The 115198-nt window shown below is 30.2% G+C and overlaps 14 protein-coding genes and 1 long non-coding RNA gene across 16 annotated transcripts; 9 read left to right on the plus strand and 6 right to left on the minus strand.

Moving 5' to 3' along the window:
- Positions 1-8768: 8768 nt before the first annotated feature.
- Positions 8769-10231, minus strand: LOC124936158 (uncharacterized protein At4g00950). Its single transcript, XM_047476625.1, has one exon. It carries the CDS (start codon positions 9980-9982, stop codon positions 8933-8935), a length of 1050 nt encoding a protein of 349 aa, XP_047332581.1. The 5' UTR covers positions 9983-10231; the 3' UTR covers positions 8769-8932.
- A 16550-nt stretch (positions 10232-26781) lies between these two features.
- Positions 26782-28993, minus strand: LOC124935523 (serine carboxypeptidase 1-like). Its single transcript, XM_047475953.1, has 8 exons — positions 28618-28993; positions 28355-28462; positions 28014-28288; positions 27691-27933; positions 27397-27518; positions 27230-27311; positions 27023-27175; positions 26782-26932 (listed from the first exon to the last, which is right to left on the minus strand). The coding sequence occupies exons 1-8, from the start codon at positions 28991-28993 to the stop codon at positions 26789-26791; spliced, it is 1503 nt and encodes a 500-aa protein (XP_047331909.1). The 3' UTR covers positions 26782-26788.
- A 7487-nt stretch (positions 28994-36480) lies between these two features.
- LOC124935524 lies at positions 36481-38704 on the plus strand. The gene is made up of 3 exons (XM_047475954.1): positions 36481-36558; positions 36982-37794; positions 38033-38704. The coding sequence occupies exons 1-3, from the start codon at positions 36481-36483 to the stop codon at positions 38702-38704; spliced, it is 1563 nt and encodes a 520-aa protein (XP_047331910.1).
- A 4829-nt stretch (positions 38705-43533) lies between these two features.
- On the minus strand, positions 43534-45718 carry LOC124934409 (serine carboxypeptidase 1-like). Its single transcript, XM_047474937.1, has 8 exons — positions 45354-45718; positions 45115-45222; positions 44770-45044; positions 44454-44696; positions 44174-44295; positions 43999-44088; positions 43805-43910; positions 43534-43720 (listed from the first exon to the last, which is right to left on the minus strand). The coding sequence occupies exons 1-8, from the start codon at positions 45655-45657 to the stop codon at positions 43577-43579; spliced, it is 1392 nt and encodes a 463-aa protein (XP_047330893.1). The 5' UTR covers positions 45658-45718; the 3' UTR covers positions 43534-43576.
- Positions 45719-53691: 7973 nt separating this feature from the next.
- LOC124935671 (presequence protease 1, chloroplastic/mitochondrial-like) lies at positions 53692-62001 on the plus strand. Of its 2 annotated transcripts, XM_047476087.1 has the most exons (19): positions 53692-54033; positions 54098-54281; positions 54355-54529; positions 54622-54754; positions 54842-54912; positions 55399-55482; positions 56216-56306; positions 56750-57270; positions 57381-57545; positions 57619-57837; positions 57932-58059; positions 58644-58833; positions 59407-59490; positions 59576-59673; positions 59934-60201; positions 60331-60493; positions 60576-60756; positions 61554-61625; positions 61728-62001. In XM_047476087.1, exons 1-19 carry the CDS (start codon positions 53754-53756, stop codon positions 61867-61869), a joined length of 3249 nt encoding a protein of 1082 aa, XP_047332043.1. In that variant the 5' UTR covers positions 53692-53753; the 3' UTR covers positions 61870-62001. The 2 variants fall into 2 exon arrangements, 1 of the variants encoding a protein (XP_047332043.1); XR_007099074.1 differs by having other exon boundaries at positions 54101-54281; positions 60576-61625.
- A 1648-nt stretch (positions 62002-63649) lies between these two features.
- LOC124935525 (serine carboxypeptidase 1-like) lies at positions 63650-65836 on the minus strand. The gene is made up of 8 exons (XM_047475955.1): positions 65458-65836; positions 65275-65382; positions 64926-65200; positions 64533-64775; positions 64345-64466; positions 64181-64276; positions 64005-64110; positions 63650-63929 (listed from the first exon to the last, which is right to left on the minus strand). Exons 1-8 carry the CDS (start codon positions 65834-65836, stop codon positions 63786-63788), a joined length of 1473 nt encoding a protein of 490 aa, XP_047331911.1. The 3' UTR covers positions 63650-63785.
- Positions 65837-70099: 4263 nt separating this feature from the next.
- On the plus strand, positions 70100-70658 carry LOC124933473 (cyclin-dependent kinase inhibitor 3-like). The gene is made up of 2 exons (XM_047473877.1): positions 70100-70257; positions 70375-70658. The coding sequence occupies exons 1-2, from the start codon at positions 70139-70141 to the stop codon at positions 70445-70447; spliced, it is 192 nt and encodes a 63-aa protein (XP_047329833.1). The 5' UTR covers positions 70100-70138; the 3' UTR covers positions 70448-70658.
- A 7240-nt stretch (positions 70659-77898) lies between these two features.
- LOC124935526 (ethylene-responsive transcription factor ERF109-like) lies at positions 77899-78505 on the minus strand. Its single transcript, XM_047475956.1, has one exon. The coding sequence runs from the start codon at positions 78490-78492 to the stop codon at positions 77899-77901; it is 594 nt and encodes a 197-aa protein (XP_047331912.1). The 5' UTR covers positions 78493-78505.
- Positions 78506-84212: 5707 nt separating this feature from the next.
- On the plus strand, positions 84213-84892 carry LOC124935527 (methylcrotonoyl-CoA carboxylase beta chain, mitochondrial-like). Its single transcript, XM_047475957.1, has 3 exons — positions 84213-84371; positions 84462-84626; positions 84803-84892. The coding sequence occupies exons 1-3, from the start codon at positions 84213-84215 to the stop codon at positions 84890-84892; spliced, it is 414 nt and encodes a 137-aa protein (XP_047331913.1).
- A 124-nt stretch (positions 84893-85016) lies between these two features.
- Positions 85017-85623, plus strand: LOC124935528 (methylcrotonoyl-CoA carboxylase beta chain, mitochondrial-like). The gene is made up of 3 exons (XM_047475958.1): positions 85017-85094; positions 85284-85340; positions 85420-85623. The coding sequence occupies exons 1-3, from the start codon at positions 85017-85019 to the stop codon at positions 85621-85623; spliced, it is 339 nt and encodes a 112-aa protein (XP_047331914.1).
- A 1396-nt stretch (positions 85624-87019) lies between these two features.
- Positions 87020-90134, plus strand: LOC124933894 (methylcrotonoyl-CoA carboxylase beta chain, mitochondrial-like). The gene is made up of 9 exons (XM_047474336.1): positions 87020-87393; positions 87467-87901; positions 88058-88148; positions 88257-88501; positions 88590-88754; positions 88973-89047; positions 89152-89283; positions 89635-89691; positions 89779-90134. Exons 1-9 carry the CDS (start codon positions 87070-87072, stop codon positions 89980-89982), a joined length of 1728 nt encoding a protein of 575 aa, XP_047330292.1. The 5' UTR covers positions 87020-87069; the 3' UTR covers positions 89983-90134.
- LOC124933895 lies at positions 90033-90590 on the minus strand. The gene is made up of 2 exons (XR_007099039.1): positions 90532-90590; positions 90033-90455 (listed from the first exon to the last, which is right to left on the minus strand). It is a non-coding gene; the product is annotated as an uncharacterized LOC124933895 (long non-coding RNA).
- A 4707-nt stretch (positions 90591-95297) lies between these two features.
- LOC124936970 (transcription factor bHLH149-like) lies at positions 95298-96176 on the plus strand. The gene has a single exon (XM_047477495.1). It carries the CDS (start codon positions 95564-95566, stop codon positions 96044-96046), a length of 483 nt encoding a protein of 160 aa, XP_047333451.1. The 5' UTR covers positions 95298-95563; the 3' UTR covers positions 96047-96176.
- Positions 96177-98094: 1918 nt separating this feature from the next.
- LOC124935529 (Werner Syndrome-like exonuclease) lies at positions 98095-98775 on the plus strand. Its single transcript, XM_047475959.1, has one exon. The coding sequence runs from the start codon at positions 98095-98097 to the stop codon at positions 98773-98775; it is 681 nt and encodes a 226-aa protein (XP_047331915.1).
- Positions 98776-108425: 9650 nt separating this feature from the next.
- LOC124933465 (Werner Syndrome-like exonuclease) lies at positions 108426-109241 on the plus strand. The gene has a single exon (XM_047473866.1). The coding sequence runs from the start codon at positions 108426-108428 to the stop codon at positions 109059-109061; it is 636 nt and encodes a 211-aa protein (XP_047329822.1). The 3' UTR covers positions 109062-109241.
- Positions 109242-115198: the final 5957 nt, after the last annotated feature.

Below are 115198 nucleotides of genomic sequence, written 5' to 3' on the forward strand. Positions count from 1 at the left end.
CATTACAGCATGACATGAAAGTGTCAACAATAATATGTAACTTCAAAGATTGGATGCGACATCATCTTCGTTTTTAAGGGTTTTACAGGCGAAGAAATGTCCGTTCGATTTACTGAATAGATATGGTGTAAGGAAGCGAGCAACCAATCGATTGATCAATCGAAGGGGTTTACATGAACAGATCAGTTGTTTTACATTATACTTTGAATTGATCATGACATCCAAATTGCAATCAAAGAATGAATCAAAGCTAACGACAATGAGTCGATTTATATCACTACAGAATAAACGAACTACATAATGTAAAATTTAACTTCAGACTATAATCAAACATAACTTCATAATATTGATGAATACACAAAAACATTCCATAATCCGTTTACATAAGTACTGCACAGATTAACCAAAAATAGAGATGTTCAACAATACAAATGAAGCTCTAGTCTGATTCATGAGAGGATGACTCGTCTATCGGTCCTGTCAGCGACACGACCTCATGTTCGATGACGGGTGGAATGTATAGCTAAATGGCTTCGTTCACAGCATTGATCCATCGGTTGGGGATGAAAACCGTCAAAGAATTTTCAATTATTGATGCGTACTCTAAGTAAAGATGTTGAGGAGTAAACATGAAGTCCTCCGGAGGATTGTCTCCATTTGAAGGTAGGGGATTCCGTAGGCCAAATTGTCTGTATATGACACTTGTGCAGTAGGAGGTAGTTCCCTGAAGGCCCAACAAAATGATGAATGGAGAACCCCTCATCTCGTACATCATTTCAGTAAACAGATACCACGGAACAATGAACCTAATTGGGTGAATATCCGAAATAAAATTCGGAGGCACGAGTCCATTGACCCTTTGCACTTGTAGATTGGCAAAGGAAGTGTAGGGAATTGAAGGACGGGGCAACCAATGCAACTTGTCTAACAACCAGAGGTATAGAACCAAAGGTGATCCACGGCGAGAATAGTTGTTTTCCTCGGGAACAAATTCGTTAAGACCAAGTAATGTCTCAGCAAGTACCAGGCTAGCCAGGTTTGGGGCGTTTCCCATCAGTGCAGGAACTACACGCAGGAGCCTTTCCGAAGGCCGGCGTCCTGCAGCCGGACATAAAAAAAATGAGCCAGAACCACAAGCATGATCAGTTTGCTTTGTGTGTGGCTGATGGTCCTCTCAGCTCCCTGGACACGCCAAATGTACTCGTCTATGTTTGTCATATTCAGAAATCCATGTTGGAGGGTAAACAAGAGAGCATCAAGCATTGTACATCCATAGAAGCTGTCGCAAATGTGGACGGCCATATGAGGATCTTGATGGACAGGCAAGATCATGAGTGCATTTGTACCACACCTAAGGATTGAAGCAAAGTCCTCTAGCGTCGGGCATATGTGCATTTCCCCAATAACAAAAGAACGAGAGTCCGTATCCCATCTGCTTTGCATGTGGGCCATCAGTCCGTCGTTAACGTTTATTCGTAATAGAGGAAGAATCTCATCTACATGATAGACACTAAAAGGGACAGGGTCATCGTTGATCAGACTTAAGTATCGCTCCAGTTGTTGCTGCGATAAAACCAGCATGTCTGGGTCCATCTCTACATCCATCTTATGAGTTTTACGCTTAAGGAAAGACAACGGTGGATAGAGATTCGGGAAGGAGTAAGAGTGTAATGTGAGAGTGAGAGTGAGAGTGAGGGTATGAGAGTGATGATCTTGATACAGCAGTAGTTGAAGTTAATAAATGAGTTTTCATTCTTGAATTGAAATCAATACATACCACAGGTGGTTGCATTACATGTTGCGAGGATATCTTCGTTTATGAATTGGCAAACATATAGTGAAGAAGACATCTTCGTCTCGGATATTAAAAATATGGATTGCACCAAAAATTAACATAAGAAGATATCTTCGTTTATGATTTACGAAATGTATAGTTGCGAGGATATCTTCGTTTATGAATTTAAAAACATATAGTGAAGAAGATATCTTCGTCTCGGATTTCCAAAATATGGATTTCACCAAAAATTAACATAAGAAGATATCTTCGTTTAAGAATTTCAAAATTTTCAGTGAAGAAGATATTACGGTTGCAAGTTTTTCAGTTTCATGATGTTGACAATATATCTTCGTTTAAGAATATTAAAACACACAGTTAAGAAAATGTCCTCGTTTATGATTTTAAAAAAATCGGTACAAGAAGACACATCAAACATCAATACATTATAACTCCATACATTAACATCTGAATTGCAGTCCATACATTAAGATCTGAATTGCATTATAAGTTATAATTCACTATCAAACATCCATACATTAAAAAATGTGAATTGACCTGTGTAAACATAAGAATTACTGTACAAGTATAATTCCGTATAAGACATACAAATCCCTAATATCTTGATCTAATTGCAGTCTTTAACTTGAACCTATTGACATTGTGCTCAGACATAAGAATTCTGTATAAATATTTAATCCTCAACGTACTCAAAGCTTCTTCGGCCTTCAAAAGAACAAGAGAAAGTATAAGAACATCTAAAATTGTTCAATGTCATCTACTAAAAATTAGATATGGTATAACACTTACATTATTTTCGTTGATGTCAATAGACCAATTCTTCGCCGTTCCTCTATATGTTTCCATATGTCTCATTAAGTATACACCACAGTCTGTCTTGTTTGTTTTGTCTTGCCAGTCCAGCTTTGGTGCCGTTATCCTGTATTTTTTAACCTTGGCAGCCATTCTGTCCATGCCTTGACTAAACAAGAACTGCACAAAACAATCGAGTTGTTTACTCAAAGTGACATACTTGTCCAAAATTTTCATTCCATGAGGACGGCCGGAGTTGTCTATTACAACGATTTTGGAGTCCTTAATATTCACACAAACAAGGAAGAAATGTCGGGAAACGACAACGGGTAGGAATATCTGCAAAAAGAACACAAACATTTAATACATTATTGCATATTATTTACTTGGAATTGAGGGATATGTACAGACCACGTCAGCGAAGATGAGGTCTTCTTTTGTGACTTGGTAGTTTCTCATGTCTTCTTCAATGGATTGGGAAAATAACGTGGCATCATGCTGCATATTAACCTGCAAAATAAGGGCAGAGCATCAAAGTCATGAACATCAAACAATACATAGCAAAAAAAAAGAGATGCACTTACATGTGAACATGATGAGAAACAAATTATTCTTGGTTCATGCCTTGGCAACCTACGGCATTTGAAGTGCACAATTATGGACCAAGCGTCAATCACTTCGCTCGAAATTTCGCGACCCATTTTCATTGAACGAAGTAATTCCCGGGTGATATTACCAGGTGCACCTACGTACAGAACGTCACTGCAAAATACATTCATTTAGAAGACCATAACTAAATAATTTCATTTTTAAAATTTCTAAAACAAGGCGAAATAACTTACGATCCAGGGAGGTCTTCATCAAACACAAAATCGGCTAATCTCTGTTCCTTGTTGGTTATTTTGTGGTCCAACATATCAGCCACCTGTTGCATGTAAGGGGATCGAAGGTGCACAGGAATTTTTGAGATCTTCCTCTTAGGATATTCTTTAATGTTGATGCGCCCCCCCCCATCACCTTCATCTTCATCTTCAGAAGATTCAACCGCCTTAGAAGCCTCAACCTGTTGCTTGCCCTCACCCTGATCAGTTGGTGCAACAGACTGAGCTTGGGGTTCCTCGACATTTTCCTTCCCTGCACCATGATCATTCGGTTCTAAATGATGAGATTTGGGTTCCTCAACCTGTTGCTTGCCTTCACCCTGATCATCGTCTTCAAGAGTGGGTGTCTGCACTGGGGGTACCTCATCCGGTTCCTTGACTTCGCCATCATGATCAGTTGGTTCAACACGGGGTGAGGCATCTTTGTTGGGAAGAACTGTATCCTCAGGTTCGTCCGGTTGAAAAGGGGGTGACTTCGCTTGAATGGGCTGAACTGCAGCCTGTACATCTTCCAGTTCAACAAGGAGTGATTCATCGTCAATGTCCACACCTACATCCTCAAAATCTTTCGTTTGAACAGGGAGTGACTGATCTTCAGTGTGCAGAACTGCATCATCGAGATCATTCGGTTCCACGTGATCCGAACGATTTTCATCAGGGGGCATAACTGCATCCTCAGGTTCGTCCGGTTGAAAAGGGGGTGACTGGGCTTGAATGGGCTGAAATGCAGCCTGTACAACTTCCTGTTCAACAAGGAGTGATTCATCGTCAATGTCATGACCTACATCCTCAACATCTTTCGTTTGAACAGGGAGTGACTGATCTTCATTGTGCAGAACTGCATCATCGAGATCATTCGGTTCCACCTGATCTGAACGATTTTCTTGATGGGGCATAACTGCATCCTCTAAATCATTCTGTTCAACCCGTGTTGTTGGATTGTCTGCATGGTCCTCCAATGCAGTCTCACATGTGTAATCAACCCGGGGACTAATGACTTTCAAGCCCGCACACGGTAAAGTGTCCACAAGTGCCTCCCTTGTAGGATCTTCCACACCTACATGAACCGGACCATCGAACACCACCTTCAAGTGTTTCATGAAGCCTTCAGACTCTCTGAGGTTCAGGAAACCGGCCTCAAAAAAGGGCTTCGGATCGATGTTGCGTTTCTCCAACTCCCCTGATAGGTAATTCAGCTGTTGGGCTGTATCTTTAAAAGTTTGCAGGATTTTGGATGTCAACAACTGTACATTATGAAAAACATACTTCATTAATCTTGAAAACAGGATAATAAAGAACAATGGGAGTCAATTTATTGTTTCCACATACCTCATTATCGTCTTCTTTTACTTCAACCGAGTCAACTGGATTCTCGGGTTGTCTAACTGCTAGGCGCGCCCTTGCCCTGCCAAGCCCAAAACCACCGGCACGACCTTCTAAGTTGGTAAACTCCAACACGCTGACGTCATCCCAACAGGAGATGATTGGAAATTTTCTTTCGTAGGGGATACGTTCACCTTCCACAAAAACACCATCTAGGTAGCAAATCTGGAGTAAAGGAGTGGGAGACATGTTAGAAAATATTACATATCTATAAATCATATATAAGAGAGGCAACAATACTTACCGATAAAAGGGTTATAGGTCCATCGAAATATGGATTTTTATTTTTACTTGCTTTTTCTTTCCAACTTCTTACACTGTCAATCAATCGTTGAAGTGTAAAGTGGCACCAGTTCAGTTCCTTTATGTTATCAACCTCCATTAAGGATTTGAGAATTTTGAACCTGAAATGAAAAAAATACATTTGTCAGTATTCAAAAATACAATTAGATATATAAGAGGTTTGAATACATGTTTACCTGGCTCGTGAATTTTGAACAGGACATAAAAAACTAGAGACAACAAAGACAACGAAGTCTATTTTGAAATTGTTGTCTGCACTTGTGTTACTTAATATCTTGGGGATCATAGAAAGTGTTTCGGGAGCTTTGGAGTCTTCCCCGGTCCATCTGGTCTTCCAATCCCTCAAGAAATTAAAATAAGCAGGGTCCTTAGTCTTGTCCAACCCAACGGACTCGACTACGTTCATTGAGCCTCTAGGGAGGTTCATCACGAGCTGTACGAGATCTTCATCGATACGGATCTCATCACCGTTGGCCAATACCAGAGAACTCTTATCCGGGTCAAAAGATTGGATTACATGTTTGGAAAAATGAGCAAGGCACTTGGAGACGCCCATTGTAAGAAGAGAACCAAACCCGATTTCCTTAACGGCTTCCCTCTGTTCTACGCTCAATTGAGGAATGAGTTGAGCGAGGCCATGAGGTGATGATCTGGTTAGAAATGTCACTGGACGTTTCTTGCGGGTTTTGGTTTTTTGGGGAGAGGGGGGAAACTCTTCATCGAATGGGGTAGTAGACGGAGAAATATTAGTGGTTTCTGGGGGTGCTTCTGGTAACTCTTCATCGACTGTTGGAGTGGAGGTATGAATAACATTTCGTTTTTTTTTAGGGGGAAAAGGTGGTGGTAAAATCTCATCAGTACCTGCAGCAACATCAGTAGCTTCGACAGCAACTGTGGAAACTGATTCAGCAGTCATCGACGACTTAGTATTCGTCTTCGGATTTCTCTTCCTCTTCCTTTCATATGTAAAGTTATTAAACCTCGAAGTCATTATTTTGGGTGGGATAGCATAAATCAGTATTCAACGAAATAAATTGAATAAACATGTGTAAAATTAGTATAAACACAATAAGATGAACATACCTCTCTGGTTTAGTGCTGGGATTGACGTTGGATGCCGGAGTGGGTGCAGTTTCGTTTTCGGTTATGCTCCTACAAACTTGCAAGACGACCTCTCGGGAGTCGATGGGATGATCCACTTCCATGTTGTTGCCTTGGTTACCCGACATGTTCAGAAGAAATCCTTGTAGTATAAACGAAATATCTAGGGTTTCGACGTTCAGTGTTTGGATTATCGCCGGGAGATAGAGAGAGAAGAATATGAACAGTTGCTTATGAAAATGAAATTGAGGGATAGTCGGCTTGTAGCGGGAAATTGAAATTATATCAACTAGTCATGGAAGCGAATAAATATTCGTTCGATATCGTAAATTCATAAAAAAATGATAAAAATAAATGTAAAATAAAAACTATTCATAGAAGCGAAGATTTATTCGTGGAATGTAAATGCACGGGTAAGTGAATTTACATGACAGTCAAGTTGGGTTCTCATGTGAGGGGAGGTTGTTTTACATGAACGTCAGGCTAAAATTATTGGAAAATAAGAAATCTTCGCTTTCAATCGTCTACTCGAAAAACAAAATTCAAGCGAATATTTGGTCGTGTACTGATTTTCAATTTAAATTAATTAAATTAACATTTATTAATAAACGGAAAATAAATAAAAAAATGTAGCCAAGGAATGGAAGCGAAGATTTGTTCGGTTGCTGCATGTCATCTTCAATTAATTGAATTAATATTTAATAAACGGGAATATAAAATCCATGTCATTCTGGTCTTTACATAAACGGGTAAGTGTCTTTACATGGTAGGCAATAGGTCTTTACATGGGTGGGTAGGGGGGTTTTACATGAGGTTTTTATTAAACTTAATGGAAGCAAATATATCTTCGCTCCAGAGAGTCTCGGGGCAAAAAAAAAGAAATAAAAAAAAAAATTGGAAAAAAAAAACTAGCCGGTAATTGAGGCGAAGATTTGTTCGGTTGCTGCATGTCATCTTCAATTAATTGAATTAATATTTAATAAACGGAAATATAAAATCCATGTCATTTTGGTCTTCACATAAACGGGTAAGTGTCTTTACATGGTAGTCAAGCGGTCTTTACATGGGTGGGTAGGGGGGTTTTACATGAGGTTTTTATTAAAATTAATTGAAGCAAATATATCTTCGCTCCAGAGAGTCTCCAGGCAAAAAAAAAAAATAAAAAAAAAATATGAAAAAAAACCTAGCCGGTAATTGAGGCGAAGATTTGTTCGGTTGCTGCATGTCATCTTCAATTAATTGAATTAATATTTAATAAACGGAAATATAAAATCCATGTAATTTTGGTCTTCACATAGACGGGTAAGTGTCTTTACATGGTAGTCAAGCGGTCTTCTCATGGGTGGGTAGGGGGGTTTTACATGAGGTTTTTATTAGAATGAATTGAAGCAAATATATCTTCGCTCCAGAGAGTCTCGAGGCAAAAAAAAATAAATAAAAAAAATAAAAAAAAAATCCAAGAAAATAAAAGATTGAATTACTTGAAGCGAATATTATATCGCTGCCTGTGTTATTTAATAAATTAAATTAATATTTAAAAAACGTAAATATAATATGACTGTCAATTCGGTCTTTACATGGACGTGTAAGTGTATTTTCATGAACGGCAGGCGTTCTTCTCATGGGTGGGTATGCGGGGTTTACCTGAGGGTCATGGCAACGGGCGTGTAGATCAGAGCGAAGATATCTTATCTGGGTATCAAACGAATATTATATTATTTCCTGCCGTTAACGGGCGCTTCCGTTAACGGCGTCTTGTGTGAACCCGGGCCTAAACCCGGATTCCGGATTCTCCCTCCCTCCGTCTCCTGCCCAGATTTATTTATTATTAAATTAATAATGCTGCAATCTGATTGGTGCGCCACAGGGGAACACGGCAATCGGTAGCAGAAGATCTGAACTGCCCCTCAAGGTGAGGGACAAGACCACTACTCCCTTACCTTCCTTACACAAATATAGATAACCCTATATAGATGTAAATAATAATGTCCTTTCTCAATATAATTAATTTATTTGAAAACAGGGCATCTCTTAATAATGTTGAAAATTGAAAATTCATAACAATAAAGTTGAAAATGGAACAAATTAGTTCTTTAATTGAAATTAAGAGCTTAATATATTATTTAAATTTGTTAAGTTTAGTTGACTATATGAACCAAAATATATTTTTCTTTGGTGAGCCGGTTTAGAATGAGCAAAGTAAACGACCACATAGGGTGAGGACCATGAGATGAACTATGATATATTTAGGATTGGATCGGCTCCGAAAATTGAATATTTATGAGCCTATGCATAAATATAGTGTTTATACCTTAGAAAAAAAATTATTTTTACGAGGGCCCTTTTATTAGGTGAGGAACACTATGTCGGGTTACCTATATGCCGAACCTAGTAGGGTCACCGATTCTTCTAAATTTTGTTTCTGGTAATTTTTAAATATATTTATAAATATGATTACAAAATATCACCTTTCAAAAGAAAAATACATACAAAACATGTAATTATTATTGCAAAATCTTTAGTAACAAGAATTATGAATGTATTATATTTGAACCAAACTTCAATTACAATTTTAAATAAGAATAAATTATAATTGCAATAACATTCTTACCCATCTATGGTAACTCCCCACTGATTTACAGCGCAGTAAAATATTATGCCCATGGTAAGAAAAATATCATCTGCCACGTGTCATCGATTCAAACCGTCTAGAAATCTGATCGCGAACCACTGGATTAAAACCCAAACAACCCATAAGTCCATGCCGGTAAGGCAAAGAAGTCCTCCTTTTCATCTCCTCCGACGCCGCCCTGTTCACCGTATAATGAATTTCATGCGCCGACGCCGGCGGTCCTTTTCTCCGACCACCACCTTTAACAGATCCAGATGAACTTTCATTCGATCTAAAGCTTGAATTTTTAACATCTTCTTCACCTGTCTTTTTCATAATTTCATACTTTTTCATCATCATCATTGGAGATTTATCAGTCGCTCGTCCTTCCGATGCGCTACGAAATAGAAGAAGATCTTTCAATTTCCAACTTTTCCATCCCCATTTCGATATTAATGAAGTTGATGATTGTTGGTTTTGTTGTTGTTCTTTTGGACCATCTTCTTGATCATGATCAGAAAAGATATCAAATACCCTTAATGGTGACAATGATCTACTTCCCTTTCTCCTTACATTTGATGAAGATGAAGAAGATGACTTTCTCTCTCCTCCTCTTCCACGCTCCGTTTCTTTCTTCTCCGGCGCCGTCGCCGTCGCCGTCAATGGATCCACCATGATAATGGGTTTTGGTGATTTGGGTGAATTGATTGTACCCACTTCGTTAAAATGCAATCTTGGAGGAAGTTTCAATGGTTTTATCACACCGCCGTCGAATAACTCATCGGCGGCGGAAACAGAAGTTATATCCAATTGACCACTGAAATCAAATTCGAAATCATCGTTTGTTTTACGAATACCAGGTTTCTCTTCCCATTTGAATGGTATTGACGAAGGAGAATCACAACCGTCGTCGTCGCCGGCGCCGGCGTAGAAGTGTTCGAAATCTCTATAAAAGGCTGAGATTCTGGTGGGGCTAGCAGGGGCGCTGTAGAAGAGAGGATTAGTACCGAATGGTTGAGGACTACTTGGTGCACTAATGAATGGGGTTGTTGAAGTACTGTCGAAATTGAAGTTGAAATCGACCGGAGACGGCGACGGCGGAATCATCACTTCCATATTTTTTGAAAAAAGATGAAAGTTTGTTTGATGAATTTGCAGGGTTTGATGAAAACTGTTAATGGGTATTTAAAGAATTTATGATTTGAGAATTTGGATTTGAGAATGAAGGAGGAAATAAGAAGGAAGCTGACAGAGTGAAGAAGATGATGATGATGGGGGGAGACAATTTGACCAGAAACTGGCTCAGCCGCCGCCTTTTTATTTCGTTGCCACAAATATATTTTTTATTTTTGTATATTTTTTTCTTTTGTTTATTTAGAAAAATTAAACTACTGTCGGTCGGAATTGGATATGATACAAGATTTTTTTTTAGTTATATTGATTAATTATTGACTAGTGTTTTTCTTGTGCCTAGGATATTAATATATAATATTATTCCAAATTAACTTCGATAATATTTAAATATTTTATATAATTTGTGACATAATAAAAATTCAACAATTTTAAAATCTAAATTGGTGTACTTATTTTTGTAAATACAAATGTCTTATTTTCATAATCTAAATATATATATATAATGAATAATTGATATACGATGATGAGTAGTTCTTCTCAAGGTGGGTTACAATACTTGATACTGCGATTTGAAGCTTATGATTTATATTAAGTGGGTGATGCAATATCCGTGATTAAAAAGATAAAAACCGTGAACTCGGAATTGAGTCAATGAATCTTTATCCCGATTATATTTAGTGATCAATTTAGTTTGAAAGACCGTGAAACCTTTGCAATCATTCAATTAGAAATCCGAGAAAACCCCCATCTTTCTCTCCTTTAGTTAAGGGGGGCGGTAGGACGGGCTGAACACAACCTTGCCCTGTCTTCACACTCGTTAATTTGTTTATTCATGAATCGTATGGAGGTATGTCCTGGTCTATCTGGTCAAACGAGGGGTCGGGTATGTGCCGCTTATACCATCAGCAGATGGATTCATTACCAGTGGAATCATGCCACCCAAAACTACACGTAGATCGGAAAAAGGGCTATTTTATCAGGCTACCTCTGGAGTGCGTCTTTATCATGGCGGGAACAGAACAAGAGGAAAAGACCCGGCCGACCTGCACAGGGCTCGAGGGCGAGCTTTTTTTTTAGAGAGAATGGGGAGTGAATCGAAAGACTTCCGTTTCCGTTCTTGGTTTGGGGGCTTTCGGGCCCCTCTCGATCTTATTCGTAGTTGGGAAGGGGGAAGGAGTCTAAATCGAGTGATCGCAAACGATCGTTGCGTTTACTCTACAAATGGTATTATTAAAAAGAGATATATTTGAAAAAATAGTTAAGAAGATTGGTAAACATTTTTTAGGATTTTTGAACCTGTTAAATTTAGTTCGTATGCATTAAGAAATATTTTTTTATTATTGTTGTTATTTTACAAACATTTAATCTTTGTTGTTTTTCAATGTATATGGTAACACGATGTACTATGTTTTCTTATTATTTTTTTAGTTTGAATAAATTCTCTTTTATATTATATTATTTTAGTTTTTTTTAAAATAAATAATATATATATATATATATAATAAGAATCGAAAAAGGACCTTAGCCTTGACGGCTATTAAATAAGCTTTTATAGGAGCGGCAACACGAGAGAAGAACTTTTCCCTCGGCTCGGTTACTTACTTTTTTTCACATCTCGATCTCCGGCTTCAGAAAGAATATAAATATTGCCTCTCTCAATTCAATGTCTTCCTTCACATCACACCCGGCAAAGTCCTTACTACGATTTCTGGGTAAAAGGGTTTAGGGTTAAAAAATTAATAACTTGCATTTTGATGATATTATTTTATTATTTATTATATTGTTACAAATAAAATACTATGTATCTATAATAGTTATATTAAAATACTATTTTTTAATAAATAAATTCTTACTAAAACTAATATTTACAACAACCTAATGAAATGGAATCATATCATTTTTATTGTAGTTATTATTGACTATAAACTTAATATTTTAATATATATATAATTTTATTTTTCTAAAACAACTTTCTTACATGCAAGCCACTATCTAACATGATTAAAAAAGAAAGAAATTTACAAATGTTAAATAATAGATTCTAATCAATTGCTCAATTTAAAAACAAATAAATTATATTTTATATTTATAATAATTGAGTTTAAAGTATAAATTAGTTACAAATATACTATTATACTTTTTTTTAATAAAAAAATGAGATTATTTTTATAGATCATAATTGAATTGGTTATATTAATTAGATAAATAATCATCCAATCCTTTTAGATTGACTTATTTATGTTTATTAGATTGAATGTATCATATATAGACCGGTTGATCAAATTTTAGATTCAGATTTTAAAATAACTTCAAATCTAATTAATTCAATCCAAGCAATAAGTACAAAGAGAAATGATAAAGCCAACGAATGGCTAGCGAAAGCAAGGCCACGAATCCTACGTGGCCTTGCCAGCTAGGAGAGAGAAAGAAAAAAAAAAAAAAAAAAAAAAAATTAAAACGTTTATGATTCTCTTTCACCCAATAGGGTTTCATATTTCTGCATTTCTTTCTCTCTCTGAAACGCTTCATTTATTTCTCTTCTCCAGCTCCGGCAGCATTTATTTCTCTTCTCCGGCTGCATTTATTTCTTTTCCACGGCTGCATTTACTTCTCAATGGTATCCTTTTTAAGGATCTTTATTATTTTTTTAATAGATCCAGAGTTTAGATTTTATAGATCTAGGGTTTAGATTTTACAGATCTATGGTTTTACATTTTACAGATGTATATATGGGATTTAAACGGTTTGAATTTTCAGGATACAGAAGCACCAAACTTGCACAACCCAGTAGATGAAGAACTTAACCTGAACAGATCCACCCCCGTTGAACCCCAAAGGTACCCTGAACAGATCTAGTGGTTTCGGGACAAGAAAGGGTCCTTCCTTGTCCCGAAATGGTTGGTTTCGGGACAAGAAAGGGTCCTTCCTTGTCCCGAAATGTGTGGTGTCTTGTAAGAAAATGCTGTGTTTTGGGTAAAAAAATTTTGTGTTTCGGGACCCGAAATGAGTCGTTTCGGGACAAGAAAGGGTCAAAATCAACCATTTCGGGACAAACATTGTTTTGTTTCGGGACCCGAAATAGGTCGTTTCGGGACAACATGGTGGTTTCGGGACCCGAAAGGTGGTTTCGGGACCCGAAAGGTGGTTTCGGGACCCGAAACGGGTGGTTTCGGGACCCTAAACGTGTGGTTTCGGGACCCTAAACGGGTGGTTTCGGGACCCGAAACTGGTGGTTTCGGGACCCGAAAGGTGGTTTCGGGACCCGAAAGGTGGTTTCGGGACCCGAAACGAGTTGTTTCGGGACCCGAAATGGGTGTTTTATGGACTTTTTCTTACGGTTTCACATAATTTTTGCAGTCACATTCCTAGTGTTGGAATGACATTTTCCTCCGAAGAACAACTTCTTGAATTCTACACATCATATGCCCACTTAACGGGATTCGGCATTACCAAATTAGGGAGCAAAAATGTAGGTGGTAAGAGGAAATATTTCAGCGTTGGTTGTGCCAAGAGTTTTATGAAAGAATCGAAGGCAAAAAATAAGTTTCATCAGCCTAGACCAATAACGAAGACAGATTGTAAAGCAAAGATTAATGTTGTTGTTCGAAATGAAGGGGAATATGTGATAACAAGTATTTCTCTTGAGCACAACCATACATTAAGCCCAAAGAGAATACGTCATGTTAGATCCTACAAAGTGATTGACGGAAATGTAAAAAGAAGATTGGATACAAACGATGAAGCTGGAATAACTGTGGCCAAAACATTTCAATCACTTGTAGTTGAAGCTGGAGGGTATGAAAACATGTCTTTCGATGAGAGGACATGTAGAAATTACGTTACAGAAGCACGACGGTTGAGGTTAGGGATTGGGGATGCTGAAGCACTCACTAATTATTTCTTAAGAATGCAAACCAGGAACTCAAACTTCTTCTACCTTATTGATTTGGACGAGGAATCCCGAATTAAAAACGTGTTTTGGGCAGATGGTAGGTGCAGGGCTGCCTTTGAAGATTTTCATGACGTTATCTCTTTCGATACAACCTATTTGACAAATCGCTATGACATGCCTTTCGCTCCGTTTGTTGGTGTTAATCATCATGGTCAATCCATTTTGCTTGGATGTGGATTATTGTCAAGTGAGGATTCAAATTCTTTCACTTGGTTGTTTAGAACTTGGTTGGAATGTATGCATGATAGACCTCCAAATGCCATAATCACAGACCAATGTCGATCCATGGCGATTGCAATTGAGAAGGTATTTCCTAAAACTCATCATCGATTTTGTTTGTGGCATATAATGAAGAAACTTCCTATAAAACTTGGAAGCCATACTGAATATCATCTAATAAAGAAGAGGCTGAAAAACATAGTATACAATTCCATAAATATTCAACAATGTGAAGAGGATTGGAATAGATTAATTGAAGATTATCAGTTGGAAGATAATGTTTGGTTGAAATCTTTGTATTTGGAAAGATCTAAATGGATACCTGTTTATGTCAAAGGACAATTTTGGGCCGGCATGTCAACATCTCAACGGAGTGAAAGTATGAACGCATTCTTTGATGACTACGTGCAGTCCAAAACATCTCTCAAACAATTCGTCGAGCAATATGATAGGGCTCTGTTGCGAAATATCGAGAGAGAAAAGAAATTGGATTTCAAATCTTTTAATTCTTTGATACCAACTGTAAGTGGATTTGCCTTTGAAAGACAATACCAAACCTTCTACACTCCTGATATATTTAGATTGGTTCAAGAAGAAGTTAGAGGTTTGATGTTGTGCGACATCTCAGTCATTGAAGAGGAAGGGTCAGTTAGTATATTTAGAGTTGAGGAAATCATTCTGGGGGTTAATGGAGAACATGTAAGAGATGTTTCTTACAAAGTACATTACACAGAAAATGATTGCAATGTGAAATGTCAATGTCGATTGTTTGAGTTCAGAGGTGTTTTGTGTAGGCATATCATGGCTGTATTGAAAAAAATGAGGGTGAATGAGGTACCAATGCATTATATAATGGACCGGTGGCGTAAAGATATTAAGCGTGGGTATCAAAATATCACCAACATTTATGATTCAGATATGTCTGTTGAAGAAAAAAAACGTCACAATAGTCTAACTCGATTGATGCAAGAGGTTCAACAAGTTGGAGTAAAATCTGAAGTCAGCTGTTCTTTTTGGATGAACGGAATAAAAGGCTTGATGGAACAGTTTCTGTCACTTAATCATGGAAGCCATACTGAAGCATCTAAAGACCAAAGCACAGAAGCATCTCCATCTCCATCTCCATTTCAATCTCCAGCTACATCCATTTTGATACACTCTCCTAACAAAGTTAGAAGTCGAGGACGACCACCAACAAAGAGGAAACAATCCTTAATTGAAAAAATCCCCAAGACTTCGAGATCAAAAAAGAAGAGAAATACGGCCACAACATCTACAGTTTTGGATTCAACACAACAACAACAGCAATGGAATGATCCACTTTCAACTCAATTATCCTTTACATCACTTTTGTCCTCTCAAGTATATGTCGAAGATAATGCGTGTGGGGATAACATTCAACGAAGATAGTATTTATTTGATAATGAAGAGAGTACTTATTTGATAATGTTGTTGTCACTTTGAATATTTTTACTTTTTTATCATATCTTTAACGAAGATAGTACTTATTTGATAATGTTTTTATCCCGAAACCACACGTTTCTTGTCCCGAAACAACTTTTCGGGTCCCGAAATCATCCATTTCGGGTCCCGAAACCATCCATTTCGGGTCCCGAAACCACCTTTCGGGTCCCGAAACAACTTTTCGGGTCCCGAAACCATCCATTTCGGGTCCCGAAACCATCCATTTCGGGTCCCGAAACCATCCATTTCGGGTCCCGAAACCATCCATTTAGGGTCCCGAAACCACCTTTCGGGTCCCGAAAACACCTTTCGGGTCCCGAAACCATCCATTTCGGGTCCCGAAACCATCCATTTCGGGTCCCGAAACCATCCATTTCGGGTCCCGAAACAACCAGTTTCGGGTCCCGAAACCATCCATTTCGGGTCCCGAAACCATCCATTTATACTATTTTTGTCCCGAAATGGCATTTTCAACTCATATTATACTTTGTTTTATTGTCACGAAATGACATTTTCAACTCATATTATACTATTTTTGTCCCGAAATGGCATTTTCAACTCATATTATACTTGTTTCTTGTTTTTTAACTCATACTATAATTGAAGACTATAATTGAAGACTATAATTGAAGACTATAATTGAAGACTAGAAAATAATTGAAGACTATAATTGAAGACTAGAAAATAATTGAATACAAAATATTTATACTTGGCTTATAATTGGTTGAAACAACCTATATGTATCAGGACAATCTTCTTTTAAAATTTCCACATACTTCATGAAGAGGTTCCTCAGATTTCGGTTCAAACTTGAACGGATGATCATTGCGGTGTATTTGGCTCGCAAAGCTTCAATGATTCCCTTTGCCTAAGAAAATGATAATTCACCGGTTATTTATTAAAGATTTGTGAAACAAATAAAATGTGAAAATATTTAACTTACATTTTTTTGGCTTATAGCACATTCCCAATCTGCATTGCCAATGTAAGTATGAATATGTCTCATGCAGTATATTCCGCAATCCGTTTTATTTGAACTGTCTTGCCAATGTAAATTTAAAACATTGACCGGGAATTGGGCAATTTGGGTTGAGATATCTTGGTCGATAGTATTGAAGTACTCCACAACGTTTTCAACCTGTTTTACAAAAGAAGTTAATAAACATAAACACTTTAACATACATTATGTGTAAAAAACACTTCAACAATACCAGTTTCCGAACTGTAACATATTTATGTTCCCATTCTATATCTGGGTCGAGTGGTAGATTGTCGAGGACTTCAATTACTTTCTTCGCAATGTTGATGACAACAACATAATAATGACTTTCGTATAAAATTGGGAAAAATATCTGCAAAATTATGACCATGAATCAGATGACATATATGAGCAAGAATAAGTATTTAATATAAGCATATTGAACTTACCAGATTAGTAGTTTTCATGTCTTCGGGTGTTATTTGGAAAATTCTCATTTCTTCAATCAGTCTTTCAATAAAAAGCTCTTTCGTTCTCCAAAAGTCCTGCAAAGACAACATGACAATAAGACAATTGGTTTATACAATAATGAAAGATATAGAGACTTACCGTAAGGACTGTTGAAAAAACGATTTTCGCTTCGGAGCCCATTTTGCAGTGCAGTGTCATAACGTTTGCCCAAGCATCAATAATACCACTTTCAACATGGCATCTACTTTTCATCGATTGAAATTGCTCTATGTTGATATTGGTATTCTCGGATACATACACTTCTTCCTTCCTGAAACCACATAAAGAAGAAATGAAGTTAAAAAAAAACAAATTTGGGTCCCGTAACCACCCGTTTCGGGTCCCGAAACCACCTGTTTCGGGTCCCGAAACCACCTGTTTCGGGTCCCGAAACCACCTGTTTCGGGTCCCGAAACCACCTTTCGGGTCCCGAAACCATCCATTTCGGGTCCCGAAACCACCTTTCGGGTCCCGAAACCACCTTTCGGGTCCCGAAACCACCCGTTTCGGGTCCCGAAACCAACCGTTTCGGGTCCCGAAACCACCTTTCGGGACCCTAAATTCAGCCAAACACATAAAGAATATTGACAAAAACAAATGAACTAAGAAAGATTGATTTACCTCGCATCCTCATCAGCTTTATTGTCAAAAACCATTGCCAAAACGATCTCATCCTTGTCACTTAAACGGACAAAATTGAAGAAATTTTTATATCTTTTTCTGTTCTCTTTCAAATATTGACATTGAAGCCGTGGTGGAATTTTCGTGACTTCTTGGGGATTTTTTTTAGGTTTTTTGATGACAAATTTGTTTCCTTTGAACACCGATATAGGAACTTCTTCACCACCCTCTTTTTGAACCTGCAATTCATATCCTGCATCCCGATGAATTTGGGCAGACTCGAAGTTCTTTGGCTTGTCCTGCGTCATATATGGAGATTTAAGGTTTGCTGGAACTTTCATTTGTCGCACGGGATTTTTCCTTCTTTTTCTTGGAGGCACCTCTTTTCCATCGTCATCTGTGTGATTCCCCTCAACATTTTGAGCAGCAGGCTCCTTGTCACCGGCCTCATCAAGACCCACCTCCTTGTCAGCGGCCTCATCAAGACCACCGTCATTTTGAGCAGGCTCCTTGTCACCGGCCTCATCAAGACCCACCTCCTCGTCATCTTTGTCACATTGTGTTTCAGAAGGTGCTTCATCCTTGAAGTATTTATGCATGGCATCCCTGAAAAGTTTATTCTTGTCCATTGCTCTGTAAATGATGTGCATGGCGTTGTCATACAATGGTGTTGCATCCCAGCCTGAACTTAAACATTCCATTTTTCTCATCGCTTTTTCAAGCATCACTGTACATTTCGTAACGCACACCAAATTCTCTGTAAATGTAATTCCGACCTCATCCGGAGCTGTGTTCAGAGGAGGTGACCTATTCCTAGGTTCTGTTGCTGCTGCCGCCGCCGCCTCCTTTGGGGTCTGAGACACCCCATCAATATCACCCTCCTCGTTCTCCTCCTCGTCGTTCTCTCTGAAATCATTATCCTCGTCGTCGCTCTCATCCCACATCCCGGGTAGTGGAATGCGTCCCAGAACGCTTCCAAGTCCGAATCCTCCATTATCCAACTCTGTATCCAGCCTAAACTTCAACGTTGTGTCATTCCAACATGACAGTATAGGAAATCGTCGCTCAGTAACTCCTCCCAGTACAGGGTTGCTCACCCTATACACGTAGCATAGCTGAAAACATACATATGTTAAAACTAAATATTTTTGAAAACATGAAAATGAATGAGTGATAACTTACGATAAAGAACGTATGTGGTCCTTGGAAATGTCGTTTTTCATTCTGCTTCACTTTTGCGCATGATTGAACTAATCCTTCAAGTACAAATTTGCACCAATTGAACTTCTTGATATTGTCAACATCTGAAATAGATTTCAGAATTCTATACCTGCAAATGAAAAAAACATATTTGAGGATTATTTAACAATACAAATTTGTTGTCAGGCAATTGAAAATAATACAAATGAGATATACCTGGATAGGTTACCTAGGTGATCACACCAGAGAAAGCAACTGACAACATATAATACGAAGTCTATCTTGAAATTGTTGTCAGCAGCTTTGTTCTCAATGATTTTGATCGGCATAGCAGTCGCTAAAGGAGCGCCATTATCGGGGTTACCCCATCGAGTCCTAAATGCCCTCAACTTGTCATCAATCTCGTTATTCTGATATTCTAAAATATCCAGCTCCCCTCTGGGGAGACCCAATACCATATGAACATCCTCTTCTTCGATTTTCACTTCCTCGCCATTCTCTAGGGTGAATGAACATTTATTGCAGTCAAACTTTCTGACTAGATAACGAGAGATTTCCCCGGGGCATTTTGAAAGCGATAATGAAAGTAGAGCGCCAAAGCCTATTGACTTCACAGCATCTTTTTGTTCCTTAGACAGCATTTGAAGAAGATTGAAAAGGCCACTAGACGATGTCCTAGTTAAAAATAAGTTGTGGGGGGCTGCTTTGGGAGCTGTTGCTCTAGGGGATTTTGGAACTGATTTGGGAGCTGCATTGGGAGCTGTTGCTCTAGGGGATTTGGGAACTGGTTTGGAAGCTGCTTTGGGAGCTGGATTGGGAGCTGGATTGGGAGCTGATTCTTGGACAATACTTTTACGTTTATTTGCCCTACAACAACAAATGATAAACATTTAAAAGCCATGAAGCAAATAATCACTTAAATGAAGGAATTCGGGTCCCGAAACCACCCGTTTCGGGTCCCGAAACCACCCGTTTCGGGTCCCGAAACCACCCGTTTCGGGTCCCGAAACCACGTTTCGGGTCCCGAAACCACCCGTTTCGGGTCCCGAAACCACCCGTTTCGGGTCCCGAAACCACCTTTCGGGTCCCGAAACACACTTTCGGGACCCTAAATTCAGCCAAACATTAATTAATCCTACTTTCGGGTCCCGAAACCATCCGTTTCGGGTCCCGAAACACACTTTCGGGACCCTAAATTCAGCCAAACATTAAGTAATCCTACTTTCGGGTCCCGAAACCATCCATTTCGGGTCCCGAAACACACTTTCGGGACCCTAAATTCAGCCAAACATTAAGTAATCCAACTTTTAGGTCCAGAAACAGCCTATTTCGGGTCCCGAAACCACACTTTCGGGACCCTAAATTCAGCCAAACATGAAGTTATCCCACTTTCGGGACCCATAACAGCCTATTTCGGGTCCCGAAACCACACTTTCGGGACCCTAAATTCAGCCAAACATGAAGTTATCCCACTTTCGGGACCCATAACAGCCTATTTCGGGTCCCGAAATCACACTTTCGGGACCCTAAATTCAGCCAAACATGAAGTTATCCCACTTTCGGGACCCATAACAGCCTATTTCGGGTCCCGAAATCACACTTTCGGGACCCTAAATTCAGTCAAACATGAAGTTATCCCACTTTCGGGACCCATAACAGCCTATTTCGGGTCCCTAAATTCAGCAAATACCCAAAAAATTTAGTTTTGGCTAACCCTAATACAACCATACACAATTAAATCAGACTTTCGGGTAAAGAAAACTTTGTTTCGAGAACCATAATGCAGCAATACCCTAACCCTAAACTCTGAAACCCTAACCCTAACTGCAAAACCCTGACCCTAACCGCAAAACGCTAACCCTACGATTCTAAAATAGAAGATGTCTTATTTACCTTGTCCTTGGAGATCTTGGGGCCTTGCATGGAGATTTACCTGAAACACCAGCCTGAAAAGAAAATATTTCGAAATGAACACGAAGGCGGACGATTCTGAAACTGAAATATTAAAGAATGAGAAGTGTCTTACCATTTTCGAGCGAGCGAAAGAAGAAAGTAGAAGTCGGGATGCCGGAGTGATAAATCGCCAGAGAAGTCGGGATGCCGCCGGAGTGATAAATCGCCAGATAAGTCGGGATGCCGGATGTGATAAATTAAAAGAAGAAAGAGAGGGAAGAAGAAAGAAGAAAGAGGAGCAGAAACGTTTTAATTTTTTTTTTTTTTTTTTTTTTTTTTTCTTTCTCTCTCCTAGCTGGCAAGGCCACGTAGGATTCGTGGCCTTGCTTTCGCTAGCCATTCGTTGGCTTTATCATTTCTCAAGTAGAGAACAAATATCAACTTCAAATAAATTATCCACTTGAATAAAGTTTATATGCTATAAATAAAATTAATTAGGTTTAAATAATAATTATTTAAAATAATGTTTTTTAATAATTTTATAGTACGTTTGTTCTTTGATAAATATTATTTTAGATTAATAATAAACTAAGAAATAATTACAAAAATAAAGTTAACTATTTTAGTGTTTACAACACATATATTTTTCCCTTATGAAATACAATATAATAATAAAGTTGTCATGACAAGCATTTCTAAGTTTTTTTAATAGTATTAATTTATTATAATATACAAATATAATGAAGGACAAAATAGTATATGTATATATATTATTTTAACCGAATCATTTTATGGATTTTAATATACAAGTAAATGATTTTATTTAATATAAATAACCATCATCTTCTCAATTTAGGTGTGTATGATTTTTATATTTTGACATTTGTAACGATGACTATAATGAATGAATGAATTATTATTAATATTTTTTTTTGTTTATATATAATAGTTCTGATTAGAACGTGATTTAAAACGTCAAAATCAGAACACCCTTTTGTAGACCGAATTACCTGCCCATTTCCCATATATATTCCCATTATTATTATTATTATTTTTTTTTTTTTAATTTGGCCAAAATTTTGAATTGGAGCTTTTAATAATATTTTCTCATTTAATCATTTTTTTTGTTTAGGAAACTTGCCCGATCATACATTTTGCCATTTTAACTTATGAGGGCGATATAAATATAAACTTGTGTAAAATAAAAAAAAAAATATTTGAAAGTGAATTTTATAAATATACTTTCTTGATAAATATAAAATTTTAGGGTCAGGTGAGAAAAGTCCTAAAAATATTATTGTTTACAGGCAAGTAGCGTAACCCATAAATTGGTAAATATTATTAAAATTTGAGGCCCAAGTTAATAATTTTGGCTTTTGTAATTTTGACTAAAAAAATGAGTGTTTTGACCTCAAAACTTTATTTCTTTTCAAAAAATTGATTTGAATCAAAATGAAACAATCATTTCTTGTTTACCACTCCACTCATTTTCAATTATATTTAAATTCAAAATATATTTCTTATAAATATAAACTGATGAATTAATAAGTTGTTAAATGTATAACCATGAGATATCTAAAAGTGAAAAGTGACTTGATTCCACTTAGAGAGATTACTTAAGTTAAAATGAAGATTTTAAAAAGATTACTTAAGTTAAAATGAAGGTTTTAGTAAGATAATTAAATTTTTGGAATTTTTTTAAATTATATTTATCACATTAATATCATTTAACAATCAAATCAATTAATTTGTCAATAAAAAATATTAAAATATTTTTATTTTATTAAACTTTAATTTTAAATATAATATTTTTTTATAATTTATCTTAAAAATATCAAATAACCAACCATCTTTTATCAAATATTTTTTTCTAATAAAACCCAAAAAATTGTAAAAACCCCAAATCGAACGAGCTCTTAGTCCTCAAATGAAAAATCTAGAATCCCAAATAAAACAAACCAAAGACAAATAACCATCCAAATGCCAAAATATATCCAAATCAGCTGTTATTGAAAAATATAATATTTGTATAGATAAAATAAATGATGCAAATTGCAATAGTCTAGATAAAGTTCATTCAAAATAATTCTCAAAATAAATCAATAATTTATACATAAAATTAAATCCACTTGACAAATTACAAATCATGCACTAGAGTTGTACACACGTTCCAGGAGAAATTATTTTTCAAGATAATTGAATGATCAAGAATACAAAATGACCTATTAGTAATCTTGTAACAAACAATCAAAATCCATTTCAATATATTCCTAATACACTAATGAAAAAAAGTATATTCTATAGATGGATATTGAATAATCAAGAAATGATCTTATATATGTCTCAATGAAAAAGATTGTTCTTTGTTGATCGATGTGTTTAGAGACGGATCTATGTTAAGATTCAGGTAAACTTCAGCCCACACATAAAAAATATAATATATGTGAATTAAATTGAAAAAATAAGAAATTATGTCACATTTTTATATATACGATAAAAATGTGACATAATTTCTTATTTTTTCAATTTAATTCACTATTTAATTTTAATAAAAAAAAATACAAAACCCATCACAATATTAATTTTTCCTTTATTTTCTTATGCCCATCCCAATTTTGTTTCGAATCCGTCACAATTCTAATTTCTGAATTCGTTGTGTTCTTTTATAAGGCAAAATATATTCTCTCGTTTATCAAACATATTATTTTTAGGTATAACGAGTTACACTTAATATTTAGGAAGAAAAGCAAGAAATGAGTCAAATTATAAGCATGCAGTGTAAGTAAAGTTTTGGTTTTGAAATGAATTGATCATACAATAAAATTAATTGCAGACTTAGTGTCTATATAATATAATGAGAATAGAAAGTGTAGCTAATTAAGCTAGTATTGAGTGATGTCTAATCTTTTAATTTGTTGCTTTAAAAGAGGGGATAATATATAAAGAATGCAAATAAAGTTGGAAGGCTTTAATTAGCAGGTGCTTGAGTTCTTGATTTTACTTTGTCTGTCTCCTTCTTCAACTTTAAGGACAACAAATTTTGGCTTTTTCTATTCATGTTGTTTCCTTTCTTTTCCTTACATAGCTTTATAATCATTTTAGATCCACCCTTTCTAGATAATATATATTGGGTCAGATTTGAAAACACTTTTTTTCACATATATATTTGATTAGTATGAGTCTAGCTAGATTTTGATGACAAAAGGTTAATATAAATTTAGATTCATATATCCGGATGAGTTACTACACAAAAGAGTACTATTAAAAAAAAATTATGAGGATTTCTTATCAAAACTGACACTTAAAAAGTATTTTCAAATGAACCCTCCTGGTCAAAACTCACAATTGAACAATACTCTAAAAACTCTCATTATTTCCTTGTCACGCCTAGTTATTTGTGACCATCTATTACCATTTTTAATTTGGTGTATTTGATAGCCTTAATATATTTAGTTGTTTAATTTGAAAGTTATTTTTATTTTTAAATGTGAAAAGTTAACTAGCGTGATCTGTTATGATATTTATTTAAACTTAAATCGTTTCAGTAAAAATCGAACTCATATTATTTAATTTGACAACTATATAAAAATAACTATGGATAGTAACGATGGGACTCATGTAAGAGGTTCTTTGGTAAAATATATTTTTAGTATATATGAACAGTATTTAATGTGGACTCACCTATTATGATAAAAAAAAAAGTTACCTAAAAAGGTTTAGTTCAATTATATCTTTCATACCAAATGAAAATAAAACTATTTTTACATTTTGCTTTAATAATTTAAAAAATATTTGTAATTTTAATGATAATGGTGATAAAATACTAATTTCTAAATCATTTCTATTACATTTTAATGAACTATCTTTGTTTGGTTGAGGTTTGATCAACTCCAAGCCTATTTTCCCAAAAAAAGAAAAAAACTCCAAGCCTATTGTTATTTCACTTATTTGTGTAGACATTCTTGCAAACTTATATATCACATTTTATTATGCAACTTTTTAGTTGATGATGCATTTTTTGTATTTTTTTGTACTCGTCTTGTTTATCATGTGTATTATATATAAGTCAATTTTAATGCAATGACATATTTTTCATCTTTTTTCCGATATTTTGTTTTATTGCTATTTCGAAATGAAATTGAATGATTTTTGTCTAACTTTAGTCTATATTTGGTTTAGTGATCAAACTAACATGTATCTTTTCCTCTCTTGTTTTAAATGTGAAAATGGTATTAAAGAATGGTTGTTTTCATAGAATAGTTATGAATTTTATATGGAGTTATAGTAGCACAAAACAAAGAATTATAAGAGAAATGCAAATTTCCTTTTTTTCAAACATATATTAATTAGTTATTTCAAAAGGATATAATTTATGTTATTTTATTTCATATTTTACTTTTACATCAAAACTCACAAAAAAAAAAAAAAAAAAAAATTCAACTCATACAAAAATTTCAAATTGAGGTTGATGGGCTGGGCAATGCGAAAAAGGGTAGTTGAGTGGGATCAAGACTTCATTCATAACCTAATTTGTTTAGAAATTCATCTTTTTTATTTATTTTTTGATTTTTTTTAGAAATATGGCAATTTGAAAACGCTCGGATCCTAATTTTTAATATTTTATTTGAATATTAACTTAGATGAAATATTGTTTTGAATATATTTATATTTTAGTTAGGTATATATTAATAAATTTAATATTATCTTTATTTCAAATTCATTACAATTTTATGTGTTTCAAGTAGGTTCAAATATATATATATATATATATATATATATATATATATATATATATATATATATATATATATATATATATATATATTTTGATAAAATTATATGCATTTTTAACTAATATCATTAAAGTGAAAATAATATTGTTTAAGATATTACATGTTTTAAATTTGATTTTCACAAAAGGTCCGCTTTAACCTTTGTAGAATTTTAATTTCTTTAATTATATATATATATATATATATATATATATATATATATAATAACAAGATAAATTTTAAATAGAATTTAAACTTTGAATTACAACCAACAAATTTAAAGAAAAAAAATAACAAATCAAATTTTATTCTAGACCATTTCAGGGTTTAGAAAAAATGGTCAAGATGAACATTATTGCACAACTTGATCAATGAAATTATATCTCTACATATGTAAATGTGTGTTTGTTGAGAATTAATTTATTTGAAAATTAATTATTATGTTAATAATAGCATAATATTTTTTTATATCATATTACAAATTTTAAACTATTATAAAGGTAATGGTGTCACGAAAGAATCATTAGACACCACAGCCAATTCTGACCCTACATATAATAGCACAAATTAATTATAACCACTACTTATTTGCCAATAAATTATCATTTTGGCAAAAATAATTAGACATTATATGATGTTTGAATGAAAATGTTTCCTATATAACTATAACATTTTCCTAAATTTGAATGAAAAGATATAAATATTTTTGTTTTATTTTTGTTACGAATTCGGTTGATTGGTTCTATCTATTATATTTTTTATTCCACTTAATTTGATGTTATTACTTTTATTGTTTCTCTTCGCACGTATTTTCTAAACCTCGATAAGAAAAGCTTCTATAATTTGAATAAAAAAACATTAGGTAACATGTGTTACATTTTGTTTTTGCAACAATCAATTAATTAATAACACGTATAGAATTATCTAACCGATATTTCTTTATTGTTTATTATGGTAACATTTAATATGATTAACAATAGTCCAAGACCATTTCATTGCCGACAACATGCATATATATTTATTTTTCTCAATTAAGAATTCCATCATATATTATTTGTCCATGAGGGGAAACTAAATAAATAAAAAAAACACAAAACACATTCGTTTTTTTTTTTTAATTTGATTACGGAATTTAGTTGACATCAACATTTAACTTGAATTCTTCAACAAACTCGTGCTTATTCTGAAGGCGGAAGCTTCCCATTAAGGAATGATGAGAAGAAAGTAAGAGCACGAGCAGGTTGATAACTCGGAACAAAATGTCCAGCTCCTCTTATCGTCACAAACGTCACTTTCTCATATTCCACCACATAACCGCCAACCTACATCACAATTATTGAAAAATACTAAATTAATATTTACTTATCAACTAAGTAGATCATTAGTTTTGACAAAAAAAAAAAAATTGTTACCTCATTTTGGTAATTCCATGGATACCATGGGGTCTTAACAGTAGTATTGAGTTTGTCTATGTTGAAAATAGTTGTTGTCGTCGGCACTATATAATCCGTGTCACCGCTGCAATTATAATACAACGATAAGAAGGGAATAAAACTCAAATATCCCTATAAACTTATACAAATATTCAAATTATTATCGTCACACCTGTATATCCAAACACCAATCCCGCTTTCAATTAACTCTTCAACAACCGGCAACACTGTCGATGGCCAGTCATTCCAAGCAGCATGAATGTAATTGCTATTAGAGAGAAATTAAAGAGATTAGTTTCAATGAATTAAATTAAGATGAATGTGACATATTAACTATGATAAGTTCATATTACTTGCAAGACTCCCATTCTCCGGGAAGGCTACCGGAGACATTTGCATGGAGAGCTTCTTGTACTTCGGGAAGGTTCAAGTATTCACTCACGTAATTCCCCGTGCATGGATCAAAATAGGCAACCTACATATCTCCTCGATGGTCGGTTATATTGATCATGAATATAAAACTACTCACATAATAGTCTACATTTTTCATGTTAAAATATACTACTACTTTTTGTCACTTGAATTATCTTAGGAGATAGTAAAAATAGTTAATTAACTAAGACAATAAATGTGGGAGGGATAAGTACCCCGGGGCTTGAGGAAGGCGGTGAAGAACACAAGGGGGCATAAATATCGTATGTGTAGATATTTCCAGCAGCCGCATCTGCTTCACCAAGATATTCATCGCACGTCGGGGATGATTGTCCATCGAAAAAATTACAACTTGCTACGATATTGTCGTGAATTTCGTCGGAGATCAAGTTATGCCTCCATAGTGACTCGTACAAACCTCTACTAAATGCCTCGTCGTCCAATAATGCGTTTCCAATCTGTCAAGTATTTTCGAAAACCTAAAGATGTATCCATAATAGATTTAAATGTGTAATAAAAATAGAGAATGAGTACTCACGGCAATTCCTTTTAAGTTAATGACAGTTTGGTTTGTGATCTTGTTATTGTGTTGAATGAGTTGAGCTAGTTGAGGAACATAGTGGCCCGCGTAGCTCTCACCGGTTAAGAAGAAATCTCGGTCTTTGTACTCTGGAAACCTTTCTAACCAATTTACTAGGAAAGCATACGCATCCTTAGCCGTTCTTGTGTCTCCGCTTTGATCATAATCAGATGTCGTATTCGAGTACGAAAACCCTACTCCTGCTGGAGACTCGAGGAACAAAATATTCGCCTCTACAATTTGAAACAAATATTAATTTTTCGATAGTCACGTCACATAAGTAAAAAAACATGACACACCATTGTTCCAAGAGTATTTGTTCTCCCACAATGTTTTTCCATCAGGGTTCGGCCGAAAGGGCCCAAGTTCCATAAAACCTCCGGCTCCCAACGAGGAGCAGCCCGGTCCTACAACAATTAACATCGCTGTCATCTAACAACTACCAACAATTTATTGGAAAAAATAATAAATACAGTTTTAATCAAATGTTAGTTAGTTTTTGTTAATAACAAATTAGTTAGTTTTAATTGAAACTCCTATTTTAAAATAGTTAACCAATTACCTCCATTTAACCAAAGCACAAGGGGCTTGGAAGATGAATCGTTGGACTCCACAAAGTAGTAGAATAAAGCTCTTCCGGCTTGAGGATCAACGGTTACATAACCCGAGTATTGCTCAATGGTCACTCCGGCAGGTTGTCCAGGTAATGCGACGATCTTATCGGCTTCCTTAAGCCCATATTGAGCACTTACATACACCGGTGAATACGTATTAATATCGTTCGTGACAATATCACGGTTTTGATCAGAATTACTTTTTGATTGTCCTCGAGCTCTTAAAAGCTTCTTGAAAGAGTAGTTTTCCATGCTTCCTCCATGACCTTGTGCGATAACTAGAGAAACGAATAGGAGGGCTACGAAGAAGTATTGAGAACTCATACTAGTATTATTGTTTGTCAAAGAATGAATTGTTATGAAGAGATGTTTAATGATGGTTATATTTATATAGGAGTTTGTAATTTCAATATATATTTCCCCTCCAAGTGTTGTCATTATATGTTTGTACATAAAAATAAAAACTCATGCAAAAAAGACAAATGCTAAGCACAAGGATGTTATACAAGGGAAACAAATATAACATAATACTCCTATATTTTTGAAAGTATGTCAAACTTGACAACAAACTTTGTTCATAGAGAGCCATGTCTAGAACTAATTTGTACACTTTATTTTTTTTAGTAATATGTATGTGGGATTTAGTTAGTAACGTGATGTGTTTTCCAATCATATATATCACCCATGTTTTTTTAACTTCTCAAAAGAAAATTTCAATTGAGAACGAAATTGTATTCAATTAAGCAGGTTTGTCGGGTTTTATAAACTTCAAGGGCACATTTACTATTTTTTATTGGAAGGAAATGTTCAAACTTTAACATTGTTTTCTTGTTTCTTTACAATATTTGGCTTTTAGGATATAGATAGATGAAGACACAAATATAATTAAATGTTACAACAAAAACAAAAGAAGAAATAATTATAATGTTTGGTTCCTAAAGAAAATATGCATGATTATAAAACAAGCAAACAAAACCAAAATCACAATTGGTCGACCAATACAAGAGATCTACCAGAATTATCGAGAAAATAATATTAAGAAGAATTTAATAATATCGATGCACGCGCGTGATTTGCGAGAATCTTGATTGAGAGTTTAATTTGAATTTATGAACTTTGCATCATTTTTTTTTTTTGTTATTTGGTTTTGATATTTCTATTTGACACATAATTACACCTACCAAAAGACCTATGGTATTTTAAGATGGAAAAATTCCCCTTGCCAATTTATAGGAGATATTTATTTTAGTTTTTTTTTTTTAAATTTTAATATTGATTATATATTTTAAAAAAAGACACTTAAAAAAACAACCAAAACGAAAACCAAAATATTGCAAGAGCAAAATGAAATAAATGAACCACTAAATACAAAACATAAAATGGGAGAGTTAATAAACAATGGAAATTAATTTTGCCTAATCAAATCCAAATGAGTAGGAATATCCCTCAACGAATATGTTAATAAAACTAGGATACTATGCACACGAATAAAAATATAATTAAAATAAATTTAATAATAATAAAAATAATAATATATATTTAATGTTTAAAATTCTTAATACATCATGAATAAAAATAGAACGCTCACTTTCCACATTTTATTTACTTCAATAAAACAACTTATTTTCTCACATATTTTTTTTTGAATGAATCTCTCATCTCGTGACATTACACTTTCAGTTTGGTCAATCAAATATTTGATTCATATTATACACTAGTTAGTTAAAAAGTTGAACTTATATTGTTAAAATGTTCCGCGTTCGTCAAATTTAGTGTTGAATTTAAAAAATAAAGTGTTATTAGCCTAGTTGGTTAAAGGGTTGTACTTATTTGTTAGGTTACAAATTCGAAACACACATATAACATTTTAAATTTTATTTTTAACCGTTTTAAGTATATATGGGCGGGTCAACCCACAATCTGACTCAAATATCCATTTACTCTCACATATATATATTCAAATTAACCACAGCTCTCGACCCGCCAATCCGGACACTTTAAAAATTAAGCATCATTATATATATATATATATATATATATATATATATATATATATATATATATATATATATATATATATATATATATATATATATATATATATATAGATGTGCTATTCAATATTTTAATTTGTCATTATTTTATTTATAGTAAAAATGTCTCTTAATCGTCTTCTATTTAAATGATTTTTTTTAACCTATCCAAATCTAAGTTTTTAAAAGATGTAACAAGAAGTACTCAAGTTATCACCGCCACATTTGTAAATGGCCTTATAACCAGCTAAGAAATTATTGAATATATCAGCTAGTATTAATATCCTTATAATAATGGATGAACATCTATATAATATGCCAAAAACAATGGAAAATGACTTATACCTATAAAATTATACAAATTTAGAAACCTAATAGTAGATAACTAGCAGAATTTGAAAACGAATAATTATATAGATTTGAATTTAATGTTTTCTTATTCATTATTAGTTAATGAAATATCACAAGATTTTGTAGGAAAATAAAATTGTAATGAATATATACTTAATTAGTAAGATAAAAGCCGGCTTGGTCCGGCCAAGTGTACATGTTAGCTAATACCTAAACAAACACATACAACTAATAATATTAATTACCCACAAAATTCCAACCAAATTAAGAATAAATTTATAAAATAACAGACAATACATAAAGTATAAACTTTGAATGATTCTTAAATCCATCAATATATAATCTAATAAATTTTATTCATGAAGCAAGAATAAATGGTCTTTCATAATCTATGGCTAAATTGTTTGTTTTAGAGAAAATTGGACAAATAAGTAACTTTTGTTGCAATGATATATAATCGCAAAGACTATAATACATGCAAGATATATCTAAATGTCAATGTTTAAAATAAATGTTGTTTCATAGTAGTTCTTATGGGCGTTTCTTTTATGAATCTATAAAAATTAAACTTCGAGTATTCAAAATTATGAATGTGTGACAAATGGTGTTTTTTCACTCATGTTTGAATATTATAATAATAATTTAACTTTATATATCTATATATATATATATATATATATATATATATATATATAATAAAACAATAATATTAATGTTACTACACATGAAGTTATAAAGACATTTAATAAAATATTTTTTCCTCTAACTTTGATGTCATTCTAAAATTCTGCTCGTACATTTTATATGGGCTCTACCTATATGCAAAAAAAAAAAAAAAAAAAAAAAAAAAAAAAAAAAAAAAAAAAAAAAAGAAAGAAAGAGGAACAAGAGGATTTTATTGGAGAAAATGTTAAATGGTAATGATTCATTTTTTTATTTAGTTATCAACCTTGATAATTATATTGCCAACCTTTAGGCCTCAATTACAAAACTCATTTCAGGCCCAATTTGAAATAAATTATCTCAAATACTATATTTTAAATAATAAAAAGTTGAAAGTTTATTTAAAATGATTAGGCAGGTATAAATTAGTATAACAAAAAGTTTATTTGAAAGAGTAGGTGTTTAAATTATTATTTTTTATATTCTTTTATTAATTGTATATAAATAAATACAAATTTAATTTTTTTTAAATACTCTAACAAAAGTTACATTACAAAATTTAAGAATCCAATGAGTGAAACTTGAATTAGATAATTCAAAATTTACAATAATGTACATTTAATTATAATTTAATTTTTATGTTTCAAAAATTATAAAATTATAATTATTTTTTAAATTTTATGTTTGAAAAATAATATATAATATAATGAGGAGTGATAGAGGAGGAAATTTAGAGAAGGAATGACGTGTCACACACTTGAAAAATGAGAAGAGAAATAAAATTTATTATTTTTTCAATTAATCAAATTACGCTACATCATTTCTTTTAAAATTCTCTTTCAAATTACTCTGAAACAATTTCTCATAATATAAGGATTAAAGACCTTTGAGTATATTCTATTTTAAGAAATAGGCATCTTACCTCATGTTTAAAAAAAATAAAAAATAAAATAAAAAATAAAAAAATAAAAAAGTACATCGAGTTTATCTTAGGACAATGTTTTGATGATTAACATAGTATGATATGATGTGACAATATTACATAACAATTTTAAGTCAATATTTTATTAAAAAATTTCTAAAATATTTTTAGATTTAAAAATAAATAATTCTATTATTATTTTTGTGTTGTTACATCGTCTATAATCCCTTCTAACTCTAAACTGTTAAGAACCTCAACTACAACATCCTTCTCCCAAATCAAGAACAAACGATATAACCATATTTCTCAAGTCACAATCTGATCCCCGATTGCAACTGTTGCGACACTGTTAATGTATTTATTTTCTCTGAAATCGTTACTAAACACAATTCTAAGGCATAAAATTTTATTCTTTATAATCAATAACAAATGGGTATTAGGGTATATAGAAGTCAAAGTTGTTCTATAATAGAGCATGGTTGTATGGAGGAACTTGATGATGATGATGGAAATAATGAGTTTAGTAAGAGTAACAAAGCTGTGTTGTTACTGTTGACTTAAAGCTGTTAAGTCATACTGTCTTGTCATACTATCATGCTGTCACCGGAGGTAAATACATGTATTTTTGTTTTAACATTTTTTTAAATATATTAGATAAAGTGTATATTTCCTAAAAGATATGGTATTCAAAAGTGTCTTTATTTTTTAAAAATAATTTAAATATATATTATTATTAAAATATTTGTTTCACACAACTCATTAGAATAATTAAATGTCACAATTTTTGTCTAAGATTTGATTCTTATTAAGAAAAAGATATATGTTTCACACATTACCTTACTAAATTAAGAAAAAAAAATGTTAAACATTTTAACTTACTAAATTCTAAAAATATATTATCTTGTTTAACATATATTTATATTGTAAATGATATTTTATTTGAAAAATATAAATATTATAATTACAATTTAAAAATAAGAATAGTGAAATTAAGAATTACCCAATCAAATTGGTTTATATGACCAAATTTCAATTACAATTCTTAATTTTAAATCTTCTACTAAACTTACAAATTAAAATTATAGAATAGAAATAGAACATATGCAATAGAATGATGGATAACTTTTCAACCGGAAATTCCTAGTTCGAGAGTATTTTCTCTATTTTTGGCGACTTGAATTTGAAATCCGATTCACCACCGTATTGTCTTTATGCCCAGTCATTCTAAAGAACATTTTCCCCCGTCTTACCGCGGCTGCTGGCACAAAGTTAGCTAGGGTTTCTTCCTCGAATCCTATAATGATCGCACACTCGACGAAAGAGCTCTACAAGTGGCATTGCCCTTCTTCACTCACGCGATCGATATTGTTGAATCGGGCTTGAGCCCATTATTCAAGATTCCCCACTGCTGCAGCTCCTTGCGAGAGTCCGAGCTGTGTCTCAGTCCCAGTGTTAATTTTCGGTCGAACTGTCCGGTCGGACCGGTTGGCTCGACTCGCGTATTTTAAAAGTATTTTAAAACTATGTTTAGATCTACACTCTTTAGATAATATATATTTAGTCAGATGTTTTGATTTGTATGAATATATGTTTAATTAAATTATGTTCATAAATATTATATCATTTAGATTCATATCTATATGAATTTCATGATAAAAAATATTCAAATTCAGACTTATTAAGTATTTTCAAATGAACACATCTTCTCAAAACTCATTATTTCTTTGTCACGCGGCTCACGCCTAGTTATTTGTGACCATCAATTACCATATTCAATTGGGTGTATTTCACCCTTCATATGTTTAGTTGTTTAATTTGAAATCTATTTCTTTTAAACGATAAAAGTTACTTTCGTTGTCACCTCTACTTAAACTTAAATTGTTCTAAGTAAAAATCGAACTCATTACATTTAGTCAATTAAAATTCACTCTTCTCACTTGAGTTAGTGTTTAATTTAAAAAAGAGAAGTAACTCTTGCTAATATTAATGGCGGGTTATTTGGTGGAATGATCATTCTTTAATGCATATATTACCAACACGATGAATATGCTTCTCACCTTTTATAACTAATAAATTATCTATTTATTTATCTAAAAAAGTTTAATGTAATTCCATGTATATCATTCATATCAAACAAAAGAAATTCAATTTTAATTTTTACTCTAACAATTTAAAAAAATAATTGTAATTTTAATGATAGTTGTGACAAAATAGGAATTTTTAAATAGTTAGACTATCTCTGTCGTTTAAAAAATTATGCAATTGACACTAGGAATTTTCAATGCAAAATTTGGAATATCAAACTTATTATGAGCTTTGATTTGGGAAATTTGACGAAATGACCTTGCAAATTTGTTTATTTGACCTGGTGGAATTTTATAATTTTTTTTGCGCTCGTGGTGTTATATTTTTTTTTATACGATTTTGCCCTTGTCGCGAAACGCTAAGTCACTTAGCGTTTCGCGAAGTGGATCAGAGGTTTGTATAAATACCCAAATATTTTCATTTCACTAAATTTTTTTCTCTCTCTTCCTCCAATTCTCTCCTTCACTCACGGTGGCCGGCGGCGACGGCGGCCGGCGGCGACGACATCTCCGTTTCCTCCAATATCCATACAAATCAAACCCGATCAGAGCTCTTCTAACCTAACTAATTCATTTATGTTTATCTATTGCCGATTTCTAACCCTAGATCTATTTGCATGCAGGTTTCTTATACTAGGGTTTATGTGAGTTCTCCGATTCTAACTATTTGAACGGCGTCGAGGTAGATCTTCATTCTAACTGTTATGTTCTTGTTTACATTTTCTTCATTTCAAAAACTTTTTCATATTTCCTTTATGTCCATCATTTTCTCCGTTTTGGTTGATTCTTATTTCTTATATGGTTCATATTGGTTCATTGAGCATTTCGTTAGGTTATTATTTGTTATCTGTTCATATTTGCAGAAAATCTGTCTGATAAGAGCGTATCTGTTTCCGTTTCAGATCTGCTTACCGTTTCGCTACGGACTTGCCGTTTCGCTACGGACTTTCCGTTTCGCTACGGACTTACCGTTTCGCAAAGTATACCTCGCGATTCGCTAAGTATCAAGATTTTTTGTTATTTATAGTTAATCATGAACTTCATTTGACAAGGTATTTACATCACTTCATGGTTATGAAGAGAACATGTGTTAACAAAACAAACTTTCTAATTTTACATTGGAAACATTTAGATTCTTCAGAAAATGCCTTTGAAGAATCTATCATTGACCTCCAGATAAGCAAAGATTGGCTGACTTTGATTTCGTTAGTCGTTAAGCTAAAGAAATAAATTTCAAACAATTTTCTCTTATCTGGAGTTCAACGATCGCTTCTTCAAAGATTTTTTCTGAAGAATCTAAATGTTTCCATGTAAAATTATAGGGTTTGTTTTGCTAACACATGTTCTTTTCAAAACCATGACTTTGTTGTTGATACCTTGTCAAACGAGATAGATTACCTATGAAACCAATAAAAAAATTTGTACTTGACGATTCGCTAAGTACTACGAGCTCCAGCTAGGAGAATGGTTTGAATTCGATTTCGTTATTACAATATAGTAGCGAAAACGTATTCAAACCATCTTCTCTTAGCTGGAGCTCGTTGACCTCTCGATTCGCTAAGTCCCTCCCGATTCGCTAAGTCCCTCCCGATTCGCTAAGTCCCTCCCGATTCGCTAAGTCCCGCTGGGCAAAAGCTTGTATTTGGTATGAAGGAGTATGCGTTAGTTACCGGCCTATGTTTCGGCGTTTATCCTGAGTTGGACCAAGAAAAATTGCGCTGTTGTCCACCTCTCTCGGTTAAATACTTTAAAGGGAGCATGAGTGTGAAAATGTGCGACTTCGAGAAGGCTTTTTTCAAATGCAAAGACAAGGAAGATGCATTCAAGATGGGGCTGGTAGTACTGATTTTCCAGTACCTATTCACATTTTGCACTTTACATTTTACTTCGCCAAGTACATATCTGATCTAACCAGTACATATTTTGCAGGTTAAGGATTCTAAGAAGGATGTCGAAGTTGAGAAGAGCAAGGTTGAACAGGAGGAGGAGAAGAAAGAGGTATTCTGCGAACTTTTCGTTTCGCAAAGTAGTTTCCGTTTCGCTAAGTTAGTAGTTTCCGTTTCGCAAAGTAGTTTCCGTTTCGCTAAGTAAGTATTTTTCGTTTCGCAAAGTAGTTTCCGTTTCGCTAAGTTAGTAGTTTCCGTTTCGCAAAGTAGTTTCCGTTTCGCTAAGTTAGTATTTTTCGTTTCGCAAAGTAGTTTCCGTTTCGCAAATTATTTGTTGTCGATTCGCTAAGTGTGAATTTTGTCTATTTTGTAGGAGATGATAGCGATGCAGGAGACTGTGGGGGATGATGAGAAGGTGAATGATGGGACTGATGGGAAAGACGATGTAATGGAGGACAATGAGAAGGTGGAGGATGAAAAAAAAGAGGACGTTGAGAAGGTGGAGGACGCACAGAAGGTGGAGACCGATGAGAAGGTGGATGATGATGAAAAGATGGATGAGGATAAGGTGGAGAACGATGAGAAGGTCGATGATGAAGAGAAGGTAGAGGATGAAAGAAAAGACAACGATGAGAAGGTAGATGATGATGAGAAGGTGGAGGATGAACGAAAAGACAACGATGCGAAGGTGGAGGACGTAAAGATGGAGGTTGAGGATCCGAAGGTGGAGGACGTAAATATAGAGGTTGAGGCTAAATTGGACGGTGAGAAGCTGGATGGTGTGGCTAGGGTGGATGATGTGGAGGTTGATCTGAAACTGAAGGATTTGAAAGTGAAGGTGAAGGATGAGAAGACTGTGGGGGATGTGAAGGCAAATGATGACAATGATGACAATGACGATTTCCAGTTATACAATACTCCTCCTAAAGGAAATTATGGGAGGAGAGTGAGGAAGCCGAAAAAAGATGACTCGTACACCAACCCTTCCTTGTCAAAAATGCCCAAGACAAAGGATCCTATGAAAGTGAATCACCTTCAAAAATTTGATGATGAGCTACTTCATAAAGTAAAGGCGTGGTTGGATGATCCAAAAACCGATAATTCGACAACGGATTTACATACGGTTCAAGCAAAGAAGGAAGTGTTGGTTAGAGTTGTAACAAGGCTTACATGGATTGAAGACGAGGTAAGTCGTTCAAATCAATTCATTAATCTTCGTTTCGCAAAGTACTCTTCGTTTCGCAAAGTACTTTTCGTTTCGCAAAGTACTCTTCGTTTCGCAAAGTACTCTTCGTTTCGCAAAGTACTCTTCGTTTCGCAAAGTACTCTTCGTTTCGCAAAGTATTTTTCGTTTCGCAGAGTACTTACTTAGTCAATGTTGTTTGATATGTACTCAATGTATGTTGTATGCTCCCATTGTGCAGGAAATCGATGCATTCTGCCATCTTCTGCGGAAAAGGATTTCCTGCTATCCCAAGACATATAAAAATACACATGCGGCAATTGGGGATTGCGTATTGTCGGATAGAATCAGGCGACTGCACAGGGATTTTATTAAGGATCCTGCCAAATTTCCAGTCGACGAATTCAAAGACTATTATATGGGCGCACCACATAGATATATGCCAGAATGGTCAACAATTGACGATGTCTACATGCCAGTGAACATTAACCAGAAACACTGGATTTTGTGTGTAGCACGTCTTCAAAAGTACCGCATTGAAGTGTACGACTGTGATGCCTATCTTTATAAGAATCTGGATCCTTATTTGAAACCCTTCTGCGACATGATTCCAATTATATTCGCCAAAACAATCACTCCCGGTGAGAGGGTAAGGTATCCTAATTTCAACTTCGAAGGCCCCATCCAACCAATGACTTACAAACGGTTTCCACACCCCAAAGTGAAAACCGCTGCTGCTAAGGTTGGAGAAGTCCCACGGGCAATAGAGAGCGGGGACTGTGGGGTCTTCACGCTAATGTACATGGAACACTTGACCGCTAATCAACCCGTGCACAATGTGACCTCAGAAAACATGGGGTTTTTTAGGCAGAAGATGGCGGTCAGGTTATTCCATCAGATTATGGAACCTTAAACATTATTTTGTGTAAAAGTGATAACTTATTTTGATGTATTGTAAACCTTGATGAATATTTTGGAAGTTGGATGATGTATTGTAAATTATTTTGTGTAAATTGATGTATTGTAAATTGACCCTTCAACCTACAAAAAAGATAAGTTAGTAGCCTTCGTTTCGCCAAGTACTCTTCGTTTCGCCCAGTACTCTTCGTTTCGCCAAGTACCCTTCGTTTCGCTAAGTTAGCACTTTTCGATTCGCTAAGTCCCTTCCGTTTCGCTAAGTTAGCAGTTTTCGATTCGCTAAGTCCCTTCCGTTTCGCTAAGTTAGCACTTTTCGATTCGCTAAGTCCCTTCCGTTTCGCTAAGTTAGCACTTTTCGATTCGCTAAGTCCCTTCCGTTTCGCTAAGTACCTCCCGTTTCGATAAATTAATACTCATCGTTTCCCTACTCATATACTACTACTAGAACATACAACATAAACATTAAACCTGAATTAACACATTAAACCTGGATTAACAACATACCAGTACCATAGTTCAATTAACAACATATATTACAACATAGTATCTATCAAGCTAAAGGTTCATATTGTTGAGATGATGAGTCATGCTGCTTAGATGATAAGTCATGCTGCTTAGATGATGAAGCTCGTGCAGTAGATGGTGCAGGCATAACTGCTTTGCATGTTGCCCTATTATGTCCAAGCCCACCACATGAGCTGCATCGTCTCGGGATCTTACGGACCTCACCCTGGGATGACCTACGCTTTGTTTGTGGTCTGCCTTTCTTAACCTTCACATTTGGTTTAAGACACGAACGTTGCTTGATATGTTCGGGAACATCCCAATTTTCTTCATCACCGGGAGGATAACATGTCTCGGCATATGAATTTATCCAACACTCAGTTGTGTAATACCTGTGTAACACAACAGAATTATTAATTGGTTAAACAGAATGAACACGTGAGCTAGATATTAATACCTTGAACAGAAGTCATAAGAAACCAAATTCCGACTACGGGCAGCAGCCATTGCATGCGTACAAGGAAGTCCCGAAACTTCGAATACTCTACAAGTGCAGTTCATGTCTTTCAAATTGACTTTGAAATGGGACTGATTGTCATGCACATAAAACTCGAATCGGTTAAGGGATTGGACTGTATAGAATCTGGCCTTCTCGAATCCCTCACGTAACACCTTCTCATAATTTGGAGATAAAACTTCTTCGTGATTAGACGCTCTTTCTCTTCTATCGTTAAACCATTGTTGTATTGTGAATCTTAAATACTCAGCCATTTCTGAAATGGGATACTTTCTGGCTTCCCTGCTCTGACTATTGAAACTCTCAGCATAATTGCTTGTCAGTTGATTGTATCGCTTACCGGGAAAAAATGCTCTACTCCATCTTGGGAACCCAATTTCTTCCAAATAGGCAGCAATCCGGTGATCTTTAACCTTGATTTTCTGAAACCAACGATTAAATTCGTGGACAGTGTATGCCCTTGAAGCCGAATCAAACTCCGCATGACACTTATCACTTTTGAATTTGGCCACAATATTCATCTTTATGTGATATGTGCACGCACCGTGGTCTGCTTCTGGAAAACAGCACACAAGGCATTAGCGATGCTTGGGTGTCTGTCGGATACGAAGACGAGATCATCAACTAATCCAATTGCGTCTCTCAGTTTTTGCATGAAATAAGTCCAGGAGTTATTATTCTCTGAATCAACAACGCCGAATGCGACAGGATATAGTTGCTCATTCGCATCCAATGCAATAGCCACCAATAATTGACCACCCACCTTGTGCTTAAGAAAACTAGCATCAACACATAATACAGGACGGCAAAAGGATTTGAAACCCCTAATTGAGAGGCCTAGGGACATGAACATATACTTGAAGTGACCAAGCTCGTCTGTCTGTATGTCGGTTATGGTACCAGGATTACACTTCTCCAACATGTAAAGGTATGATGGCAGTATTCCATAAGAATCCTCTACCGTCCCTCGCACCGCTATTAAAACATTTTCCCTTGCCCTCCATGCCTTATTATAAGTCAAAAATATCCCATAAGTTGTCTGCATGTCTTCAATTATTTTCTTAGGCAAGTGGTTATGATGATGGTCCATGTACTTGCTCTTCACGCACTGCCCAATAACCCATGCTGGTGTTTGCATTTTTTTCTTCGGCCTCGACAAAGTTGAGCATGAGTGTTGATGCTCAAATGTCCGGATCTCAAACATCTCAGAAAACTTACCTTTCACAGCCCGCAAACTCCACTTGCATGTCTCATCCAAACATTTGAGTTCCCAAAGATTTTTTCTTGACTTCTCCACTTTGAATTCAAAATGATTGGCCATCGCATATTTATATAGAGCAAGTTGAAGTTCTTTTTTATTTTCAAAGAACGAACCAACTTCCAATACGGTTTCACTAGTTAATGCCATCGCAAATGTGGGGTCTGGCGGTGATGTGTCTGTCGGGTCTGTCGATGGTGTACCCATTGAAGATCGTCTTGCACTAGATGGTGTACCCATTGATGATCTTCTTGCACTTGTTGGTGTACCATTTGATGCCTTTCTTGCACTAGTTGGTGTACCCAATGATGATCTTCTTGCACTTGGAAGTATAGGTATTGATGCTTTTTCACCACTATTAACATGCAAGTCCTGAGTAAGTGGGATGTGAGGCAAAGAGGTTTCTCCGGCTTCATTTTGACTTTCAACAAAGAATTCCAAGGGTACAACAGGTGGAACAAATTTCTGAGTAAGTTGTGGTGGTAGTATACTTTCTTGAGTTGGGTATGTAAGTAGTGGTATTTTTTCTTTAGTAAACGCTGACTTCTCCACTACAGATACACACAATGGTGACACTGTTCGACCCAAAATCAAGCGTGATAGATATGTGTTCAAATCCCCATCATTATCAATAAAAACAGGTTTTGGATTTCTGATATTCGGAATATCATACTTCACTTGGAGCACTAAATCGTATGCTGATATCTGGAGATTAAGTCTATCGTAGAGTATATCAAGTAATTCAGCATAACGAGTATTTTGGGGTAGATCAAATGTTTTGATTGAAGATGCATCAAAAAACAGTATTCCATCAGCATCAAGTTTCCACTCTCCATTATAGAAAACGAAAACTTCAGCTGCAATATAAAAACATGATTTGATTAAGAAACGGATAATTAAGACTTCGCGAATCGCTATGAACTTAGCGAAACGGGAAGGCCTTCGCGAATCGTAAGGCACTTAGCGAAACGAGAAGTCCTTCGCGAATCGTAAGGCACTTAGCGAAACGGGAAGTAAACCCTAATCAATCTCAGAAAACGAACATCAATAAAACATGCTTCAAATAGACGTACCTATTGGAACAGTGCTCGTGCACGTCGTCGAGCTCATAGTGGATTTCGAACGAACTTCTCCGACGAGATCGCCGCCGCCGCCGCCGGAGTTTAGAGAGAAGGAGGAGAAGAGCGGGAAGAGAGAGAAGGAGAAGAAAAAAATGAAAAAAAAGTACACCAGGTTATATTAAATAGTAAGGGCAATTTGGACATTTCACATGTCGTCACTTCGCGAAACGCTAAGTGACTTAGCGTTTCGCGACAAGGGCAAAATCGTCCAAAAAAAATAAAATTACCACGAGCGCAATAAAATTATCATTTTTCCACCAGGTCAAATACTTCAGTTTGTAAGGTCATTTCGTCAAATTTCCCTTTGATTTTACCTTATTGGTTGAGATTTGATCGAATATTTGAAATTTAATATTATTTTGTAGACATTATTGAATAATTTATATCACGTTTTTATTATACAACTTTTTTTAGTCACTAACGTATTTTTTATTTTGTCATCTTGTTATCATGTGTATTATGAGCAGTTTTCTAAACGACAATTTTAATGAAAAGACATATTTTTCATTTTATTTTAATTCTCGATATTTTGTTATGTGCTCTACAGATCAATTATGAAACTAAAATTTTATCCTTTCTAAAAATACTGTTCTAAAAATGAAATAGCATGTCATTGATAAAGAAAAAAAAGAAAAAAACTTTGGTTTAGTGATTAGTAACATATATCTTTTTCTCTTTTGTTTTAAAGGTGAAAATGGTATTAAAGAATAAAGTTAAGCTATGTAAATGTCAATGAAATAGTCAAGATGAACATTATATATTGCACAACTTGATCAATGAAATTATATCTCTACACATATGTAAATGTGTTTTTTGAGATTTAATTTATTTAAAAATTAATTATTATTTTAATATTAGCATAATGTTTTGTTTATATCATATTACAAATTTTAAATTATTATAAAGGTAACTGTGTCATGAAAAAATCATTAGATTTTGACCTACATATAAGCACAAATTAATTATAACCATTACTTATTTGCCAATAAATTATCATTTTGGCAAATATAAATAGACATTATATGATGTTTGAATGCAAATGTTTCCTATACAACTATTACATTTTCCTAAATTTGAACAAAAAAATACCAATAATATTTATTTTGTTACGAAGCTATGTTCGGTTGGTTAACACACGACATTTCTACTTTCTAATATATATTTTTTATTTTACTGAAATTAATGTTATTAATTTTATCGTATTTCTTCAAACATCTTTTCTAAATCTTGATACGAAAAGCTTCCATAATTTGATTACATAACGTTAGGAACATGTGTTACATTTTGTTTTTCTAACAATCAATTAATAACACATAGGATTATTATTTATTATGGTAACATTTATATGATTAACAATAATAGTCCAAGACCATTTCATTGCCGACAACATGCCTATTTTTATTTTTATTTCATTATGGGCATTAGTTGACATCAACCATTAACGTGAAATCTTCAACAAACTCGTGCCTATTTTGAAGGCGGAAGCTTCCCTTTAAGAAACGATGAGAAGAAAGTAAGAGCACGAGCAGGTTGATAACTTGGAACAAAATGTCCAGCTCCTCTTATCGTCACAAACGTCACTTTCTCATATTCCACCACATAACCGCCAACCTACATCACAATTATTGAAAAATACTAAATTAATATTTATTTATGGACTTAGTAGATCATTAGTTTTGACATAAACGTTGTTACCTCATTTTGATATATCCACGGATACCATGGGGTCTTAACCGTAGTATTGAGTTTGTCGATGCTGAAAACACTTGCTGTCGTTGGCACTACATAATCCGTGTCACCACTACAATTACAATATAACTATAAGAAAATGAATAAAGCTCGAATATCCCTTTAAACTTGTACAAATATTCAAATTATTATCGTCACACCTGTATATCCAAATACTAATCCCGCTTTCGATTAATTCTTCAACAACCGGCAACACTGTCGATGGCCAATCATTCCAAACAATCTGACCGCTGTTAGAAAGAAATTAAAGAGATTAGTTTCAATGAATTAAATTAAGATGAATGTGACATATTAACTATGATAAGTTCATATTACCTGCAAAACTCCCATTCTCCGGGAAGGTTGCCCGAGACATTTGCATGGAGAGCTTCTTGTACTTCGGGAAGGTTCAAGTATTCACTCACGTAATTCTCCGTGCATGGATCAAAATAGGAAACCTACATATCTCCTTGACGGTCGGTTATAATGATTCATGAATATAAAACTACCCACTTAATCTCGTAATCTACTCTTATCACTTGAATTATCCTAATAGATTAAAAGATTGTAATAATAATTAATTGACTAAGACGATAAATGTGGGAGGGATAAGTACCCCTGGGCTTGAGGAAGGCGGTGAAGAGCACAAGGGGGCATAAATATTGTATGGGTTGATATTTCCAGCAGCCGCGAATGCTTCATTACGATATTCATCGCACATCGGCGATGATTGTCCGTCGAAAAAATTACAACTTGCTACTATATTGTCGTGAATTTCGTCGGAGATCAAGTTATGCCTCCACAGTGACTCGTACCTAGCTCTACTACATGCCTCGTCGTCCAATAATGCGTTTCCAATCTGTCAAGTATTTTCGAAACATAAAGTTGTATCCATATATAGTAGATTTTAGAAAATGAAATTGAATACTCACGGCAATTCCTTTTAATTTAATGACAGTTTGGTTTGTGATCTTGTTATTGTGTTGAATGAGTTGAGCTAGTTGGGGAACATAGTGTCCTGCGTAGCTCTCACCAGTTAAGAAGAAATCTCGGCCTTTGTACTCTGGAAACCTTTCTAACCAATTTACTAGGAAAGCATACGCATCCTTAGCCGTTCTCGCGTCTCCGCTCTTATCATAATCAGATGTTGTATTCGAGTACGAAAACCCTACTCCTGCCGGAGACTCGAGGAACAAAATATTCGCCTCTACAATTTGAAACAAATATTAATTTTTCGATAGTCACGTCACATATATAAGAAAAAAAACATGACACACCATTGTTCCAAGAGTATTTGTTCTCCCACAATGTTTTTCCATCAGGGTTCGGCCGAAAGGGCCCAAGTTCCGAAAAACCTCCGGCTCCCAACGAGGAGCAGCCCGGTCCTACAATTTATTGTAAAAAATAATAAAAAACAGTTTTATTCAAATGTTAATTAGTGTTAGTTAGTTTTTTTTTTATAACAAAATAGTTAGTTTTGGTTGAAACTCCTATTTTAAAATAGTTAACCAATTACCTCCATTTAACCAAAGCACAAGGGGTTTGGAACATGGATGTTTGGACTCCACAAAGTAGTAGAATAAAGCTCTTCCGGCTTGAGGATCAACGGTTACATAACCCGAGTATTGCTCAATGGTCACTCCGGCAGGTTGTCCAGGTAATGCAACGATCTTATCGGCTTCCTTAAGCCCACACTGAGCACTTACATACACCGGTGAATACGTATTAATATCGCTTGTGACAATAACACGGTTCTGATCAGAATTATTTTTTGATTGTCGTCGAGCTCTTAAAAGCTTCTCGAAAGAGTAATTTTTCATGCTTCCTCCATGACCTTGAGCGAAAACTAGAGAAACGAAGAGGAGGCCTACAAAGAAGTATTGAGAACTCATACTAGTATTATTGTTTGTCATAGAATGAATTGGTATGAAGAGATGTTTAATGATGGTTAGATTTATATAGGAGTTTGTAATTGTTGAATTGTCATTAAATCTTATTTCAATAATTCCTTTCTAAGTGTGTCATTATGTGTTTGTACATTAAAAAACTCATGCAAAAAAGAGAAATGCTAAGCACAAGGATGTTATACAAGGGAAACAAATATAACATAATGCTCCTATACTTTTGAAAGTATGTCAAACTTGACCACAAACTTTATTCATAGAGAGCAATGTCTCGAATTAATTTGTGCACTTTATTTTTTAGTCATATGTACGTGGGATTTACTTAGAATATCACCCATGATTTTTTAAATTCTCAAAAGAAAAATTCAATTGAGAACGAATTTGTTTTCAATTAAGCAAGTTTGTCGGGGGTTTTAAACTTCAAGGGCATGTTTACTATTTTTTATTGGAAAGAAATGTTCAACATTATCTTCTTGTTTCTTTACAATATTTTTTGGCGTTTAGCACATAGATAATTAAACTATTAAGGTTTTATAGATGAAGACACAAATATATTTAATGTTCATAAAAACAAAAGAAGAAATAATGATAATGTTTTGGTTCCTAAAGAAATAAGCATGAATTAAAGAAAGCAAACAAAACCAAAATATCACCGTACGGTCGAGCCAAAAAGAATGATCCATTAGAATTGTCAGAGAAAATAATATTAAGAATAATTTAATAATGATGTAACTGATTTTATTTTGAGAATCTTAATTGAGAATATGGATGAAAATTGACGGTTCGGTTTGAGGAATGATAATCCCGATTCCCGACTTAGTTTATAAATATAAACAATCTCCACCCCGATCGGAGACGTGGTTTCCCCACGGTGCACCAAAACAGAATAATAATTTAAATTTAAAATATAAATAATAAAATAAAATAATTCATATATTTAGAGTTATAAATTATCAAAATATTAAATATAAATAAAACAACATTCATTAATAATAATTTTAAAATATTAAACAAACAAATAAACTTTCAATAATAATAATGTTCTAAAATATAACTTAACTCTAATTTCATCTTCAAATTATTAGCATCAATTCTATATTAATAAAAAAATATATATATTAATAAATAAAATGAAGTATTATTATATATTTAATTATAGATATTTAATAAAGAAATCTAACCTTCTTCTCATTTTCATCATCTCAACATTTTACTACTATACCGAAAATATCGTTATCAAGTCGAGAGAACATGTAACAAAGATTGTGAAAGATAAAGAAACCCTACTCGAAGAGAAAAGATGCGATACCATATTGTTTATATTAATCAGTAAAAAAATAGAGATGATGTAACTAAAATTATAATAAATCTCAGAGAAAGAAAATATAATAAGAAAGATGAAGAGGTAAAAAGTAAAAGATAATTTAAAAATAAGTGAAAGTAAGGAAGATAAATAGTTTTTTTAATGAAAAAGAGAAAAGTAATAATTGCATTAAATAAAAGTAATATACTTTTATTAAAAAAAATTATTATATTTTATCGATTCAGTTCGGGGATCGATTCGGTGCATATAAATACCATCCCCTTCACGAACTCCGGTCAACATATTTCAATTTTCCCTGATCTGCCCCGATTCCCAGTCAAAGCGGGGGGAAATCATACAAATCGATTTAGTTCGACTCGATTTAGTGAGGCGGTTTCAAATTGTCATCCCTAACCAAGTTTAATTTGAGTTCAAGAACCTTGCATCATTTTTTTTTTTTTTTTTTAATTGCTTTTGATAATTCTATTTGACACGTAATCACACCTACCAAAAGACCTATTTTAAGATGGAAAAATTCCCTTGGGAGATATTTCTTTTAGTTTTTTTTCATAAATTTTATATTGATTATATATTTTATAACAATACACTTGAAAAAATAACTAAACCAAAAAAAGAAAACCAAAATATTACAAGAGCAAAATAAAATATTACAAGAGCAAAATAAAAAAATGAACCACTAAATACAAAACATAAAACGAGAGAGTTAATAAACAATGAAAACTAGTTTTGCCTAATCAAATCCAAAAGGTTAGTAATATCCCTCACCGAATAAACCAACTAGCCTTTGTCAATTGAAACAAGAATGTTAAAAATGAGCTATTCAATAATTTAATGTCTTTCTTTATCGTAAAAATATCTCTTAATATCGTCTTCTATTTAAATGATTTTTTTAATCTATCCAAATCCAGGTTTCTAAAAGTTATCACCCCCACATCCTAACCAGCTAAGAAACCATTGAATAAATCAGCGAGGATTAATATTCCTTATAATAATGCATGGATGAACATCTATATAATAGGCCAAAAACAATGAGAAATGACTTGTACCTATAAAATTACACAAATTTAGAAACCTAATATTAGATTACTAGTATAATTTGAAAATGAATAATTATATATCACATAACTATATATTATGGCTATTTTTAATTTCTATATAAAAGTATTTGCCTTCAATTTATATGTATGCACAAAATGGATGAAAGATAATAACATATTTTTTTCTTAAAAATGATGTAATTTATGAAATATAGTCATATATAAGAACATAAATCTTAAAAATTAAATAGGAAAGAAAATTTGGAAACTGAAAATAATTTTAATCTCTTAAAACATAGTGTAAACTAAAAAATATGTTTTTAAATATATTAAATAAAAATATATATATATAGTAGTTAAAAATGTGCTCAAAACATATAATTTTAAAGGGTGAATATATTTGAAAAAATATTTTGAAACTTAACATTTTATTTATTTTTGTTTTAAGAAATAAATTGCAGATGATATTTGCAATTAAAAATAAAAAAAATAAAAAATCAGAATGAAAAAATGTTTAGTATATTGTTTTTAAAAGAAAAATATATTATTATAGGAAAATTAATATGTTTTTTTATAAAGCAGTATGTAGTATTTAATACACAAAAGTCTTAAAAAAAATTATGTATTCAAATTTTGAATGTATATAAAAATAATAATTTAAAAACAATAATATTGTGATTGAGCATGAAGTAAAGACATTTGATAAAATAATTTTTCCTCCTAATGCAAAAAAGAAAATGAATTTTATTCTTTCCATTTCTAAATGAGAAGCGAGAGGATTTTATTAGATGCTAATGACTATATATATATATAAAGTTATATTTAATAACAAAATAAAAAAATGTCTTTAGGATTATAAAACCAATTCTAATTCAAGAGAGAAACTTTTTTGCATGGTGTGAGACATTGTCGCGTGGGCTGTCCTTGGCTAATTTTTTGTTTTTAATAAAATGTCTTTTAAATCAAATATTTATTAGAGAAGCTTAATTATATATTTATAAGTTAGTATATTTGTTAAGGTTATGAAAGATGAAAAGAAATAAAGGATTAGAAGACTTAGAAGAGCAGTTTGAAATTAAATTGAGATTTTAATTTGGGTTGGGTTTGAAGTTTTAGTTGCTCTAAAAATTGGTTTCCCCGTTGTTAAACTTTTTTATTTTTTTTTTATTTTTTTTTTATTTTTTTTTTGGGAAAACAGCTTAGTGCCATTTCATTAAAAAAACCCAAAAGAGGGAAAAAAAATACAAAAGTTTAAGATCAGATCTAGACAATTTCTAGATTTGACAATGAAACAATAATTGAATTACAGACAATAACAATAATCAATTAGCGCCTACAGCGTTTTTACTTTTATTCTACTTGTGACCTTCTCAAACGAAATATCCCATATATGGCAGAGCTTTCTATTCTCTTCATTCCTTTCGATTCCTCTCCAGGATTGAATGAGTGCATTTCCATCTGAAGTTATATCTCTCCAAATATCTTCAGCGGTTCTACTTCTTCCACTGTGAGTTCTTGAATTTCTTTCTTTCCAGATATTGTAGATTACTGCTCCAAAGTAGCATTTCAACATACTTACATAGAAGGATCTTCCTTTTGCTTTATTCTTCATCCACTCTTGGATTTCTTCCCATATTCTTGGAAAGTTGATGATGTTCATGTTTGCAGTATACATCCTCCAGATTTGTATTACAAAAGAGCATTCCCCAAATAAATGGTTTATGCTTTCCTCAACTCCCGAACATAGGACACAGTTGATATCAGGAATGTTTATATATTTTCGAATTCTGTCTTTTGTTGTCAACCTTTTCCTGTATACCAGCCAGAGAATAAATTGGTGACGAGGAATAATCTTTGGAGACCATACCACATTATGCCAATCTACCTCCTGTCCTCTTGTTCTAACAATTTCCCATGCCTTTCCTGTAATAAACTTCTCATTGCTTTCTGTTTTCCAGCTTATTTCATCATTATTTTCATTGAGTTGCTTCTGCCTCATTAGGTTTAGGATTCTATCACCTTCTGGAATACGCCTCAAAAGTGAATCACATCTACCTTCATATACGTCTCTAAATGAGTACTTGATGTATTCTCTTCTAACTCTGTTTCCTTGCATTTCTTCTTTGAATATAATGGGAATATTATCCAGCCAAGGATCATGCCAGAACAGTACCCCTCTTCCATTTCCAATTGTGGTTTTCACCATTTGAAAGGCATCTTTTCTTGTTTTTAGGATTTTCTTCAATGACCATGCCATTCTTTCGTTGATGCTTCAAACAGTTAGAGCAAGTTTGAAAAAAATTAAGGTCTAACTTAAAAAATAAAATGATTATAAATAAAACAAATAAAACAAGTGGATAAATGTGAGTTTTGATATTTTTATAATTAGATAAACAAATGATAAATTAAAATGAAAAAATTATAATGTTACGCACATTTTTATCGTAAATATTTTTTGGTTTGTTGAAACTCATCTTAGGGTGTAAACGAGTTAAGTTGCTTATGAGAACCTCGGTAAAAGTTGACTCTGTCTTGATTTAACCGAATTCAAGTAAAATTCGAGTGGCTCAAATTTATAATTAGTTCGAAATTTATATTTCTAATTAGAATAACTAACAAAAATGTATATTTATATATAATATAATATAAACTCTAAACATTTTCTTATACTCTACTTTAGCATCTTCCCTCCAAATTATCCTTTTATATTTTTCTTTTGGAAAAAAAGCTCACTTAGACGTATGTACTTGTATAACTAGCTCATTTAGACGTATGTACTAATAAAAGTTCATTTAAACGTACGTACTATCAAAAATTGGCTCATTTAGCCTCTTTTAGTAAACATGGATAACTTTTATTTTTATTTTTATATATTTATTAATTAAATATTAATATATTTTCTCTCTCTTTCCTTTTCATTTATTATTTCATTTATTACTAATAAATTAATCCTCTATTTTTTATTTTTTTTCTAATTTTTTATTATTTCTATATGAGTATTTATGATTGATTATTTTAATTTTATTTTAGGAAAAAAGCTCACTTAGACGTACGTACTTGTACAACTAGCTCACTTAAACGTATGTACTAATAAAAGGTTATTTAAACGTACGTACTATCAAAAATTGGCACATTTAGCCTCTTTTAGTAACTATGGTTAACTTTTATTTTTAAATTTATATATTTATTAATTAAATATTAATATATTTTCTCTCTCTCCCCTTTTCATTTATTATTTCATTTATTATTAATAAATGAACCCTTTATTTTTATATTTTTTATTATTTTTATATAAGTATTTATGATTGATTGTTTTAATTTTATTTTATATATGAGCATTCATAATTAATTATTTTAACTTTATATTTCTTCTTTTTTTATATATATTTTTTATCTTCACATTAATTATTAATTATTTTAAAATTGTTTGATCCCAATAATTGAATATAACACAAAAATAAATTAATTAAAAATTAAGAATTGAATAATAATAAAAACTCATCAAATACTAAAAGAGTAATAATCAAATATTAGACAAAACAATTATTTTACTACTAATATAAGTTCGTGAATAAAAATTAAATAACAAATTATTAATTTCATTTTTATTTATATTAAACTAAATAAGAAAAAACCCCTTTTCATTTTTATTATATTAAATTAAATAAGATAAAACCCTTCAAAAAAAATATTACAGTAAAACATAAAATTCATAAATAAGTTGTTAAATTTTTTTAAAAAAAATGAGAAATAAAAACTAATAAAAAAAAGATGAAATGTAAAGGAGAAATTAATATTAAAATAATAAAAAAATTAAGAATAAAATAAATTACCTAGTTTAATTAATGAAAAAGAAGGAGAGAAAAAATTTATTAATATTTAATTAATAAATATATAAATTTAAAAATAAAAGTTAACCATGGTTATTAAAAGAGGCTAAATGAACCAATTTTTGATAGTACATAGGTTTAAATGAACTTTTATTAGTACATACGTTTAAATGAGCTAGTTGTACAAGTACATACGTCTAAGTGAACTTTTTTCCTTTATTTTATATATAAACATTCATCATTAATTATTTGAACTCTATATTTCTTTTTTTTATATATATTTTTTTATATTCACATTAATTATTAATTATTTTAAAATTGTTTAATCCCAATAATTGAATATAACAATGAAAATTCTTTCAACAATAAAAATCCTTCAACACAAAAACAAATTAATTAATAATTAAGAATTGGATAATAATAAAAACTCATTCATCAAACACCAAAAGAGTAATAATCAAATATTAGACAAAACAATTCTTTTACGACTAATATAAGTCGTGAATAAAAATTAAATAAAAAATTATTAATTTCATTTTTATTTATATTAAACTAAATAAGAAAAAAACCTTTTTCATTTTTATTATATTAAATTAAATAAGAAAAAATCCTTTAAAAAAAATATTACAAGAAAACATAAAATTCATAAAAAAGTTGTTAAATTGTTTTAAAAAAATGAGAATTTAAAAAATATAAAAAATAAAAACTAATAAAAAAAGAAGATGAAATATAAAAAAGAAATTAATATTAAAATAATAAAAAAAATTAAAAATAAAATAAATTACCTAATTTAATTAATGAAAAAAAGGAAAGAAAAAATATATTAATATTTAATTAATAAATATATAAATTTAAAAATAAAAGTTAACCATGGTTATTAAAAGAGGCTAAATGAGCCAATTTTTGATAGTATATATATGTTTAAATGACCTTTTATTAGTACATACGTCTAAGTGAGCTGACCTTTTATTAGTACACACGTCTAAGTGAGCTAGTTTTACAAGTACATACGTTTAAATGAGCTTTTTTTTCCTTTTTTTTTTTATAATTAAATAAATTGATCCACTTACATTTACATTTGAATGTTAAAATATAAAATATAAAATAATATACTGTAAAATCAATTACTCTAACCATTGATGGAAATAATTAAAGACTATTATTTAGTGTGCTTAAAAACGAAAACTTAATTTTGATACCATAAGAAACTGTATTGAATCTTATATACGATGGTATATAATATATTAAATTACAAATATATTATTTTATATTATACATTAAAAGAACAAATCAATCTCGAATAAAATATATAATTTTAATTAATAAAATTTAATTTTTGAGTTTTTTAAGTTCGAGTCGCTCGATTCGAGTATATATAATGCAAATCGAGTTGAATAGTATTGTACTCGATTCGACTCGACTCACCCTGACTTCATGAATCCTTTAGTAGATCAGTCTATGCGAAAGACTTATTTATTATGACATCAATTGGCATACTCATTCACAAACCAAATTTGAGGCCCAAAATTGGATTATATATTTAGCTCAAACAATTCATTTTCTTACCAATCATTAATTTCAAATAATTTAATCCTATCAAGTATTTAAAAACCTAATCCTTCTCATTAACCATTGGCCATAATTGTTACACTTTGACATTTCTTAATTTTGTGGTAGAGACTTTAAAGAACTAAAAAAAAATGAAAAAAAATGAAGAAAATAAATATCTTTTCTTCTTCTTCCTCTCTCCTCATACATAAACCCAAAACCAAACCCCATCTTCTCTATCTCTCCAATCCATAGGTTTGGAGAATTGCGGCCATGGATAGAGCAATTCTTCATCGTTCTCTTTCATGCGCGCCACTCGCCTGCACCAAACTCCTCTCTTGTTCTTCACACAGACTCGTCCGTCGTCTTCCCTCACTTTCGTATCTCCCAAGGCAACAACACCGTTTACTCCAAAACTTACATAATCGCTCTTTTCTCGGAACTCGTCTGAAGCCGTCGATCTCATCACTCTCCGTTCCTTCTCTTAATCTGAAACGACATTTCTCTCTTCCTGCTAGAGCTGTAGCTTCACCTCTAAAAGATCCTTCACCAGGTAAGTCTTTTCAATTAGATTATCCTTTCGACGGAATTAAGTTAGCTTAAATATATTGTTGCAGAAGCTCTTGGAGCTGATGATGAAGTTGCTGAAAAGCTCGGGTTTGAGAAAGTATCTGACCAGTTCCTTGATGAGTGTAAATCCAGAGCTATTCTTTATAAGCATAAGAAGACTGGTGCGGAGATTATGTCCGTTTCGAATAACGACGAGAATAAAGTCTTTGGCATTGTTTTCCGTACTCCTCCGTAAGTTCATTGAATTGAGTTACCATGATGTATTCAAGTTTATGTATGTTTAATGTAAACAAATATCATGCAGAAAAGATTCAACTGGTATCCCTCATATATTAGAACATAGTGTTCTTTGTGGTTCAAGAAAGTATCCTCTGAAAGAACCATTTGTGGAATTGCTGAAAGGGAGTTTGCATACTTTTCTCAATGCATTTACTTACCCAGATAGGACTTGTTATCCTGTTGCTTCTACAAATACTAAGGTAAACTATTTCTAGATGATAATATAGTAAGCAGAGGTGTTTTTCACAGTATAGCTTAATGGGTTATGTTTATTTTCATTCCCTGTTACTAGGATTTCTATAACTTGGTGGATGTGTACCTGGATGCTGTCTTTTTCCCAAAATGTGTTGAAGACTCGCAGACGTTTCAACAAGAGGGTTGGCATTATGAACTAAATGACCCTACAGAAGACATAACATATAAAGGTTGTTGTCTGCCTGCTTTATCTTCTTTTATGACGTTATTTACAACTCACGTTTACATGTAATTTGTGTTTCTATGGTTGATATCAGGTGTTGTTTTTAACGAAATGAAGGGTGTTTACTCTCAGCCTGATAACATTCTCGGGCGGACCACTCAACAGGTAAACATTTTCTAGATCTTTTATGAATCCTCTTATTTTTCTGAAAGTAGTGATAATTTTGAAGTATACATTTGATGAGATTTCTGCTCAAGTAGTAGTTGTGTGATTAGATGCAGATCTAGGGACTCTTTCTTTAGTGAACTCTCTTGCTATATTGGCAATGATGCTCTATCACTGCCTTGCATAGGATGATTGTTTATTTGGTATTGTTTCTCAATAATACATTACTTTGTATGATTGGGACATTGTTATGTATATATATAAGTGTGTGTACATCATCTTGCTGCCCTTTGATGTTTTATGATTAAAAATCTTTTTGTTGCTTGGTTCATCACAAGTTATCTGTCTGCTTGATTGCATTTACTGCAGTATCCCTTGATATTCTTGCTTTACTTCCATCCACATGTTGTAATATTCTCAACATGATTGACATTTAAGGAGCATTTTTGGACATGGCTAATGAATGCTGATCCATGAATCTTGCAGGCATTATTTCCTGATAATACCTATGGTGTTGACAGCGGGGGTGATCCACAAGTTATTCCAAAGCTAACTTTTGAGGAATTCAAGGTTTGATAGATCTCCATTCTTACACCTTGTAAAACTTTTTAGTACTAAAGTTTTGTCCTTCATTTTTTCATTTAGAGTCTGAATCTACAGCGTGCAACAGTGATCCCTTTCTTATGATGTTTAGTTCACAACTTCCTTTTGTTTGCATTCAGCTACAGAGAACTGATTGTTTCTTGTGGACAATCTCTTGTTTGTGTTTTGCAAATTGCAATTGGAGAGCTTTTTATAAATTAAAAAATCACAACATTGGTCGATAAGATGCATTGTTGTCAGTCAACCACATACTTACATTTATTAGTAGCATATTCATATAAATTGTAGCGAATGTATCCAGTTTTGGGTATCTTTCATGCTTCTGTTGGAACTGTAAATGAAACACCATATTTCTATGTAAGCTTCTTTACAAACCAAATTACATGTTTTCTCTTCTAAATGTTGGCCATATTTGATATTATTGAGCAAGGTATCCTGAGTTACTACCTTGCTGAAGTTTTGCCATTAAGTTGGATCAAGTCCCAATAGTGAGAACTTATAGACTGGTCTTTACAGTGCCACAACCAAAGCTTTGCATATGCTTCCTTTTAGTTTAGTTAGTGAAGAGGGGTAGTATTGTGTCCATGTGTATCCTGTAACTTGCTGTAAAACATATTCTACATTTGGTGTTAATCATCACTCAAGTCCCAAGTGAAATCTTAATCAATCGTCTCTCTTTACATTTCTATGCAAATTGCAGGATTTTCATAGCAAGTTTTACCATCCAAGCAATGCAAGGATATGGTTTTATGGAGATGATGACTCCAATGAACGACTTCGAATTTTGAGTGGTATTTGTTATTTACTAATCTCTATCTTGTATGCATATTTATGTATAGAGGAGGATGTTCATGTTTCTCATTTTCCTCTATTAAAGTCAAATACTATTTTTAAGATGCCATTTAACATTTGTCTAGAAAACAGTCTAGTAAATGGATATCCATGTTTGGTAATTTTCCTTTTCTAAGGATGTACTGACATCAAAGACTAGCTCTAAGATGTTCATGATTTTTCTACTACTATGAGGTCCTTGGGGAAATACAATATTGTGTTTTCAATTGTTCTCTGTCTTTAGAAAATATATGAACCAATCCAAAGATTTTACTAAAAAGACGAATAACTTGTCAAAGAATTACAACCAACTGATTTATGAGATTGTTTTTATCGCTTAATAATGCAGAAGATAGCAACATTTTCTTAATTGTTGAGCCTCTTTTCCACATTTCCTCTACAGAGTACCTGGATATGTTTGAGGCAAGTTCAGCTCCTCATGAATCGAGAATCAAACCACAGAAGCTGTTTGCTAAACCAACACGGGTTATTGAGAAGTATCCTGCCGCCGAAGGCGATGACCTAGAAAAGAAAAATATGGTATGTCTCAACTGGCTGCTTGATGATAAACCCTTGGACTTGGAAACTGAACTAGCTTTGGGATTTCTGGACCATCTAATGTTGGGAACTCCCGCTTCTCCTTTGAGGAAAATCCTCTTAGAAAGTCGTTTGGGTGAGGCCATTGTTGGTGGTGGAATTGAAGATGAGCTTCTTCAGCCCAATTTTAGTATTGGATTGAAGGGTGTTTCTAAAGAAGATATCCAAAAGGTAGAAGAATTAATCATTAGTACACTTAAAACTTTAGCTGAAGAAGGGTTTGATTCGGATGCTGTGGAAGCATCAATGAATACTATTGAGTTTTCCCTTAGAGAGAACAATACTGGATCATTTCCACGTGGTTTGGCCTTGATGCTTCGATCCATTGTGAGTGGTCATTCTTTCCTGTTTTCCTGTTATATATTACCCCTTCCTCTTTTCCACTATAGAATGTAATAAAGTGAATTAGGTAATTCTGACTAGTTTCTGTTTTATAGGGAAAATGGGTGTATGATATGGATCCCTTTGAGCCTCTCAAATATCAGAAACCCCTGATGGCCCTGAAAGCCAGAATAGCTGAAGAAGGATCAAAATCTGTTTTTGCCCCACTAATTGAGAAATACATTTTAAATAACACACATCTTGTTACTGTTGAGATGCAGGTTTGCAATTTGAAAGAACTTACATTTTTTTAAATATTATTCATATTAAGTAATGATTTAATTCTTCAATCAGCCTGACCCTGAGAAAGATTCCCGTGATGAAGCCCTGGAAAAAGAGGCACTAAATAAGATTAAAGCAAGCATGACTGAAGAAGATCTAGCGGAGCTAACACGTGCTACACAAGAATTACGATTAAAACAGGAAACTCCCGATTCTCCAGAAGCTCTGAAAGTTGTGCCTTGCCTATCATTAAATGACATTCCTAAGGAGCCGATATCTATTCCAATAGAGGTAATAAAAAAAACATGTACCTTACCAAAAGTGTTACACGTTTGCGAAAGTTGAAAATTGAGCTAACTGACAAATTTATGTACTTTGATTCCAGATTGGAGACATCAATGGGGTGAAGGTGCTGAAGCATGATCTATTTACCAATGATGTCCTATATGCAGAAGTTGTATTTGATATGAGTCTTGTTAAACAAGAGCTTCTCCCACTTGTGCCACTATTCTGGTAAGATGCCATGAAGTTCATCATCAATTTGCCTAATTCAAGAGATTTAGAGTTGCATAACTTCTAGAATCCTTGACAAAAAATACCTAGGCCTTGCTTGACGATGGTTATTTGAGATTAATTTAAAATAACTCATTATCGAATCAACACTCACCTCATCAACCAAAATAATAAAATAACCTCTATTTTAAAAAATAATAATTATATTTTCATTATATATTTTTATACTCCTAATGTTCTTTCAAGTTTCACCCAAATAACTTGATTTTTAGTAATTTACATCAAACAAGGTTACATAGAAATAATCACTTGGTTATTCAAATTACCCTAAATCAAACAAGGCCCTAGTAGTGTTGGTATATGCTTTTGTTGCAACGATCTCTTCTGCCCCTGCTCCTCTTTTTTCCCTCTGCACTAAAAAGTGAAAGGGGCTACGATGAAAAATAATTGCATGTAAAAAGAGCTCTTGGAAACAGTTCTTAGCTAATCCAGCAGTATAATATATATGCATGCATGCATCAGTTTCTCGGATCTACTTGTGTGTTCTGTGCTCGGAATCTTTTAACTTGTCCATTATCTGGCAGTCAATCACTCATGGAGATGGGTACCAAAGACATGGACTTTGTGCAGCTTAACCAGCTAATTGGAAGGAAAACCGGAGGAATATCAGTTTATCCTTTAACATCATCTGTACGGGGCAAAGAAAATCCATGTAGCCACATAGTTGTTCGGGGCAAAGCTATGTCTAATCGCACTGAAGATTTGTTTAACCTGGTACTTTTCCGAACTGTTTTTTTTAATGTTCCTGCTTTGTTTTGGTAATTTAGATTCTTTCTATGCTCAAGGAGGAATAACCCAAAATGACTATTGAGAGGATTTCTTGTGAGTATGAATGACTAAGATGAACTAGTTTGTTTCTCCTCCTTCTGCATGTTAGTTTATGTTCTTGATTCCTTAATGATCTCATATTTCTCGTAATTATGTTTTACTACCACAAGCAATTTGGATATGTTGCCATGCATGATGAATTATATCACATCAAAATTTCAAATCGTGTGCTCCTACAGATACTGAGAACTTGTATAATTAGTTATTTAAATTAACTCCTACCACTTAGGAGTAGTTTCAAGAGTACATTATAAGAGCAGGTAGAATGTCATGGGTCTCATAGCGGTGTTAGCCTCCTCCAGAAAAAAAAAACTGGTCTAGAAAAAAAATTTAGAGCTGGTAGATTGTCTCTTAATACATTTGATGTATATCTACAAATGCGAAGGAGATTCTTAAGAAAGTAAGTATATAAAGTTAAGGGATCAAGTACCGGGTGCTTATATACATTCTGGTCTGCAGGTCAACTGCATCCTTCAAGATGTTCAATTTACTGATCAAAAGCGGTTTAAGCAATTTGTTTCACAAAGCAAAGCCAGAATGGAGGTATCTTCTGAATTACTCCACATATAAATACCATGATTGGATATTACTATTTGTTAGGTTCCTTAGTGTTCTTTGTTAATCTTAGAACCGATTGAGAGGGAGTGGTCACAGTGTTGCTGCGGCAAGGATGGATGCAAAGCTGAATGTTGCAGGCTGGATTTCTGAACAAATGGGGGGTGTAAGGTTGGGCTTTTAATTTAGTTTTAATTTCTTGCACTCATAGAAATCAGTTTTCTCTCAACTCTCCCCTCATGATCTTGATTCTTGAATAAATATATTCATTATGTTTTTCTATCTCAAATGTATTTTCATTTCAAAGAAGAAACTGTTGTTCTTTTTCAGTAGTCTTAAACAATAATGTCTGTATATAAAAATATTAGGTCTAAACTCTAAAGAGATTAGTCTGGATTAAACATGGTTAATTCTTGAATGTATATATGCAGTTATCTGGAGTTTTTGCGAAGTCTAGAAGAGAAAATTGATCAAGATTGGGATGGAATCTCGTCATCTTTGGAGGAGATTCGCCGGTCCTTATTGTCAAGGAATAGGTGTTTAGTAAACTTGACTACTGATGGGAATAATCTTTCAAAATCAGAAAAATATATCAGCAAATTTCTTGATTTGCTTCCAACATCTGCTACTCCACTTGAATCAGTCTCTTGGAATGGCCGTTTGTCTGCAAATCATGAAGCCATTATCGTACCCACTCAGGTAAAAACATCATACCATCATCATCAAGCCCCATCTATAAACACTTTTTTGTTTTTGGATCTCTAGGAGAGTAATCTCACAGAAAAAAAAGATTATTTTTTTTAACTTCTGTTTATTTATCTTTTGCAGGTAAATTATGTGGGTAAAGCAGCTAATTTATACGATGTTGGTTATGAACTGAAAGGTAGTGCATACGTTATTTCAAAGTACATAAGCAACACATGGTTATGGGACCGTGTGCGTGTTAGTGGAGGAGCTTACGGAGGCTTCTGTGATTTTGATACACACTCAGGTTTGAATTTTGACTAGCAATGTCTACTTGTAGATGGTTTTCAGCTGTCTTTCTGACTATATTTTCTCTTCCTCTCATTTAGGAGTCTTCTCTTTCCTCTCTTATCGCGACCCGAATTTGTTGAAGACACTTGATGTGTATGATGCAACAAGTGATTTCCTACGAGAACTTGAAATGGACAATGATACTCTTACGAAAGCAATCATTGGTACTATAGGAGATGTGGATTCATATCAGCTTCCTGATGCCAAAGGTTATAGTAGGTAAGTGACCTATCTTTTCTCCTTCTCCTTTTCCTATATGTTGTTTAATTTCCCATTACTAATAGTACAGCACAATAGTAAAATCCATTTTTTTTAATGAAAATGTCAATAAAACAACCATGGCCTTGTTTGGAAATCTCAAATAACTTAATATCTCATCATGAATCTCAGTCAAATATTTTAAATCATCCACTAAAATACAATAATATCCTCTATTTAAAAAATATACAGTTATATTATATATTATAGCTCTATTGTTTTTTTACCCAAATTTCACACAAACAATATTATTTCGTAATATCCCAAGGTCGATCAAGACCCATGATAAACGTGGAAGTCAGTTTGGGTTTGACCATAGGTAGAAATCAAGCCAAATAAGTACAAGTTATTATTGCTCCATACAAAAACAGACTGATGTTACAAGAGAATACAGTCTGCACTTAGCTTTGTCAAACCTATTAGTCAATCAATCTTTCATTGGAAAATATCCAAAGTTAAAACTGAAAATGATTATTTTTTTGGTTTAGTATAAGATTGTATTTTGAATCATGATCCAAATTATATTCAGTTTTTTTTACTTTGTTTGGTACAAAAATTATTTTCTGCATACTTTTTTGCTTCATTTGTTATGCATATTATTTTCTGGATCAATAATAGGTAGGTTTTTTGGAATCATCATGTGATGATTGTGAGTAATAATATAAAGTTGGTCCATAATTTACTGTTAGTGTTACTATTGTAATCTTTCTTAATCCTCGAAATTCCATGTTCGATTGACATGACTTTGTTATGGGCAGTATGTTAAGGCACTTACTTGGAGTGACAGAAGACGAAAGGAAACTGAGACGGGAGGAGATATTAACGACGAGGTATATAAACAGACTTGTATCTTTATTATTACTGAGTGGTGTTTTGTGGTAGAAAATTTGATTAAAAACCTTTTTGTTTTCTTTATTTTCTCGTAACAACAGCCTGAAAGATTTCAAAGAATTCGCTGGTGTAATTGAGGCAGTTAAAGATAAAGGTGTTGTTGTGGCTGTGGCGTCTCCAGACGATGTGGAAGCAGCTCACAAGGAGCGACCAAATTTCTTTCAAACCAGAAAAGGTCTTTAAGTAGAAGAATAATCTATCATGTTGTAAACAAGAAATTTAAGGTCATTATTATTATTTAAAATAATTGTTTCTCTCTTTTTGGTGTTGAGAGAAAATAGATAATTTCATATGCTACATATTTTTTTCATTTTATCTTAGTATAATCATTTTTTCTAAAAACATATTCGGAGTAAGGATTGTACTGAGAACTTTACTTAGCAGGGAAGAAAAAAGAAAAAGAGAGAGCCCAGTATTCTGTATTTCGGTTTTAAAAGTAAAAAGTAACTAATAGCCAAACTCGACAACGAAATGGGGTCTCACGAGTCTTGAGTGGATTACATCTTGACAGGTGCATCCTATGAAATATGGCACGTTCCTGGGAACGCCTTCCTCGATTATGTGAATGAATGATAATAGAATGCATTTTTACGGAGCACGAGATAAGTTTGCAAACAATATTGTTAATTGAAGCACAAAATCTTCTGAGTTTCAAACAGTATTGTTAATTGAAGCACAAAATCTTCTGAGTTTCGTTGATATAGTTGAATGATATAGTTGAACCGGAAGTAGATTAGTTGTAGTTGTAAGCCCACTTCCTTCAACAAACTTATGTTAACGATTACAACCCTAATATTTTGGGGAAATTTGAGCAAATGGCTCTAAAAAGGGGCCTAAATGCATATGGTGTGTCACTAATTTAAATAGCGCTGATGACCCTATTGTTTTTAATAACAATTGTATCCTTGCGTAACGCAACTCCAGTTGCGTGACGCAATCGATTTTTTTTTTTTTTTTCAAATTTTTTTTTGTCTCGCGGGTGCGTGACGCAACTGGAGTTGCGTGACGCGATTGCGTAACGCAACTGGGGTGCGTGACGCGATTGCGTAACGCAACTGGGGGTGCGTGACGCGATTGCGTAACGCAACTGGGCATTTTCGTCAAAAAATTTCATAATTAAAATTTTTTGAAAAATAAAAAATTGCGTCACGCAACCTGAGGATGCGTGACGCAATAGGGGCATTTTCGTCAAAAAAAAAAAAAAGGAGGTCACCAGCGCTATTAAATTTAGTGGCCCACACCATATCCATATGCATTTAGCCCCTTTTTAGGGCCATTTGCTCAAATTCCACAATATTTTGTGGATTGATCTTTATTTCTCATTTATTTTTTAATTTATTTTCTGTCAGTAAAATGTCTGTTTGATCAGTTACATGATAAAATAATAGAGCATGAAAATAATAATAAGGAAATGATGTGTTATCCTTTCCGGATTGAACTAAATAATAAAAAATTGTAATATATAATAAATTAGATAATAAAAAATTAATTAAGAAATATTCTTGTAAATAAAATTTTAATAAATTAAGTAAATTTATTTTTAAATCAGTTAGTAAAACAACTCTTTATCTTTATGGTAAAAAAAATATATATTAAAATATTAATTAAATTAAAATGAGTTTAAAAAATATATTTATATATAAAATAATAAATAGGTGGTCAAGAGTTCAAAATAAAAAACATTTAGATGTATACTAGAAAGACAATAAAAAAAAACATTAAAATAATTATATATTCGGTTAAACTTTGGATTTTTTTTAAGCTATACAGCCAGTCAAATCGGATTTATAATTATTTCCGTCCATTTATTTGTCGGTTCGATTTTTTCGGGTTTTTTATACCCATACCCTACACGCATCAAACAAGCAAATATGCTTCAAATTAAAAAAACTTAAAGCTTATTGAACCTAAAAAGAGATTTTGAAATTTCTCCCTTTTTTGTAAATTTTCATAGTATAAACTTCAATTCTATATTATTTTGAACATGAGAGGTAAATTAAAGTGAAAAGTACATGCCCTTTTTCCAGCTAATTTGATTATATGGTTAATATTGTTTACATTGATAATGCCTTTTATTAAGTTCTTCAAGAACTTTGTGCTTAAATTGAAGGAGGAAGTTTCCCCTCAATGAAAGATGAGAAGATAGCTAGAGCACGACTAGGTTGATAACTCGGTACTAAATGTCCCGCACCTCTAATAGTTACAAACGTCATTTTCTCGTATTCCACCACATAACCACCAACCTATAATAAAAATGAAAATTTAAGTTAATATTATTTTTATCGAGTATAATTAGTCTTAACCAACAAAAATCTTACCTCTCCTTGGTATTTCCACGGATACCATGGAGTCTTAACCGTCGCATTTAGTTTGTCTATGCTGAAATCAGTTGTTGTCGTTGATATTATATAATCCGTGTCACCGCTACAAATATAATACATCTTTAACTTTCATATTTAGTTTCATTGTTTAAACATACTATTGCAATTCACACCTGTATATCCAAACACTAATCCCGCTGTCCATTAACTCTTGAACAATGGGCAACACCGTCGATGGCATGTCATTCCAAATATCAGCAATATAGTCGCTGAAAATGAGAAAAAGACATTAGTTACCATGAAAGAAATGAATGTCATGATATGTCGAAATATTTACTTGCAAGATTCCCATTTTCCGGAAAGGTTGCCCGAGACATTTGCATGGAGAGATTGTTGTACTTCGGGAAGGTTCAAGTATTCACTCACGTAATTCCCCGTGCATGGATCAAAATAGGCAACCTACATATTGTTCATGTTACAAGATAGTAATAATATTTAATTGATTGAGCGCGTTAAGTAAAGTACCCCGAGGCTTGAGGAAGGCGGAGAAGAGCACAAGGGAGCATAAATATCGTATATGTAGATGTTTCCAAAAGCCTTGTCTGCTTGGTGAAGATAGTCCTTGCATTTTTGTGTTGAATTCACGTCGAAAAAATTGCAACTTGCCATTATATTATAATGAATTTCATCGGAAATCAAGTTATGTCTCCATAGCGACTCGTAACTGCCTCTCGCAGCTGCCTCATCGTCCAATAATGCATTCCCAATCTATAGTTTATTAATTTTCCAACCAAAATAAGTTAAAGATGTGTGTTTCATTTTTTAATGAGGTTGGGTAATGAAATGTTCAATTTTATTGGTAACACTAGTGATGATTTTAATGTTGTTGTGTAATAAAGAAAAAATAAAAAGACTCACAGCAATCCCTTTCAAGTTGATAATAGTTTGATTTGTGATCTTGTTATTGTGTTGAATGAGTTGAGCTAGTTGGGGAACATAGTGTCCGGCGTAACTCTCTCCGGTTAAGAAGAAATCTCGGTCTTTGTACTCGGGAAACCTTTCCAACCAATTCACTAGGAAAGCATACGCATCCTTAGCCGTTCTCGTGTCTCCGCTCTTATCATAATCAGATGTTGTATTCGAGTACGAAAACCCTACTCCTGCCGGTGACTCAAGGAACAAAATATTCGCCACTACAATTTCATTGAAATATTAATTTATCATTAGTCTTTAATCGTTTGTCACATAAAAAAATAACATGACACACCATTGTTCCATGCATATTTGTTCTCCCACAATGTTTTTCCATCTCGGTTCGGTCGAAAGGGCCCAAGTTCCATAAATGCCCCGGCTCCCAAAGAGGAGCAGCCAGGTCCTACAAGAATTAACGTCGCAATCGTTTAAAACCATATAATGAACAATTTATTTAAAATAGTTAACTAATTATTACCTCCATTTAGCCAAAGTACAAGAGGTTTAAGAGATGAATTTTTAGACTCCACAAAGTAATAAAACAACGCTCTTCCGGCTTGAGGATCAACGGTTACATAACCCGAGTATTGATCAAGGGTCACCCCGTAGGGTTGTCCAGGCAATGCGACGATCTTATCAGCTTCCTTAAGCCCATTTTGAGCACTTACGTATACAGGTGAATACGTATCAATATCGCTGGTGAAAGTAGTGTGAATCTCATTGGAATTAATGTTTTTTGATTGTCGTCGAGCTCTCAAGAGCTTCTCGAGAGAGTAATTGTACAAGTTTCCTCCGTGCTCTTGAGCAAAAAGTTGGGAAACAAAGACGAGACCTACGAGAAAATGTTGAAGACCCATAATAATAATAATAATAATAATGCTTATATTATTCTAAAGTAAACAAAAGGGTCCTTTCCTTTTTATAAGAATGAAATGAAGAATTATGAAGATATGTTACAATATTGGTTGGTTTAAGTTTATATAGGACTTTGTCAATGTTATGCAAGATAATTGTTTAGGTTTACATTAACATCATTGGGAGATTTATCTATTTCTTTCTAACAAAGCATAACGAGACAAATACTAAAATGACAATTTTGACAAAGTTATTATTTTGGAAAGTTCGTCCTAAACTTTTGAAATTAGGTCAAATTCGACTCTTAAGAGTTTATAAGATAACATTACTCACAAACTTTCGATAAGACTATGAGTTGATTTAGAAACATCCTTCTTAATAAATTTTCATGTGTTTGTTTTTTGGAAATCAATCAATGTAAGGCTGAAAATATGTCTAGTTAGAATCACAATTTTTATTTTAAAACTAAGTACAATTACTAGTATATTATATGTTTTTAAAAGATTTAAATACATAAAGATATAATAAGTAATAAATATTCATTTTGACTGAGTTTAAGATATATATAGGAGGTAACCAAATATAGACCATCAACCAATTTATCAAATAATTATATAAGATATGATTTGAATGTGTTTTTCTATTGGAACATGCTCCTATATATTTTATAAATATTTTAAAACTTTTACTTAAATGTGTATTATGTTTTTGTTTTTTTTACTCTAGAGTTTATTTTTAGCAATAATTGAGAAGATGGCATATCTTCATTACCATAATTGTGTACAAATTAAATTGCTTTCAATTAAGAAAGTTTGTAGAATCTATGCAAATTTATTATGTTAAAGAAATTTTTTGTAATACCTTATGGTCACATTTACTATTTTTTATTCAATAATATTGTTTTTTCTTCATGAGTAACTTCCTGCTTTATGAATAAAATAAATAAAATTGTAAAACCATGATGATTTGGTTTCTAGAATAAATGTAATTAAATAAAATAAAAGAATATGATCTTCTCAATAAAACAAAAGTTATAGTCTTCATAGTGATCTAAAAACCTTTACTAACAAACAAACATGACCAAAACCATCACTTTATTATTGGAGAAATTTCTACAAGACTTGTCAATTGATCTCACCCTTAAACTAGTCCTCACAAAATTGGATTTCTACTTTAACTATAGACTATAGTAGTTTATTGAAATCATTCTAATATATCCTCATCACCTTTATGTCATTGTGAAATAAAGAGATATGAAGATAAAAATCTTGATCTTATCATTGATATGTAAAATCGTATACTTTATTAAGGTAACGACAAGAGTGTGGTTATGAGATTAAAGTTCTCAGATTCGATTTTCACTTAATATGTCTTGATTTTCACTTAATATGTCTTAAACAGAAATATGTTCGATTCACAATTAGAACAATTTAAATGAGAGGGGAAGTCATGACTAACTATGGGCAAGGGAGGATCTATGTTAGGGTTAAAGAGGATTTCAACCCATCCAAAAAATAATAAAACAGTTTCTTACGGTAAAAATGTGACATAACAATTTCTATTCATGATGTCATGCTGGTTTTCTACTTTTTGAAACATGATAACTTATGACAGGATAACCTAAAGAAGATGATAAATGTCATTTTTACACTAACATTAGTGGAAGGGAATGACCAATTAATATTTTTGAATAAATGGACATGTTCCTAATAGACAGCCAATGTGACTTGTGCCCATAAATTGAACATGTTAGAAACACATAACTTGAAACACATACTAAGAGGCGTTCTTGAATGCAAATTTTCTCACTTTTTAAATTAAACTAAATCATTTGCTTACTCTTTTGCGACCTAGTCAACCAATTTGAATGTGAATTCTTCACATTTATGGTTAGGCATGAGTAAATAGTCTTTAATCTCGGTTAATTGATGTACTTCATCTCCGATATTATTCAGATTATTTCTAAAAATTAAAATTGACAATGACACATAAATCCTAGTAAATAAACAAAATGTATATATTAATTACAATATTGTTAATTATAAACATTTGTTTGTTTATGAATTTAAATTCAGATAAAGAAATAAAATTATAAATATATATTATTGTAGCAATAAAATTTAATTTAGTGTAATTGGTTGTCTTATTTTGGTTGTATTTTTTTGGGATGAGGTCCTTGGAGGGGAATGGCCCGCTGGCTATATGGACTTATCTTTTGGGCCGGGTTTGCACCATATCTAAAAAAATTAACATTATTTTCTTAATATTTATAAAATATATATTTAATATGTATATATATAATATTTGAAGTAACAAAGTAAAAAACTATGGGTTAAACTGATAAAAACGATTGAATTTAGAAAATATATGGTGACTTTTGCCCATAAATTGAACATGTTTACTTGTATGTGAATTTTTCATATTTAGGCATAAAACAAAATAAAACAGTAATTAGTTATCTTGAAAATGAATCGAATTACATTAAAACTAAAACAATTCAATAAAAACAATCATGTTCCTATTTGGAAATCTCAAATAACTTAATATTGTTCGAATTTTCGATCCAGCGACAGTCAAATTATTCAACCAATAAATCATTATTAAAATTTAAAAAATTTACAGTAGTTAGGTTCTCAAACAATTGAAATACAATACAAAAAAAAATATATAATAGTAAAATATTTTTATTTGTCTTACAAAAATATATGTTTAAATTAAACCGATTCATATGTAGTTTATTTTTTTTATTATCATTTTCTTAAAACAAAATTTAAACATAATTATTATTATTAGTAATAATTTTGGATCATGAATAAAACCGATTAATAAATTGAGACTCGTTATTTGAGAATTTTTAAAACCAATTTATTCGTGCAGTTCTCTAACTATATTTAGAATACTTTTAATTAGACAACTAAAATTTAAGAATTATAATTATAATTTCAATATAATTCCAACAAGTGATTATTTTATAATTTATAATTCTTTTCTTTTCAGTTTAGAATGATAATTTTTGTAAAAGTATTCATTAAACTGCCCATCCTATTACATTTCTTACTGATCCTAATTACAATTTTTAAATTTGTAATAATATTCTAAAACTATAGACCCTTAAAATAAATACAGAGAATCTTTTTTTTTTTAAGAAAAACATTACATCAAAAAATACTTTTAAAATAGTAAAAGTAAATATAGTTTGCATATATTGTTTCTAGATTTTTTTTTTTATATAAGGTTATATGGTACGTTACGGACTTTGTACATTTAAGTCTTTAACACATAAGTGAGACCGGTATTACTAGCATACAATAAATAAATAAATAAATAAATAAATAAATAAATAAATAAATAAATACAATTTTCATTTTCATAACTCTTATTCAAATTATAAAACTTTTTTTAATATTTTAGAACAGTATATATATAAAGTAAATATGAAATACTAATTCTAGTAAATTTATGGTTGTCGATTGAACTTAATAGATGATATAACCGTCTTAATTAATTAATTTTATTTATTTTTGACTAATTCTATTAATATTATTAGATGTAATAATGAGATGAGAATAATAAATAAAAATGAAAATAGAGAAAAGGTGACGTGTCGAGTAGTGATTGGAAAGAATAATAGTAATGATTGGCGTGATCGCGCGATCCTCAACGGCCAAGATCTCTATCCATGTGCCTACAAACAGAAAGACTTTTTCTTCTGTTATAATAAACCCTCTCCCCCTCCCCCGCGATAAAGAGAGAGAAAATTGTTGGGACCACCAGCTTAAACCCCTGGTTTCTCTCTCTAAAACAATATAGGTCCCCCCTTCTCCAAGAAAAGAAGAAACTGCCTCATTCATTTCTCTATCTCCTGAAAAAGTTGCAGATAATGATCTGAGAAGAAGAAGAAGAGCCTGGACCAAATGCAATCGCTGATGGAGATCGCTTCTCATACTGGTGCTGGTGGAATCTCACTTAAGAGAAAGAAGAAGGCCGATCTCAGACTTGATCGGCCGGAAATCGCTCATGATTCTTCATCTTCTACTCTTCACAAGGTTAATTCAACTCAATTCCTGTCATGTGTAATGTGTGATGTGTTCTTATTCTTCTTCTTTCTCTCTGTGTGAATGAATGTATATCAACCAGATGACGACGAAGACGACGGCGGATGACATTGTTCAAGCTTGTTTCAGGTACATTTTCAACGATTCGATTGATCGGAGTTTTGTCTTTTCTCTTACAATATTGTCTTCTTCTTCATGTTCAGTAGAGAGAAGACTCCGTCTCACGAGATTTGCGCGGATACAGACGAGATGGAGATGTCAACAGATCGGAGGAAGTTATCTCCGAATGTGGACATACAGACAGCGGCGGAAATAGAAGAGTTCTTCTCCGCGGCTGAAAAGGAAGAGCAGAAGAAGTTCATGAACAAGTAAGTGCCTCTAATTTCAAATCTGTATTAATTAGGTTATAGTTGTAAAGAAGAAGAAGAAGAAGAAGAAGAAACGGCAGTTGAAGTAGGCTCTATACTTGTCCTCATAACTTGTAGGTACAATTTCGATGTAGTGAAGGACGTTCCACTTGGAGGAAGGTACGAATGGGTTCGAATAAAGCCTTATTAATGAGAGAGAAAGAGAGAGAGAGAGTCATAGATGTACAGCACCAGCTAGCAGCCATATGATCCTTGTTTTAGTTTTTCATCTTCCATGTATATGTAAGAGAGAACTTAGAACTATCTTTCTTCTACATCTTCTTCTTCTTCTTCTTCCTCCCTTGGTACGGTAAATGCACACTGGTACTAAGGTAATCTATCTATCTATCGTACATCCAATACATTTCACACGGAAAATGAGGTATTCTTCTTCGATCTATGATCTTCTTCTTCTTCAACTAGCTAGTTAGGTCCATTAACATATATATATATGATATGAGTTTGCATTATTATTTTGTTGGTTTGTTCATTAATGGTTAAGCATATATTAATTCTGTCACGTTTCATTTCACAAATAGAGTATGGAGGAATGTTTTAATACTAGTTTTAACTCCTTACCATTTTTGTTTCTACCTACCTACATACAGAATAATATTCAAATTCATGCATGCATATTTCTTAATCATGATTTTCAACGATTTGTTATAATCAATCATACAAATCATTATATGCTTTTATTCATCTTTAATTTCAATAATTATTAACTCTTGATTTGGATTATTGAAAAATAGGTTGTTTTTAATTATGTATGTACACAATAATACTGTGGATATAATATAAATATATAATAATTTTTATATATATTTTTGATTGTTGGTTTGTTAGTAATGGTTTTTTTTTTTTTATAAGAAAATGACAACTCAGTTTATTAAATCATAATGCTGATAATGGCCCACACTTAAATCTAAATATTTACTCTGAACAATTTATTTTGTTAAGAAAATAGTTATTTTTTAATTTAATTCAACTTATTAGTTTTTATAAATTAAAGTGCTCTTAAATTTTATAATTTACCTTAAAACTAATATTTTAGTTAATTATAATTTAATAAGGATAAATTAAAATATAATAATATTTATAGATGCAAAATAGCGCTGGATTGGAGGATGCCTAAAGGAAATACAAGGAGAGAAGATTTTGGAAGAAAAAGTATTTTAAAGAATAAACTAAGGAGGAAGGAAGAGGATGAAACTAGGTTAGATTTATAATTGTAAAAATAAAAAATATTTTTCATAAAATTATAAAAACAGATATTTTAATATTATATATATATTATAATATATTGAAAATTTATTTTATTATAAAATATAAACTTATTTTTTTTTTATAAAATAGGAAGAATAAATAAATATATTGTTCAAGGAATAGAATTAAGGGTGGGAACACAAATACAATCACCGGCAGCTAACAGGAGCTAACAGGACAGTTCGGGTCAAAAAGCTTATAATTGTTCTCCCTAACTGAAACTATTCTATTTTATTATTATTATTTTATTTAATAAAATTATAAATAAATCAAACTTCATTTAACCTAATTAAGTGTATAAGTTAATTTTAACAATACATCTTTAATACTTTATATGTCTAATTGAGTTACTTTAAATTAATGAGTGTAATTTGGAATCAAATTAAGTCTATTTTAATAAATTTAAATTTAATTTTATTACTACAATTATAATCAATTAATATAAATATAAATATATATATAATGGATTATATTGTATAATCTATTAGATCGTTTGATAATTATTTAAATATTTGACTATATACCTTTGTTTGATTTATAATAGATATGTTTTAAATTAATTAAACAAAATTAAGTAACACATACTTTTATATATATATATATATATATATATATATATATATATATATATATATATATATATATATATATATATATAATAACAATTCAAACAAATTTTGTTATAATTAAACAAAATCAAGTTATATATATTATTATTTTTTTTAAAAGAAATATCTTTTCAATATAATAAGAATGAGAATGATTTAAACCTAACAACAAAATTAATACAAAAATATGAATGTGTAAATTTTTATCCAGTCACTTTAATTTGAAACAAAACATGATTTATCATTTTGAAAAAATAATTAAATTAAAATATTTATAAACGAACAAACATAAAAATTCTAGCATTAACCAACTCAAAAATCCTTAAAAAAGATTAACAAGTTCACTCAACACCTCCGCTCATATTTTTTTAGAAAATTTTCGTATCGTCGTAGTTATACCATTCTTGATATTTTGAATTACAAGCTTGAGCCATTTAGATAATTAGTAAATAGTTTTATTATTATACTTAATTCACTATTATATTATCATGGACCTGGCGGATCTACGTTGGCTAATAAAGATGTGACAAACTCTTAAATTTCTTATTTTTTTAAATTAATTAATTATTTATTTATTTAATTCATAAAAAATAGGATGAAAATTACGTTTATTCACTCGTTTTATTCCTAATTTTACTTTTTTAAGTTTCACCCAATTTTTTTCATAAATTTCTGGTTCTTATTGACATTTTATATAAATGGGGATCTCACTTTTCAAATGAACCATTTAGACAATTAGAACCCTTGTTTGATTTTTTGTTTATTTTTAAATACATATACATTTTTTTAATTATAATTTTATATTGGATTATAAATGTATTAGTGATCAAACATTGTTCGATCCATAACAAGGAACAATCGGGCAATACAACCTGAAAATATTGAATTAAGTCTAGAGCATGTAAAAATAGCACCCAACAAATTTGTTTTTAACTAAGACATTAAAGAAGGAATTTAATTATGCAATTAAAAAATAGACAGTAAACAATCTAATAGAAACAAAAACAATCTATGGAAACGAGATTAATGAATTAAAGAATCAGATTAAAAAGACAAATTAGTCATGAAGAGAAGAATCAAGATTGAGTTAATGTGAGACAAAAATGGAAAACGAAAAAAGAGATTAATAAAACAGTGGAGTTGTACTAGAAAAATGAAAACTATAATTTAAACATTACAAAAGATATCGAAAATAATAAAATATTGAAAATTTTGTAGTTAGATAAAAGTGACTTATGTCTATAGGGTAAAATAATAAAATTAAAAGTTTTATTTAAATGTTTATTTTCTAAAAGAATATATAAAAAATAAATATAATGAAATATAAAAAATAATTTAATATCGGTTTACCAGCGGTTAGAAAAATAGCTTTTAAGTGAAAAAACAGAACCCTCCGGTTTTCTAATTTTCAAAGCTTATTATTTTGAATTTTAATTTTTTCCCCTTGATGTTCCCTGAATAAACACATCTATCTTCTTCAATCAGTCTGTAAAACGACAACAATTATTTGAATCTCAAAGTAGACTTAATTGAACTGCTGAAAATATTGAACTAAATCTAAAGCCTGTAAAAATAGTACCCAACAAATATGTTTTTAATTAAGACAATAAAGAAGGAATTTAATTATGCAATTAAAAATTAGTCTGTAAACAATCTAATAGAAACAAAAACAATATGATGGAAACGAAATTAATGTATTAAGGAATCATATTAAAGAAGACAAATTAGTCATGAAAAGAAGAATCAGATCGAGTTAATGTGAGAAAAAAATTGAAAGACGAGAAGAGATTAATGAAACAGTCTAGTCTGTACTAGGAAAATGAGAACTTTAATTTCGAATGTTTCAAAAGATATCGAAAATGATAAGAGATTGAGAAATGTGTTGTAAGATCTATGCGACGAGTTTGTTTCGAGTAAAAAACAATAAAATTAAACGTTTTATTTGTGCCGAAGATTTTTCGTGTTTAGGCCAAACACATCGCAATTAATTCGTATCGTGTGGTTCCTTATGTTCGTGTTTATAAAAAAAAAATCATGAAATATTGCCCACTGTGCCATCAAACTAAAAAATTGTAGTTTTTTTGTTTTATTATTCTTATTTTTTATATAATTACAAATTATACTCTCAAAGACTAAAAATGTAATATATTTAAAATAAACATTATTATTTTATTTTATTTTATCCGTTTCTTATATAATATAGATGTGTACTCAATTTTTTTTTATAATTTTATATAACAGAAATATGGTTAAAATTTAATCTTTATTAAATGAAATATAACGAGATTGGGGATTTAGTTGAGATTGAAACATATAAATTTTCAAGTTAGAGAAGGGAAGGAAGAATAAAAAAAAAACTGGAAAAGTGGAGATTGAAACCTATACAGTTTTCAAGAATGTAACTAATTAAAACTAAGAAATATATTTTGAAAAGTCAGAAGAATAGGGTGGGAAGACAGAATTTAGAAGAATGAAATTAATTAACTTAGTTTTGGTTAATACTTTAATTTTAATGCTTAATAATTCTTTAAAAAAAATTATAAAATTTAAATTGTGTGATATATCAAAAATTATTTATTTAGATTTTTTATTTTGTATGCATTGAATATTACTCAAGAAATAATACTTAAATATTTAAATTTTATTATAATTTAATAACTATGAAATAAATTAAATTTTAATATATAAATATAATGGGTTATAACAAAAATATCATGTTAAATTTCTAAACTAAATATATATAATAAATTTGGGCTTGTTCGTGCTAAAGAATTTTTATTTAGAGTGAAAAGACAAAAGTAATTGGAGTTAAAATCAATCGGTATAGCTCTAAAAATTCCAAGAAAAATGAGCGACAATTTTGTCCGTATTTATTACTAAGTTATAATACCAATACTCTCTTCTTTCACCTTTTAATGATTAAAATTATAAAAAAATAGTACACAAATTTATATTAGGTCTGTTAATTAGTTTTTTTTTCTTTATCAATCAGTTACGTTATGTTAAACAATTAATGTGTCTAAAAATTAAGAATAATTACTCTTAAAAAAAATAGTTAGAACATACTAATAATAGAATTTTTCCCGTTGTGCTAACATACTAAAATAATAATTTTATTAAAATTTCTTATCTATTTATTTAATATATTCAAATTATTCTTAAAGTAATTATATAATATATTCAAATTGAACTTTGTTATTTTAAATATTTTTTTATTAAGTTTTTATGTATAATATAAATTTGTGTGTGTTATTTTTTTTTTTTTAATTTTATGTATTTAAAAATGGGTAGGAAGAATAAAAAATAACTTATCATGGGAAAATGGAGACTGTAACTAAAACTAAGACAATAATTATCTTACACATAATTAGCCCTGGGCAATATCTAATTTTGTCATGTTATGTACTAGATAATCTGAATTAACCTACTTTAAGACAAAAATCAAAGGATTTTGAGAAGCTGAAGGAAAAAATAATTTAAAAAATAATAATTTATTAATTTAGTTTTGGTTAATACTTTAATTTTAATGTTTAATATTTTTTTGAAAAAAAAAATTATAAGATTTAAATTGTGTACTATAACTAAATTTATTTATTTAGATATTTTATTTTGTATTATATTAAATACTTAAATATGTGATAATTTGTAATTTAGTGAATATGAAATAAATTATATTTTAATATATAAATATAGTTGGTCATAACACAAATATGGTGTTAGATTTTTAAATTATAAAATATATATTATAAAGGCAAAATATTGTTAAGTGATTTGTCTCATAATATGAATATTATTTATGTTTACAATATTTTGTATGTAATATTAACTTGTATGTGCAATCTTATCACGTTGTTTCAATACATTAAAATTTTGTTATTATTGAAATTTCTTAATTATTTATATTATTTAGATATAATATATTCAAATTAATTTTTTTCATTTTAAATATTTTTATATATAATACTAATATGTGCTAATTTTATATATTTAAAAAATAGTTGTAGGTTAAATTCCTTAAAAAAAAAAAAAGTCTATTTAATAAATGATGATGGAATAAAGATAAGGAATTAATGTAAATGCAGTTTTTGAGTGAAAAAAGAGGGAAAAAAATAGTGGCCCAACAATAATCACCTGTAAAACACATTTCAAACATAATAGGCCCAATGTTTTGAATCAACAATTTAGAATAAAGTCAAATTTAGAATAATAAAATGTATATAATTTTAATAATAAATAATTATTAACAAAAAAAAAACCAAAATTATCTTTTACAAGTTTTGTTTTGTATCTATTAAGTATCACAAAAGAAATAATACCTTAACTTAAATTTTATTAATTGTTTGGTTTCATAATTTTATACCTTAAACTAAGTATAAAATTATAAAATACAGTTATAAACTTTTATTAAAATTTTATTCCAATATTACCCTCATTATATTTTTTTTATTATATTTATGTTACCATAATATTTATTTCTTCGTCATCTTTTTTCCTCCTCCTCCTCCTCCTCCTCCTCCTCCTCCTCCTCCTCCTCCTCCTCCTCCTCCTCCTCCTCCTCCTCCTCCTCCTCCTCCTCCTCCTCCTCCTCCTCCTCCTCCTCCTCCTCCTCCTCCAAATTAAAATTAATATAGTGTGTCAATTAAATTATTTTGATTGTGATTACATTATATATTATATATTGTTCATTAATTATTTATAAGAATTAAATATTTATATAATTATAAAAATTAAATTATAAAAATTATATATAAAATAATGTAAATCATATAATAGTATTATTTATTTTAAAAATATATTTATATGATAATTATATATTATTTTTTTTTATTAATTTCAATATAATTAATAATACAAACTACATATAATAAATATATTAATTTTAATAAGATTAATAATACAAATTACCTATAACATAAATATTAAAATAATAATTAAAAATAATTTATATAAATATAAATATAAAATAGTCTTTTATATTTTTTATTATTTTTTTATACCACCAACCAAACATAAAATAATAAAATTTATATTTATTTTATATTCTTAACCAAACACTAACAACTTATATAATTTATACATTATAATAGTTTTTTACAATTTATACCCTTATAACCTATAATTAGATAACTAGTACCACATACTAAATTTTACCTAAATACGTAATATCTTATACTTCAATAAATTTAATATAAGACAGTTCTAACTTGAATGGGTCATCACACACATATTATATTATTTTTTAAAATTTAAATAAATAATATTTTAATAAATAAAATAATATATCTTCGTAACTTTTCATGGTATTTTAAATGTATTGTTTAATTTTACTATAAGTTCTTACAATTTGATTTTTTTTTAAATAATTTTTACTCAGTTTTTTTTACATATAATTGCCATTTTTTATTTTTTAAATACTCTGTTATATTAAAAATATAAAAGATGTTTGCTTAAACAATAAAACATAATATTAAAAAAATAACCAAAAAAATCCCAAAATATAAAATAATTAAAAAAAAACAAGCCAATAAATTATTAAGCTTTATATCTGAAAAAATAATTAATTATTGAACTCTTTAGAATGAATCTCATAAAATATTATACATTTTAAGATTTGAAAAAAATAATATAGCGTGAATTTCACCATTTTAAAATAAAATGAATATATAGAGTTTTGATGATTTTTATAGTATTAAAATCTTGAAAATTTCTCCATGTGTCAAAACCATAATCAAATAATAGAATCATCTTCATTAAGATCCATGAGATTCATCATCCATTCTTGAAGATCATCACCATCTTTCACAATCCTCTCCTTTTTAACTTCCACCTTCTTCAATCTCTCTTCATCATTAGTATTTTCCAATCTCTGTTCACAACTAGCCGTTGTCGCCGGAAAAGTGAAATTAAGTTTAGCTCTAGCCCCACGAAACTCAATCGCCGCCTTATCATAAGCACGCGCAGCCGCCTCCGCTGTTTCAAATGTCCCCAACCAAACCCTAACCGCTCTTTTAGGATCACGAATCTCCGCCGCCCATTTCCCCCATGGTCTCTGTCTAACTCCTCTGTATTTCTTCTTCTTATCAATCTTATTCCCATTCGCCGCCGAACCCATGTTTTTCCCGTTCATCTTATCACCGCCGGCGCCGGGTCCGCCAAAGAAGGTGCATCCCAAACAGCCTTCAATTCTGCATAACTGACATTTCACAGTTTCCTGTAAAATGGGCAGATGAAGATCTACTCCGGCGATACCCTCGCCGGAAATGACGTTTGTTAGGGCGGCGACGATGATTGAAGATTCATGTTCAGGTGTTATATGAATCATTGTGAAATTGGAGTTGACTTTTTAGATGTGAAATGCATTGAATTTGGAGAATTATATATATATGTATATTTTCCGGTGAGAAGGGGAGCCGGCCGACACACATTTTGTACACGGAGTTTTGGTCGGACGGTTATGGTTTTAGGGGTAGATTTGGAAAAGTAAAAGACCGTGTCAGCAAATGGTGTTGTCCAGCTAAGCTAGTTTGTGCCAGCTAGGATTTATTTGTTCATATTTACTAAGAAATTTATTTTGTTTTTATAAACGTGTCTAATTATTAATTATAAAATAACCTGACGGTTGTTAAACTAGAGTATTAAACTACTATTGATGTCATAACTAATAATTTATTATAATTTTAACTATCTTAAACATTTTAAAAAATGAAGAAAAAAACGTTTATTTTTATAACGTATTTTTATTTTTTTAATTAATTTTACGCGTTAATTAATTAAATGATATTTACAGACATTTTAGACAGTATTTTTTCGAAAATTACACCTCCTTATTTATTAAACTTGGTTTAGGTGACTAAACAAATGTGTAACATACGTAATAATTTTTTAAAAAAAATCTTAATAAAGATAAAATTTGGTATTTATTTTTCAAGAAAATTCAAAATGACGTTACTTTTTTTTACGGTATATTTATTAGACGTATTTGTGTTTTCAGTTGAGTATTTTTTTAAGATATTTAAGCGGTTGAATTTGATTTAAATGTATTGTGTGGAAGAATAATTGAAAAAATATAAAAGAAATAGAATTGTTATTTTGTTTTACAAATGTTATAAACTAAATAAAAAATAAAATTATTATGTTAATTTAAAAAGATAAACATTGGTACGTTTGAGTGAAAAAAATTCAAATAGCTAAAATTGTGATATTTCGGATCTTATATGACACAAATTAAAATTTTTACCTATTTATTATATAAAAAAAACAGTGTTAAAGTCTAGAATATCAATTGAGTATGAATTTTATTTATTTATTTATTGTAAGACCCATAGTTATTGTATTTATTTTAGTTTGTTAACGAATAATATTTGTTAGGAATTTGTTTATATTTTTATTAAATTAGTTGAGAGGGCTTATTGACTATTTAGATTTTGGTATGGTTTTGCATTATTATTTTTTTTCGAGAAATATCTAATTGCCTAATTAGTTTATAAAGTTAATTTATTTATTTTTGTTAATAGTTCTAATATTTAAAATTAATTTAAAACATTGATATTAAATGTGAAATAATGATTGAGAACTTTCAAAAATAGGCTATGGAAAAAATAATAATTAAGAAATAAAAGATGTGTACGCAACAAGGAGGACGGTGTAATTGACTCCATTTTCCTTTCCCATGTTATAAATTTAAATTTGTCCTCCTCTTTTCATATAATATTCATTTTAACCATTAATATCTTATTTCTTTCAATTCAACACTATTTCTTTCTCCTATATACTAATTTAATTACTTCCTTCATATTCCTTGATCATGATAAACAATAAGTAGGTCAATCATTCAAACCCAGGTTTATACCAATTCGATTATAGTTCAAAATATTTTAATTAAATTTTTATATATTTGTTTAACATACAAATTTGTTTGAATTTTTTATTATATTCATATTTTTTAATTAATTTTATTAAATTAATTATTTTGAAATTATATTTAAAATGTCTGATTATAAATTATTTCATGTATTTAGTCACATATTCAAATAATTATTAAACAAATATATAAAAATTTATTTCTCAAGAGATTGGATAAAAAAAGTCAAAGTTTGAGGAGTTATAGTAAAAGTGAAAAATAGCTTAAGAACCATGTGCTACAAGAGAAAGATATTTTAATTTTGGATATCCTTGTAGATTTGAGCGTGCCTAAGGTAGGTGGGTATGAATCGTATGATATATCAATTTATTTTGGTAAGTACGAAAACGCATCGAAATCTCTATGTTATAGTTCTCGGTTGTACTAGTTATAGTTCTCGGTTGTACTGGAAGTGGTGATTACATACCTGTCATGGTTAAAAGAAATGGTACTATATTTCTAGCTGGACATCCTATTGTGAAGGTTAGTTTCAGCACTTGCTTCCATTGAGTCCCATTTGTCACTGAGTCTGTTTCTTAAGATGTTTTCTTAGAATGTAGAGAATTCATTTGCAGGCTGCTACTGGGGAGGAAGTCTTAGCTGAAGATTTGGGAGGTGCAGCTGTTCATTGCAAGGTTTCTGGTGTTTCCGATTATTTTTCTCAAGGTAGTGATCCAAAATGTTTCTAAGGATTGTATAGAATGTATATATCACATATTCTAGTCTTTGTCTAACAAAAACGGATCATGAAAATGTTAAATATTGTGCAGATGAAATACATGCACTTGCTATAGGGAGAAATATCATTAAAAACTTAAACACAGCTGGGAATCGAGGATTGATTAATAATAGGTTGTAGAATTATCTCTATCTATCCTTTGTATTGCTTCAATTTATTTGCAGTTAACATGCTCAACACATTGCTTTCTATCATTTCTTTACTTTTATGGGACTCAATGTCTTTTATGCCTCACACATCTCTCGTTAAAATGATAAGTTATATGACTTATATGTCTGAATCAAATTTGCAATCTTCACTCTCAAGAGCTTAATATTCTACATACAGAGTGTTCTTGAACTCTTTCTTGACAGTTTCGTCATTTAAAAACTGAACTTTATATCTAGTTTGAATTTGTCTGTCTTCGTGTCTACAGATTTTTTCTGATTGTCCAAAATCATCACTTTTCGTTTCCGTCAAGCGATACAAAGTCACTCACTGAAGTGAAAAAATGTCATCAACATTTAATTCCTTTGGCAGCATTCTCACCGCTCTCATAGTTACCCAAGACTCTTCCTCTTATAACTACCAGAATAGATAATGTCGTTATTGAAGAGATTGACACACTTATAAAAAACCATACGTGGTCCCTTTGTGAGTTTTCAAAAGGAAAGAAACTCAATAAATGTAAATGAATCTTTAAGACGAAACATAATTTGGATGGATCGGTTGAAATGTACCAAGCTTGTTTAGTTGTCAAAGAATTTTCCTAATCATATGGGATAGATTACTTAGAAATATTTGTGTCTGTTGCAAAACACAACACCATCCAAATACTCTTATCTTTGTTGGCTAACAAAGATTATAAACTTCACCAAGTCGACATAAAAATCGACTTCCTAAATTGAGATATTGAAAAAAAGTCTACATGAACGTGCCTCATGGTATTAGTGCTTAACAAATTTGTTGCCAACATAAATCTTTCTATGGTCTCAAATAATGGTTCGAAAAATTCTCAATCTCTATCATTGAGAATGGCTTCGCTCAATGTCAAGTCGATCACACTATGTTTGTCAAGATTGCTCAGAATAAAAGTCATATGAACATAGTTTTAAGGATCACGAGGTACCTAAAAGACTCTCTAGGAAAAAGTCTTCTATTCAAAAATAAGACGACAAGTCATCCATGTGTTCACTATGTCGATTGGGACGGGGACATTATTGACAGAAAATCAACATCTGAATATTTTTCATTTGTATGGGGCAACCTCGTTAAATGGAGAAACAAGAAACAATATGGTGTCGCTCAGAGTATGAACCAAGCCGAGTATCATTCTTTTACACTCAGAATTTGTGAAGGAATTTGGATATGTCACATCCTTGAAGAGTTAGGATTGCCTTCTAATGGAGTTATTCAAATGATGTGTGACAAGTGACAATCAAGCCGCAATGAGTAAAATCCGGTTCATAATGACAGAACCAAACTGTAGAATTATCTTTCAAATATATAAAGTCAGTAGAAAATCAATCAATTAGACTAATTGATTTATTAATTGACCGAGAATGGAATATTGAGAAAGTCAGTAACAATCAATTAATTAGATTAATTGATTTGTTAATTGGTCGTTGATTGTAAATCAATTATATGATTTTATTGTTTAAATTATTTCATTTTTGTAATGTAAATTTTATTATTTAAACACTAGACTTCTATTATAGCTTAAACTCGAATTAGGTATATATATATCTTGAAATGACATAAATAATAGAAATAGAATGAAGAACGAAGAGAATATAAGATAACACTTGAATTGATAGAAGAGAGATAAAACCCTAATATGGTGAATACAATGGGGGAAGAATGAGAAGATAGAGAGAGAGAAGTTGATCTTAGAAAATTTCTGTAAAAATGTCTGGTACCCTTGTAAATCATGATCTCTTCTTTATATACCCATCATCTGTCATAATTAAATTCCCGCCAATTCCATATTTTTGACTATTACCTTATAATAATAAAATATTTACATATAAATAATTATTTATTAAGTATTCTATATTTTGGCTAATTGCCTTATTTATAACTATTTATTGTGTATAATTAAAAATAGAACTGTTGACATGGGTTACGTCTACCCGTCAACTTATTTTAGGGTTAGGAAACCTAACCATAACAATCCCTTGTAACATTAGCCTCCCCTTCAACATTTGTTCGACCACGAATAACACAATTAAAATGAGAAGTTGATTTGTTGTCAACCAATCCGAGTTCTGGGAATTCTAATTCCAACCAAGAGTCATTCTCCCATGTAGCATCATCGTCCATTGAATTAGACCAACGAACTAAATATTGATCATAACAAATGGCAAGTGCCAAGAGACAAGTGTCAAGAGTTAAGAGTTAAGAGTTAAGAGTTAAGAGTTAAGAGTTAAGAGTTAAGAGTTAAGAGTTAAGAGTTAAGAGTTAAGAGTTAAGAGCCAAGAGCCAAGAGCCAAGAGCCAAGAGCCAAGAGCCAAGAGCCAAGAGCCAAGAGCCAAGAGCCAAGAGCCAAGAGCCAAGAGCAAAATGACAAGCGGTAAGCGGCAAGTGACAAGTGGCAAGCGGCAAGCGGCAAGCGCCAAGAGCCAAGAGTCAAGAACTCTTCCCAAGTGAAATTTCGAAAACTATGTGGCAAGTTGGGCACGTGCAATATCTACTACCCAACTCCCAACTTTAGGAGAAGTGTAGAATTATCTCTCAAATATGGGAAGTCAGTAGCAAATCAATCAATTAGACTAATTGATTTGTTAATTGACCGAGCATGAAATGTTGAGAAAGTCAGTAGCAAATCAATCAATTAGACTAATTGATTTGCTAATTGGTCGTTGATTGTCAAATCAATTATATGATTTTATTGTTTAAATCATTTTATTTTTATAAATGTAATTTTTATTATTTAAGCACTAGACAGTCTAGACCTCTTATGTAAAGTAAACAAACAATAAACAAGAAATACAAATTCTTTAAATAATTTCTCTTAAATTTCTACACAAACACATTAAAATTGATCATCACTTCATTTCGAGAACGTCAATAAATAATTTATTTCACCCATCTATATTACCTCACGCAATCATGTGGCTGACATACTTACAAAAGCCCTTTACAAATCAAGTTTGAAAGAATTATGTGCAAGTTGGGCATTTTTAATATCTACAACCCAACTTGAGGGAGTGTAGAATTATCTCTATCTCATTTTTGGTATTGTGCAATTTAAGAGCAAAATGTTACTTTGTTTATATTCAACACATTGCTTGTTATCATTTCTTTATTTTGATGTACTCAATATCTTTTATATATCACACATATCTAATGTAAAAATGATAAGTTATATCTCAATAAAATTTCCAATATTCACCCTCAAAAATTCAATATTTTACATAGGTCGATGGAAAGTGTCCCAGACTATAAAGAGCCATTATATGATGTGAAGGAGCTTCGTGCAATTGCACCGATTGATCTCAAGCAATCATTTGACATCAGATCAATCATTGCTCGGATAGTTGACGAAAGTGAATTTGATGAATTCAAGAAACTGTATGGAACTGTGAGGGACATCTTTTTCTTACATATTATACTAACTCTATTACAGTGGAGTTCTTTATTTTTGTTGCTTAATTATGAATAACATTTGCAGAGTCTCGTCACTGGCTTTGCTAAGATATTTGGACAACCTGTGGGGATCATTGGCAATAATGGGATACTGTTCAATGAATCTGCTCTTAAAGGAGCTCATTTCATTCAACTCTGTTCACAACGCAACATTCCTCTAGTTTTCCTTCAGAATATAACAGGATTTATGGTATACATCTCACTTTTAACTTTGTTTGGCTTTGTTTTGAGGAATGTTTGAAAGCTTTATTAAGATATGGCTAGTGAGATTGTGTGATGACTAAGTAATTGGCCCATTTTGCCATTTTGGTTTGCAATTATGTCATCTTGTTTTAGGTTTCATTTGAAAATTTAACACATTTTTAGGTTGGATCAAAATCGGAGGCAAGTGGAATAGCAAAATCTGAAGCCAAAATGGTTATGGCTGTTTCCTGTGCAAATGTTAGCCCCTTCTAATACATCTAATTTAGTTGTATATACAGTTTCAAATTTCTCTTGTCCATATTTGTAATATTATCTTGTACAGGTTCCTAAAGTTACTATTGTAGTTGGTGGGAGTTTTGGTGCTGGAAACAATGCTATGTGTGGTCGTGCCTATAGTCCAAATTTCATGTTCTTCTGGCCTAATGCCAAAATTTCAGTTATGGGTGGTGCTCAGGTAGTTTATTTGGCCTATTTATTTTCACGCTTTTTTAGAAAAACGATTCAAAAAATCTATATTTGTTGTGTTTGTCAAAAATCACAACCTTCTAATAGATCATGACTCATGTTACCAAATGAAACAAATCACACTATAATGACACTTAGTGTGATTGTCTGCCATGATTATGAAATAGTGTGATTTCAGGCTGCTGGGGTGCTTGCTCAAATTGAAAAGAGTGACAAAAAGAAACGAGGAATCCAGGTAAACTAAGGTTTTGATAACGAAAACTGATTTTTCTTGAGTGAAAGAAAGGGAAATATTATTATGTTTACAACTGCAGTGGACAAAGGAAGAGGAGGAAGAATTCAAGGCAAAAGTTATGGAGGCTTATGATAAGGAAAGTAGTGCATACTACTCAACAGCAAGGCTATGGGATGATGGGATCATCGATCCAGCTGACACAAGGAAAATCATAGGTCTCTCTATATCAGCTTCCTTAAATTCCCCACCCCAAAATACAAAATTTGGTGTTTTTAGAATGTGATTATGATGAACATACATATTACTTTTCCAATAGAATTGGCAGCCAAAACTTGGTGGTCACAATAATTTTGCCTGCTTATTTTTATTGAAAAAGCACCTGAATTGAATTGCAGTTTGCATTTATGATTGTTTTATTTAGCAAATGGAGTTTCATTATTATGATACATTTATGGAAGAGGTAAAATCCTTTTTTTACTTGATCTCCTTGAGAAACCGGGAAAGAAAATTATAAGTTGAAGAACGCGTTTTAAGAAATTTTATTTTGGTTCGTTACTTGGTTATACTCGAAAAATGGCATCGGCGCTTTGTTCCTCATGCTCGTTCAAACGACCAAGTTTTCTTGGTTGAAAGAGGAGCTAGACGACAATGATACTCGGATGGATGTCAACTGAGGCGACTGAGAATCCTCGATCGGATATGAAGCTAGACTAAGAGTTTGTTTGATGAATGAGTTATTGGGATAAAATTCAGTTTTTATCCCAAAACTCAATCATTACAAATCTAATCTATCAATTTATCTTTTAAAATATTAAAATTATTACTTACTTTTTTAATATAAATTAATTATTAAATAAGATAAAAGATATTTTGATAAAAAATATAAATACCAATTTTTTCCTACTTTTAATCAAAATCTAAACAAAACCAAAAAAAAAACACTTCGATTTCAGGTTAAACACTAATTTTTTCGGTCGGAACAAGGTTATTCCATCAAACAAACACAGTCGAAAACTTAGTAGGGTTAATTTGAGTACAAAAATCAAATATAAGATTTTAATTGGATATAACTGAGGAATTTAAACATATTTAAAAAATAAATTATTTTTGTTATTCTTTTATAATAATTAGTTGAATTTATAAGAAAACACCTTATTTAAGAAAGAAAGAAATTGTTTCAAAATATGTTAATTGCTTTGTCACGTCAACTCCATATGTATATCCAATTATCCATCCACATCAATAAATGATCAGCTTTCTTTTATTAATAAATCTATAAACACGTCCTAAACTATTTTTTAATTTATCTATAAGTCCTTATATTTTGGATTTTTCTTAATATAAGTCCTAAATTTGAAGTGTTTATAAATAATTTCTTTTTATGAGTAAATATTTGGTTACTTTCTAAAAATCAATCCATGAGAGTGTTGGGTGAATTATATAATATTTATTTTTATTTATTATAAATTAAATAAATATGTAATATTTTATTTTTAAGTATATGTTCAAATAAATAATTATGAAATAAGTTGGACTGGTTTAATAGTGGGGAATGAATAAGAAAAAGTTCAAAGTTTGAGGAGTTATAGTAAAATTAAGAAATAGTTGAAGGACCTGTTTACTAAAAAAGAAAGCTATTTCACTTATGGACGGATACTTGGATAAACATGGAGGTTTGGAGAAGACGAAGCAGTAAACATACATAGTGAGGAGAGAGAGAGAGAGAGAGATGAATAGAGTGTTGAAGATAGCAGCGATTGCTTCGTCAAAACGAAGCTCAGGCGTGAATTTTCGATTGAATTTCCTCCATAGTAGAAGAGAATTTTGCTTGGGTGCCCTTCCCGATGGAATCGACCGGACTTCCGACTCGTTTCTTCGCAACTCAACTGCCATGGAGCTTCTCATATCCGATCTTCAATCCCACGTTAACAAGGTTTTGGCTGGAGGTGGGCCTGAATCCGTACAAAGACACAGGACAAGAGACAAGTTTCTTCCCCGAGAGAGAATTGATCGCCTCCTTGATCCTGGCTCTTCTTTCCTTGAGCTTTCTCAGGTGAACAATCGATTCTGTAACAATTTGTAGAATTGGCTCAGTATTGTTGATGATTGTTTCTTCAATTCTAAAGTTAGCAGGTCATGAGTTATATGATGAACCATTAGCATCGGGTGGAATAGTCACTGGGATTGGACCAGTTCATGGAAGACTGTGTATGTTTGTGGCAAATGATCCGACTGTAAAAGGAGGAACATATTATCCAATTACTGTTAAGAAACATCTCAGAGCGCAAGAGATTGCTGCACAATGTAATCTTCCATGTATATATCTGGTCGATAGTGGAGGTGCATTCCTTCCTAAACAGGCTGATGTATTTCCTGATAAGGAAAATTTTGGTAGAATTTTCTACAATCAAGCTGTAATGTCTGCTGAAGGTATTCCTCAAATTGCTCTAGTTCTTGGTTCTTGTACTGCTGGTGGTGCTTACATACCTGCCATGGCTGATGAAAGTGTCATGGTTAAGGGAAATGGTACTATATTTCTAGCTGGACCTCCTCTTGTGAAGGTTGGTTTCAGCACTTGCTCTTCCATTGAGCCCCCATTTGATCTGTAATTTGTGTTCAATAGTTAAAATGCTTAGAAAGAGGAGAAGAAAGGGGGAAAAGTCTATGAACTTCATAATCCTTGTCGCTTAGTCTGTTTCTTAAGAATTCATTTGCAGGCTGCTACTGGGGAGGAAGTCTCAGCTGAAGATTTGGGAGGTGCAGCTGTTCATTGCAAGGTTTCTGGTGTTTCCGATTATTTTTCTCAAGGTAGCGATCAAAAATGTTTCTAAGGATTGTGTAGAATATATATATGTATCACATATTCTAATCTTTGTCTAACAATGACGGATCATGAAAATTTTAAATACTGTGCAGATGAAATACATGGACTTGCTATCGGGAGAAATATCATTAAAAACTTAAACACGGCTGGGAATCGTGGGTTGATTAATAATAGGTCAATTGGAAGTGTCCCCGACTATAAAGAGCCATTATATGATGTGAAGGAGCTCCGTGCAATTGCACCGATTGATCTCAAGCAATCCTTTGACATCAGATCAATCATTGCTCGGATAGTTGATGGAAGTGAATTTGATGAATTCAAGAAACTGTATGGAACTGTGAGGGACGTCTTTTTCTAACATATTATGTTACTACTATTATTGTTGAGTTCTTTTTTTGTTGCTTAATTCTGGATAACGTTTGCAGAGTCTAGTCACTGGCTTTGCTAAGATATTTGGACAGCCTGTGGGAATTATTGGCAATAATGGAATACTGTTCAATGAATCTGCTCTTAAAGGAGCTCATTTCATTGAACTCTGTTCACAACGCAACATTCCTCTAGTTTTCCTTCAGAATATAACAGGATTTATGGTATGCATTTCACCTCTAACTTTGTTTGGCTTTGTTTTGAGGAATGCATGAAAGATTATTAAGATATGGCTAGTGATATTGTATGATGACTAATTAATTGGCTCATTTTGGTTTGCAATTATGTCAACTTGAGGAAATGCATTTGCTTTTTTTTAAGAGATCTTGTTTCAGTTTCATTTTTAGGAAAGCCTAACTATGAAAATTGAAAATGTTTTTAGGTCGGATCAAAATCCGAGGCAAATGGAATTGCAAAATCTGGAGCCAAAATGGTTATGGCTGTTTCTTGTGCAAAGGTTAGCTCCTTCTAATATATAGCTGCTCTCCATTACATCTAATTTAGTTGTATATAAAATTTCAAAATTCTTTTGTCCCTATTTTATATTTTTATCTTGTACAGGTTCCTAAAGTCACTATTGTAGTTGGTGGGAGTTTTGGTGCTGGAAACTATGCTATGTGTGGCCGTGCCTATAGTCCAAATTTCATGTTCTTCTGGCCTAATGCCAAAATTTCAGTTATGGGGGGTGCTCAGGTAGTTTATTTGGCCTATTTATTTTCACGTTTTATGAGGAACATGATTTAAAAAATCAATATTTGTTGTGTTTGTCAAAAATCACAATCATCTAATAGATCAGGACTTATATACCAAATGAAAAAAATAACACTATAATTATAATCATGATCTAGAAAACAATCACTTCTAATTTTAACTTTTGATGGTTTTCCAATGAGATAGTGATTATGTTAGAAATTGTCATAAAATATCAATTTTAAAATAGGCTCGTTATATGCTAAGATACTTTATATACTTATAGAGAAAAAAAATTGTAGTTGGGTTCTCTGTTCCATTTTCTTCCATGCTTATGAAATGGTGTGACTTCAGGCTGCTGGTGTGCTTGCTCAAATCGAAAAGAGTAACAAGAAGAAACGAGGAATCCAGGTAAACTAGGGTTTTAATAATGAAATGTCGAAATCTGATTTTTCTTGAGCGAAAGAAAAGGGAATATTATTATGTTTACAAGTGCAGTGGACAAAGGAAGAGGAGGAAGAATTCAAGGCAAAAGTTACGGAGGCTTATGATAAGGAAAGTAGTGCATACTACTCAACAGCAAGGCTATGGGATGATGGGATCATCGATCCAGCTGACACAAGGAAAATCATAGGTCTCTCTATATCTGCTTCCTTGAATTCCCCACCCCAAAATACAAAATTTGGTGTTTTTAGAATGTGATTATGATGAACACATATGTTACTCTTTCAACAGAATTGGCAGCCAAAGCTGTGGTCATAATAAATTTGTCTGCTTATTTTATTGAAAACGCCTGAATTGAATTGCAGATTGCACATAAGATTGTTTTATTTAGCAAATGGAGTTCATTATTTTGATACATTGATCGAAGAGGTAAAATCCTTTTCTTATCTTTTTTATTTTCTCTCTGGAATTCAGTGGGGAGGTCGAGTATCGCCTGGATACGATCGATGAGTATCAGTTTCTGATCCAGAGATATGACCATATGCCCCATAACTATTATTCTTATCATCGTCCTCTACTGAACTGTTTGTGTCAGTTATGGCTTGAGTGGTTTTCTTTCCTTGTTCCAAAATGAGTCTTGTGCCATTGGCGTGAAGGAAAAGTAGTAATAATGTTAACCCAATGACGAGATATGATGTGATGACTACTGTCTTCATCGATCAACTACTGAACTGAACTGCAAAATCATCAATCTTGTAGGAGATACAATAATAATGTGTGAAAGAAAACTGCTTAAGTTTAACATACCTGTTCTTTCTTCTATATTTGTGTTTACCTGTTGATCCTAAGGTGCATGCAGAATAGATTCGTCATTTATAGAAGAAAATGGCCTTGTGGGGATAACCATTGATGATTTAGTTGGATTAATGGGTGGGGAGAGAGCACTTAGAGCATAAATACTTAGTGGAGAAACCACAATTTACTCGCATTGCCTTAAATTAGCCCCCCTTAGGAAAATCTTCTCAAATTCAACCATGATCTTAGTTAGAAACTAAGTTGTCATCTGTTACTAACTCTGAATCAAATTAAGTGGTTTCATCACTAACACAATGTTTGTTGGTTTTTCGACCAAATCTTGTTGAAGTCTGCTATGTTCACTTTCGAGCCTTTATTTTATTTTCTCTCTTGAACTGTCGAAAAGATAACTATGCTAGGGGGGATTTGAGCTACATTTACTTAGTTTAGTGTAAATTTGATCTAACAACAAAGTGAAAGGGCAAATTGAGCTCTTTATTAGACTGGATAATGATGTGTTCTTGGGGAGATTGAGACAATTAATGGGGACTAGCATTCACAAATGCATACCTGGCTTTCATAAACAACAGTATATAATAATAATGTGATATAATTACTGTTAAAATTCCAGTTGCCCACTACAAGTTGATGGTTATATTTCTTCTTATTCAGTTGGAAAATATGACCTCATTCTCTAGAATACAACTTTTCGGGTGGAGTGTTTTTTAAGGCGAGATCTTATGGACGGCGTTATATGGAGTAAGGGAATTTTTTTATTGTTAGTAGGTGTTACATTTGAATATGTTTTTCACTTATTATTGGGGTTGTTCTTCCGCGATTAAGATTTGAGGTCTATTATGAAGTGCCATGTGTATTGAATGAGGGATGCCCTATAGTACTATCTTGGGTTGAGGTCGAATTGACTTGGAATCACTTAACTATCTTGATTATCATTTGGTTAGCCATCTGGTTGAAATGTAATGGTCGGGTTCTTAATAAAAAAAAACTCAATCTCTCCGACTAGTTATGAGCTCAACTCTTATCTCACTGACTGAGGTTCGATCAATCTTCCAAGTAGATTCGACTTAACGACCTAAGAGCTTATTAGTCCTGCCATGCATCTTGATCTGTTTTGAGTATTCTGTATTTTGTTTGATTTTATTATCTTACCTTGATTCTTTTGCTTGTACTATGCACTGTTTATATAGTGACATTTTGAAAAAACATTTATTATTCAAATTTTGAATATGGGCTGCCACTTTGAGTATATTGCATTTCATGTGGAATTCATCATTACTTTACTTACCACTACCCTTAAGGTAAATTATTGATGATGATGATATATATAATATAAATGCATTATTGTAATGTAATTAAATCTCATTGTGGTGATAATTATAGATATGCTTTCTAAGTTATATGTATTATATAGACCAAGTAAACATCGTACATTGACTTGTGCAATTGTAATATGGTCATTTATTTTTTGAAGAAGAAAGTTATTGATCAAAATGAGAGTTTCAAACTTTACTTCAAATTTTAGTGTTATTTCGATGAGATAATTTAGTAGTATTTTCTTTCAGTTTATAGGTACAAATAAATTATGATTGTGTAATAAGTTGTTATAATTGTCTTAACAATAAAATTTAAAATTTTATTGTATATAAAGAAAATTAAATATATGCAATTAAGGGTATATATATATATATATATATATATATATATATATATATATATATATATATATATATATATTTTTAATAAACTTTTTACAGTAATTTTAAGAAATTTAGTGTCATTTTTTAGTGGTGTTGAAACAATAATTAAAAATTATAATAAAATGGTGGTGACAATACATAATTTGTTTAATATTTTGTATAACAGATTAATAACTCTCGACTCTCTTTTATGCATCAAGAATGATAGAGTTTGCACTTTTTGTGTCTAATTTGAAATGGACATTGTGTCATTGATTTTCTACATCATACCACGTCATATCATCACTTGACGAATTGCTTTGAGTCACAACAGAGTTATGGCTAAAGACTTTGAGAAGATTGTTCATATTATCTCAAATAATGATTTCAAAAGACGTTATGTGTCATCTTTAAGAAGTAGGCATCAGAGTTGATATTTATTAAACATAACAAACTTTTGAGTAATTCTCATTTTGATAGATAATCTTATCATTCTTGTAATTAAAATAGCCTCAAACATATCAATTATGCTAAGTTATACACAGAATTCCAGAATCTTGATTTATCTTTATAGAGTAGTTTTATTTTTTCATAAATTCCAACATAAATTGATAATAAGTTGAATATTAGCATACATGTATGTAAAGTTTTATGAATAAGAATAAGTAAATCAAACTAGCCTAAACTAGTCAAAATTTTGTGTTTCAATCAGACAATCTAATAAATGTGTATTGCTAAGGTGAATATAACCATTTTTGCCACTATTTTTTTAGTAAGGATAGAGAGCGAGAAAAAAAATGACAAGTAAGTCTAAAATGATGTGTCATTTTCTGAGTAATTTGAAAATTCTATCTCCTATTAAAATTTTAAACCCCTCAAGAAATGACACTCTTTCTATTGCAATTATTATTTATCATTAGTTTAACAAGTTTTATTCTTACCAAAATCTATAACATATTTTTATTTATTTTATAAAATAATCATGAAAATTTAATAAATGACTTATTCTACCAAGTCAGAAGGAAGCAATTTTTTTTACTATAATGAATTTAACTATTTTAACCATTTTTATTCTAATATACTTTAATCAAACAAGTAAAAATATATATACTACTTGACCTAACCAATAAACTTTAATTTTTTAAATTGAGTTAACTCAGTAGACATAAATTAATAAATATATATAATCATGGGGTTGTACAAGTACATATAAAAGAAAATATAAATATCTTACATCATATAAGCTCCATATTATTGATAATGAGTATTTTGTTCATATATTTTAATGGGTTGAAATGATACAAGTGTCTTTAAGGAGGGTTAATTTTACTTTTCTTTTAAAACTTTTGGGTTATTCCTACCTTATAAAAGTTTAAGGGCTTGTTTGTTTCTTTTGTCAAAGCTAAGAGGCGTTTTTTTTTTTGGGTTCATTTTCCTTGTGTTTAAGATTGATAAATAATATTAATATATTAATTTATTATCCTTTTGCAATTATGTTGAATTTTTATAAAATAATCAAATTCTAATCACATAGGTTTCGATTTATTGCTAAAGTAACCCCTTAGATTTGGGAAATAATTTCAATATATATAATTTATAATGTAATAAGAGGATCATTATTTGTAAATAATCAAATAGGCATGATTTCTATACCTAATTTCTTCACAACTTAAAGTCATTAATCAATAATTACATTTTACCTAATAATCATCAAATATTATTTCTTACGCGTAAAACAATATATTATTTTGTCTTGTTTTCATCTCTAATCATGCATAATTAACTTAAATATCAAGTTAATTAAGTTAATGACATGATTAACTAGTTGGAGATTGCTTTAAGTAAATCCTAGTGATAAACAACAAATTGTTTTAAAGGTTTAGTTATATTAATTGGGAAAATAATGAATAAATTTCTTAATTACAAATAAATAAATGATCATTTTTAACTTTATAAGAATTTATTTAATCAAATTAAACCCAATCAAAAACTATTACATAACCGTAGATTCACAATTTAAAACAAATCCATATTAATTAATATATATTTTGAAATATCATTTCCATCTAACTCTTGGTTTAAAAACAAGAACGAGGCAAAACAATATTTTAACTCAACCATCATGACATGAGCTTTTTTTTTTTTTCTTTTTTTACATTTTTCTTCTACTTTTCTAATTTTGTTAAAAAAAATTCAGTAAATTTTTTATTATTTTAACTATTAAATCACTTAATTCATCCACTAAAATATTTATATATAAATTTTTTTTATTAAATTTATATTTTAAATATAAAATGACATTTTACTAATTTCTTTTAAAAAAATCTTAAATAACCTAACAAGTTAGCTATATTTTTTTTTATTAAAAATAATATTTTTAAAATAAAGTTTCAATTTTTTATTAAAAAAAACATGATAAAAAAAGCTCCTAGATACATCTTAACTATATCCCAACCTATAAAATATTTTATAATTTTTTTTGAAAAACAAACCTAGCTATCTTCAACTTGAATTTGATAGACACCAACGGAAGATAAAAAGAAATTATTAAAAAAGCTTCAAAACGTGATATCATAATGAATCGATAATATCATAATTATGAATCGGTATGAAAACACTTGAAACTGGAGATAATGAAGTTAAGTTTGAATTAACAAATATTATTAATATATATCTAATTAAATATATTTCATAACACATTTCATCTAAATTAATAACTAAATAAGATTAAAAAATAAATTTAAAATATATATTTTTTGTTCAAACCCTAATCCAGCTCCATAGACCAACAATAGTAATAAATGAAAAAAAAAAATAAACTATGTTGGGTCAAACACCACTTAGCAATAAAACATTTAAAATTGAACTAATTAGACATTGTTTACATAGTAAATATAATTTATTAATACAATATTTATGAAGAAGAAATCAACAAGTTTAATGATTAAAATATTACTAATTTAAGTTAAGGGACAAAATTGTAAGATTCAAAACTAATATTGTTATAAATGTAACCACTTTCTCTCTCTATAATATAATGAATTGAATATATTTAGAGTTAAATTTGAAAATCAACGCCATTCCCATAAGGGGCCATTGACGTCTCTTCAAACCCTAGCTTCTCTTCTGTAATGGAATTCAATTCTCCTAGTCAGAGAAATTATTAAGGTATCAACTGTTCCTCCATTGAATCTCCTCTTCTTCCTCCTCCTCCTTTAATTCAATTCATTGTTTTCTGTACTTCTCATTACTTCAATCTCTACCTACCTCTCTCCCTTCTCTTCTATACATATTAATTTGTATCCTCCATTCATAGATTCAACAGACAGACTAATCTATTCTTTCAGATGTCTACATTGGAATCAACTCCAGATCGATGGAAAACGGTTTCTCAACAACAAATCTATTCAATGAAGCTAATTCAAGTTCTCCGTCGTACAGATCGGCATTTTACCGTCAGAGAAACTGCCGATCGGCTTCTTGCTGTTTCCTCCGGTGGAAGGACTCGGTGGAGCAGAGCGATACTTTCGAATCGGCTCAGTTTGAACATGATGAACAACAGGCGGCGGCGGAGGCATAAGAAAGTGAGAGTTTCTGGAGAAATCCGAATGAAGAAGAAGGAAGCTTTTGATAGAAAAACTCGAGTTCTTGGAGAATTGGTTCCTGGATGCAGGAAGCTTTCGTTTTCTAGGCTTATTGATGAAGCTGAGGATTATATTGCGGCTTTGGAAATGCAAGTACGAGCAATGAGCGCCGTTGCTGGAGTTCTTGCCGGAGCCGGCGCCGGATCTTTACCGGCGGATTCAGATAAATTAGGCTGTAATAATTAGCTATAGATTGGCTTTCCTTTCCTTTGTCAATCAGTTTGCCACGCAAAATGGCATGTTGTTTTATTTCTTCTATTATTATTGTTTGTTCTATATTTTCTACTTTTATTAAAATAAATTTATTTAATGTTTAGATAAGTTTGTAACAATAATAAAATAGTTATCATCACTACTAATATTACAAAATAACTAAACTGAGCGATAAGAATATAAAAAATGTAATAATATAAAGAAAAATGATAGAGCGCGACTTGAGACAGCGACTGGAGAGCGATGCCTACGTGGGACTTGAGACAGCGTGGGTTGACAGGTGGAATATTCTCTCTCCTATTATTAATTATTTTCTCTCTCTTCTTATTAATCTATTAATCGTGAGAATAGAAATATTAGATAAACATTTATTTATAATTATTTACAAGTAATAAAACTAAAAAAATATTAATAAATTAAAAAAAAATAATAAAAAAAAGAAAAAAGAAACCATAAAAAATATTTGATAAATAAAGGAATTGAAAAGTCATAAAAATAAAAGAGATAAATTCATAATTCAACTAATGGGTTTAAACTTTCGGGTTTAGGGTTTAGAGTTTGGGGTTTAGGGTTTAATAAGAGAGAGAAATTATTTAATAAAAGGAGAGAGAAATTAATTAATAAGAGGAGGAATGATATATTACAAAAACGTGTTTTAATTATTATTATATTTTTATTTATTTATTAATTTCATCTGTCAACCCACTTAGGCATCGCTCTCCCATTCGCTATCTTAAAGTCACGCTCTCTATCATTCCTCTAATATAAAATAGTTATAAATTTGTAAACAATTCTTAAGAGACTATTGAGAGTATATGATTCACATTTAGAACAATTTCAAAATGTAATATGAAAAAATATGTAGGAAAATTAAAAATAAAATAAATAAAGGAAAAAAAGGAAAAGGTGTGGGGTGGGCTTTTAACCTTTCTTCTTAATTTTTTTATATTTTGAAATGGGCTTTTAAGACTTGGGCCATGGATGTGTTGAAATGGTTGGGGCCTTTTAATTATAGATCGCAAAACTATCATTTTATTTGTAGTTGAGAATCTTTTTATTGATATAGATATTATAGAGCACACCATTATTTAATCTCTTGAGTCGATTTTTTCTTATAGTCAGATTTATACATCATCTAAATTGATCTCTTAATTTGTAATATAACAAATTTAATATATATTTAAAATTACTAATAAAAAATACATTTAAATATAAAAATAAAATCTTTAGATAAATAAAAGCTATTATTAATCTTTACTTTTTATCAAACAAATTATATAATATATAAAGGATTTATTTTTGACCCTTAGATTACTTGGCTAAAATTAAGGAACTATTAGATGTTATAAATAGATAGAACTATAACAATATCACTCTTTCTCAAAAGAAAAGAAAATCTTTCTTTCATTAATATTATTTATCTACATGCAATGATAAGAAGATACCAAAATGTTCTAAATCTTTAATCAACAAAAAATTATGGTATTTTAAAAAACATTTCTTTTAGTATTTTAAGTAAGAATTGAACCACAACTAAAAACACAAATATATATAATATAACATAATCTCATCAAATACAAAAATTCAAACTTTCTCTTAATATTTGATTAGCATTATATAATTGGTTCTTGAGGTAATCAAAAAAGACTAAGTTTTATATACAATTTTTTTTATAAATATTTTCAAATTCAAACATCCAACAGTAATTGGCTCATGAAATAATCAGACTAAGAAATCCAAATTCTTAAAAAACAAATTAAAATTCAAACATCCCCTTAATATTTTGCTAACATTAATTAATTGTTTCTTGAGATAATCAAAAGACTTAGGAACTACAATTTTTTTTAAAACATTTCAAATTCAAACATCCCCTTAAATATTTTTCTAGCATTAATTTCTTCTTGAGATAATCAAAGGACAAAAGATGACTTTCAAACTTCTAACATTTAATTTTGTACAAGATTCCCAAAATGTCCTTGGTCAATTTAACCTATATATATGTATATATATATCTAAAGCACATGGATGTAAAAAGTGCATATCAAACCCTAATAATGTCTTCTTCAAAAACCAAAAGAAACAATTCTACCACCAAGCACCTCATAAACTTCGCCGGAACAACAATAGAGACAACCGTCACAAGCAACGCCGCCGCCGTCGACAAATGGGTCGAAGACATTCTCACCCAACACGGGTCACACCCCACCGTGGTTGGCCTTGATGTTGAGTGGCGCCCACATGTGTTTTCTTCAATGAGCAACAAATCGGCCACTCTTCAACTTTGTATAGCCAATAAATGTTTGATCTTGCAACTATTCTATCTTGTTAACGATGAGATCCCGCTTTCGCTCAAGAGTTTTCTCTTGAACACGAATTTCACGTTTGTGGGTATTGAAGTTGATGATGATGTGAAAAAGTTGACATGTGAATATGGATTGGAATGTGGTGCGACCGCAGATATTAAGGTTTTGGCGATGAAGCGTTGGCCGGGGAAGTACTCGAGGCCGGGATTGAAAGATTTGGCGTTTGATGTTTCGGGTTTGAAAATGACCAAGGAGAAACATGTTTGTATGAGTAATTGGGAAGCTAGGGTTCTTAATGATGGACAAGTTGAATATGCATGTGTTGATGCTTATGCTTCGTATAGGGTTGGTCTTGAACTTATTAGTGAGAATTTAGAAATGGTTCAATCTTTTGATTAGGGTTTGGCACTTGGTTTGAGAATTAATATGTGTTTGGAGGATTTTGAAAAAAAAAGGTTCTATGATCTTATGATATATATGGATGTTTGTTGTAAGATTAACAATCTTTTGAAAACTTAATTAATTTTCTTACTCTCTTAAACACAAATTTTCAAAAGCATAAAATAAAAAATACAGTACTAAGTTTATGTTTGTCAATCAATTTATCTATATTGACTATTTAATTTAAACATGTTAGATTTATCATGATTTTAAATATATTTTTTTTTATATTTAACCAATTAAAACATTTTATATAAGTCCCAACTCCTTCTCAAATATTAAAAAAAATAGTTTATCCTATCATGTCTCAAATTTGTATTGACATAATGAAATTTGAATATTTTTAAACATTATATTATTATTATTATTGTTAAATTCAATTTATAAATTTATATATTTAATATAAGTTTTTGATTGGTGAATTGACCATGTAACCCATATTCAAATAAAGATTAATTTTTTTTTATTAAATATTTAATTTCTTTCACTCAAAATACATTAATTAAAGTTTGTGATGTTATTGATATTAAATAATAGATTTTATTTCGTAAAACACAATTCAAAATGTAAAATTTTTATATTTTTTTAAAGTTATATATGATTCTTATTAATAAGAAAATTGTTTATAATTAATTTGGATAAGACTATTTGTATATTTTTTATATTTTTAATGAATAAATCTTACAGAATTGGTATATTTTTATAAATAAAAATTATCATTTAATTCAAACAAAATTATAAATATTAAAAACTAATTTATAATTAATAATATAATATGTATATATAATCTAAACAAAAATAATTTAACTATTAAAGAATTATTATTTTTTGTATAACATGAGTGAGTGTCCAAAATAATTGTGAATATTTAACCTCAATCATTCAAATTAAATAACATGTGTTTTATAATTTCTAATTTAAGTTAAAGAAAACTATATTCTCTAACATTATAAATAATTAATTTTTTTTTATAAAAATAATTTCAGATATTTCCTATCATTCTTTTTTTTATTGAATTATAAACTATTACTAGCTTATTTTTTTTTATTGAATTAAAAAGAACATAGAGAGGCGTTGAAATATTGGAAATGAAAGATTTTATCTTTAATATAGGAGGTAACACCTATTGAAACTAGAGTAACTATAAATGGTAAGTTTAATACTTGTATATATATTAATTTTTAATTTAATAATTAGTTATAATTAAACAAACTTAATTCAAATAAAAACAAGTATAATTATTAAAAATATTCAAAAGAAAAAAATTTCTTAAAAATCTTATATATATTTAATTTATACGTCAAAGCAAACCGTAATTAATATCCAACATAAAACTCATTTTCAAACTCAAAAGAATATTTATTTTTTAGGAAAAAAAGCTCACTTAGACGTATGTACTTGTACAACTAGCTCACTTAGACGTATGTACTAATAAAAGATCATTTAAACATATGTACTATAAAAAATTAGCTCATTTAGCCTCTTTTAGTAACCATGGTTAACTTTTATTTTTAAATTTATATATTTATTAATTAAATATTAATATATTTTCTCTCTCATTCCTTTTCATTTATTACTAATAAATGAACTCTCTATTTTTTTTTTATCTTTTTTATTATTTCTATATAAGCATTTATTATTGATTATTTTAATTTTATTTTATATATATAAGTATTCATTATTAATTATTTTAACTCTATATTTTTTCTTCTTTCTTATATTTTTTTCTTATATTCACATAGATTATTAATTATTTTAAAATTGTTTGGTCCCAATGATTAAATATAACAATGAAAATCATTTCAACAATAAAAATCATTTCAACAATAAAATTCTTCAACACAAAAATAAATTAATTAAAAATTAAAAATTGAATAAACCCAAAAAAATAATAATCAAATATTAGACAAAACAATGCACCTACTATAAGTCGTGAATAAAAATTAAATAAAAAATTATTAATTTCATTTTTGTTTATATTAAATTAAATAAGAAAAAATTATTCAAAAAAATATTAAAATAAAACATAAAATTTATAAATAAATTGTTAAATATTTTTAAAAAATGAGTTTAATATTTTTAAAAAATGAGAATTTAAACAATATGAGAAATAAAAATTAATAAAGAAAAGTAAGATAACATATAAAAGAAAAATTAATATTAAAATAATAAAATAAATTAAGAATAAAATAAATTACCTGGTTTAATTAATGAAAAAGAATGAGAGAGAAAATATATTAATATTTAATTAATAAATATAAAAATTTAAAAATAAAAGTTAACCATGGTTATTAAAAGAGGCTAAATGAGCCAATTTTTGATAGTACATATGTTTAAATAATCTTTTATTAGTATATACGTCTAAGTGAGCTAGTTGTACAAGTACATACGTCTAAGTGAGCTTTTTTCCTATTTTTTACCTTAACATTTTATCTTTATTAATATTATCTATGTATTTATTAACTTTACATATTTAATTATAATCTTTTCTCATTTACTTAATAAAATTAAGATAAAATTAATTATATATCAATAATTCTTACATAACAAAATAATTCAATAATAAATTTAAATAAATAAACATAATATATTTAAACAAACATTATTAATAAAAATAATAATAATAAATTTCTATGTTTATTCATAACGTAAAAATATAAAATAAATTAGATAAAATTTCAAGTATAATATAATGTAATGATTTAATTATACATTTAAATATATTTTAATTTTTTATATAAAAAATAATAAAAAATAAAATTGAATGATCAATTTGCATTATACATATTTAAAATTTATATAAAAAAAATAGAATAAGGGCCATTTTTAGAAAAGGACTAAAATGGAGAGACATCCAAACACATTGTGTTTAAGAAGAACTCATTTGAGGAATATATTTTATTTCTCTTCAATTTCATTTTTCGATTAAAATTAAAAAAAAAAGTTTTTAAGTTTTTATTGACTAAATTATCATTTTTCTTTATATTTTTATTTAATAAATAATTTATATTAAATAAAAAGTAAAATATAATTTTGATATTATAATAGATAAAAATATTGATTAAATGGTTGAAATGATATATTGAGTTTATAATAAAAAAAATCAATAACCACCCCCTCAAACAAAGCCTAATTAAGCAATATTTTAAAAATTTTAATATAAAAATAATTAAAAAAAGTTCAATTCTGAATATAAAATTAAACATTACAAATAAAAATTTAAACAAGCAAATATAAAAATTAATTAATTTAATAAATGATAACATAAATATTTAATTTAAAAATATCATTGGTAATATAAATGTATTTATTGTACATCATGTATTGTGTTGTAAGTAGTTTTCGTGTGAAGATGTAGATAAATTTGTAAGTGGATTGTTCTTTCCCAAGTAACTTTACCGTGTGAAGATGTACATGATCAAACTTTTTTGGTTTTGGGATATTTAATTAAAATAAATGTTTATTTATTTTTAAAATATTAATTAGTGGTCATTAAAAAGGTGTAATTTTTTTTATAAAAATAATTAAATAATATTAATATAAACAATATTTAATTTACTGAACTAAGTATTAGTTTTATTTTATTTTAAATGTAGATAACATTATTACTCTCTTTAATTTAGGTGTTAAGGCATTCAATTTTTTTTAGTAATTATTTATATCACTTGATATATCATATTTTATAAATAAAATGAATTAATGTTTGATAGTATTCAATTTTCTTTGTTGAGATTTTTTTAAAACTTAATTAGAAATAATAAAAAAGAAATAATTTATTAGTAATAAATGAAAAGGAATGAGAGAGAAAATATATTAATATTTAATTAATAAATATATAAATTTAAAAATAAAAGTTAACCATGGTTACTAAAAGAGGCTAAATGAGCTAATTTTTTATAGTACATATGTTTAAATGATCTTTTATTAGTACATACGTCTAAGTGAGCTAGTTGTACAAGTACATACGTCTAAGTGAGCTTTTTTCCTAAAAAGTAAGTAATTTATTTAGTGGTTAGTTAATAAATTGAATATCATATTTTATAAATACAATGAATAAATGTTTGATAGTATTCAATTTTCTTTGTTGAGATTTTTTTAAAACTTAATTTTATAATAAAAAGTAAATAATTTATATAGTGTATTTTCTATTATAAAATTGTAATTAGTTTACTAGTGTTAATGTGGATAAATGTGTAAGTTGATTTTTTTTGTAATTAACTTTATGTGTGAACTTAAGTTTTTTTGGTTTAAGATTATTTAAATAAATTTTAGTTATTTAAAAAAAATTGTTACAGTTGATTTTGAGTTGACGGATTTTGTTTATATTAATGATATTAATATACAATTATATATATATATTTTAAATGAAATGGAATATATTTTTTAATATTTTAATTAATATATTGAGTGATTAATAATTAAAAAAAAACTAAATGAAATTTGAATATAGGGTAGGTGGTCTATGTACATAAGTTATTTAAAAAAATAATGATATGATTATTTTGAATAGTTCTATATTCTAATGTGAGGTATTTATCATTCTTTTGAACCAATTTGATCATTGTCGTTCGTTCTCCACTGGCATGTCTGTTCATTTCGGATCAGGAATCGAAAACTCATTAAGAGGTTAGTTAGTCTATAAATCAGCTAAGTCGGTAGGAGTTGGGAAGTTCTCAAAAGAAGTCAATAAGTATTGAACATAGATAAGATAACGCACTCGGTAACAAGAGCTCTTGACTTTCAATCCGATTCACTTGATTCTTACTATTGAAGACTAACTTTCCACATTCTTCACTATCACCGGTGAAAACCTTACTTAAAACTAGGAAATGAGTAAGAGCTACTAGAAAGAACTCAAGATCTGTTAGATGCTATATAAAGAGCAATTAATTATCTCTCGACTACAAATTCCTCTCAATCTCCTCGTTTTGATCATTTTTGACAAGGTAGGATGTGGATGTGTCCGGGACAATTAAAACGCGAATAAATAAAAGACCTATCTTTCTTATGGCCACGGCTTTGCCGGACTGATATACCATACTGAAAAGTTGTAGCTGGATTTCGATTTTTCCGCGCTCAACTTATATTTAGAAATGGTAATACTCAGTTTAATAAAGAATTTTGGAAACCTAATTTTTTTAGTATAAATATAGAGAATTGATTGGGAGGAGAATTTGCACATAATATATGCGATTCCATATTTGATGCTAGACACCACTTTCATAATATGTGTTGCCTTATTATTCTCTCTTCATTAATCTTGACTTATTCTATAAATTAACCAATTTTTGTGAAGGTGGTACAAGGTGGAACACCAAATTTGGAACATCAGACTTGAGCCCCAGAATTTTTTTAAGGGAATTACGAGGCCAATCAAAAAAATAACAATTTTTTTCTCTTTTCTCTCTTCAACCTTTATCATTTTTTCACTTAGTGATGTGCTAACATATCATTTCTTCCCAATTCTATCTCTCAAATTTCCTCCCATATCCTCTTTATAAATATATAAGGGATATTAATTTATAATGAAAATATTAAAATAAATATATTTAATATTTGTTTAATTAATTATATATTGAAAGAAATGAACGGATGTTTTTTGGTTTGATTATTTATATGTTTAAACAATTAATTATAAGATTATAAAAATATTTGATATTTATTTTGGAAAAAAAATATGTTTCTTAATAAAGAACTTAAAATATAAGAATAGTAATAATAATAATATGTTTTATTTTTAATATATATGTATTTTTACAAAAATAAAAAAATAAATAATATGATATATATATATTTTTAGTTAATAAATTAAATGATATAATTCTAAGAGTTAAATTAATTTTTTTTGATTATATTGATTTTTTTGTTTGATTTCGTAGTGTGAGTTTTTTTTTTTTGAATTTTGTCTAAAATATTTTTCCTAAAAAAAGAATTAGGTTATTTTAGTCTTTAATTATTTTAATTACTAAAATTTATTAAAAACAAATTAAGAGAAATTTAATTCAATTAATAATGAATGATTATAATGATTTAATTTTGATTTAATAAATTTAATTTTAATATTTATGTCATGTATTTTATTTAAATATATATAATGTATTGTTTTTGATAAAATATGTATTTTATTTTAATAAGTTTATAATATTTTTAATTCATGTAATATATTATTTTGATAAAATATATATTATTTAAATATATAAAATATTATTTTGATGATTTTTTTTAATAAATTAACTAACAAATATAATAAATGATAACATAAATATTCAATTAAAGATTTGCATCGGTAATATAAATGTGTAAGTAATTTACTTGTGAAAATGTCCATAATGTGTAAGAACTTATTATTTTTCTGCTTGATAAAATGAATTGACAGTTTTTTTTTGTCGGATGAAATGATTTGAGAGTTTTATTTTTTTTTTTATATAAAATGATTCATACAGTATTTATATATAACGATAATATATTTAAATAAAATATTTTAATTAATTAATTAAATGATACAAATTATAAAAAATAATTTGAAACAATATTTAATAATGCTGAATTAAAAAAAATGGTTTGTCATTAATAATTATTGTTGATTTTTTTATTTATTGTTAAAAGGTGAATCCCATTAATATTATAAATTTAAGACTTGTTAATATAAGAATATCTATTGGATTTTAAAATTTGATATTTATTTTGAAAAATAATATTTTATAAAAATTAAAATAAAATATATTTTTGAAATTAAATTGTATTTTAATATTTTATTTAATAATTAAGTCACGTAACTAATGAGTAACTAAAGATAAATAAAATTAATTTAGATTATAATAAAAAGTCTCAAATATTTATTATAATATTATTTTAAATTATAATAACCAAATAAGACACGGGTGTTATTGGTAATTATTTTTTATAAAAACTCAAATATTTAATTTAATTTTATTTATTTCTTAATAATCAAAACACTAAAATTATTATATTAATATATTTTTAAAAATTATCAAAATATAAAATAGTTTGTGAAAAATAATACCAAACAAATTTACAACTTCTAATTTATTTTAAATAAACAGACAAAAAAAAATATATATATATATATATACTGAGCAAGTACCTACTCTATTGATTGTTATACGAATAGTTGTTAGGATAGAACTTTTTATTTAGATTTTGTAAATATAAGAGCTGGCTTGATATTTGGGGTTTTCTGAATTTCTTTGTAAAGATTATTTTTATCAAAACTACACTTTATTTACCTAATTATTCTTTCTATTATATCTATTAAAATACCAAAATTTTAAACTTTATTAACCCAAAAGAAGAGACAAATAAAATATTTAACCAAAATTAATTTTTTAATTTTTTTTATCAAACAATATTTTAAAAAAAATGATAGAAACTAAAAAAAAAACCTCCCTTCCTCACACGAGCTATATATACGCGTTGTAGACCAATCTACCTAGTACTTAGACTAATTAACGTGAGTTTTTTTTATACAAATTTTAGTTGATTTTTTTTTATGAATTCTATATATATATATATATATTTATATATATATATATTTATATATATATATATATATTTATATATATTTATATATATATATATTTATATTCTTATTATTAATCATCAAATTATTTATTTTATTAATTAAAATATTAAAATATTTATACTTTTTTTTTTATAAAATTTAAATTTTAAAATTGAAATAAATAGACATGATAATAATTTAACAAACTAAAACTCTGAATAACCATTATAAAACAAACTAACCATTATAAAACAAACCAAAATAAAATTAATTTGTTCTGTCTTTTAAAACTAGATATCTAGTCAATTTGATTCAAAATAAAATATTAGTTTAAATTAAATAATTAATTTTAATAATTATAAATTTATTATAACTATATAAATTATTAATTATTAATCTTATTAAAATTTTCAAAAACAAAATTATAATTTGAAGATATTTTTATTATTTATTATTTAAAACTAAAACCATTAAGTTAACATATTAAATTTATAATTTACAAATGTAAATTTTAAAGTAATGTATTGTTGTCTAGACTATAAATCCTCTTACACAACATGTAGAAGCTAATTATTATTATTATTTTTTTCTCTAATATAAGCCCATGGGCTAGGATAGTTTCGTAGCAGCCCATTAATTTACTCGTTCAAAGATTCTATATAAATTTCTATATAAACTTGGATAGTTATTTTTAGAAAATTAAAACTAAAAATCAATTTAATATATTTAGACAATTTTTTTCGTACAAAAAAAATAATTTAAACAACTTATAAATATAAAATATTTGTTAAACTAATAATCTTTTTTAATATAATAAAGGTAGCCTAATATACCAATAATGACTTCACTTAACATCACTAAAATATATAATTTATGTTCGATTTTAGAAAATTGTGTAAGGTTTATATTATATTCTTTATATTATATAAATTTATAATATGTTTTTAAAAATTTATATTATTATAAAAGTAAATTTAAAATTATTATAAATAAAATAAATAATAATTATATTTAATTGCGTTTATTAAAATTTGATGGAATAATTTTTTCTTATAATATGATTATAGATAAGTTTGATTTAACTTATTTGGAAGGTTGATCTTTATGGTTGATATTTAATGGTTAACATTAATCATGTTTGATTTACCTCAACTTATTTAATTTTATACATATTTTTTATATTTGTAATAGTATTTAATATATATATATATATATATATATATATTATACATTTAAATATTTTTACATTAACTTAAAACATTAATAAATTAAAAATAATATATTTTAAAATAAATTATATGGTAATTTTTTCTATTAATGTATAATTTTAAAATTTAATTAAAATATGTAAATAAAAAAAAATCTTTATTAAATAAAAGAGCATGTTTATAAATCATTAAATAAAATTTAAAAAATTATATCTTATTTAGTGTTTCTTTTTTTAGATTTTGTTTAATAATATAAAAATAAATGTTATTTTTTATTTTGTTTAATTACTAAAATATATTTTTATATTTTAAATTTAATAAAAATAAAGTAATATTTTATTATTATAATGGATGAATTAATATATTTAATGGTTAAAATTATAATAATATGATATTTTCTTTTTAAACTAAATAAAAATAAAAAACTCATTAATCATATAATTAATCATTTATAATAATAATATAATATTATTTTAAATAATAAATAAAAATAATATAAAAAGATATCTAAATTTAAATTTATAATGTAACTGTAATTTTTTTTTGTGTGTATAGAAGAAATATATATATATATATATATTTAAATATATTTTTAATTATTATTATATAATTTTATATAAATAATGAATTTAATAAATATATAATTATTTAATAATTAAATAAAATTTAAAAAATTAATAATAAAAAGAAAAAAAATATATTTAAATACATGTGTTTAATTATAATTTTTATAATAAGTTATTCGAGCCCATAATGGTAAATCAAACACAGCCTATATTTGATACTTTTGAGAAAGTTATGTAAACATGGTATTTTTCCAATTATAAATAGAATCAAGTCACTACTAACTAAATTATCAAACCCAGTTTCATTCCAAGATGTATTCTTCCATGGCAAACCCAACCCCTTCCATAACCTTCAATTCCATCACCTCCAAGTACACCGTGAACTTCGCCGGAGCCGCCATTGAAACCACGGTCACAGACAAGGCCACAACCATTGATGAATGGGTCCATGAAATCCTAAACCTTCATGGTGCCCATCCCATGGTGGTCGGTCTTGATATCGAATGGAGGCCTCATCATAACAGTTGGATGAGCAATAAATCAGCCACCCTTCAACTCTGCATCGACAAGAAATGTCTCATTGTTCAGCTGTTTTATGTGGATTATATTCCAACTTCGCTCAAAAACTTTTTGTTGAACAAAAATTTCACATTTGTTGGATTGGAAGTTGAAGATGATGTTAAGAAACTTAAGGATGAGTATGATTTGGGATGTGGGTCTAGTGCTGATATCAAGGCTCTGGCTAAGATTCGTTGGCCAGGGAGGTTTAGGAGGCCTGGTTTGAAGGACTTGGCTCTGGAGGTGGCTGATCTTCGAATGTTGAAACCGAGACATGTTACTATGAGTAACTGGGAGAATAGGGTTCTTACTGAAGGTCAGATTGAGTATGGTTGTATTGATGCTTATGCATCATACAAAATTGGTCACATACTTCTCATTCAGAAATGAGATTTCATATGGTCATCTTTTGCTTTAACTATGTACTGTACTTGCTTCAAATGGGTTATGTTTATGCTGTTTATGGTGTCTTTTTTTGGATGGTTTGGAAATGTTTTGTTATGGTTCGGTTATGGCTTGGTATTTTGGAATATGTTATGTTAATTAATGTAAGTTTATTGTAAAACTTTATTTCATTTTCATTACCCAGTTATTTCATACAGATGCATACTAAACTAAAATTTGATCAAGTAAGTTTTTTTGGGTAACCAAAGTGTTTCTAATGAATTTTCGGACATATTTATACCGACGCCTATTTAGCGACGGAAATTCATTTCGATTTGAATATAGTATTCACACTGCTGTATCTCTTAATAACTAACGAAAATAAAATTTTGTTCTTGTTTTATGTAATGTTTGTAGTTTATTTAAACTCATTGTTTTTTTATTATATATAAAGTATTTAAAAAATAAGTTGTTTTCAAAGTTTATTTGGTTTTATATTTTAAATTTCCTGACATTGACCTAGTTCTGATCATTCTAACAGTTTTATATTTGAAAATAATGAAAATTTGATTTACTTTTAAATAATATGTGTAATAAATACCTCAAATAAATATTGTAAGTACAAAAGGGCCATTTGCCGACTTATATATAATAGAACGATCAGACAGTAATTTTATGGCGCTAAAATAGCATAGGTACGAAGGAAATTCCTTTTTTTATTTTGAATTTATGTTTTGAACCCATTTTTCTAAAACTAAATCGTACAAAAAGGGAAGGAATGCAGAAACAAATCGTATTATTATGAAAATATCAATTAAATTGCATGAGATCATATCATGAATTGTATTATTATGAAAATATCAATTAAATCGTCATGAGCCTATCACGGTGAAGAGAGAAAAATATTATATAATCTTTACTTTAAAATTATGAATTATATATATATATATATATATATATATTTTGTATATATATATATATTTTGTATAACGAGAAGAGGTGTGAAATTAAATTTTAAACCAACAAAGAGAGTTAGAGTTTGTAATCTCTAAAAGTAGGACGTAAGACATGATTGTTGATCCGAACATAGGTAAAATTCTCGTGTCGTTATTTTGTTTTTTCTTACTTTTATGATATTGTTCTGCATTCCACTACGGTAGCTATTATTCCGTTTTCATTCTTAAGGTGATAGGTTTTCTCCACAAACTATATTCAGAGCCAAGTTGGGCTAATGCGGTCACAGTTTGATTTTATTGATGAATTTTCTTGATTCGGTCAATTATTTTGAAGATTTGAGATTGATTTTGATACCATAACCATCTTCCAAGTTCTTTGTGACTGCTTTAACAAAAGTTTTCAATTTTGATATCATAACCATCTTCCAAGTTCTTTTTGACTGCTTTAACAAAAGTGAGAGACTAACAAAGATCTGGATACAGTGTTATTATTAGTATACATGACCAAACTTTCAATGTTTAACTAGAGATTGTTGATTATAATTATTAGAACCCCCCAAAAAAATACAAATGTTGATACATATATAATGACATAAGGCAATAATGATTTTGTTCTCTATAAATGTGATGTAATTTATAAGCATTTAAATTTATTTATTAGTCAAATTTTACCCAAAAGTGGCTTATTAGTTTTTTTTTTTTTTGAAAAAAAAAGTGGCTGTAATTTAGATGTAAGAATTCTACATTGTGATTTTGGAGACTTGAGCTTAATCCAAGCAGCCACAATCCATTTTTTATTTTTATTTTCTATACAAAATTTGGTAATTAGTTTTTTAAGAATTTTTACACTTGCACATTAAAATGTTGATGTCAGCCTAACATATTCTTACTTTTTAATTAAACTAGTATTAGTGGAATAACTTTTCTTAATTCAAAAAATAAACAATTAATATCTTTGTTTGTATGTTTTTTGGGTACAGTTTCCAATTATCTCTAATTTGTATTGAATTTGAGTTTTCATTACCTTTTCCTTTAACATTAAAACAGTCATTTAAAGGACTATTAGGAAAAGTTGTATGGTAAAAGAGAGACAATATTTATCATTTATTGATCCTTAATAGCAAGAGACTTTTACTAAATTTCATTTTTCATTTTAAGATATTTCACATTGATGTGAGGTACTCACACAAGATGTGAAAATCATAATATATAAGTTTATCAATTAAAACAAATCTGTCTTATTATAAAAGGAATAAGTGAAATGAAATTATGAATAATGGTAATACTTGTATATATCATTATTGGCAATATTGGAATTTCAATTTAGCTTAATTATATAACAATAGAAATTTGAAAAAAAGTAATTGAGTTATATAAATAATTGATGAGAATTTAAGGTTATTTTTTTTGAAATTAAAGAAGAAATAACATGACACTCCACTATCATAGTCTACCGCTTAAACTCAAAGCGCTTTTTGAGAGACAAATCTGATACATTATATGTTGTGCCCTCGCATTGAATATGATACTCCAGATCTGTCCGCATTCTATTGCTAGACATCAGAGATAGAACTTTGGAGAAAAAAGAATACGAGGAGCCCCTAAGCTTTAAAGAGAGGCCCACTCAATTGATGAATATATTCTATCATTATTTACTAAACAATATATTTCATTCTCCAAACACAAATTCAATAGTATACAGTCATCTGTCGATTAGTATAGCCTTTCATTCTTTTTTTTATAACAATTTTATAATCAATTTATACAAAGTTGTTTGAGGTATACAACTTGTTAATTTGCAAAAAAATCAATCACATTCTAGCTAGACGACTATCATCAAATATTCTCTCCCACCTATTAAATATATTGATGCACACTAAAAAAAGGTTATAAAATAATATATTATATCATCAAATGTGTCGGTAATAAAATATAATTTGTGTTTGTAAATAGTGTTGCGAACTGCTATAGAAGAAGATCCGAGTAGGAATAAACTACAGTTGACTGAGTATGTGTTCGGGTCTCAGGAACATGGTCGAGTCGTGGGTATGGGCTCAAGTGTCCGACCAACATCTTTTAGAGCAGATGCTCGGGGGAGTTCTTCGAGCACTCAGCGCAGTGATATGCAACATATACGTGAGGAAAACCGGGCTTTACAATAGGAGATGCAGAAAATGCGAGAGAAGCGTGAGGCTGAGAGACACCAGTCACGGATAGAGTGTGAACAAGCACAAATGGAGCATGAGGCTGAGAGACAACAATCAATACAAGAGCGTGATCAAATGCAGAATGATTTGATTGAGATGAGGGAGCAGTTGACCTTCATACTATCCATGTATCCCGACAATCCTCGCCCCTCCGCATCCCCTCCTAATTGAGATGATTGAGTCATTTTTGGATTATATAAATGTTTTTGTCAAAATGAATATTTAATATTGTTTATAAGGATAAATATTGATAATTCAAAAAAAAAAAACTATTATATATTTTTAGTAACGAAAATGGTAGTTGGAGAACCGTTATTAATACTAGTATCAGTAACGACATTAAGAATGAGAGAACCGTTACTAATACTAGTATCAGTAACGACATTAAGAATGAAAGAATCGTTATTAATACTAATTTCAGTAACGACATTAAGAATGAGAGAACCGTTATCAATACTAGTATCAGTAACGACATTAAGAATGAGAGAACCGTTGTTAATACTAGTTTCAGTAACGACATTAAGAATGAGAGAACCGTTATCAATACTAGTATCAGTAACGACATTACCTTAGGTAAAACTCTTACTGATGTTAATATTAGTAACGACGTTAAGACATTAAGAATGAGAGAACCATTACTAATACTAATATTAGTAACGGTATTACCATTGGTAAAGTTCTTACTTGTATAGTCGTTACTAATATGAGCATAATAACGACATTCGAAAACTATTATTGATGTTCTTATATTATCTGTAACGCTTGTTTCTGTAACGAATGATAACGAGACAATAAATATCGTTATAGAAAGTCATCAGTAACGGTTTTACCGACTTTCACCTTTTCTGATGTTCATTTTTCTACCAGCGATAATAATAGAAGTCAAATAGTGACTTTTTAAAATTCTTTTTCTTTCAAATAAGATTTTATGAGAAAAAAATATATTTTATGGGTATTTATTTATAATTATTAATATATTAATGTGATTTTGAGATGCTCTATTGGCATCTTCTATTTTTTCCTTCATTTTGTGCAAGTTGACACCTTTTTCCTTCTCTTAACAAACCAAAACCCACTTGATATAAATTTCAATATCTACTTTTAGTTAGGGCCATCATTAACACTTGAAGCTTATTTGAGTTGATTAAAATAGTTCTAATTGTAATGATGTGATAATGGACTTCTAATATCATTTGAACCTTCTTTTTAATGAACCTCTGCTCATTTGAAAATTAATTTTGTATTTTTTAATTATTCAAATAATATATTAAGATTTTAAAACCAAATAGTTTTATTTATAAATACATCTAAGCCCAAACTCAAACAAAGGAGCTTATAATTCATAAAGAAATATTTAACACAAAATTAAGGCTCATTGGAAATTATCTCCCATGTTTAAGCCTTAATTTTGTGTTAAATATTTCTTCATGAATTATAAGTTTCTTTATGTCCAAACAACGTTATCTAATAAAATTATTGTTACAAGGGAAGATACACATCTGTGAAATTGGACCTAGGGTTTTGAGGCTCAATTTAATGTACTTAATGTTAGGTAAAAAAAAAGAAGGAAGATATGTACGATTATTTGTTGGATTCAAATAGACATTAAATCACATAATGATGGAGATATCAAAAATATATATATTGTAACAAGAAGAGGGTGTGAGACTACAAACCTAAACAAACAAAGATAGTTTGAGTTTGTAATCCCTATTATAACTCTATTGAATCGATTCTTCAAAAGCAGAGCGTAGGAGATTGTTGGTCCGAACTTGAGTAAGATTTTATTTGGGAATATTTTGTTTTAACTATGTACTTGCTTTTAATGAGTTATATTTATGCTATTATTGTGTCTTTTTTTGGATGGTTTGGTTATTCGTGAATAATGTTTTGTTATAATTCGGTTATGGCTTTGTATTTGGAATATGTTTTTATTAATGTAAGGTTATTTTCAGTTTCATTTTCATTACCCCGCTCTATCAATCAGATGCATACTAAATTAAAATTCGATAAATTAAGTTTTATGGGTAACAAAAGTGCCGCTAATGAATTTACCGACATATTTATACGGCGCCTATTTAGAGACGGTAATTCCTTTCTATTTGAATATAAGTATTCCCACTGCTGTATCTCTTAATAACTAACAAAATATTTTTGTTCTTATTTTTTGTAATGTTGGTAGTTTATTTAAACTCATTGTTTTTTATTATATATAAATTATTATAAATAATAAATTAAAAAAATGTTGTTTTCAAAGTTTATTTGGTTTTATATTTAAAATTTCCTTAACATTTACCTAGTTATCGTTTTAACATTTTTATATTTGAAAATAATGAACATTTGATCTACTTTTAAATCATGTGTAATACATCAAATAATTGTATTTGACAATATAATTTTTACTGAGACAATTAAAACAACGAAAATGCCTTTTAATTTGAATTTTTGTAGTCTCACTGTTTTGAACCTTTCTCTTTTAAAGCTAAATCGTTTGAGTGAGAATCTAACCTAAGATATAGACTTATAATTTGTTTAACTATAGTTTATTCAGTGTTTTGTGAGATTAATTATGAATTTTTCATGAGAATTTAATAATAATAATAATAATAATAATAATAATAATAATGAATTTGAATCTTAAGTTTGGCTTTCACCTAAGATGTAAGCATTTTGAATAAGTCGATTTTTAACGAAAAAGATATAAATAGTTGATGTTCGGTTTTTTAAAATCTTCTTCAGTTGAATGTGAGTTTGTAGGTTTGATTAGTTTAATAAGTGAAAATATTTAAAAATATTTTTATATATAATATAACAAAATGAAAAACAAAAAACAAATTAATAAATATTCTTATAAATAAATTGTGTAAGTTTATTTTTAAATCACTCAAATTAAAACAAAATTAACTAAAAACGATTTTGACTATTAATTAAATCGAGTTCAAAAAATGATTTTTTTTATTAAATATACAAAATGATAAAT

This window comes from Impatiens glandulifera, chromosome 4 (genome assembly GCF_907164915.1).
Source record: "Impatiens glandulifera chromosome 4, dImpGla2.1, whole genome shotgun sequence".
NCBI classification, from domain to species: domain Eukaryota; kingdom Viridiplantae; phylum Streptophyta; class Magnoliopsida; order Ericales; family Balsaminaceae; genus Impatiens; species Impatiens glandulifera.

What these genes read in the sequence shown, in the direction of transcription:
- LOC124936158 (XM_047476625.1), bottom strand. Translation starts at nt 9,982, where the DNA reads ATGGAAGTGATGATTCCGCCGTCGCCGTCTCCGGTCGATTTCAACTTC.
- LOC124935523 (XM_047475953.1), bottom strand. Translation starts at nt 28,993, where the DNA reads ATGAGTTCTCAATACTTCTTCGTAGCCCTCCTATTCGTTTCTCTAGTT. An exon ending in TGTGCTTTGGTTAAATGGAG is followed by an intron (nt 28,463 to 28,617) that starts GTAATTGGTTAA and finishes TAATTGTTGTAG; the next exon opens with GACCGGGCTGCTCCTCGTTG. An exon ending in TAATTGAAAGCGGGATTGGT is followed by an intron (nt 27,176 to 27,229) that starts GTTTGGATATAC and finishes ATAAGTTTATAG; the next exon opens with GGATATTTGAGTTTTATTCC.
- LOC124935524 (XM_047475954.1), top strand. Translation starts at nt 36,481, where the DNA reads ATGAGTGTGAAAATGTGCGACTTCGAGAAGGCTTTTTTCAAATGCAAA. An exon ending in ATGCATTCAAGATGGGGCTG is followed by an intron (nt 36,559 to 36,981) that starts GTAGTACTGATT and finishes TCTATTTTGTAG; the next exon opens with GAGATGATAGCGATGCAGGA. An exon ending in TTACATGGATTGAAGACGAG is followed by an intron (nt 37,795 to 38,032) that starts GTAAGTCGTTCA and finishes CCCATTGTGCAG; the next exon opens with GAAATCGATGCATTCTGCCA.
- LOC124934409 (XM_047474937.1), bottom strand. Translation starts at nt 45,657, where the DNA reads ATGAAAAATTACTCTTTCGAGAAGCTTTTAAGAGCTCGACGACAATCA. An exon ending in TTAAATTAAAAGGAATTGCC is followed by an intron (nt 44,697 to 44,769) that starts GTGAGTATTCAA and finishes AATACTTGACAG; the next exon opens with ATTGGAAACGCATTATTGGA. An exon ending in CGCCTTCCTCAAGCCCAGGG is followed by an intron (nt 44,296 to 44,453) that starts GTACTTATCCCT and finishes GGAGATATGTAG; the next exon opens with GTTTCCTATTTTGATCCATG.
- LOC124935671 (XM_047476087.1), top strand. Translation starts at nt 53,754, where the DNA reads ATGGATAGAGCAATTCTTCATCGTTCTCTTTCATGCGCGCCACTCGCC. An exon ending in CTGAAGATTTGTTTAACCTG is followed by an intron (nt 58,834 to 59,406) that starts GTACTTTTCCGA and finishes TCTGGTCTGCAG; the next exon opens with GTCAACTGCATCCTTCAAGA. An exon ending in CCATTATCGTACCCACTCAG is followed by an intron (nt 60,202 to 60,330) that starts GTAAAAACATCA and finishes TATCTTTTGCAG; the next exon opens with GTAAATTATGTGGGTAAAGC.
- LOC124935525 (XM_047475955.1), bottom strand. Translation starts at nt 65,836, where the DNA reads ATGGGTCTTCAACATTTTCTCGTAGGTCTCGTCTTTGTTTCCCAACTT. An exon ending in CAAATATGCATGGAACAATG is followed by an intron (nt 65,201 to 65,274) that starts GTGTGTCATGTT and finishes ATGAAATTGTAG; the next exon opens with TGGCGAATATTTTGTTCCTT. An exon ending in CGTGGAAATACCAAGGAGAG is followed by an intron (nt 63,930 to 64,004) that starts GTAAGATTTTTG and finishes TTTTTATTATAG; the next exon opens with GTTGGTGGTTATGTGGTGGA.
- LOC124933473 (XM_047473877.1), top strand. Translation starts at nt 70,139, where the DNA reads ATGGAGATGTCAACAGATCGGAGGAAGTTATCTCCGAATGTGGACATA. An exon ending in CAGAAGAAGTTCATGAACAA is followed by an intron (nt 70,258 to 70,374) that starts GTAAGTGCCTCT and finishes CATAACTTGTAG; the next exon opens with GTACAATTTCGATGTAGTGA.
- LOC124935526 (XM_047475956.1), bottom strand. Translation starts at nt 78,492, where the DNA reads ATGATTCATATAACACCTGAACATGAATCTTCAATCATCGTCGCCGCC.
- LOC124935527 (XM_047475957.1), top strand. Translation starts at nt 84,213, where the DNA reads ATGGAAAGTGTCCCAGACTATAAAGAGCCATTATATGATGTGAAGGAG. An exon ending in TCAAGAAACTGTATGGAACT is followed by an intron (nt 84,372 to 84,461) that starts GTGAGGGACATC and finishes TAACATTTGCAG; the next exon opens with AGTCTCGTCACTGGCTTTGC. An exon ending in AGAATATAACAGGATTTATG is followed by an intron (nt 84,627 to 84,802) that starts GTATACATCTCA and finishes ACACATTTTTAG; the next exon opens with GTTGGATCAAAATCGGAGGC.
- LOC124935528 (XM_047475958.1), top strand. Translation starts at nt 85,017, where the DNA reads ATGTGTGGTCGTGCCTATAGTCCAAATTTCATGTTCTTCTGGCCTAAT. An exon ending in CAGTTATGGGTGGTGCTCAG is followed by an intron (nt 85,095 to 85,283) that starts GTAGTTTATTTG and finishes GTGTGATTTCAG; the next exon opens with GCTGCTGGGGTGCTTGCTCA. An exon ending in AAAAGAAACGAGGAATCCAG is followed by an intron (nt 85,341 to 85,419) that starts GTAAACTAAGGT and finishes TTACAACTGCAG; the next exon opens with TGGACAAAGGAAGAGGAGGA.
- LOC124933894 (XM_047474336.1), top strand. Translation starts at nt 87,070, where the DNA reads ATGAATAGAGTGTTGAAGATAGCAGCGATTGCTTCGTCAAAACGAAGC. An exon ending in CTGGACCTCCTCTTGTGAAG is followed by an intron (nt 87,902 to 88,057) that starts GTTGGTTTCAGC and finishes ATTCATTTGCAG; the next exon opens with GCTGCTACTGGGGAGGAAGT. An exon ending in TGGCTGTTTCTTGTGCAAAG is followed by an intron (nt 89,048 to 89,151) that starts GTTAGCTCCTTC and finishes TATCTTGTACAG; the next exon opens with GTTCCTAAAGTCACTATTGT.
- LOC124936970 (XM_047477495.1), top strand. Translation starts at nt 95,564, where the DNA reads ATGTCTACATTGGAATCAACTCCAGATCGATGGAAAACGGTTTCTCAA.
- LOC124935529 (XM_047475959.1), top strand. Translation starts at nt 98,095, where the DNA reads ATGGATGTAAAAAGTGCATATCAAACCCTAATAATGTCTTCTTCAAAA.
- LOC124933465 (XM_047473866.1), top strand. Translation starts at nt 108,426, where the DNA reads ATGTATTCTTCCATGGCAAACCCAACCCCTTCCATAACCTTCAATTCC.